Source organism: Esox lucius, chromosome 3 (assembly GCF_011004845.1).
Source record: "Esox lucius isolate fEsoLuc1 chromosome 3, fEsoLuc1.pri, whole genome shotgun sequence".
Lineage (NCBI taxonomy): Eukaryota > Metazoa > Chordata > Actinopteri > Esociformes > Esocidae > Esox > Esox lucius.
In genome coordinates this window covers 31,886,149-32,030,327 of record NC_047571.1, presented here as the reverse complement: position 1 = coordinate 32,030,327, position 144,179 = coordinate 31,886,149, and the positions used below count along the sequence as shown (strand labels likewise).

The 144,179-nt window shown below is 43.6% G+C and overlaps 6 protein-coding genes across 17 annotated transcripts; 3 read left to right on the top strand and 3 right to left on the bottom strand.

Moving 5' to 3' along the window:
- Positions 1-44,568: 44,568 nt before the first annotated feature.
- mplkip (M-phase specific PLK1 interacting protein) lies at positions 44,569-47,152 on the top strand. Its single transcript, XM_010895665.3, has 2 exons — positions 44,569-45,061; positions 45,448-47,152. Exons 1-2 carry the CDS (start codon positions 44,678-44,680, stop codon positions 45,649-45,651), a joined length of 588 nt encoding a protein of 195 aa, XP_010893967.2. The 5' UTR covers positions 44,569-44,677; the 3' UTR covers positions 45,652-47,152.
- LOC105025131 (ras-related protein Ral-A) lies at positions 47,147-64,228 on the bottom strand. Of its 10 annotated transcripts, none has more exons than XM_034290551.1 (6): positions 63,486-63,665; positions 62,996-63,367; positions 55,221-55,466; positions 54,293-54,501; positions 52,332-52,506; positions 47,147-50,196 (listed from the first exon to the last, which is right to left on the bottom strand). In XM_034290551.1, the coding sequence occupies exons 3-6, from the start codon at positions 55,332-55,334 to the stop codon at positions 50,074-50,076; spliced, it is 621 nt and encodes a 206-aa protein (XP_034146442.1). In that variant the 5' UTR covers positions 55,335-55,466; positions 62,996-63,367; positions 63,486-63,665; the 3' UTR covers positions 47,147-50,073. The 10 variants fall into 10 exon arrangements, with proteins under 10 accessions (XP_034146442.1, XP_010893927.1, XP_034146456.1 ...); XM_010895625.4 differs by having other exon boundaries at positions 63,343-63,367; XM_034290565.1 differs by lacking the exons at positions 62,996-63,367; positions 63,486-63,665 and adding an exon at positions 64,208-64,228.
- A 1,622-nt stretch (positions 64,229-65,850) lies between these two features.
- Positions 65,851-68,690, bottom strand: c3h7orf25 (chromosome 3 C7orf25 homolog). Its single transcript, XM_010895595.3, has 3 exons — positions 68,610-68,690; positions 67,432-67,669; positions 65,851-67,236 (listed from the first exon to the last, which is right to left on the bottom strand). The coding sequence occupies exons 2-3, from the start codon at positions 67,651-67,653 to the stop codon at positions 66,118-66,120; spliced, it is 1,341 nt and encodes a 446-aa protein (XP_010893897.1). The 5' UTR covers positions 67,654-67,669; positions 68,610-68,690; the 3' UTR covers positions 65,851-66,117.
- An 849-nt stretch (positions 68,691-69,539) lies between these two features.
- Positions 69,540-109,447, top strand: fbxl7 (F-box and leucine-rich repeat protein 7). Of its 2 annotated transcripts, none has more exons than XM_029119049.2 (4): positions 69,540-69,655; positions 79,706-79,795; positions 103,447-104,118; positions 107,734-109,447. In XM_029119049.2, exons 3-4 carry the CDS (start codon positions 103,461-103,463, stop codon positions 108,468-108,470), a joined length of 1,395 nt encoding a protein of 464 aa, XP_028974882.2. In that variant the 5' UTR covers positions 69,540-69,655; positions 79,706-79,795; positions 103,447-103,460; the 3' UTR covers positions 108,471-109,447. The 2 variants fall into 2 exon arrangements, with proteins under 2 accessions (XP_028974882.2, XP_028974881.2); XM_029119048.2 differs by lacking the exon at positions 69,540-69,655 and adding an exon at positions 69,680-70,402.
- Positions 109,448-111,074: 1,627 nt separating this feature from the next.
- impa1 (inositol monophosphatase 1) lies at positions 111,075-114,636 on the top strand. Its single transcript, XM_010895570.3, has 9 exons — positions 111,075-111,157; positions 111,769-111,867; positions 111,954-112,087; positions 112,358-112,462; positions 112,641-112,686; positions 112,857-112,965; positions 113,455-113,563; positions 113,825-113,976; positions 114,188-114,636. Exons 2-9 carry the CDS (start codon positions 111,805-111,807, stop codon positions 114,307-114,309), a joined length of 840 nt encoding a protein of 279 aa, XP_010893872.1. The 5' UTR covers positions 111,075-111,157; positions 111,769-111,804; the 3' UTR covers positions 114,310-114,636.
- A 485-nt stretch (positions 114,637-115,121) lies between these two features.
- On the bottom strand, positions 115,122-132,137 carry si:dkey-181m9.8. 2 transcript variants are annotated; one of them, XM_010895552.3, is made up of 21 exons: positions 131,738-132,137; positions 131,079-131,169; positions 130,800-130,865; positions 130,512-130,678; positions 130,008-130,156; positions 129,667-129,740; positions 128,867-129,037; positions 127,949-128,053; positions 126,979-127,236; positions 124,416-124,507; positions 124,056-124,238; positions 122,858-123,043; positions 121,999-122,097; positions 121,161-121,250; positions 120,904-121,018; positions 119,971-120,089; positions 119,625-119,738; positions 119,237-119,303; positions 117,904-117,991; positions 117,563-117,731; positions 115,122-117,030 (listed from the first exon to the last, which is right to left on the bottom strand). In XM_010895552.3, exons 1-21 carry the CDS (start codon positions 131,780-131,782, stop codon positions 116,872-116,874), a joined length of 2,607 nt encoding a protein of 868 aa, XP_010893854.2. In that variant the 5' UTR covers positions 131,783-132,137; the 3' UTR covers positions 115,122-116,871. The 2 variants fall into 2 exon arrangements, with proteins under 2 accessions (XP_010893854.2, XP_010893862.2); XM_010895560.3 differs by lacking the exon at positions 121,999-122,097.
- Between the last annotated feature and the right edge of the window lie 12,042 nt (positions 132,138-144,179).

The window sequence follows — 144,179 nt, the reverse complement described above, 5'->3', positions numbered from 1 at the left end:
ATCAGCCATACAATGTAGCCATAGGTGGGGACACTCAGCAAGAGGTCAGCTGCGCATGCAGCAGAGGTGAGGGCACTGATGTTCGAAACTGAATAGCTGTTTGCTGTTGAAACGTTCATGTCCTCACCTTCTGTACACAAGTGTCAGCTATAATATTCTACAATGATAAAGGATTTTTAACATTCGATGTTACATTATACCTGAATTTTGCAGGGTTATCTTGGCAAACCACATTTAATCAGGCCAAGGGCAGGAAGTTAATGATCTTTACAAGAAAGCAGTACAGGGGATTGCAGTCAATTCCTGTCTGACAGTGTATCTTCAGGGTGAGAAACAATTCAACAGCAAGATAGACTCTACTGAACTCACAGTGAGGGTGTCACTTAGTTTGAATTCTGTTGTTCCCCTCAATCATGTAGTTGGAGACATTGATTTAATATTGGATTCTCTAACATTAAAATGAAATGTTTTTTTGCTATCAATCAGGAGAATTCTACTTTTCTCCCATTAAACTTGTACTTATGTTTTTAATGTGCAACATAAAGTCCCGCACTACACTTTCTGTTAAAATATTTGGTATAACAACAATCCACTATTTTAGAGGGGAGCCCTATACAATCTGTTTTCTTATTTTGTAATTTCTTGGATAATTTCCTGCAGTAGATAGATTATGAGTCTATTGCTGTCCACTACATTGGCTTGTACATTAACCATAAGCCTTGCATGGCTGCTGTAATCTCGTGTTTGGATTCTGTATTTGTTAACAAAATCTATGTAAAAGCCTCTCCTGAAAATGTCATACTGAATTTGTTTGACCTGCCAAGTTAATAAAGTCCCTCCAGTTTAATCATATCTGGTATCCTGCAGTGTCTTATTTGTTTATGAGAATTTCCAATAATTGTGAAAACTATCTGTACTTCAAAATAATTGTGATTATGAATTATGAACTCATTAATTGATCCATGAAATTACATACAAAAATAAAATGATCAAACCGGAATGGAAAATGTTCTCCTATCTTCTGGAAAGTGTACAGACGACCTTACGATGACTAGCTGAAGTCGTAGTGCAGCAATCACCTACACCCACAGCCCCACCTACACCCATCCACCTGTGTCAGAACCATCTGTATATTGATTCTGACCTGTCTTCAGCTGGATGCATAATACCCTGACATGCAAATGTTGGCTTGCAGAGTGGAATCCATGTCACACCACCAGATGACTGGCATGATTGAAGAGAATATGATGTGCAGTCTGCTCTGGGTTTTATGTACAGGCCTCTGGGTTTTTCCTGCCAGGTTAAATGGTCAGAAGGTATAACACAGCCATCCAAAGTAATTAATTAAATTGGCATGACAGTATCTTTAGCTGTAAGTTAGAACTTCATAGTGTTTACAAGGATCGTCACCATAGACCACATTATATCTGGTTGCGGGCCATATTTGGCTTGTGGGCAGAGAGTTGATGATCTGTTTCAAGAAATATGTACTGTGTATTATATCAAACATTGAAATGGAAAATACTACAATGGCATTCCCTTCAATATCCCAGTGTGACGGGTTCATTATTAATGTGATTTATGTTGTTCTCTTTTCATTATCATTTAGTAGATACAATAATGGTCTCCAAACTGTTCACAGAGCTACTTCAGGTTTATTTTATTTAGCTTTAAAATATACAGTATCTTTTCCTTTATTCTTCTTTCCTTAGAGCAGGGGTTCCCAAACTTTTTTTGGCCGACGACCCCATTTCGATATCTCAAAAATGTTCGCAACCCCAACCATGTGAAGAAAATGGATATCATTTTTTTATTTTTTATTTGAGGCTATGAGAGTCAATTGTAAAACATTACAATTGACTCTAATACACAATTGTAATATACATACATAGTCTATTGTAATATACATACACTGATGAGCCAGAATATTATGAGCACTCACAGGTGAAGCGAATAACATTGATCATCTTCTAACAAGAGCACCTGCATCAACGTGTTGAATGAAGGATAAATAGGCAGGAGTAAAGACCTGAGTGACTTTGACAAGGGGAAATTGTTATGGCCAGACGACTGGGTCAGAGCATTTCTGAAACGACAAGTTTTGTGGGGTGCTCCTGGTCAAAAGTGGTGAGTACCTACTGACAGTGTTCTGAGGTGGGACAAATTACAAACCGACGGGTGTTGGGCGCCAAAGATATACCATCATGAACAGGAAAGTACACCACCATGAATAGGAAAGTATACCACCATGAATAGGAAAGTACACCACCATGAATAGGAAAGTATACCACCATGAATAGGAAAGTACACCACCATGAATAGGAAAGTACACCACCATGAATAGGAAAGTACACCACCATGAATAGGAAAGTACACCACCATGAATAGGAAAGTATACCACCATCAGAGTTGGGGAGTAACGGATTACAAGTAAAACAGTAACTGTAATCCATTACATTACCAACTAAAATATTGTAATCTGATTACAGATACTTTTGAAAAAAATTACGATCACTTTTGGATTACTTCAATTGAAAAAGAATAGGTGTGCGAAAAACTTATGACAGGCTGCATGCTTGTTTTTTTTATTTATTGTTTTAAAAACATTGTTATTTGAACCAAAATAACAATTGAGAACCTCAGTTGTATGTGATCATCACGCGTGAAAACGAAAATCTTTCTTGAGATAGTACTACCTCGATCGTGTTATATATTAGTTGAAGTGTTATATAATATTAAGCTCAAGTTTCAGGATTTATTTGTCAAATGCACGAGAAGAGTTGCACTGAAAAACTCGGCCATTGAATGTTTTTTTAAATTAATCACAATATTCAAGGAGAAAAGGTGGGTCTGGGAGCACTCTGCCAAAGGATTTGACACGGCCACATCTACTCCATCCATACAGGTAGGCCATGTTACTGCATCTCAGATTATTGCATCCATTGGTTTTCATTGGCTGCTGACAAGATTAACTTTAAGAGTGCTTCTTTAAGAGTGCAGGTGTATAATCACAGTTTATTTCTATAATTTGCCATTTGAAAATCAATTGCTGGTTGCCCTAATAATCATGTTACGTTCGCGCAAGTAAAACTTATTTGTGTGCGGGTGTTCACGATTGCAAACTCTTTTTTTCTTAAAAAGAGGGACCACCACCCTGGTCTGCCATCCCAGAGGCACTGTCCCAGACTGCCACGCGATGTTGCACAGGCGTGTCAACCAAGACAGACCCACAACATCCAGAGACTTGAGGTACTCAGGGCGGATCTCATCCACCCCCGGTGCCTTGCCACCGAGGAGTTTCTTGACCACCTCTGTGACTTGACCACCTCTGACTTGACCACCTCTGAGCCCTCATCCTCTGCTTCCTCAATGGAAGACGTGTCAGCGGGATTGAGGAGATCCTCGAAGTACTCCTTCCACCACCCAACGACATCCTCAGTTGAGGTCAACAGCTGCCCACCTCTAGTGTAAACAGCGTTGGTAGGGCACTGTTTCCCTCTCCTGAGGCTGTTTGCCAGAATCTCTTCGAGGCCAGCCGATAGTCCTTCTCCATGGCCTCACCGAACTCCTCCCAGGCCCGAGTTTTTGCCTCCACAACCACCCGGGCTGCAGTCCGCTTGCCGCCTCGACAGGCACCGGAGACCTTACGGCCACAGCTCCGAGCGGCCGCTTCGACAATGGCGGTGGAGAACATGGTCCACTCGGACTCAATATCTCCAGCCTCCCTCAGGATCCAGTCGAAGCTCTGCCGGAGGTGGGAGTTAAAGATCTCTCTGACAGGAGACTCGGCCAGACGTTCCCAGCAGACCTTTACAGTATGCTTGGGCCTGCCGAGTCTGTCCAGCTTCCTCCCCCGCCATCGGATCCAACTCACCACCAGGTGGTGATCAGTTGACAGCTCCGCCCCTCTCTTCACCCAAGTGTCCAAGACATACGGCCGCAGGTCAGATGAAACGACAACAAAGTAGATCATCGACCTGCGGCCCAGTCAGAGCACTTTCCAGCACCCCTCCCATAGACTCCAAGAAGGTCGGGGACTCTGCACTGCCGTTCGGCCCGTAGGCACAAACAACAGTGAGAGTTGCCCATGTTGACTGTATCGAACTAATATTAACGTTGACTGTACCAAATTAATATTCACGTTGACTGTACTGAAATAATATTCATGTTGCCCAAACTAAACTAATATTAACGTTGACTGTACCGAACTAATATTAACGTTGACTGTATCAAACTAATATTAACGTTGACTGTACCGAACTAATATTCACGTTGACTGTACTGAACTAATATTCATTTTGACTGTACCAAACTAATATTCATGTTGTCTGTACCAAACTAATATTCACGTTGACTGTACAGAACTTATATTCACGTTGACTGTACCGAACTAATATTCACGTTGACTGTACCAAACTAATATTCACGTTGACTGTACAGAACTAATATTCACGTTGACTGTACCAAACTAATATTCATGTTGTCTGTACCAAACTAATATTCACGTTGACTGTACGGAACAGCCCTGTCAGTCACAGCGATGGAGGTCTTTTGTTCCGGTCTTGGAGTAAGAGACTGCCATTTACACTGAATCGCAAATGCAAACATTAAACAGCAGATGAAGTAGCCCTTCACAATACATTGAAGCATACCTGCACATTAGACTGGGACAGCACCTACATATTGCCAGCTTTTGAAATGTTTTTAGGGACAATGATCAGGAGATCATTGGTATTTCCTACAATGACCTGAACAGAGACCTAATGTCAAGGCATCAGCTCTCTGATCAGTAAAATTCCTGCGTTTCAATTTAAAATATTATATAGATTACATAACAAAATTATGCTTGGATAATATTGGCTTAACAGCATTATGGACAAATGTTCCCGTATTTTCAAGTATCTTTTTATTTTGTAAACTTACAACTATTTTCACATACCAATAAAAATGTTGTTCTATGTTCTATGTTCTAAAATTGTGTTCTACTGTGTTCTATGTTCATAAAATGATGAACATAGAACACAATTGCCCGTACTAGCTTTTTGCAAATCAGAAGTAAATGAAAATTACTTAAAGATGAACACCAGTTACTAGAGATGGACTTATAAGTAAAATAAATGGGTATATTCACAGGTATACCCCATGCACATAAATATAAACTACCAAGCATGTCCCAAATCCATATACTTTTTTACTACTCACTGGCACCAAGTCCCGGCAGAATATCACCCCCATCCTCTGTGAGTTACACTGGCTTCCTATCTCCCAACGCATCAACTACAAGATCCTCCTACTGACATATATAGCCCTAAACAATACCGGCCCTGCCTACCTCTCTGACCTTCTTCTTCCATATCAACCTACCCACCCGTTCCAGTACTAAGGGCCACCTCATAATCCCCAAGTGCATCTCCAAGGCTTTGGTGACGGGGCACTCTCAAGGGTTGCTCCTAGGCTCTGGAACTCTGTTGTTTGTTTCTATTTCATATTCATTTTGCAAAGCATCTTTGGGTCCTTGAAAAGCGCTATATAAATAAAATGCATTATTATTGTTGTTATTAATTGTTTTTGTCATTTCATCTAGAAGCATTGGTGTGTAGAAGGTTTATTACAGTGTTACCACCTCTTCACCTTATGCAGGGCAGTTTCCCTGCTTTGTGGAGGAAGATCAGGGGCTGAACAAACCCAGCGATAAAAATAAGACACAAAGTAATGGCCCCCACTAATTCCTTCACTTTAGAATCTAGAAAATGGCTAAAAGATAACTGAATAATGACAGGGAGTAAAACCATCAGCGTGGACACCAGGATAATCAAAATGTTCTTAAACACCCTCCTCTTCCTATTATTTGGCCCCTCCCTCTCCTTTGTCCCCTCCCCCGGTCCAGGCTGTTTCAGAGCCCAAAGGACAGAGATGCAGCCAAATAGTATCGCAAATGTTAACACAACGTACACAGCAAAAAAGGTATAGTCATTGGCAGGTGTATCTCCTATAAGAAGATCAAACAGACAGGCCGCAAGAACCACCAGCCAGAGAGCCCCACAACACCCCACTCTGTATCTCAGGGGTTTGTACTTCAGGAAGGTGACAGGATGGACCACCGCCAGGTAAAGCTCTACACAGATACAGCTTTGAAACAGTGGTCTACCGGAGTACAATATAGAAGAGCCAAATTTCCCAAGTTTTTGTAGCGCAGTTATTTGCATGTGTTCACCGATAATGAATAAGACGCAAGACAGGCAGTAGAAGACCTCAGACACAGATACGTTGAGTGCGAAGAGGTCATTGGTTATGGTCCCTCCCTGTCCAGTCACAATCAGCCACACGATGAAGCCATTGGTGGGGACACTCAGAATGAGATTGACTGCGCAGACAGCCTGGCGGAGGGTTGTGTCAGGGATCACTGCTGAAGAGTTGTTTGTTGTTGAAATGTTCATGTTGGCACCTTCTACTTGGGTGTGTCAGCTTTAATATTCTACAATGACAAAGCGTCCATCAGAAGAACCCACAATATCAGCGTGTTGAATGCAATGAGAATTCTCCGTGATTGTTGTTGCATTAAATAGTACTCTGACTAGTATACTAGTTTGGTTAAAACATCTGGCGACCTGAATATCACATTCTAGGGTGTTTTACTGTGGTACACTGTGACCGTACACTGACAGAGATGACCACAGTTGTGGCCATTATTAATGCTGAACTCTGAGAGACTTCATAGACAGTTAAACCGAAGCAAACATCAGAACAACCTTGGTAGAACCCTAACTGATTGAGCTTGAAAGGAGTTAAATATTCTAACTGTATTGGGACGATTTCCGGGACACAGATTGAGCTTGTAATTAATAAGGGTATCACACTGCAATTTGGCATCAAATGAAGACTGTAACACATCTGGAGTCTATGCATCGACTCCAGACGTATACACCCCCAGTGAATACATGGATCTGTGCCTAATAATCACATTACTCATTCTTTAATTACATTTCAATAATAATGTTACAATAAAATCACTCTGAGTAACAATGTGTCAATCAAATCGATGCATAGCAGCACTCACTTTCATTCGTAAAAGTGTTTTACTGAAATCTAGCTGGTACAGTGTTGAAGATTGTCCTACAAATCACATAATACATGGCACATTTGAACCACTTCCCACACCTGGGTCAGATTATGTTCTCAGTTCAGACAAACCGTAACATGGCTCATTCAGAAATGTCCCGAGATGAGCTTCTTCAAGTGGACCTTGGTTCAGTTATTTGGACTAGGGTGGAATGCGCTTTGGGATTCGATTCAACTGAACTAAACAAGCTAGGTGTGAAATCTGTAAAACTTAAACAACCCTATAGTATGACCATCTTAAAATTATTTAATGTTCAGTAGAAATCACATGCTCCCAAAAATATTTTTAATTTCTATTTGCTTCATATATTAGACACAGTCTAGTCTGAAAAAAAGGACAAACCTGAATGGAAAATGTTCTCCTATCTTCTGGAAAGTGTACAGACGACCTAACAATGCTGAAGTCGTAGTGCAGCAATCACCTCCACCCACAGCCCAACATCCACCCATCCACCTGTGTCAGAACCATCTGTATATTGATTCTGACCTGTCTTCAGCTGGATGCATAATACCCTGACATGCAAATGTTGGCTTGCAGAGTGGAATCTATGTCACACCACCAGATGACTCTAAGTATGATTGAAGTGAATATCATGTGCAGTCTGCTCTGGATTTTATGTACAGGCCCCTGGGTTTTTCCTGCCAGGTTAAATGGTCAGAGGGTATAACACAGCCATCCAAGGTTACTTAATACATCTTTTTGACAGAATCTATAGCTGCTCATTTTATTTAAAGCTACACTGCATTTACTTAGACCATATAAACAGACCACATTAAATCAGATCATGTGTCAGACTTGACCTGCATGAGATAAATCCAGTGTGAGCAATACAGTTATATGCTTACTACAAAACGTTTCCTTCCATAATGCAGTTTCACATGTGAGGAATAAATAAATCTTTTTTGTTTATATTTAGGGTTTAGAATCATCTGTAATAATTCCAAATTATAAGGAACTTTTCGTTTAACACAGCAGTTTAGGGTCTATTAATTAGAATTCCCTTGTTCTTGTCTTCGCATGGTCATGTGGCAGTGCTGATCCAGACCAGTAAAACCCAAGCCTATAACTGTCCTGTTCCTAAAACTGCAAAGACAAAATTAATTTCCATCGCACGAACACTTCCATAACTTAAGTCGCAATCAAAAGCAAACTGCTTGGCCAACAGATCTGAGCATTATAAACAATGTCCCAGTAGTATCTGCAAGTATATATGTGACACGGAATCAATAGGATCCTTTAAAACAGTCTCTCAGACCAGTGTAAGTCTTCACTGCTATGTCAGTTGTCAGCAGCTTGTCTTAATGTGAAACATCCATGTATGTGTTTCCAGCCAAACTGACCTGTAAACAACTGTTCCATGATAGTAATAGAATGGCGTAAATGAAGAGAGGGAGAGCAGCTGATTCATTTCAATCTCTTGGTTTGTGTATCTATTAAGGTTTTAGTTTCAAAGTGAGATGTTGGTCCAGAAACCCCAGAAGACTTACCTATTTGACAACTAAAGTATGCTTTACCGGGCCTTCAACCTCTGAAAGCAAGTGTGGAGTTGCTACAACATATTTTTGCAATTATATTTGAATTATATTTAAGTTCAAGTTGCTCATTATAAAATGGATGTACAAATCAGAGATACACAGGTTACAGATCAGGCCAGGTGATGCGTTACGCCATCTTGCCCCACGTTCTGTAGAGTCTTACAGTTGAGGAAGAATAGACGCTCCCCTGGTCTCCATGACAGCGATGTTGCTGTGGAGAGACCAGGACAGACATTCCCTGATGTTGACCCAGAGGCACCTGATGCTGCTGACCCTTTCCCCTGCAGGCGCCTTGACATGGAAAGTGTCTGGGCTTCCCTCCTGTGTCTTCCTGCAGTCCACTATCAGCTCCTTAGTTCTGCTGACAACTGAGCTGGCGGTTGTTATCCTGGCACCAGGAGGACAGGGTTCTCACCTCCTCTCTATAGGAGATCAGGTCGTTAACGGTTTCATCAGAATCCTCAATGATGACAGAGGAGTTTCTGATAATGACAATGAAGTTGGAGGAGAGCGTGTGGTAAAACCAGTAGCTTTATACCAACACCGGGCCAGGAAGAATGCTTCATTATCGTTGAACTGCTAATTCCCACTTCAGCCAGTGGGAATGAATGCCTAATTTTGACTGTCAAGTTTAAAAAACAACACGGGCAGTTCAAAATGGTGAGAAATAGTTAATCTAAAATAAGTTAAACATTTATGTTGAACTGAAAACACAAGGATTTTCAAAAATAAATCTGTATATCAATAATGCTTTTACCAAGACCATGGTAGGACACATTCGATTGCTGTCTTACCTGCACCCTGCTTGATGATCCCTGTCAAAGCCTCACCAGGGTGTTAAGCTGCTTTAATCACCAATGCATAGTGTTCTGTAAGCTGCAGTCTCTTATTGTTTTGTATTAGCGTCTTTCAATTGTATTTTATCTGTTGTGGATGCTTGTATTGCTTTCTCTGGATAAGGAATCCCTTGTAAAGCAGATATCTTATCTCAATGTGACTTTTTCCTGGACAAATAAAGGATAACTACACTGAACATGTAACAACATACACCGCCAAATTCTCTAAAACTAAGTTGGAGTTGGATAAAGTACAGAAGTTAACTTAAACTTAGTTGGAGTTGGTTATAGTACAGAATTTTACCTAAACTAAGTGGAGGTAGATATAGTACAGAGGTTAACCTAAACAAATCTAAAACATGATCTGGCTGATTGCTCATTGGCATAAAAGCATTCCTCAGCTTCAGCCTTTTGAACAAACATTTTGCTTTCTAGGTAAAGGCATCTACATTTAACACACAAGTGTCAAATTAAAGATACTTTTCATGGACACAGTTTAGCAGATATTTTTATAACAACAGGTCTGTGTTGCTGGCTCCTAACAGTGAGGAAAAATGTCAGTCAATAACACAAATAATCCAGAAACTAGAATGAAGGAATGTCAGGACTAGCCCAGTCAACCCTTGGAATTAAAAATAGTTGCGCCTAGAATAAAGGTCCAATGGGGAAACCATAACATTATATGTGTACACCATCCCGTTCTATCAGTAATGAATGTTTCATCGGCACTCCTTTGAATGGATCCCCCCTAGTGAACCTCTGCCCCTTCATCTGTGAACCTCTGCCCCTTCCCTTGTGAACCTCTGCCCCATCTATGAGATGACACTGGCTTTGTTGGCAGTGCTCCTGCCCTGCCTGAGACTCAACAACACAGCAGATAACTAATGACCCTGGAGCGTAACCGTAACTCTCTGCGGTCCCTGGGAAGGAGAGGGATGAGAGCAGTCAAGTCAAGGTTGTCAATAGCTTCGCGTCACACGGCACATCTAGGCCAGCCAAGCAGTCTTAGTGTAGATGTATTACATGAGAAACACTGAGAAAGAATAGACCTTAAAAAAAAAAAATGCCCCAGCGGTCTGCGACCAGTCGCATTCTGCCACAAGGTGCCCTCTTGGCCTTCCCGCTTGAAAAATGTGGAGTGAAAGGGGAAGGGGAAATCCAACACTTCCCCTTTTGTTTTGACTGAAAAAATCAGAAGGACGCCCTGTAGACTCTGCGTCTCCTCGGTGTTATCACTCCCAGACGTCGTTGTGTCCTCCCTAGTCCTCTCCTGGGAGGATACTCTTCAGTCCAGACGGGAACCCTTTTATGGCGTTTGGTACGGCCTTGGCACCCAGTCCAGGCCGGTGAAAACAGAGACCTTAAGGGGGCACTGGCAGCGGCATTGAGGGCGACAGGGAAGAAAGAGGGCAGCCCAGATAAACAGAGGATGGCATCCATCGACACGGACTTCATTTTCAAGTCTGTTTGTTCGTTGACGCTAAAAATTGCCTCAGTGCGTCTGCTAACACAGGTTATGGAAAAACAAAGGGTCACTGGGCTTGTAGAGCCAAAACAGAGAACGGAGCAGAGAGCTTATTGGTTTTTTACAGAAGAAAGTAAAATATACAGTATGTACTGTATGTATCTGGGTCAAAATATATAGAAAGAAAACAACGGGACATGAACAAAACCAAACTATTATGAGAAGAGAGGATACAAAAGTGTTATTTAGAACTTTTTGAAGGCCCAGCTTAATACAGCAAATTATGCGTAAGATATGTGAGGATCAAGGGCCTCAAAATGGCTAGATTAGGAACCCATAAAATAATGTGCATTTCAGTTTACGAGCTCTTTGATGCAACAAAAAATAAGGTTTCATTGCTTGTTTTTTGTGTCATTCGCAGTTCACAAATGTATTTTCATAATGGGTATAGCTATTTTCCAGCCCCACAAAAAAAGTCTGTTACAACAAAGAACAGCTCCATGGCTGAATGGGGCGCTGAAATCTCCAGCCTCATGGCTGATATCCTCAAGACAACTGGACTTGAACTAACTTAATTCACCTGGGTTTAGTTGAATGGTAGTTCACACTCAGGGTCACTACAGGTCATTACTCTCCTTCATTTATTTTTTTACTGCTGTTAAAATATGGACAATTCAGTCCTAGTATAATGTCCATCCACGCTTCCAAAGTTGGTGAGCAAAAATATAATTTTTTGTTTTGCAAAACCAACAAAAATGTTTGTGATGAGAAATAAGTGTCGACGAGGCCGGCATTGGCATTTCATAATGCCACCTGACTGCACTAAAGTAACCTGCCACGCAAAACGACCGCACAAATGGACAAAGTTTATTACAGGCTTTTTTGCTAAAATGAGCCCATTGTTTGCAGAGTAGAAATCCAGTAGTGACAGGTTGGAAATAGAGGACTAAATGGGGAAGGGAATCTGCAAACAGTCAAAGTGCATGGACATTTTTAGCAGGTTGGTCAGCGCAGTTGTCGGAATCACGTGGACAGCTGTACTAAGACATCGATCACTGACTACAGATGACCCATTCCAATCCAAATGTTGTGTTAAGGGATTCCACTGCGCCAGTCAGTCTAGGCTGTGCTCATAAAATCTTACCCCACAAAATAATATTTGGTAAGTCACAAAGAAAAACCTGGGGTCTTTGCAAAACCAGAGCTAAAAACTAGGCCTATTTCATCCACACCAAAGCGAGCCATTCATAGACAAACACAATGAAGCAGTCTTTAAATGTGCCTGTCTAATTAGTGATGATTTGAACCCGTTACCCGAATATGTGAATGTAGGGGGAGCCGGGGGACAGTGTGTTCCCAGCAGACGCCATGAGTTTCCCTGGACTAGGTTGGAACTCAACTTCATTTCAGTTAAAGTTCACAGAAAAAGCATTGATCTTTCTCTTAGGACAGGTAGTCTCTACTTCAGGGAAATGTCTTTTATTCCGCACTGTATTAGTACTGTACGGTACTTAACTCTGCACTTTAACCCTGTATTACACTGGACAGTACCTCAGCCTTGTACTGTCACTACAGTATTATACAGTAATTATACTTGTACCTCAACACTTGTAATTAAACTGTTGTGAACTTCACCACTTTATTATACTGTAACTGAACTTCAACACTGTATTATACTGCATGGTACTTTACCACTGTTTTTATACTGTACTGTAGTTCACCACTGTGTTAGTAAACCTGCAACAATGTATTATATTGTAAGTGTACATGTATTATACTGGACTGCACATCAACCCTGCATTAAACTGTACTGTTCTTCACCACAGTTAGTTTTATACTGGACTGTACTTCACTGCATTATACCTCAACACTCTATTGCACTGTAGTGTACTTCACCACTGTATTATATTGTACTGTATTTCACCACTGCATTATACTGTACTGTTCTTCAACATTGTTTTATACTGTACTGTACTTCATTGCATTATACCTCAACACTGTATTGCACTGTAGAGTACTTCACCGCTGTATTATACTGTATTGTATTTCACCACTGCATTATACTGTACTGTACTTCAACAGTTTTATATTGTCCTGTACTTCACCACTGTTTTATACTGGACTGTACATCAACCCTGCATTACACTGTACTGTTTTTCAACACTTTTTATACTGTGCCGTAGTTCACCACTGTTTTATACTGTACTGTACTTCCCCACTGCATTATACATCAACATTGTATTACAATGTAGTGAACTTCACCACTGTTTTATATTGGACTGTACATCAACACTGCACGATACTGTAATGCACTTCAACACTGTTTTACACTGTACTGTGCTTCACCACTTTACTATAATGTACTGTACATCAACAATACTAAAATGCACTATACTTCAACACTGTATTATACTGTACTGCACTTCAACACTGTACTTCTACATTGTATTTTATAATATTGTACTTCAGCAGTGTACTTCACCACTGTATTTTACTGTACTGTACTTCAACAATGTACTTCAACATTGTATTTTATTATATTGTATTTCAGCAGTGTACTTCACCACTGTCCTATGCTGTACTGTACTTCACCGCTGCAATTCACCACTGCATTATACCTCATCACTGTAGGCACTGTATTGTAAATACTGACTCACATGCAGAGTGGGAGGGGAATGTTTTGTGTCTCCACCTCCACAAAATATACAGATAAGATCTATACATTGGCACGCGCACACAGACACACCCACACTCACACACGCACGCACACACAGGTAGACATATTAATAGACTATGAGAGGACTGCGGCAATCCGACAGACAAACCACAGCTAAAAACATGTTACAAAAATGTGTATAATGATGCATCTATACTGCATTAACCCAAGAAAATCAATAAAGGGAGCCCAGCATGTTGAGCAAGTATTATTGCACTGAAATACAACAATTGAGAGTTCAGTTGTTCAGAGGCAGCTCTTAAATGTAAACAATTTGAAAACATGACTATGATCCAAGGTATGTAGGAAATGTACAACCCTACCTGCAGTCCCAGAAGCACTCAAACATGTTATAAAACCGGATGGTTTCAAAGATACCATTAGAGTTTTAAAAGGATGAAAGTTGCTTTGCTACCATCTTCTTGAGGGTTAGGGTTTCCTAAAATGGAAGGAGAGGTTGAATGTCTGCTTAAAGTTGTTGTCTGGACAGAGTTCCTTTTATTTGCTTTTATGTAGAAAGTAAGCACTTTGTCTTTCAAATTAGGACAAAACAAGTTAGATCAGGTATGTGAAACAGTTTCTGCTATGTGTCTCAGTTCTGCCGGGTGTCTCAGTTCTGCCGGGTGTCTCAGTTCTGCCGGGTGTTTCAGTTCTGCCAGGTGTCTCAGTTCTGCCAGGTGTCTCAGTTCTGCCGGGTGTCTCAGTTCTGGCCGGGTGTTTCAGTTCTGCCGGGTGTGTCTCAGTTCTGCCGGGTGTCTCAGTTCTGCCAAGTGTCTCAGTTTCTGCCGGGTGTCTCAGTTCTGCCGGGTGTCCTCAGTTCTGCCGGGTGTCTCAGTTCTACTGGGTGTCTCAGTTCTGCCAAGTGTCTCAGTTCTGCCAGAAGTGTCTCAGTTCTGCCGGTGTTTTTCAGTTCTGCCGGGGTGTCTCAGTTCTGCCGGGTGTTTCAGTTCTGCCGGCGGTGTCTCAGTTCTGCCAAGTGTCTCAGTTCTGCCAAGTGTCTCAGTTCTGCCGGGTGTTTCAGTTCTGCCGGGTGTCTCAGTTCTGCCGGGTGTCTCAGTTTCTGCCGGGTGTCTCAGTTCTACTGGGTGTCTCAGGTTGCTGCCAAGTGTCTCAGTTCTGCCAAGTGTCTCAGTTCTGCCGGGTGTTTCAGTTCTGCCGGGTGTCTCAGTTCTGCCGGGTGTCTCAGTTCTGCCGGTGTCTCAGTTCCTACTAGGGTATCTCAGTTCTGCCAAGTGTCTCAGTTCTGACAAGTGTCTCAGTTCTGCCGGGTGTTTCAGTTCTGCCGGGTGTCTCAGTTCTGCCGGGTGTCTCAGTTCTGCCGGGTGTCTCAGTTCTGCCTGTTTCTCCAAGAACTGGGTTTACAAGGTGAAGTGAACCAGTGGACGGGGCACTGTCCTGAAAGAAACCCTGTATTCCAGTTAGTTCTGTTGTAAATACGTACAAATTTGCAGGAAGAGAAAAGTACAGAATGCTGTAATAAATTGGGGAAGATTCCTGACAATTTGAGAGGCATTTCCAGATTATGTCTTGTTTGCAGCAGGTCAGCAGTTTGAAGACCAAAAGCTTGAGACAGGAATAGGGAGCATGTATAAAGAATTACAGGGGAGAGGAGTGATCAGTGGTAAACGACTAGGTCCTGTACTTTTCTCTAGTAAGGCTGTGGTACAGATGTTCTGAAATATGTACCTTTAAATGACCTAAGTAATTCTGGAATCCATAAAGGATATGTTAAAACGTGTGACCCATCTGTCGGACTGTCAATTTCCTCATCAACATTAAAAATTCAAAATGTTTGATTCTGATGCAAAGCGTCAGATGTGTGAAACAGTGGTCGTCTTTCTTGTTTATTTTGTTACCCTTTCTTGATAGTGGTTTATTTTTTATCAAATAACGTCACTGAAAATGTTTTGATTTATAGAAATGACATGCAGAAAATGTGCAACAGCAAAAACATACAGCATGACCATAAAATTGTTGCTAAATTGGGTAAGGTTTTGGAAACAATTATAACACAAGCATGAGATCACAAATTTAGGTAGTTTTTCGAATGACATTTGACCCACATTTGTCCCTGTAAATCATTTGTATATCATTTGGAAGTTAATAAAAATGTAGTATTATATTAAAATGAATAGACAATAATACATGTATACACATGCATACATATAACAGATAATTGACAAATTATAGGAAAAAACACATAAAATGTCTCAGTAAGGTGTTGGCCCACAACGAGCCACTAGAACAGCTTCAAAGGGTCTTGGCATGGATTCTATGAGTCTCTGGAACTCTACGGGAGGGATGGAACACTGTTCAATGTGGCACGGATTCTATGAGTCTCTGGAACTCTACGGGAGGGATGGAACACTGTTCAATGTGGCACGGATTCTATGAGTCTCTGGAACTCTACGGGAGGGATGGAACACTGTTCTTCCAAAAGACATTCCATCGTTTGCTGTTTTGATGATGGTGGTGTAGAACACTGTTTAACACGTTCTTCCAAAATCTTCCACATGTCTTCAGTTGGGCTGAGACCTGGAGACTGTGAAGACCACAGCATGTGATTCACATCATTTCCATACTCATCAAACCATCCAGTGCGCCATGGATAGGGGCGTGGTCATCCTGGAAAAGACCCCAAAGTGAAACCCCTTTCAAAGTCACTTAAATCCTTTCCTCTTGTCATCTTGATCCCAAATCAATCAACCAATCACATGTATTTATAAAGCCCTTTTAACATCAGCAGTTGTCACAAAGTCCTTTGGCAAAACAACCAGCCTGAAACCGCAAAAAGTTTAACTGTATTTAAAATAGCGTTCCAAAGTTTACACAAATTACAGTCAGGAAACTAAAGCTATGACATGCACCTTTAATTACCAAATAACATCTGGTTAAAGAGGTATTGATTCATTTTTAACCTTTTAATTAATTATATTTACCCTTTGATTCTTGAAGAATAAAATGTATTACTGTCAGTGCTTCATTTAGATGTATTTTACTGTTCTTTTGTCAGGTGAGTATGTTTTCTTATGTTTCTCATTTTCTTATTTACAGCAACAACCTGGGAGCAATTAATGTTAACCGTCTTGCTTTGGGACTGAAAAAACGGGGTGTTTACATTGTCGGCTGTGAGATTAGAAGCAGCAACCCTTAAGCTACATGCCCAAGATTCTCACCCCAAAACCTCGCTCAACTGCTGCACCCAAGCAGAACTCAAAATGTCAGCTTGTTTCATGTGTTTCTAAACAAACAAAATGTAAATAAACACTCTACAGCTTCAAAACATGGTTTCACCATATGTTGATTTCATGGACAGTCGGTCTTTGCGTCCATAGTTCTGTCTTACATTGTTCCAGTCCCATATTTCAACATACACAGAAACAGGGATGGTGACATTATGCCAGGGTTTCAACTGCTACTTTTTGCAAAGTTGCCCCTATGGCTTCTTATGGTCTTTATCAAGTGGTGGCTAGAGTTAGTGGTCTATAGTGGCTGTTTGCAGATGTGTTGTAAAATCCTGAACTTTAAAGCCCATTAAAAGAGCACGGCCCTTGTTTGTAATATTAATGACTGTTCTGTAAACATACCAAGAACATTCATTAGGTTACATCGAAAGATCTTACTCCAGACACAGTCCACTTCTGCTGATGGTTATGCAGTGTTCTGATGAAACACTGGCCCGATGTGACAAAAACCTTCCCAGATTCCCAGAGGGCTGAACAATTTCTGGTGTCATCCGTTCGTTCTAATAAGGGAACGATTCAGACCTGGGACACCATGTGGGTTGTATTAGCTAAAATGTAAAAGCAGGAATCTGAAGCATTTTGGCCATCCAGGACCGGAGTTGTACAGCAATACAACATCGCCATGAAACACAATGAGGAAAGGAATGTTCTGTATTGGTTGCTATTTATGTGGTGTGAATTTAAATTGTTGTCCAGAGAGAAGTAAAGCTTTTCGTTTTCCAAAGAAGGAATATTTTCGGGATGTCATCATCCTAACGTTAGATAACACCCAGTCAGGATCTTAACGGGAATGTTAGCTGATGTTGTGGGAATGTCCCTGGTTTCAGAGCATCTCATTTTGTTTCAGTCCAGTGGATCTCGTACATCAGCTCCTAACAGGGCAGTGAAGCACTGATATTGGATTAGTAAACGGTTGTATTCATCCTTTACTAAGCATGGTTCCTGTGTTCTGAAACATCAACATAACTTAGCATGTAAATATATAATTATCAAATTATTTCTTTGTGAAATAGTGAAGTCTGCATTGCTTGCTCTTTGGGGGTTTAGGCTGGGTATCTGTATAAGCAGTTGCTAATGTGAAAAGGACATGAAATACATTTTTCTGATCACTCATGAAGCAACTAAAACTATTTTACAAATGACTGGTAATTGCTGTCACAAGTCAATTACAGCTGGTTTATGTCATGTTTGAAAATACAATTATCACCATACATTGCAATGGATCTTACTTCTAAGTGTTCTTGGATTGATACAGTACAGTTTATAAATACTCTGCTAACGTTTGCAATTTTTTGTTGTTGTTTTCACTGCGCAGTAAAAAAGAGACTGCTTTTTACAATAATATAATTATTTACCCGCCCCAAAGCCGTTCCTCTCGGTCCACCTCCAGCTGTTCTCCTCCCCACGCGTCGAGCGCTTCGAGGCCACTGAGTTCCCTCCCTCACGCGCTCTCACACGTGTAACCTTTTCATGTTTGTCGCCCACGGCAAAGGTGTTATTGCATTATGCCGATTCCTGTAGCACCCCCACCCGCTTCGACCTGAACCCACAACCCCTCGCTGTTAGTTGAAGCAGGTGCTGGTGAACACGAGCCGGTGGTTTTCCTGGAAAAAGCTGGAAGGAGTTGGGGGTGTTGAGGTATACCATTATGTAGATGTCAAACTGGAAAAAAAACAATCACATTCAAAACACTTGTGTCCTCACACTGGGGGGCAGTTGGGCAGGTAGCATGGAGCCCGTCGACTAAAACCGTTTCAACCTTGAACACGAACACAAAACACAACACTGAATCAACGCCATCGACCACAGCAATTATGGACTGTAAAACACCATTAGTCAATGTAAGGCACGGCGGCTTTCAAAAAGAAGCTGTATAAATTGGAGGTTATGCCTTGTCTAAGTGCCTGCCCCTTTAGCTGACATTCCAATCCTCACTGGGCCTTGTCATTACCAAAACAACATGGCCTTTCAGCCACCTTAACATTCAATATGCAGCTGGATTTGCAGCAGAGGTGCTCATTGGTTGTTTCGGGAATAACATTCATATTTTCCATTATACCATTTGCAGCCGTGGTAAGGAATAAGAATTATAAACAAGGTCGAAAACAAACCCTCAGCTGTAAGCTATAACGTTGTTGTATTTTGAGGCTTAAATGAAAGTTAATATGTTGTGTGCTTGAAGTCGCAGCGTGTCTTCTGTTAATTTAATCATGTGTTGGCAAATTTGACGGATCGGTTTTGTCTGGACAAATGTGTTCTCTGCGGAGAGAAAACAATATAGTTTCAATTGTCAGGTCCTGACTATGGGAAAGCCTCTAGGCATCTCTATGTTGGCCTGGGGGTGCCAGTTAGGGCCTGACAGAAGGGACTCCTCTAGGCATCTCTGCATTTTGTTTTTGGTTGTCCTCAATTAGAGGCAGTATCACATTTTTAGTTAATCCTTTATTTAATCTTTGGTTAATTTAGTTTAATCCTAAAGCTCCTTGATGAAATAATGTTAATATTTAAAGACTGAAGAAGGCTAGACACTTTTAAAAACACAACTTAAGTTCAATTCACTACAATTGTGCTTATTTCACTTTGATGGCAATCATTCACCCCCAGTGATACCAAATGGGGAATGTGTTCCCTTGTTCAATAGTAGCATATAGAATGATGAGATCTTAGTATTTCGTCTTAACCTCGCATTGTTGAACCTGAACAGGTATTAAAGCCACAATGGTTCTCATAATAACCGGAAAGACACGACCAAGCAGACAAAATATATAAAATAAATAATGTTTATTGAATCCTGACTTCCACAAATGCAACACTTTGAGGAGAAGCTCAGAGTAGGAGAATTCAGAATGAGTCCATCTGTTTAGGTGAAAACGTTGACCTGGCCAGGGCTGCTGTTGGGACCGGATCCTTGCTCTGTATTTCCAGTCTGAGGTGCTCGATAGGTGTGACGGCTTCCACTCCAAGGTCGTCATAGAGATGCGACACGTTCAGCAGGATAGATGCGTTACAGAGGTCACTGGAAGTCCTCTAAAACAACAGAGGTGTCATGCAAACGTGTGGTTGGAAGAACCTGTGGGCAAATCCCCTCATTGACTCCCAGCAACATATTGCCTACATTTAGGCTGCTGTTTGTTTGTGTCTTTCCCACTATGTCCGGGTAAACATGTTTAAACTGATGGATGAATAGATGCACCCCCAAGGTGTTTTCCACAATCATCATCAACAATCCATTGTATAACAACCAAAAACACATTGTTTCTTTACGTTAACAATGCTACCAGCTGATTCAAATGGGTTACAGCTGTTAGCGGTCAGTTCTCCACCTAAAGAGTTCCATTTCTAAATGGTACCAGGCCCATTGTGGGGCTGTTATGGTCAATAAATCGGGGTTTGACAAATATTCACTTTGTCAAATCTGTGTTTTGACTGTGTGCCAATGTCAGGGTCCTTCCCCAGTCTAATGATTACCCCCAACAGGGGTGTGGCGTTTTGTTACGTTCCAATGATAACTTCACCACTTATCGATCAAAGATGCCTTTAAAAATACCCATCAACATCATGTGTCCTACAGAGTAGACGCCAGACTTCTGGTTTTGTTAGGAGTACACCTCAATGAAAATACTATTTAATTATATCACAATCGTAATAACAAAGAGCAGTGTAGAGGACATAGACAAATTATGTCATTTGTTGCTGAAACTGGGCTCGATCATGATTTGCTTGTATATAATCTCCCCTTTTAGTTCATTCCGGCCATTGTTTAAAATGGTCAAGGAACGGATAAAATAGAAAATACCTTTAATACTGCTATCTGTAATCCAGATTGCCCTCCAACATCCCTCTCATCTTATTAGACTGGAGGGAACAACACACAGACCAAGGGCCAAACAGACCCAGCGCTAAAAGAATTCATCACACTGACCAAGCATGTTACTAATGTTTGGTCATGAGACAAGGGTTTTGCCCCACTGACCTCATCCACTCCAACAACAGATTGTCACGCATCTGACCACACAATGGCCTGTTTATTGCCTTTGTTGTGCTTGGTTATACAAACACATATACACAAACACACACACACACATACTCCATTTCTTCCATATGGCACATGCTAACTAACTCGCGTTAATCATTTCCCAGATCCTCTCAGATGCTGGACCACACATTTTCCTTTGCTCTCTCTACATTCCATGTTTCAGGCAGCTCAGAAAACCTATTTGCTTTATGGTTATCTGTTCATTGTCAATACCAAGAGCTAGCCTAATATGTTATGAATATTATCTTATTTTATGGTTAGGAAATTGTATGCTGTCAAGCTACACTCACCTATCCCAATTTTACGGAAAATATGAAAATGTAATTGATAGGTTTAGCCTAGGTGAGCCCATCGCCAGGTAAGCCCAGCATCAGGTGAGCCAGCGCCAATTGAGCCCAGTGCCAGGTGAGCCAGCATCAGATGAGCCCAGCACCAGGTGAGCCCAGCGTCAAGTAAGCCAGGGCCAGGTGAGCCCAGCGCCAGGTGAGCCCAGCGCCAGATGAGCCAGGGCCAGGTGAGCCCAGCGCCAGGTGAGCCCAGCGCCAGATGAGCCAGGGCCAGGTGAGCCCAGCGCCAGGTGAGCCAGGGCCAGGTGAGCCAGGGCCAGGGCCAGGTAATTCGGTTTGCATCCTGATGTCCTGCGAGTCATCATGACAGCATCACCATGGTGAGCGTGTTTGTTGTGGGTGCCAACAATGGTTCTGACTCAGCGTGGTGGTTTTCCCGCTCAGCCCCCTCACTCTGTGAAAACAAAGTCTGTGGAGTTCTCAGATCTTCCCCCCTACGTTCCTCTTGGTGGTTAGAGAGGGATACACAGCCCACGGACAGACACAGAGAGAATTATATTGATTTGAAGTCCATTTAATTTGTCAGATATGTTGTAGTGTGTAATAAATAGCGAATAGGCTATTGAAGTGTTTACCGATCAGCCATAACATTATGACCACCTGCCTAATATTGTGTAGGTCCCCCTTTTGCCACCAAAACAGTCCTGACCTGTCGAGGCATGGACTCCACTAGACCTCTGAAGGTGTGCTGTGGTGTACTGCACCAAAATGTTAGCAGCAGATCCTTTGAGTCCTGTAAGTTGCAATATGGGGCCTCCATGAATCGGACCTGTTAGTCCAGCACGTGGGATGTGCTGGACAAACAGGTCCGATTGGATTGAGATCTGGGGAATTTGAAGGGCCAAGTCAACACCCTGAACTCGTTGTTTTGTTCCTCAAACCATCCCTGAACCATTTTTGCTTTGTGGTAGGGCGCATTATCCTGCTGAAAGAGGCCAATGCTGTCAGGGAATACCGTTGCTATGAAAGGGTGCACATGGTCTGTAACAATGCTCAGGTCGGTGGTACATGTCAAAGTAACATCCACATGAATGGCAGGACCCAAGGTTCCTCAGCAGAACATTGGCCAACGTTTGCCTTCTTCCCATAGTGCATCCTGGTGCCATGTGTTCTCCAGGTAAGCGATGTATACGCACCTGGCCATCCATGTGAAGTAAAAGAAAATGTGATTCATCAGACCAGGCCACCTTCTTCCATTGCTCTGTGGTCCAGTTCTGATTCTCACGTGCCCATTGGAGGGCCTTTTGTCAGTGGACAGGGGTCAGCATGGGCACCCTGACTGGTCTGCGGCTACACAGCCCCATACACCTTTCAGACACCTTTCTATCAGTACCAGCATTAACTTTTCAGCAATTTGAGCTACAGTAGCTTGTCTGTTGGATCGGACCACACAGGCCAGCCTTCACTCCCCACGTACATCAATGAGCCTTGGCCGCCCAGGACCATGTTGCCTGTTCACCGCTTTTCCTTCCTTGGACCACTTATGATAGGTACTGACCACAGCACACCGAGAACACCCCACAAAGGCTACAGTTTAGGAGATGCTCTTCCCCAGTTGTCTAGTCATCAGAATTTGGTCCTTGTCAAAGTCGCTCAGATCCTTAAACTTGCCCATTTTTCCTGCTTCTAACACATCAACTTTGAGAACAGAATTTTCCCTTGCTGCCTAATATATCCCACCCACTGAGAGGTGATAACAAGATCATCAGTGTTATTCACTTTACATCTCAGTGGTCATAATGTTATGGCTGATTGGTGTATCTGCCTCACAAACCACAAGGTGACAAATGATTGATTCACAACGTGACTGAAACCAGCCAAGCACATACTCACCAATTTATAGAAAATGAACATCTGAAATACTTAATGTCAATAAGTATTCTGGCGCTCTGCCATGACTCTCCAAACTGAGCTCAGAGGCATCCTGTGTCTTTCGACTATCCTTGAGATAGCCCACATTATCCGTGGAAAATTAGAAAGACACACACCTGTATACACAAGTCAACCTCACCACAATCCCACCACCTCTTCCACGACTTCAATGTGCCGCCTCCCGATCAGCCAACTTCCATTTTAACTTGTTGCAAACTATTAGTCCGAAAATTGGTGACCCACTGTTAGACAGAACTGGATCAAGTCGCAAATGTTTGTGTTATAGTTGCTCTGGCAGGGCCGGCCCTAGGCATAGGCGACATTAGCGGTTGCTTAGGGCCCCCAACCGCTAGGGGGCCCTGGACTGCTAGTGAACCCCAGGCTGCTAGGTGAGAGGGGGGCCCCCCAAATCAAATTTTGCTTAGGGCCCCCGAAAGGCTAGGCCCGGCACTGGGCTCTGGTATGATGATGTTGGCCCCGGAGCTAAAGCCCAGGAACAGTGTTTCTTTGTACATCTTTGGGTTGTCAGTGCTGGAGGGTGTGCTGGAGTCTCATGCTGACAACATCCACCATGGCCCGGTTGGACCTGCAGGCGGAGAGGGTGGGCGTAGGTGTGAAGCCAAGGCAGGGATGTGGGGACCGAGGTTGCCAGGTAATTTAGGGTGTTTTCGCGTGTATAGCCGTTTTTTCCTCTTTCACTTGGCCAGGTCAAACATCTGTAGCAGGGTTCTTTAATTCTCCTCCCCAAACAAAGGAGAATTCAACCCTGTTCATCAGTGGCTTTCGTTCATCAGTTGCTTTCCAGCCTGCTCTATACTTTTTTCCAGACATTACTCCTGAGTTAACTTTTTTTCTTGGCCAGTCTGAATAGGGATCTGTACCTGATCAAGGGCTCCTCTTTTTTGGCAGACCTGAAAACTTCAACCGTGACTCACGAGACATTTAGAGATGTTGTGGTGCTGTGACGGCCCTGGTCCAGTTTTGGCTTAATCGTGATGCTTTCTTTAAATTCCCGTTGTGAAAATATTCTACAGCATTTGGGTGTTCTCATCAGGACACCTTACTGTTACCTTAATGGTACCAAACCCACCTCACCATCATCTGTTGACGGAACAATTTGCATTCATAAGGTATTTGTTTCGTTAGTTGACACAGTCCCAACACGTTTTGCACGTCAGTAGATATAGATATATTGATCTTTCAAAATTCAACAACCCTGGTATGAAATTTTAACATTTTGTGAATGCTAATGAAAGTGACTAAGCAGGCCAGGGGAGATTTATTACTATATTTGGTCGTGGCTGCCAAAGCAAGCGTCAAAACCAGCACATGTGAGCTGCGTGTGTGTGGGAGGGTGGTGGTACTGCTCATTCTATCCTTCCCTCTTCACTCGCCTGCTCACATGGGAACATGAGTCCTGTGAGGACCGTTACAACCAGGCTAATAAGAACCAGGACGCCGGAAAACGTGGAGCGAATCTGAATCAGTCCATTTGTCACCAGTCTGCACGCGTGTGAGCGTGTGTGCGTGGTAGAGAAAAGGTTTGTCACTGCTATTTACAAACAACGTCGCCTTCATCATCTACTAAGGAAAGGGTTTTTGCTCCCGTGTCACAGGTACCAGTATGTAGTATTCCTATCAGGCCTTCTCGGTGAGTCAGAAAACATTACGTGCGCACGGTTCTTACAATAACCAAAAAACAAAGGGTCGCCACACAACCGAGACATTACTGTGCTGAGTTAGCTCACTCTCGCACGCAGACACCCACACATACGCGCACACTTGCCATTTCCGACAGAACTGTCCACACCTCTCTGTACGTATTACTCATCCCCGCTAGGGACGAGATGGCCGGGAGTGTGGGGGGGGTGGGGGGGGGGGGTAAGGGGGATTCCTTCTGCGTGGCTCTCTCCTCCTGCTCTTTCAAGCATTTCCAATGTGGTTCTCTCCTCCTTCTCCGTCAATCCATCCACTAGCCAGTGGGAGGTGTGTTACTCACAGCTCGGTTCATCTTCAGAGGGGAAGTTGAAAATCGTGACCCCAAGTGGCCACAAGGGGAACTTCTTCTCCGAGTAAAAGCCCAGTGGTGTGGGAGTCTTTGAGATACGGGTTCACAATGTTGAACATTTTCTTAAATTTTTCGCTCCCTTATAATGTGACAGTGTTTTATTCACATTTTGAGGAGAATTGAACATAATTTAAATAGACATTTTTGTCATTTTTACCAATATATTTATTTGGTATTTCATTTGTTGTTTTTTTTCCACTGAATGAAATACAATATATTTTATTTATTTGCAGAGCTGACTGTTGACTCTGGCAGATGGAGCACAGCCCTGCCACTATCCAGGAGGGGGCGCTGTTTTGCATGCAATTCTGTAGTTCACATGTTAGTAAACAGTTACATTTTATGAAAAGGCTTCATCGTACTGAAGGGGCCATTGGATTGGAGCTATGACACCCCATTCAGTTATCAAAGTTTCAATGCAATGTGCCTATGCTCGTTTCAAAATGAGAATGTGATGAATAATGTCCACAGTTGTGTTTGAGTGCGGTCCCAAAGTTTGTTGCTAAAAGCAGGCATCCAAAGTTTTACGAGGCTAAGGCATTTTCAAACACCCTTCTCCACTGGACACCTTACTGCAAAGTTTTGAACACTTGTTACTTGAGCGGCTGCACACAATACTTTTGCTACACGTTCTTAGTAGCTTAGTGCTCGCATCACTTAATAAAGCATATCTTTGATCACATTTGCTGATCAAGGTAAGATAGCTACATTTCTGACAATAATTAGTTAAGAACAATATTGGGAAGCATCGAAAATGTAGATCTCTCTAAAAAACCCGAACTGTATTTAATAGGCCTGTCATGCCATACTGGTTTTCATGCCAATCATTATTTTTGATGTTTAGGCTACTGGTTCTTTTCAAAACAGCCCTAGTAGAACCCTCTATTAATGACATTACCAACAGCACTGTCAGTAGTTTTGAAAGAAATCTTCTAGTATCAAGTAATCATTTGATCAAGTCCTCAATGTTTTGTGATTAGTAGCAACATAGAAATGTTAACTAGCATGGCACTAATTACGACTTCTGAAATTTCCATGAAAAAGTTAACATTTTCAGCTAGGTCGTTGGCAACGTGGCGAAACATTACAACCCCGTTCCCAGTTATCGTCAACCTTACTATTTTGTTCAATTATATTACATTTTGTTTTAATTGGTGTAGCAAATGACAGATTATAGTCTTCTCTGAAGGATCTACTAGAAAGCTTTAGCTACCGTTCTTGCCTTCCGGTACAGAAAAAAAAAACGGATCAACTTGTTATTACATGATATCTGCTCTGTCAAGCAGGTGCAATTTCACAATTTGCAACTTGTCTTCAAATCTGCGCAGATGCAGCACGTCAAAATCCTTGTCAGTCAAAAGTAGCTTATATGTATTCAAAAAATATATGTTTGAAGTCATTCCAACCGCACAGCATGTATGTTTCCCAGGTAGAATCCTTTGGATTCCTTTGGAAAATGTTTTTCACTTCAAATAAGACTATTTGTTGATGTTCAGATAATTCATTTTATTTGGCGTATATTATGAAACTGTCGTTTTCTTCCAAAACGTAAAGGATGCCTTGTTAAAAAAAACTGCAACGGAAGGTCAAGAAAGGTGGGAACACATTCTTATTCTCCATGTCAACGTGCACACCTACATATAGTGCCACGAAATCTAATCCAAAATGTGACATTTATTTTAAAGAAAGAATCTAAATCAGCCTAAAAAGGATCTCATATTCCTCTAAAGAAAATCCCAGTCAGTACCTGCATTCCTGAAGACAATATAAGACAAAAATATCTACATAATGCTTGTTTCACAGTACTCAGATTACACTTGTGAATATGGTCAATTACCGGTTAACTGCATTAGACTAAGACTGTCCTTCTTGATAATATTACTGTCTTTAACATCATTGATCACAACATTCATTGTGAAATATTTCATTTATTTTGAAACTTAGACAGCTGCCAACTGAAGGGGGCGTTCCTTACAAGACGGATGGCATTATGGGAAATTCCAGCTTATTTGTTTTGGAGCTTTTAATTGGTAAAAATTCTGTTATTTTTATAAATGAACAGAAGAAAAAGCAAAACAAAACTGTAAAGCAATCTCACACAGTATCTCGCACTTCCCTTATCTCTCATGTCATCTGCTTCCCCCACAGAGCTGCTTCTCTGAGCCCCCTGTATCTTCCCCTAAACGAGGCCTGATCGGGAGCAGGTGCGCATGGTTTAGTGGAAGCTGAGCTGCACTCAACGGAGGGTAGTTGTTGCAGAGAGGTTTGCTGATGCGGGACAGCACCTGTGCATCACATGAGCTTGTAGTTTGGCCCAGGGGCGTTAAGACGAATACTTCACTATGCTTGAAAAAGCATACAATCCTTAATTTGCTGACTGTCTATTAGATTTGGAGCGGTTATGGCTAGAAGCACGCATTGCTTAACGCAGGAATGGACAACCGCTGCTATAGCGAACACTAAAGGTCTGTTCTATAGCCAAATATGACGATTCTAATAGGTCGATTGAGAATGATAGCCTACGATGACTTTCCACCGCTCCAATGACTGTGGCCACACCCTAAAAAAAACTATAAGAACAGATAAGAATTTCCTTTTTTTTGAGAGAGAAAATGTCATGTCAATAATGCTGGAATTGCCCTGGGACAATTGCTTTCCAGATGCACTTAATCAGAGTATTTCTGCCGTGTGTAGCCTTACCTCTGTCAAAGGGAAGCAAAACATCAGCGATCAAAACAATTCTTGAGGGAAGTAGAGGGTGCAGTATGCAATCTGTTTACTATTATGCGATTTATACGAGGGTCAGATGAATCTATTTTTAGTACAGACATAAAAACAGTAACACTGAAAAATTACCAAATGGATTATGTATATTTTCTGGTAAGAAAGGAGGGGCAAAAACACAGAACATATCTGGAAAATGTGTCTACAGCTGGTCCATGAGCCCTGTAGGTTCTAAGCTTGACCTTGTGCCTGACCTTGTCGGGCCTTGTGCCTGTCCTTGTCTGACCTTGTGCCTGACCTTGTGCCTGACCTTGTGTCTGACCTTGTGCCTGACCTTGGGCCTGACCTTGTGTCTGACCTTGGGCCTGACCTTGTCTCTGACCTTGTGCCTGTCCTTGTCAATAGACTGCTCAGGTGAAGGTGAAGACATTCATTTGTATTATTTATATTTTGCAATATGGACAAACGTTTCCTATCAAGACTGTTCGAAATTCTTTATATTTTGTTCCAATGGTCAGCAGCTTGTCCATCTCTGTCTGTATGTTTCGCACCTGAATCTACCAGTATTAGACATTCATATATTGTATTTTGTAGGACATGTAAAAAGTTACAGAATATATAAAACAGATGTGTAATACCCCTAGAGTTGGAACTACAGCTGTTCCTTTAAGACGTTACGAACTTTCTAAAATATAACAGTGAATGCCAATTTCAGTAAATTCCAATGACAGTTTAACTTAAGTTTTTTATGCCTCATGAAGATGGTTGAGAGAATGCTAGGAGCGTGTCATCAAGGATGGCTATGTTGAAGAATTAACATTTTGATCTGTTTAACACTTCTTTGGTTACTACATGATTCCATTTGTGTTATTTCATAGTTTTGAATTGTTTTCACTATCATTCTACAGTGTGGAGAAATGCCCTTAAATGAGGAGGTGTGTCAAAACTTTAAACTGGTACTGTACTGTATACTGTACTGTATACATACACTATATTTCCGTGACCTACACACTTCTGCATCTTTAAAAAAAACTAAAAGGTCCCATATTTCAGTCTACATTCAATTTAAAATATATATCAATTTATAAGATAATATGTGGTTAAGGGAGGCCAGTTCTCTAAACCAGGGTTGGATTCCTGGACATAACTGTCCTCCCATTCTTCACAAAGGGGGAACACTGCTACAAATGGCCCCACGCCAAGTTACGCGGAACGTTTTCCAAAGAACGTCCAACCTTAATCTCAACATGGCTTATGTTTCATCCTCTCCCAATCAGACACACATGAGCAATTCAATCAAATCTACCACGATAGTCGACCACGATTTATCTGCCACCTGTTTTCCATTAGAGCCTCTCATTACCCCTTCTGAGAATCGGCGTCTAATCTGAGGAAAAGACCACAGCTGGATGAAGCTGACGTCGACAGACAGACGTGCTGGTGTAACATGTTGTATCGTATTGTTACATAAAATTGCTTGTTCCCCACGTAAGCAGACGTCAGGAGTGCGTCTTGTCAATATATCCGAGTTCTCAATCTAGACGTGAAACTGCTAATGTCTTGTTGATGGGGAGCTAAAATGGCTGCCGTAGAATATCGTCATGCCAGCGCAGAACAACTCAGAAACCTCTGAGGCCCAACTGTAAATCAATGGTCCTGAGGTGGTCTTTATACTGAGGGTGCGTTCCCATCGTAAGACCCACTGTAGCTCCAGTATTTGTCCCACTGAAAATGGCCTTTTGTGGTTCCTGCTCAAAGGCCTTACACAGTAGTGAAAATGCTTTCTGTTCCGGGAATTCTTTTATTTTGCAGGGCGGTTTGTTGTGATGTTCAGTCAAAAACCTCCTGAAATCCTTGATGCCGGTTCAGCTGTTTTGTACAGTTATCCACTGCCAAAGGAGTCACCGCCCGTAGGAGCGATTCATTTTAGTGAACGTGGGGGTGAACATAACAAACATGCCACTGTGTATGTTTTAAATGAACCTTCTTACAATGTAATTCATGCAGTTTTAATGGGACGTTGTGTTAAGGTTCTTGGAATGTGACTTTTAATTCAACCATAAAAATAAACCTTATGGAAACATTATGCCAAAGTATGAAACCACCCCTTCCTCCAACTGCCATTCTTTCCATTTCTGTGCCGCCAACGACTGGATCGAACCACTTTCATCACACACCTTTATTCTACAACAGACAGATTGTACCTGATCACCACACCTGCTGAACAGTACGTACAGTTCGTATCACGTCACACGGCGAGCAACCAGCCACCACATGCATGCTGTATATTGTAATAGGGAGAGCCTCAGGGAATGGACAGAATGTGTCAAAACTTCCCACAAGGAAGGCCTTTCCTTGTCTCGCCTGGCCAGGGACCTTGTCGGGGGGGTGGGGTGGGGGGGGGGGGGGGCATATAAAGGGCCCTGGAGCGCAGCTGGGTGTGAGGGTGAAGAAGCTGCAGAAGGTGAGGGATAGAGCGCAACTGCAAAACCCCGCAGCTCTTGACACCGCTCTGTAAACGGACAAAGAAAGGCAGGAGACTGAGGCCACCTGAGGTTTGTCTGCCCGCATTGTCCACCAGTCTAACGGGGAGAGACATGGGGGGACACTGCGTCCATGTCCTGGCTTGCCTCTGAAGCTAAGCAGGGTTGGTCTCGGGGCAGGCTAAATATCCGGCTAGTCTTGGTGAGTCAGACAAAATTTAACAGTTCCACATGGACATGGCTTTTGGATCCGGAAATAAAAATGTATTGGCCGGAAGAAGTTGCATCGTTTAAATTACGCATCCCGCCCCCCCCCGCCCCCCCCCCCCCCCCCCGCCCCCCCCCCCGCCCCAACCATCATGGCTCTTTTTCATCTGGATTTGTGATGACGTTGCAAACGCCCTCACATCTGAAAGATAAAGGGGAACCTGGTGCCAAGCCAGATCTTTGCTTTGCTAGTCAAAGGCCCAGTGCAGTCAATATGACATCCCTGATGTCCCGAAAGATTTTCACAGATATGAGGGTCAAAACAGTAGTCGGAAATTGCAAACAAATGTCTGCCTTTCCACCTACTTTGTGACGTTACAAAATGAATCTGATTGCAATGGATCGATGACTGCTGATCTGGTTAAAGGGCACTCTGGCCTAGATCATTCCTCTGGACAACCCAGGGCTGAGTGGTAGTCAAAGCTTGGCAAACTCTTTGTCATGTGATTTGCTTTGTCATTTGACTTTAGGCAATGCATCAAGCTTCACCCTTCCCCGCTGAGAAGGTCCCAAAATGTACTCCGTGCTCTGTCTGGAACTGACACATCTGGAAACCCTGGGAACGTGCTCAGCATTTCCCCACTGAGTAATTGCTCTCTGGTGGATTCGCTGCTCCATTCTTTTCAATTAACTTTGTAACCATCACATTTTATTTCATTTTCACAGCGTTGTTCTATAGGGCAGATGTGAGAAGGGTACCATTTTGATCCACATAAGTCAAGTGAATCGTGCGCTCACCATGTCCCTTTAAGAGGAAGACTAATAGGTTCCGCCAGCAAGGAAATGTCATTTTCAACATGAAGCGTTTCTCCATTCCAATCATATGGCATCCGTGAGGAAAACTTTACTTAAGTACCAAAAGGATTTCAGTGCATTTAATAAAAAGCATTCAATTTAAAAGCCGGCTGTTTTGCTTTTTTCCCCATCAACTGTTAAACTGTAACATAAGAGTTTGTTCAAAAACCGACATTGCTCAATGTGGACACCTGGTAAGTTTAACACCAGTCACCAAAAATAGGACAGCACTCCCATAGTCCTGGAAAGAAGCTCCCCCAATGCATCCCAATCCTGGTCCTGGGGACCCCAAAATGCTGTCCCCTAAATGGTACCCTACCACTTACACCATTGATTGACGCAATCAACCTATCATCAAGTCTTTATTTGAATCAGGTGTGTGAGTGCTAGGGCAAACACAAAAATGTGCACCCCTTGGGGACCCCAGGACCAGGATTGGGAAACACTGGACTGAACGCTTAACATCTCCGTTGGATGGAAACCATGCTCTTTTTACGTTCCATTCACTAGGCTCTGGCCGGGTGAGTTTGGGTCGATCCACTCTGCATCCATCTGAAGCGAGGCAGGGTTGGTCATGGTCAGCCCCGGGATGGGAGAGCAGATGTTGCTGGAAGGGCTGTTGGAGGGCCAGCAGAAGGCGCTCTTCTCTCTGGTCCAATGAGATCCTGATGCCCCAGGGCAGTGACTGGGGACAATGCCACTTGCAAGTTGCCATCTTTTGAACGGAATGTTAAAGATTTGTCCTGACTGGGCCCACCAAAGATGCCAAAACCCCTGTCACAATTGTAATGCCTAGAGATGACACGGTTGCTTGTTACCGTACTATAGTCACAAAAATGTCTCACGACAAAGTACTTTAAACCTAATGGCAGATTTTATACAAGCATTTCAATGATATCAGCTAATACTGGGGCACGCAACGTAAAGTCCACTACAAATGTACACAGCCTGGTTGTCATAGATGTAGACGCGTGTGTCAAGGACTGGCTGTCCATGGGAAAGTGCCTTCGTTTTCACCCCTGACACGACATCAGCGGAGGGCTGGGAAAAAAAGAACAAGGAGGAGAAGGAAAGAAGAGAGGATAGAAGCTCCCACGCAATTTAATGACCTTCCCCGTAAATCTCTCTCCACCTGTTTAGTAGCAAAGCTCTGCAGACCAGAGGCTTCAGTTAGAGGCCAGAGGAGTATTGAGCCGTTTAGCCTGAACATCTTTGAAAGGTAAATTTATAAGGTATCCCTGGACAGTGCATCAAAAAGGCAACATTTTTTTGACATTTTGACCCACTGCGGATACAACTGAGGGGTCTGGTTTTTATATTTCCCATGTGGTGCTTTGTACCTAAAATGACCCTGTCCGTTAGTTTGGTGTGCAGGCCTCCCTCTGGCATCTTATAAGACCGCTGAAAGATTTGGAATTCTAAATAACATTTCTTTGCGCTACTAACAAACAGTGATTTGCGTGCACCAGCCACATTCAATTAAAAGTGCAGAGCTAGATCATTTTACTATGACACGCTAGGAATTCACAAGATGCTTTTTTCCAAAGCAACTTACATGAGAATGTATGAAAGTGTCAAAGGCCTTGGACATAATTGGTCTTTAACTTGTAATTAGCAAGTTGAGGTCATTAGGCCTGAGCTCTGATTCCTATTTGTGGTTGCAGTGCTATCAAAGTGATAGAACTCTGGCAATGAGTTCCCAGGGGGAACCATTCATTTTGTTTTGTTTTATGGGAGTGTAATCTATAAGCAAGCAGCAGCTTCTACACTTAAATCATTATATGCTGTCTATCATCAAGCCTTTATATCAGGGGACAGCTGTAGCTCTCATCATTGCACTTGGTATGAAAAGATGGGATGGGCCAGTCTGTATGTAAGACGAGAAAAATACTTTTTTTCACTTAACATGCAGTCCTGCAGAAAATCCATGAAGGTCTTAATGAAGTAAGTGTTAACCTTAATGCTCGGTCCATTCAGCCACGTCCAACGCTAACCCTGGTGACCCCTAGTTTTGAATGAATTGAAATTGACTCCAGAGTTGTGAGTACACTAATCTAAATGTCAACCTTTACCAGAGCTATGGTAATAATGAAGCAACGTTTAGTGTAGTTAGTCGTGTTTTTAGTTTTCAGAAATATAGTTTCATGAGGTTCTTTCCTGTGTAGCGGTTACTTTAAGGATTTTGGATCTGGATATTGCATTTCCTAAATTTGTCTATTTATAGATGGGGTAGAAGGAAACAAATATTCTTTACAGTGGACGGAATCCAAACAATTGTGCAGTGATATAAACATCAATCACGGGGGTTTGAGGAGATTTTGCAAATGGCCGCCGATGGACTTACAACCGGGCTTGTTAACGTTTCCCAACCCCTGCTGTGTTTTAGAAACCACTTATAGACAAGCAGCCCGACAGAGTAACAAGAAGTAAGACCCATGTGGTCACACCCCGCATTGGCCGGACAGGGATTTCACAATGGATATGACTGCATGGGTGTTAAACCAACCACCCGTCACAATAGGGGACCTTTGCAATTATCCGTCATCATTATATTTTGGAATGCAGGTCAATAAAGTTGGTGACCACGTTTTTTCGCTGGGCCCCGTCCCAGCGATGCCAGTGTCAGAAGACCCCCCCCGCCCCCCCACTCAAAACGAGCAGCCTAATTATTTACACTGCCCCAAGCGCATTTTGAAAACAAATTAGGAGAGGGGGATTCCAGTGTAACATCATAAATGATGTTTTAATCACACGGATCAAAAGTTATGGCGGATTTGCAGGGTTAAGAAAGGGTATAAAGTTGAAAAGCTGTGGAGATGCCAGCTGAGCCGTTCGCTTAGCAAAAATGTTCGATAATGACACACGGGACGGGTCAAAATACAGAAACAGTCAACGGTGAAGTTCTCACAAACTCATCTAAAAAAATATAATAATAACGAATAGGGCAATAGGTCTGGGGGCAACGAGGCCATGAGGCCAATGCACTAACAAACATGTGATGTCCGCTCGGCTCGCTGCGCCGGACGGTCCTTTCTTCAATATCAAAGGAACCATAAAAATAAGTTCCCACTGGAAGGGCACAAAGGGCCAGCTGGAGGGAGAGCGGACACGTGCTGACCCCCGCTAAGGTCACAGTGGACCGGCCAGAGGACGGAGCCGAACGGGGACGCTTGGGCCCGGTTAATTAGTGGCTTTTTGGTGGTCTGGGGAGGATCAGACGTCTTTGTGGTCAGATGAATTCTTCCTTTAATTGCCAGTGTGTGGGTGGGAGAGTGGGTCCCGAACGGTGCCACGCCATTCGGTTTCTAGGGCCCTATGATTGACTGTGTGATTCTCATTTAAATGAGTGGACTAAATAGGGACGAGGGGAGCAGGATTTGGGATGTGTGTGCGTGTGTGTGTTTGTGAGTGTGAGAGTGAGAGGTCCTAGTTTTGTCCCCACAGAGAGGGCAAAGAACGACAATTTGGTCCCCAAAAGGTTTATTTCAGCCTTAGAGGTTACGTTTGAACTTAAAATTGGGGTTAGTACTAGAATTTCAGTTACTTTGTGCTTCGGGCATTAGGGGTTGGGTTTAGGGTTAGGTTAGTTGAGTCATACCAATCTGGTTATTGTGGTTATGGTCAGGGTTGGGTAACAGTTAGGATAAAGATTTAGGGAAAATAGTTTATAATTCCCTGGTCCCAACAAAAAAATAAACCCAGCTGTGTTCATATGTGTGTGAGTGCGTGCGCATGTTTCTGTGTGTAACATTCAGAGTGCACTATGGCGGTTTTCCCAACATGGCATTTGGAAACAACACTCCTCAGAAGTGAGTGAGTGATCAGGGGATTTATGGATTCAGCCTTTGATGTCAGCCTGGCCTACTTGTTGCTCTGCTCCTCATGTTCCTCCTCTACTCAGAATCACAAGCTTTGTCCCAGTTGTTTTGATCCAGACTTGTCCCAGGCCTCTCCGCTGGTCTGCAGAACCTTGAATGTTCTGTCTCAAGAAAGACTTGCCCTGGTCCTCCTTCATGGGTTCTCCGTAGATAAAAGCAGCCAGACTTCCAGGTAAATTGGTTGCTTGGTCAATGTAAACTATTGCTAGGACGTGAACATTGTATTCCACACCCAAGGACATGAACTTCAAATTCCACACTCTAGGACATGAACATTGTATTCCACACCCAAGGACATGAACTTCAAATTCCACACTCTAGGACGTGAACTTCAAATTCCACACTCTAGGACGTGAACATTGTATTCCACACTCTAGGACGTGAACATTGTATTCCCCACCCAAGGCTTTGTGGAATATTTCTTATCCTCTCACTGTCCTCAGCAGGCCCCTTGAAAACAAGTAAAGGAAACGTTTTTTTGGACAAATGCAAATTTTTAGTTGAAGCTTTCTTCCATCAAACTGTCCCAGTTTTTTTTTATCAGATGATCCCACAACATCCTCAGATAATTGCTTGGATTTTTGTGGTAAATGTAATTTACCACAGCCGCCTCCAGCGGCTGTGCGGGTAAATTCACTTATGTCCGACAACTGACATTAGCGTTTCTTGATGTCATGTTACACCCACTGATGTTTGCCGTTGGCCTGTGGCTTTTAGTGTGCCCTTTTTTACTGACAAATAAAGTGGCTCTGCAATTATACCAGATGTTTTTTGGTTTTTTTTGGAAGCTCTGGTTTTGTCCAAATGTGCTATAGTAGTGCCAAACTGTGGCCTACAAAGATGCCATTTTCACAACCCGATTTTCCATAACAACACAGCAATATTCCAGTGCTTAATAACATTGAAGATATTAATGGTGTGAAAGCCCAAAACACAAGGTCCTGGGGAAAACAAGTGTTGACTTGATAGAACAGGCAATCAAAAAGATGACATTATTAGATTTGATTATTTTGCTGAAAATGAAAAATTAAGCACTTATAGTGACAAAGAATCACATTGAAGGATGTTGTACCTACTTAGCACTTAGACATTGTTATAAAGTTCACTTAGACACTGTTTTTTGTTAATTCTCTTACCCGACACCTGTCATGTTCTAAGGGAGTTATAGGAAGTAGGTGCCGGCAGAACAGAGATTCCCAAAACAGGTTCTATCCAAATAATAATCCACAACATACATGGTCAACCAAAACAGTGCATAATGACAAACAATAACCAAACAGGACTGGGAGGAGAAGACTGAACTAAATACACAGGCAAATCAGGAAACAAAACACAGATGAGTGGAAAACACAAGTGATGAAACTGATTAACTAAGTCCAGGAGGGAAGACAAGAAGGAAAGACCAAATAAGGACATGTGAAACAGCTAATGTCCAGGAGAGGGCATGACAGGACAGGACCGAACCACAAACACAGCCACAAACGGTCCGGTTCAGCTGGGAATGTTACAATACCACTGCTGGTTTTGGAGTGTTTTAGATCAAGACATCTGGCCTCCAGTCTCACCAAGCTTTTCTGCTTGTCGTCGCACTGCTCATTCAACCAGGACGTATTCACTGGCTTATACGCGCTGGGAGGAGAGTACATTTCCAGGCCAACAACCACGATTGAGCTGCCAGGGCGCCCCGAAATACCACAAGGAGTTGCCAGAGCACAACGAGACAAGTCGGCCATGTCGGAAATCCACCCCAGGCGGCCGCGAGCCAGTTTCCAACACCCTCCACAGACCTCTGGTTGCTGTTTCAGTATGTCATTGCGTACTGTTTATTGATCTATTCTTCGCTAGCACCTAATGGCGTCCAATTTAGTGTCCTTTTGTTTTCAGGAATTTCAGCACACCCACAATTTTTATTAGACAATGGAACAAGTGCCAGACTCGGTCATGTTCTCCATTGGCACTGTTGTGGAAAATGTAACAGTACCGCTAAGCTTGCAGGATGAAACACCACTAACTCATGACATTTTCCAAATCAGTTTCTAAAAAAGACAATGGGGAGTTATTGATGTGTTTGCTTCACTACCTCAGGTTGTAGGCAAATGTAGTGTGTCCAAAGATAGTAATTTTCCATCATGTCTGTCTTACTCACATCTTAAACATGTTCAGTTCTTCATTTTCTTGTTGTGTACACAGCCTAATAGGCTAACTGTTGACTCCAAGCTCACCTCGTCTGGTATTCCTAGGCTTCCATCCAAGAAATAGGCATGTGTGTACACACATGTGGCACAGACATCAGTGCATACTGGCATATGTGTGCTGTATATACTGTATGTACTTCTTCTACATGTCACACAGGGGACCATGTCACACAGGGGAAGATGTCACACAGGGGACCATGTCACACAGGGGACCATGTCACACAGGAGAATATGTCACACGTGAATATGTCACACAGGGGACCATGTCACACAGGGGACCATGTCACACAGGGGAATATGTCACCCAGGGGATCATGTCACACAGGGGAATATGTCACACAGGGGACCATGTCACACAGGGGACCATGTCACACAGGGGAATATGTCACCCAGGGGATCATGTCACACAGGGGAATATGTCACACAGGGGACCATGTCACACAGGGGACCATGTCACACAGGGGAATATGTCACACAGGGGAATATGTCACACAGGGGACCATGTCACACAGGGGAATATGTCACACAGGGGACCATGTCACACAGGGGAAGATGTCACACAGGGTACCATGTCACACAGGGGACCATGTCACACAGGGGACCATGTCACACAGGGGAACATGTCACACATGTGAATATGTCACACAGGGGACAATGTCACACAGGGGACCATGTCACACAGGGGAATAAGTCACACAGGGGACCATGTCACACAGGGGAATATGTCACACAGGGGACCATGTCACACAGGGGACCATGTCACACAGGGGAATATGTCACACATGTGAATATGTCACACAGGGGACCATGTCACACAGGGGACCATGTCACACAGGGGAATATGTCACCCAGGGGATCTTGTCACACAGGGGAATATGTCACACAGGGGACCATGTCACACAGGGGACCATGTCACACAGGGGAATATGTCACCCAGGGGATCATGTCACACAGGGGAATATGTCACACAGGGGACCATGTCACACAGGGGACCATGTCACACAGGGGAATATGTCACACAGGGGAATATGTCACACAGGGGACCATGTCACACAGGGGAATATGTCACACAGGGGACCATGTCACACAGGGGAATATGTCACACAGGGGACCATGTCACACAGGGGACCATGTCACACAGGGGACCATGTCACACAGGGGAATATGTCACACATGTGAATATGTCACACAGGGGACAATGTCACACAGGGGACCATGTCACACAGGGGAATAAGTCACACAGGGGACCATGTCACACAGGGGAATATGTCACACAGGGGACCATGTCACACAGGGGACCATGTCACACAGGGGAATATGTCACACAGGGGACCATGTCACACAGGGGACCATGTCACACAGGGGAATATGTCACCCAGGGGACCATGTCACACAGGAGAATATGTCACACAGGGGACCATGTCACACAGGGGACCATGTCACACAGGGGAATATGTCACACAGGGGAATATGTCACACAGGGGAATATGTCACACACGGGACCATGTCTCACAGGGGAATATGTCACACAGGGGAATATGTCACACAGGGGAATATGTCACACAGGGGACCAGGTCACACAGGGGCACATGTCACACAGGGGCACATATAACACAGGGGAACATGTCATACAAGGGAGCATGTCATGTAGAAGAAGTACATCCTGACAAAAGACAGGTCCTCATCCTCCGGTGCCTCTTCACGATGACTCATTAAAATGTGCCCAAAAATGGCTGAAATAAGTGAACCGAGAATGTTTCAATAGTTGTGTACATAAGGTAGTCACAGGGTGCTGCTTCTGAATAGCATGTGGCCACCAAAGCATTAAGCCACATGACGCAATTTGATTATTGGAGCATGAAGCTACTCAAGTACTGAGGCTCCACACATTAGATAAACAGTCTGTACTTTGGGGGCGGGGGGGGGGGGGGGACTTTGGGGCCCATCCAGTTAGCATCATATCTCTGCTATACACTGTCCACCAATAGGATGAACACAGTGACTGGACACACACGTACACACGCATGCAAACATTCACAAACAAACAATCTTTGGATACACGTTCACAAACACACACACACACTCATATTCAAACCAGGTACCACCTGGTGATAATGCTAACACACACACCCACACTCACAGGACCCTTTGGACCCAATCCAAGGAAGTCACTGATCTGACATGAGTTTTATCCCCCCTTTCAGGAAGTCCGGTTAGCCTAGCGGGTTTGAATCACCAAGTCAAGGAGGGTATATTATTATATGCCCTTGAGCAAGGCACTTCATCCGAATTGCTCTGGGATTGCCGTCAATAATGGTATCTTGGGGAGTTGGAATATGCAAAAAAAGACTAATTCATGTCACACTAATGCTGATGATCAATGGACCAATTAAAGTAGCCTTTTTCAACCTTTTGAAACAAAGGCACCACCTCGTTATCAGGATTAATCTTTGTAGCAACCGATGGGCATCCTGAGAAAATAAAAATAAAACATTTCCTCTGGGCTGCATCGCTTTCCCGAAATTACTTTCATTATTTCACCAATACTACTGCTCTTAATAAATTATAAATACAATCCTGGCCAGCTGTGAAAATGATATTTTAGAGTAAAAAATTCCATTCACATGGTAATTAGGTTATATTTTGGGAGGATAGTATATGGTATGTTAGCTACATCACTCAACATTTATCAAGTATTTACTTTGAGTCAGAACTTCAGTAAGCTGAAACACCTGGCATCTAGTACTGCTGCAACCCATTTCCCTGCAGAATGTATCTGTCATAGATCATAACTGTCTGATAACGACTAAACATCATGTGAGATGTAACATCACGCCTTCCTTACCACTTCTCACAGCATCCTGTTGTGACTCATGAAAACCTTAAAATAAAATAATTACAGAATATTGTAAATTTCAACGATCATTTTTTTTATTAATATCGGGGGTGGTAGAGGAGAACAGACTGGGGTGAGAGAGGAGGACAGACTGGGGTGGGAGAGGAGGACAGACTGGGGTGGGAGAGGAGGACAGACTGGGGTGAGAGAGGAGGACAGACTGGGGTGAGAGAGGAGGACAGAGACTGGAGGACATTGTGCTGGGGGATATGAGGAATGCACTTCCTAACTTTTCTCAGTCTCCTCCAGTTTTACATTTTAGAAGGAGATGAGGTCCTGGTCCACACCTGCGGAGAACCTGGTTTGGGGGCCCGTTGCTGTCCCTGTCCTTGTCCACCTGGTCATAATTTTGACCTAGTCTAGAATCAAATAGACTCTCGATTTAGCCCAGAGAAATGTATTTATTATTCCAATTGGACTCTTAATATCTCACCTGGCACAGCCAGAAGAGGACTGGTCACCCCTCTGAGCCTGGGTCCTCTCTAGATTTCTTCCTAAAATTCGGCCTTCATAGGGAGTTTTTCCTAGCCACTGAAATCCAACACTACTGTTGTTTGCTCCTTGGGGTTTAAGGCCGGGTGTCTCTGTAAAAGCACTTTGTGACAACAAACTTTTAAATACATTTGATTGATTGATTGATCGGGTGGGAGAGGAGGACAGAGACTGGGATGGGAGAGGAGGACAGAGGCTGGGGTGGGAGAGGAGGACAGAGACTGGGGTGGTAAAGGAGGACAGACTGGGGTGGGAGAGGAGGACAGAGACTGGGGTGGTAAAGGAGGACAGAGACTGGGGTGGGAGAGGAGGACAGAGACTGGGGTGGTAAAGGAGGACAGACTGGGGTGGGAGAGGAGGACAGAGACTGGGGTGGTAAAGGAGGACAGACTGGGGTGGGAGAGGAGGACAGAGGCTGGGATGGAAGAGGAGAAGAGGACAGAAATAGGGATGGGAGAGGAGGACAGAGACTGGGGTGGGAGAGGAGGACAGATACTGAGGTGGGAAAGGAGGACAGAGGCTGGTGTGAGAGAGGAGGACAGAGGCTAGGGTGGGAGAGGAGGACAGAGGCTGGGGCTTTCCTTATCCACTGCACATAGCTGTAGTAACAGAACTTCATTCATATTCTCTTTGTCCAGATCAGCTAATCTAATCCTACAAGTTTTTGGCACTGCTGCAAGCCGCTGCATATCTTTGTATGAGACTGTAACATGGCAGCGAAAGCCCGAAAGCTTCTGGTCCTCGTTTGAGAGAGATCCCATCCATCACACAGGGTTCCCAAACAGCTGCCATCATAGATCCTCACTGTCAGATGGGTTACAGTGGCCGTGCCCCTGAACTGGGGCAAGGAAGTACACGTTTCTCAAATTGTACTGTTGGTACTGATTCAAATTAGCCACAAAATGACCTTGATAAATATTTTTCTCGTTCTCTGAAATTAAATAATCAGCTGGGTATGTTGATTGAAATATTGAATACCACATTATGCTGTTGATATGATAATCAACCTAGTTCATACCAATAAAAAATATGGTGTCTCAAGGAGGTTGTGCTTATTAGTGTGGTAAGAATCAGACCGGCATGGCGAGACGTGCTTTTGTCTATTTTCGACCAACCCACACCTGCTGTGAAGCTGCCGACAAGCCAAGGCCACAATCAGAAATTGGACATCACACACGGCCATGCGTCGTTTGCCTCTGTCGGGCGCGAGTCACGCACCCTGAACACGTCGTTCGTCCGTGTAAGCTGACAACTCACTCCGCCCATCTTTTCCCATTTCAGCAAATGTCTCTGGAAAGGTCTGTGCCCGGCCCGGCCCGGCCCGGCCACCTACCATAAGGATTTACTGGAGCACAACGAGTCGAGGCTACACTGTCCAACGTCCTGGTCATCCATGCCGGATGGTGATGAGCCAATTAGCGCCACCATCACAGGCGGCATGAGACGACCAGGATTGGAAGACCCTGGCCGCCACAGAGCTTTAATCCAAATGGGTGGGCCCAACGGGAATCAAACCCAACGGGAATCAAATTGCAAGAACCACCATCTACATACTAAGCCACCCAGGACCTGTAAAGGCTTTGGGACAACCAGTCCTCTCCACTCTGTTAGCCAATCAGGCAATTATGTTTGAGAGGACGAGTTTGCCCTATTAAAACATCCTGTTCAGTTGTTTTGTGAGTGCCAAACAGATGACAAAGGCTATGCTGCATGTGCCCATCTGTTGTGTATTTGTTTGCTTGTTTGGACAAAATACAAAATTAAGACTACCATTGACCTTTGGCCTCGTAATGAGATGTTTTTTTTGTCTTGTTTCTCGCCAGGACAGCAAATCTAGTGTACTTTCTAATGAGAACAGCTTTGTTGTTGCAAAGACAGTGTGAGTAATATGCAGCCCCTACGCTGAACCTCAAAAGAATGAGATCTGGGTCACATAAAGACAAAAATACTTGGAATTCCTTCCTAATTACGATGTTTGAAGTGTTATAATTTTTCATGAAAAAGAAGATAAACTGCTTGACAAAATTATGTGTTTTGTGTCTGGTTTAGATTAGATAGGAGGCTCCTGGACAAAATGAATGTTCTTTATATGGATTAGGTTTTAAAGGAAGGCATAATTTCATGGATTGAATAGCAGGCTGAGGGAATACATATATAAACCACATACAGACACTTAGTGGTCATTTTATAGGGTAAAGCCATCTAGTTCCAGGTTGGAGTCCCGTGCCTCCTGAACAGCCTGGATCCTTCAGGTGCATGGGGTTCTACAAGGGAACCTCCCACGTTGACATCACACACTGGCCGCAGAACGGCCCATTCCATCTTGTCCCAAAGACGGTCCATTGGACGGTAGGCAGTGGGCTTTGCAGGCCCTTCAAGATGAATGAACCCGTGTTCGTCGGAGCAGGCAATGTTTCTCCGCTCCTCAGTTGTCCAGTGGAGGTGATTGTGTGCCCCCTGGAGTCGGTTGGTCTCGCTTTCGACTGGTACGAGTGGATACCGATGTAGTCGTCTGCTGCAATAGCCCATCCATGATTAGGCAAATCACCACCTGCACTGACTGACTTCAATTTGAATTGAGCCCATGTCCCTGTTGCACCCGGAAGATGTGAAAATAACATGTTTTCACAAATTGACCGTGTTTGACTACGTGAGGTGATGGTGTTGGGTGCAGGGGGCAGGTCTGCATGATAAGGGCTACTTTGGAGACCCTTGTATTCTTCTTGGCCTGATTATCAATCAGAGGGTCATCTGAAGTGGGTCAGCTGTAAGTTGGTTAACGTTTAATTTTTTTATTAAATCAAGGAAGAGTGGATTTTGGCTGATTATGTTATATTTTAAAATTGACACAATTAGGACTCTGATAAAAAAAATAAAAATCCTAATACTACAGCTTTTTTGGCAAAGTTTAAATCCGGCTGTCTGAAAGTACTTTTTTCCCCGTTTGTTCAATACTTGAAAAACATTCCATTAGGTTGCAACTCCCTCTTGTGGTTCCAGAAGAAGATGACAGGAAAACAGGTATTTTAAGTCAAATATTCTTGCAATTTAAACTTTGTTCATCAAATGTATTTATTTCAGTTAACATTGTCTAGGCTCACTAAGGCTAATCGGATTAACGTTTTTAATCTTCATACATTACAATCAAAATAATGTGCAACACCAATAAAAGAACAAGATACAATAGATTGCATTCACATTTTATTCATTAAAAATATAACTTTTACTTTTCTCGGAATAACTTGCTCTTTAGGAATTTCCACCTCACTGTAGAGTAAACCCGCGACAAATAAGTTTTAAGTTGAAGTTATTTTACCTGAATTTAGCCTTAAATATATAGAAATACAACAACTTAACCGACGACTCGTTGACTTAAATGGGGATTTATACTATGCTTTTCTATATCAGATTAGGTATACTGTTGACCTTAATCAAAGAGCAAACTTTGACGCTTCGGGTGATTTGTATAGTTATTTTATACAACACGTACATTTCTGGGGAACAGTTATTACCTACCCGTACACTAGGTGGCGGCATACCAATGAAGAAGAAAGAAAGACGAGTTTCCCTTTTCCTGTTTTATAATTTCCTGTTCCGGTTTTCTTTACTCATAAAAACACAGACCCGAACAACATCCATTTCGCGTTTGCTTTAAAGTAAGCATAGATCGTTTTTTGTGCTCAGTAGTTTATAATTCTATTTTGATAATGCACAGACCGAATTTCAGACAACCTAGTCCGGGTGGAATGGGTTCGAGAGGAGGTACTTTCGGAAGCACAACCGGATTCGACAGTAGTGCGGGCGGGATCCTTCCCTCGCCGCCGTGGGGTTTCCGTGGTGGTCCCCCTCCGTCGTTTGGATCACCTAGATTTGGGCAGTATGATTGTGGCTCTCCCAATACTCCCCCGAGAGACTTTGTTGGTAACTGTAATAAGAGTTATCACGGTGGAAGTGGGGGTAAAGGAAGATTCAACAACAGTGGCTCATCTCCAACGTATACTCCGCGTAGACAGAACCAGAGTCCTTGTGGCGCTCCTTACAGAAATTCCCCATACAATTTACAAAGTCCCGGACAACATATGGGTTATCAGGTAAATACTGAATGTGTCTGGTGTTTAGATTTTATGCACACGTAGGTAACCGTCTGCAAACAAACATCTTAGTTTACGTTGCAAGGGCTTCGGGCCTGTGTAATCACAGCTCTTTCTTTGTACGATAGTATTTCAAACCTCGCCTCCGTTTTAGAAAACAGCTTGGTCCAACGTTATACGAGAAGTTGTCTTAATGTAGTCTCTTGGAAACGGCGAAACACCGTTTACTATGTAGCATGTTTTTCATTTGTCTCATTTTAGTTTCGACACCACTATAGGTGGTGGTCCTGTTTCTCATTTATTTTGACCTCGACGCGACCACGTTTTCATATGCAAATTCGTTTAGTTTTGGTGTCTCATAACAACATGGTGGTTCTTTCCTAAAGGGCTCTCCGCGGCATTCCACTCCGTTTGGGTCGCGCGGTGGCAGGGACAGGGGCCAGGGGGCACGTGGTGGTGTGGAGAAGTTTTACAACCCCTCTATGCTGCAGGACCCGTGGGCTAGCCTACAACCAGTACCAGTCACAGAGACAGGCAGCTCCCAACAGCAAGCCACAAACACAGGCAGGCCAGGGAGGTATTTCAACTAGGACTTTGCCCAGCCACTAGGACAATGCCTCTGCCCTTTTCGTTCATATTAGCCCTATTGTTTTATTGGTTTCGGACAATTGCCAAAACCAGTTCCGCTGGTTGTAGGACTTGCCATTTGTGAATGGCAACATGACCTATAAAAGACTAGTACAGCAATCTTTGAAGATGTCAGAGGATTCACCAGCATCTGTCTGTGGCCATGGACTGACCACTGGCTGAAGCGCTTTTCCAGCAGATCTTGATCACACCTTTTTAAACCTGATTATGAGACTTCTCAATTTCAGGGCAACGGCAGCATACCAAACACAGGGAAATGTTAATCAGATCAAAATGAATTTTCTTTTATCCATCTGCAGGGTAGTTTGATACATGTATATCTGTACCTTTTATGATATGTTAATGGTTCCTCTGTTTTTAACATTTTGTCAGTGAGTGTACATAGAAAGGGGCTTTTTATTTAGTTTTGCCACTCAGATGTACAGCGCTGAATGTCTTGAGCTCTACGTGTTTGAGCTCCGATGTACAGCGCTGAATGTCTTGAGCTCTACGTGTTTGAGCTCAGATGTACAGCGCTGAATGTCTTGAGCTCTACATTGTTAGTGTTGCATTGAAGAACTGATTGGTTGGTGTGGTCTATGATGTATACCTCTTCGTTCTAGACTGATTTATACAATACTTATATTTTGTTAAATGTATTTTACTGGGATTTTAAATTGGGCAATATAAACCACAGCTTTAGGTTTCTAGGCCACTGCCTCAGGTTTCTTAAGTGTTTGTAGTAAATTTACATGTCGTAGTTTGTGATTCCCATATGCGGCAGACTAAACACATTTGTATTCCTCGCAACACATACACTCTTACGCATCCAGCATCTCACACATAAGTTGTCTACTGGTTTGTATTAAATCTTGCTGTTAAAGCTGGAATCCTTAATGTAATTTTTTTTGGGACCAATCTGTTAGTGTATACCTTTTTATTCTGGAAGAAAACTGATTCATGAGCTTATGATTCAGAACCCCCGCCCTCCGATTTTACTAGAAAGGTTGTAAACAAGATAAATACAAAACAACTGAAGCCTCTGCAGAAGGGAAACTCCTGGGGGATTGTAACAATGGCTCAGTACTTGCATGTTACTGCAATTATTTATTTACAGGTTACTAACTGGATGTTGGTTACGATTATCCTAGTTTTGACAAAAAAACATAAAAGACTAAGTGTCAGACCAGCTAGGCCAGGCTGATAGGGTCAGGACAGCTTGTTGGTAAACCTGAGGCAGGGACTCGTGATGGTCACCCAATTATTTATGAGAAGGAGAAATAACATTATGACTGAACTAAAGTGATTCCCCTTAACGCTCAGTGCCTACAACAAGGCTGCTGTTCCTCACATGGAGTTTACAGGACCTACTTTATGAATTCCATTGTAATGTACATTGTTCCAATTAAGGATTCTGGCTTTCATCTGGAATAAGACACACACGAAGAGGCAGAGACATTAACATTCTATTAAAATTCTATTTTATTTCTTTATTTTTGTCAATTTACAATTCTGTTACGTTAAATATGAGCGGAAGGAACATCTGCTACCAGTGGGCAGCGCTGACTCCATGATAGCGTCATCGCTCCCAGGTACCAAGCATTACACACACACACACAACAATAGCTGGGATCCCAGGGGCGTGTTAATTTGGGCAAACAGAGGTTTTGGGGAGACACAACTAGACCAGGGAGTGTTTTAGATCTCCCCACTGTTGCGAACAAGCTTTTCTAAGGGACGCCGTCAGGTAAGTTCCTCTGTCTCATGTGCTTCCGTTATAGAAATGTGTTGCAACTTAATCAGCAGAATCAAAATAAAAAACTAGACTAAAGTTTAGTTATGCGAGGAAAGGAGCAGAGACATTGAAAATGAGTAAAGAATAGTGGCAAAATATATTTCCGCATGCAATAATGTTTCAGTAATTTGGTAAAAGCTTGTCCTCTGTGGTATATCCAAACAAGATGGAAACTCATTGTTATACAAGGGGCAATCTGCACAATAGTTTCACATTCAGATTGGGCGTGTTCTTTCAGGAAACCCTGAAGTATTCAGAGGTAAATCCCAACCAAGCACTACAGCAAGTCTTTTTTAACCTCTCCTTGGGGACTAAAATGAAAGTGTGAAATGTCGGGGAGGTCTCCAAGGTAAGGACTGAAAACGAATCGAGTTCTGCCTCATTATTTAAATTGCTTTGGCCACCTGACCTGAAGTGTACATCACAACAAACCGTGGAAGATCCTCCCTTAACGTGGTGATCCATGTGATCACATCAAATCTGTCTGAAACGCGTTTTCTTTTTCCAAAGTAAAGAGGGCTGAAATGGAGGGAAAAAAACCCAGCCTGTATGAAATGAAAGGGCCAGCATCAAGTACATGACTTGTGTGTATTTTTGTAATGTAGTACAGACTGAAATGACGTTTTTTTTTGGTTCAGTATCACTTTCCTGTAGCTTTTCGTCAAAGGCGCTATAGATGCATTCAAGAATAAGGTTTTTCAGTCATAGAAAAGGAAATCTGAATGCGCTGTCAGATCACTGTAGACTGAGAACATCTTCAACAAACCATAAGACAGATTGAATTGGTTTCATATTGAAGATGACACAGTGCCTAATGGATGTACATATGTAAAAATGACATTTTACAAGTGTCATAAATCTACACAGAAGTTGCTGTGATGTGCTACATAACGGAAATGGAGGGTAGAAATTTGACAGTATTTCACATCAGCTGGGAAGAAACTGCATTGAAACAATACATTTCCTATGTATGTTTCATACATTTATAGTATCGAAACACATAGTAAGGGAAAATATTAAACCATTATCTTAAAAAACCTTTCATTACCACTACAGATTGTGCTACAGGTCTTATCACCTGTTTATTTAAGGGACATTTATTGGAAACTCCTGTGTTGCTACTCAGGCACAGTGAGACCAGGCTGATAAACATCATGAGATACACTGTAATTTCTTTACAAAGAACCACTGGGTTCCATCACTAAACTTTGACACAGTGAATTACCACTTTAGTTCACGTAACCACGGACAAAATAATCTGAACTGAAGGCAAACATATTAGGCCAGTTTCCTGGGCACAGCTTAAATCCGGGACTGTGAAGCTCTCTTCTCTGTGGAAATGATCTGTTAAATGCCTTTTCACTCTGCAGGACAAAGGGCCGAATGTTTCCCGTAAAACAGGTCATAGTGTAAACATGTAAGCCCATCAGCTGGCCTGTCCAAAGTGCTGTGTGATCGGCCGTGGATTTCCCAGCTCTGCTTCTTAGTCGTGTTGCACAACTCGGTTCCCTCTCGTCATTTGATCACATTCCCATGTTTCCTTGCACAAAAACTACCGACGTCTGGACAGATGTCACACATCGTCACACGCCATTCTGCCGACATCTGTGTTTACCTCCCACAACGGGCTTGGGAGTCGACTGTGGGGATACGAGACCTCTGACACGTGCTGCAGCGATGCTCATCACCCCACTCCTCACTTATTTGACCAGGAAGTGTGAGAAATGTGTCTGAGGAAAAGCCCAAATCGACAGACAGCCCCTGGTCAAGACTCCACACGGAGTCAATGGAGCATGAGGAATATTCTGTTGGTTCTACCCTCCCCAGGCCAACTATGAGACGCCCGCCGGGGTCACAACCGGGTTGAACCCAGGGTGTTGTGGGAGTTTGGAAACCGTATGTAGTGTTGTCCATTTTGTATTTGTCAATATCCCACATGCCCTCTCACTGCGTAGTTGTCGGGTGCCATGTCACAAGCGTGTCGTTGTGCAGGATGACGCTGTGTTGTTCGGTGCATCTGACCAACATTGAAACCTTAACCTGTTGACCCCCGGGCATTGACACTGAATGTGTAGCAGCATTGGAAATTGGCTCATGACAGAACAGCACTGACCATCGCATGATATTTACACTGGAAATATGTGTGGGCGTTCCAATAGCATTGTTTCTGTGACTGCTTCGCCGGTAGCAAATCTCAGAATAGTTTTTTTAAAACATTTTTCTGTCTCTAAGAATGTTTTAGTGTGCTTAGCAGTAACGGTAAGTATTTGCTAATCTTAGGATCGGATTTTACTTTTCAAAGTTAAAATTGTAAAATAGCTTCCATTTCAAATTCCTTAGTTGGCGTTCAGTTTTAGTCCTTCCATTGTGTTAACTATAATTGGATAACAAACTACCCTTTACTGCAAAGAGAGAAACCCAACTGCTGTTCAATAAAGAGAACACACTGATAACAAAAAAAATGCCTTGCGAATGAAAAAAAAATAGAGCGATTGTTATTGGACACATCCAGATAGTCCATTTTCTTCCATTTGGTACCGAATGAACACAACCCAGATTAGTAGGCAGGTTGGAGGAACTGACTCAGCCTTTACAAAATACAGCACCGTTCTCGGATTCTCTTGGCCAGACTTTTCCTCCTCTTCTTCCCGTTTTTTTCTTTCCCATCCTCCATTTTCCTGGCCCTGATCTCACGCATCAGGTCAAAAAATACCTGCAGGGCAGAGAAGTCACCTGGATATAATTAGTCCACCAGGAGTCGCCAAATCATTTCATAGCTTAGCTTATTTCACTAGTGAGTTACTGCGACTAGTTGAGTAGGTACAGATTATTATTTTTTACACTGTGTAAACCTAGAACTAATCTTACTACTACTACAAATACTACTACTACTACCACCACCACCACCACATCTACTACTAGTCTACTACTGAGCAGAGGTTTGTAGACAAAACATTGCAAAAACACCCCACCCCCCGTTCCTTCTCTGATGGCATGAAAGCCACCACAGCCACCTCCCTGGTCTAACGGCGTGACCTCGGGACGCCACAGCCACCTCCCTGGTCTAACGGCGTGACCTCGGGACGCCACAGCCACCTCCCTGGTCTAACGGCGTGACCTCGGGACGCCACAGCCACCTCCCTGGTCTAACGGCGTGACCTCGGGACGCCACAGCCACCTCCCTGGTCTAACGGCGTGACCTCGGGACGCCACAGCCACCTCCCTGGTCTAACGGCGTGACCTCGGGACGCCACAGCCACCTCCCTGGTTTAACGGCGTGACCTCGGGACGCCACAGCCACCTCCCTGGTCTAACGGCGTGACCTCGGGACGCCACAGCCACCTCCCTGGTCTAACGGCGTGACCTCGGGACGCCACAGCCACCTCCCTGGTCTAACGGCGTGACCTCGGGACGCCACAGCCACCTCCCTGGTCTAACGGCGTGACCTCGGGACGCCACAGCCACCTCCCTGGTCTAACGGCGTGACATTGGGACGCCACAGCCACCTCCCTGGTCTAACGGCGTGACATTGGGACGCCACAGCCACCTCCCTGGTCTAACGGCGTGACCTCGGGCGCCACAGCCACCTCCCTGGTCTAACGGCGTGACATTGGGACGCCACAGCCACCTTCCTGGTCTAACGGCGTGACCTCGGGCGCCACACACGACGCTACACAATTGAGTCATCGCCGCATGATCAGGTGCGTCACTGCCTCGTCATGAGTTTCAACCACACCTGTCTGAAGCCGTGGTCCCACACGGATCCCTCCAACGCACCGATCCAAAAAGATCCCTAGACCCAGGCCCTTTGGATCCTTCCAGTACATTGGGTTTACATTGTCAGTAAGCCGCGGTTTAAGTAGAACCACTGGTTAAACGGGCCGGATTTACTGGGAATATTGTATGACAGGGAGTGTTACCATTTACCATGATAAACAACTGTTTACTTATTTGGATTCTTTTACCACTACACCGCTGAGTTACATATACCCCTTGTTAACATATACCCCTAACATATAAGTTATAGTTAACATATACCCCAAACATATAAGTTATAGTTAACATATACCCCTAACATATAAGTCATAGTTAACATATAAGTTATATGTTTGGGGTATATGTTAACTATAACTTATATGTTAACTATGACTTATATGTTAGGGGTATATGTTAACTATGACTTATATGTTAACTATGACTTATATGTTAGGGGTATATGTTAACTATGACTTATATGTTTGGGGTATATGTTAACTATAAGTTATATGTTTGGGGTATATGTTAACTATAAGTTATAGTTAACATATACCCCTAACATATAAGTCATAGTTAACATATAAGTTATAGTTAACATATACCCCTAACATATAAGTTATAGTTAACATATATCCCTACCATATAAGTTATAGTTAACATATACCCCTTGTTAACATATACCTCCAAACATATAAGTTATAGTTAACATATACCCCTAACATATAAGTTATAGTTAACATATACCCCTAACATATAAGTCACAGTTAACATATAAGTCATAGTTAACATATACCCCTAACATATAAGTCATAGTTAACATATAAGTCATAGTTAACATATACCCCTAACATATAAGTCATAGTTAACATATACACTCTTGACTTCCATTGTTTCACTTGCCAAACAATGTGAAGCAATGACAGCTAAGCACATTTAAAAACCTTCAGAGAATTGCATGACAGGGCTCAGCCGACTGGCCTTTTCTCCCTGAGCCACCCCCTGCATGTGCACGGAAATCCCCCGAGCCACCCCCTGCATGTGCACGGAAATCCCCCGAGCCACCCCCTGCATGTGCAAGGAAATCCCCCTCACCTTGTCCACATTGGCCCGGGTCTTAGCGGAGGTCTCCACGTAACTGACGGCCCACTGCTCCCCCCGGGCCTTGGCCTCCTCGCTGCTCACCTGCCGCCGGTCCCCCAGGTCAGACTTGTTGCCCACCAGGAGGAAGGGCACGTTCTCGTCCTCCTTCACCCTCAGGATCTGTTCTCTGGAGGGAGGACAGGCTGGGTGTTGGATGACCGGCGCCTACGTAGTGGCTGTCGTCAGACTAATGTGTTAGATATTGCTGTGGCAGTGTTTACGCAGTGTTTACGCAGTGTTTACGCAGTGAATGTGGGTGGACAAAAGGCGGGTGAACACACTTTTAAAGGTGCTAAATTGTTTACCCGCCTTCATGACATAACGTCATGCAGACTGACGAACAGATAAAGTATTCACTTAAACAAAGCTAGGTGGGACGACCAGAACAGAAATAAGACACCAGTGGTAGAAGGAAATAGTCAGGTGAGAAAAGCAAAGGTGTAGAATACACTGCGTTTCAGACCTGTCAACTAAACCTAAATCAACCTTCCCACCCACCTCCCTCTCTGATCGCTTAATGGAAATCAAATCCTGGTTTTCCTGCAATTTCCTCAAACTTAATGACAAAAGGTTCTCCTCACTGGCACGAAATCCACTCTGACAAAACATGACAGTTTCTTGCTTTCCATTGATGATTCCTCAGTTTCTCCCTCCCCTCAGGTTAAGAGTCTGGGTGTCATCCTCGACAGCCCACTTTCATTTCAAGCAATCAATCGTCTCCGTCCGTCTCTCACACCCACTAGTACAGCCATTCTCGTTCACACCCTGGTTACATCCCGTATCGATTACTGTAACTCTCTTATCTTCGGTCTTCCTCTCAAACTGATACAAAAACTTACACTGGTTCAGAACTCTGCCACTCGTTTCATCACCAGAACATCTTCTATTAATCACATCACTCCTGTTCTTCAGCAGCTACATTGGATCCCTCTAAAGTACCGCATTGATTTTAAGATTCTGCTCCTCACCTTCAAGACCATTCACAACCTCGCTCCTCTGTACCTCACTGACCTCCTTCATATCAACATACCCACCCATACTCTCAGGTCTTATTCTATTCACCTCACTGCACCTCCTTCATATCAACATATCCACCCGTACTCTCAGGTCTTATTCTATTCACCTCACTGTACCTCCTTCATATCAACATATCGACCCGTACTCTCAGGTCTTATTCTATTCACCTCACTGTACCTCCTTCATATCAACATACCCACCCATACTCTCAGGTCTTATTCTATTCACCTCACTGTACCTCCTTCATATCAACATATCCACCCGTACTCTCAGATCTTCTATTCACCTCACTGTATCTCCTGCCCGTTTGACCACTATGGGGTTCAGAGCCTTCAGCCGCTCTGCCCCTCGCCTCTGGAATTCTCTTCCAGCAGACATCCATAACATTAACTCGCTTTCCATTTTCAAAACCCGTCTGAAACTCATCTTTTCACACTGGCATATCCAACATGATCACTTTTCATCTGCTTATAGCAATTTTCATCATCACGATTCATCTGCTTTTAGCGATGTTCGGTTTCTTTTTATCTTTATTGTGATTTGTGTCTTGTATGGTGACCTTGAGTGCTTAGAAAGGCGCATAGAAATTGTATTATTTTATTATGTATTATTATTATTATTTATTACACGTCAGAAGCCCAGAATCAGTGTTTGGATGCGAAACGGCTTCAGTACACGTTTGAGCTTGGTGCTCGAACACACTGGTGGAAGACTCAATAACTTCACTATTCAACTATTTACTTCCTAAATTGGATGATGAGGCAGACACCAAACCTGAGGAGGTGACTAATCTGGAATTTGGATTGCAACTTAACTGCTGAATCAAAAGTGACCACAAACCTGGTTCCTCCTTCACCTCAAAGCCTAAATAGGGGGTCCGGCCTGCTCTGTGGTACCTGAAGTCCGCGGTTGCGGTGAAGGACTCCGCCTCGGTGATGGAGAAGACACAGAGGAAGCCCTCCCCACTGCGGAAGTAGTTGTCACGGATGGCTGCGTAGTCCTCCTGACCCGCCGTGTCCAGGATGTCTATCTGGACCTCCTCCCCGTCCAGCACCACCTTCTTCCTGTAGCTGTCCGCCTTGGTGGGCTCGTAGTCCTCCACGAACTGATGAGGAGATGGAGGTGAGAGGGCGGTGGATGGAGAACAAGCGCGGCGGGGACATGTTGAGGGACAATTCTATTACACGAGGCTATTTGGCAAAAACAGAGTTTAGAGATAAAGACCGGAGTACCGTGATGTGGAGGCAAACCTCACCGGGCAGAATTTGGAAAAGGAAAACAAGTGCCATTTGAGGGGGAATAGTGAGACCCCCTGACCCGGACCAAAGGAGATCGTTTTTGGTTACAGCCATGCTGCCAAGGTTCCACAATGTTGGCTGAGTTGGTAGCAAGCGGTCCTTGTAATGTCAGGATGGAGGATTGGATTCCCTGCCCACAGACACCATCACACAGACATGAATGTAAGCTGCTTTGAAAAAAGCTTTTGGTAAATGCCTAATATTTGTTATTAGGACAAGTGACCACGAGCTATGGGGAAGTGCCATTCTTAAAAAGCATCCTTCCTGCCTGGATTCTATGAGAATGTTGGCACTCTGCTCAAAGACTTGTGATAAATGTGATATAATCGCTTATCCAACGTGAATTGTTGTTGGCATGCGTTGCACTGCATCGATCTCCCTGGTCGGGTCTTGTCGGGGGGGGGGGGGGCAGCGATCCTTCCACGGCTGTAATAATACAGTGATGCTGTTTGAACTGGGGAGCGGAAAAAACCACTGGGGAGCGGAAAAAACCACAGCAGGCTTCGCCGCAGGTCAAAGGTCTCACCTCGTCATACATGAACTGCAGGGTCAGCGCCGACTTGCCCACTCCTCCACTCCCTACCATGATGACCTTGTGGAGGGCCAGGGAGTTCTGCCCCTTGGGCTTGTTGGCTGTCATGATCTCTCTCTCACTCGGAGGCAAGGAAAGCAGAGGGAGAATGGGGGTAGACCGAGCGGAGTGGTTTTTGGTCGATAGTGAGACTCAGAGGGGTGAAGGGCAGCTCCAGCATTCAGGGTTGTCTGATCACGCCTGCAAGGCAAAAAGAAAAATAGATTCAAATCAGGGTTTGTGTGTTAGTGTGTGTACATTTTGGCGGTCTTACATCAACAGGGAAATGTTGAACAATGTTTTATCTAGGAGGCCCGTTTTAGGTCTTAAGTAAATGTCCCTACAATAATATCCGTGAAAGTAAAAGTTTAACTGCTGATCCTGAAGGTTGAGTTTGCTAGAGACCAGCAGTGGACAGTGAGTCCACGCTGAATCGTGAAGCTCCGGCTTCTGTATAAAACTGAGGAGGACAGCGAGCGGTGCTGAAAGTAAATTAAGATACCCAATTAATTCTAACAACTGACTTAAATTGGGACCAGAAAAAGTTTGGTTTTTAATTAGAACCCACACCCCATTTTTTAACTCCAATCCCCATTTTTCCATGTCCTATTTCCTATTATGGCCACGCCTCATCCAAACACCCCAATAGCAGGTTTGGTGGAATCTGAAACATCGGTTTGAGACCTCTCGTCCAGAATGTCTTGGCCAGTACCCTAGAGGACGTAAAACATTCCCTGGGCCAAAAATTATGACTGAGCTTATAGACGCCCAGCTCTGGATCGCCAGAACACAGCCCTTTCTGACCTCCACCTGTCCAACCTGGGCAGAGTGCAAAAAAGGGCAGCCCTTTGAACTCCACCGATCCACCCTGAGCGGAGCTGAGAAAAGGGCAGCCCTTTCTGACCTCCACCTGTCCACCCAGGGGCAGAGCTGAGAAAAAGGGCAGGCCTTTGACCTCCACCAGGGCAGGCCTTTGACCTCCACCTCCAAATTTGAGACAATTTGGAGGTGCTCTGCTGGACACCCAGACATGCAAAGGTATCGTACTGACCCCCCAGGGATTTGTGATTTTATTTGCAGTTACAACCCTATTGCAGCAACTTCAAAAAGAGTTTTGCACAGGTAACTCGGGTGGTTATTAGGCTGTTAAAAAACATCAAGCGGTAAATTGCCGGCGGAAGTTCCTCAGCATCAGAAACGTCAGTCTACGCACGCCAGACCAAACCATTCCTCCTAGCCACTGAAAGGCTACAGGCGTGTCATTGTTTGAATGCAGTTGTTTGTTTCTTTATGCAGAGACTGAGGGTTCAGTACTACAGCAGGACACAATCCCTCTTTTGTAAAGCCAGAGAATGAACGACACTCTTCCACTCACAGCAGCTGGCCATTCTGTTATATTTAATCTCAGTCGGTGGTATATTTAAATGTTTTCCATTTTGTCCTCTTAGAGGTCATAAATACCTCTTATTTGTTTTTAAGACCGCTACCTTACAGGCATGGTTGTGGCTTTTTTTTTTCTTCAAAAAACAAAACAATTATGATACCACCCAGTGGCCTCCACAAGGGCAAACGGGATGAGCTCACTGAGGACGGACTAAGGTGACACCATCCAACTATTTCATCACAAGGAGGCTAGCACACTCATTAGCATGCACACACTTCAGGCCGCGTGAAGAGGCTATGGTCTATGCGTTAGACTGGTCATACGTCATCCAGAGTAGGCTGTTATCTTCACGCCCCGTTGGGGGGGGGGGGCGAACAAGACAAACTGGCCGGCTTAAATTAATAGCGCTGTTACGCCCCAAGAGTCGCTGTGTAGTTGGTTGGTTGTCTCTCTTGCCGTTTTATTTTGCACCTATTACTTTTGATGTCATGCTGTACTGCTGTGTCACCTATATGTTTTTTCTTGAATTCTCATTATGTAGTTGTAGTGTGCTATGCCACCATTCATAAGCTTATTACACTCATCTATATATAATATTCCATAACTCTACCAACTGATGCTAGTTTACACTTATTACTGCCATACTTGCCTTTTCTAAATGTTCAATAATACTACCCAGATTGCTGCTGGTTTACAGTATTATTTTCTTTAAACTGGTGCTAGTGTAAAGTGTTATGTATATTTTAGTGTTATTTTATTATGACTTTTTTTGGTTTGGCTATATTCTAGCTTATATATTATTCTTAACTCTCACTACATCGTTTGTCAGGTGCCATGTCATAAGAATGTCATTGTGCAGGATGAAGTGGTGTTCGGTGCATTTGACAAATTAACCTTGAAACTTGTGTTTTGTATTGATATTTTATATGAATGTCTATGGCGAGTGTCATTTGTTGTGGGGCTCACTAGTGGTCAGGGCCCATAAGCGACCACCTATGTCTCTTATGCCTAGGGCTGGCCCTGGCTATAAGGATCTATCATTAGAATAGCATAGTATTGGGCAAGTGGAAGCATTGGGTTAGTATAGCATTAGGTTAGTATAGCAGTAGCCTAGTATGTACTGGGCAGCTACAGTATTAGGCTAGTATGGTATATAGTATAGTATTTGTCTAAAACAGCTTTGTTATTATTACAGTAGGTTTGTATAGTGTGAGTACAGCAGTAGGCTACCAATAGTCAAGTATATACTAGGCTATTATGGTATTAGGCTGGGTTGTATATGAAATTGCATTTGTCTAGTACAAAATTGGGTTAGTATGGTATTAGGTGAGTATACTGCTAGCAAAGTATTACTCTAGTATAGTAGTAGGTTAGCATGGTTTTATGCTAGTTTGCTGAATAGTACTCAACTTGAATAGCATTGTTAGCATAACAGTAAGTTACTACAGTATTAGGCTTCTATGGTGTATAGTATAGCATTAGGTTAGTATGGTATATAGTATTCAGCTAGAATAGCATTGTTTATATAGTATAAGGCTAGTATAAGATATAGACTGTGGTCAGACTGCATCGTCACAGCTGGCTGAGGGGACTGGCATGACATAATTACATCACTTATGCGGGTGAAAGGTCAGCGGAGTCTTCTCCTAACTCGTCTCACAATAATGCCACGAAGAGATGCTTTTCTCTATAGCTGAACCTACAGTACAGGAAAAATATGACATCCAGGGTGGGGAAAGCCTCCCTGGCATTGAGAATGTCAGCCAACATCTTCTAGGCCTCTAGTGCATGGTGGGTTAATGGCCGATGGGTGCCTTCAACAGGCGTGATCCTAGTTAATAAAATGAAGAGGGTACAGTACAAACATGGTCAGAATGCTGTCAGCCGACTGCCAAACTGGGCATGTGTCTCGGAATGGTTTGAATGGAACCAGGGTGTCAGCCCCCTGGATTTGACATCACGTCATGGATGGAATTCCAACACCTCTGTGAGTATTCCCAGCTGCCTCTATGAATTGTGAAGAGAAAGTGCAGAAATTGCCAATGCATAATACATTACTCTTCAATTCAGCCAATTCAATGAAGAGAAAACAGCAGGGACAGTGATTTGTGGTACGTTAGACATCGGCATACGGCTATGATGGAAATGGAAGCACAAGACCAGGATTTTAAAATAGCTAGCTAAGCACAGGAAGACTACTGGAGTCTACAGTTGGAATGCAGCAAATGTGTGAAAAGGCACAGGGGTCCTTAAGACCCTTTAGTAGGGAAGACATTGTCTTACCTTGCCTAGCTAACTACTGCAAGATCAAAGCCCACTTCCAACATCACCCACTGAAGATGGAGCCCAACCCAGGTGGTAAACAAGCCCATCCAAGTCTGTAATTATGTGGCCTTCTGTTCTGGATGACAGTTCTTGTGCAGCCTGCACAATTGCAATAATTCCCACCATGTTTGTTTTGCCTGTTCCCTTCTCTGGTTATCAGCTGTGGTCAAACACAAGTGGGTCTGAAAAGACAATCCTCTTGCTCTGTAAGATGCTGGGAATTCATTCTGGATGAAAGATGAATGTAGAGAAACCCACAAACCCTTGACTGACTTTGCTAGAACTGACATAGCTAATAGGTAAGATGTACTTACGACTGATATGGTGGTCTAAGAAATGCACTAGCTGAAGTGTTTCTCGGTAAGCAATAATCCACTAAGCTAAATTACTAAAATGCAAATGTACAGTCTGTAAGGCCCATGTCAACAAATGTATTCATTTTAATGTAATAATACTATGTTTTCTAATCTATAGCTTTGTAGTACTTACATGTTATGTTGTCTGTTGACCCTAGGAAGAGTAGCTGCTGAAAATGCAACAGCTACTCGGGACCCTCATGAACAAACACAGTGAAGCCGGTCTTGCACTGACTGACTGAGGTTGTTATGATAGCTCTATGGACATTGTTTTCATAAAGAGATTAATATTACACCAGTTCAACAGAAGGATTTAGAAACTCTTATTTCAGTGACTGAATCCAGAGCCACCACTGTTACTTCAGCGATTGAATCCAGAGCTGCCAATGTCATTTCAGCTAGTGAATCCAGAGCCGGAACTGTCATTTCAGCGATTGAATCCACCAGCGTATCCAAAGTGGTCCTGTATTTTCTGCATAGTGCACTTATAGCTCATAGGGCTGTCATCGAAAGAGGTGTAGTAAATAGGGAGCCATTTAGCCTAGGTTGCTAAATTGTAAATAGTACCCTCACTAGCTGATTATTTCCGTAACACACCCAAACCAACTGCCGCATGGCCAAAACACCCAAACCAACTTCCGCATGCATGGCCAACACACTCAAACCTACTGCAGCATGCATGGCCAACACACCCAAACCAACTTCCGCATGCATGGCCAACACACTCAAACCTACTGCAGCATGCATGGCCAACACACCCAAACCAACTTCCGCATGCATGGCCAACACACTCAAACCAACTGCAGCATGCATGGCCAACACACTCAAACCTACTGCAGCATGCATGGCCAACACACTCAAACCTACTGCAGCATGCATGGCCAACACACTCAAACCAACTGCAGCATGCATGGCCAACACACTCAAACCTACTGCAGCATGCATGGCCAACACACTCAAACCAACTGCAGCATGCATGGCCAACACACTCAAACCAACTGCAGCATGCATGGCCAACACACTCAAACCAACTGCAGCATGCATGGCCAACACACTCAAACCTACTGCAGCATGCATGGCCAACACACCCAAACCAACTGCCCCAGGCCAACACACCCAAACCAACAGCCGCATGGCCAACACACCCAAACCAACTGCCGCATGGCCAACACACCCAAACCAACTGCCGCATGGCCAACACACCCAAACCAACAGCCGCATGGCCAACACACCCAAACCAACTGCCGCATGGCCAACACACCCAAACCAACTGCCGCATGGCCAACACACCCAAACTAAAGGCTGAGTGTCAAAGTGAGGGCCAGTCCCAGATTTGTTTCTGTGTTTTGATGTGTTTTGACTGAACAGAAACAGCACAGGCACTGTCGTGTTTATGTTCGAGGTCACATCTCTCGCCTAATGATGTCACTCAGTTAGAAACACTAGACACCTACTACACCCCACAGGGTAGCTTACCTGCTCTGGTAAATATTCCAAAGCTAAATATGTCAGTACAGACATCTCTCTCTCCCGATCCTCGCATGGCACAATCTAGCTTGTACAGTTGTCCTCATTCCCCAGACAAATGTGAATCATTTTGTTCCATCATACCAATCCATGTCCTCTTTGGTCAAATGGGGTGAATGTAAAAGTAATGTGGGCAACACTAGATGGACCTGATGCCACTTACAACAGACCTGATAATCCTTGGGAAAAGTCTATCATTCTCCTGAACTAAAACACTAGAATGGAAAAGCAGAGGGTTGGAACTGAAAAAGAAACAGAACAGGAAGTGTGTTTTGGAACAGAACCATTATTTTAAAATCATCAGAACCCATTAGGATCACTCTCACCTTACAGGATTTATTTTCAGTCCAACAAAAAAAGGAAGTATTTGTAAGCCCATGTATGCTGAGGAGAACACATTCCCCAGCCAACAACCACAAGTTAGCTGCCAGGCACCCAGCCTACCACAAGGAGTCACTAGCGTGTGATGAGACAAAGCAACCCTTTCCAACATCGCTATCCAAACTGGATGATGCTGAGCCAATTTGCACAACCCTTTGCAGTTCCCACGGGCGCAGGTCAGCAGGCCGCGACCAGGATTCAATCGCTTTGCTGCAAAATCTCCACTCTCCTGAAGGTCACTGACTTAAACAACCGTGACACCCCTCAGGGGTCCTTGACAGAGTTTTGTTTGTTTATTATAAGAGAAGAATGGATTCACTTTTTCCAGGCTTTTAGTGGAACTAGGGCTCCCATCTAACTTTCAATCTAACTTACCTATGTTCAAAGGACATGAAATTGCTCTGTAGCCATAGTAGTCGTTCCAGAACAGGCATCTAGCTAGTATGTCATTCTATAATTCAGTAAAATGTGGCATGTCGTATCATGATGCCCAACGCTTCAAATCCTCATCTAAAGAGTTGACAGTTAAAATGATGTTGATGTCACTGGCTCCTGCAAAACAAACTGAGGTCATCAGGAAAAGAGTGCGCCATCGCAAGCATGTGGCTTCAGAGTCAGAAAAGCCCTGTACAACATCAATACGAAGAATGGCTTGGTATCTTCAAAACTTGCCACGATCTTCAATAGTCCTGAAATCAGCTGCAAGCTGTGTTGCGTATAAATCATTGTGTGTATATACGAAAGGGAGTGAATCAACAAAATGGAACTGTTCCGATCAGAATGCTCTTTTTTCTGTTTCAAACCTATGGATAAAAGGACTGCCATTTTGGAGTCAGTCAACTATGGTCTGCCAATGATAAATAGAGTAAAAACTGAATTATATAGTAGCACTCACAGCACTCTAACTAGCCTAAACAACTGGAGGAATTCATGATACTTTATAGTTTATTTACATTAAAACAAAAACCTGTATAAAACTGGTATAAACTATTTGTATGAAAATGTACTTGGAATATTTATATTTAGTAAAACACCTGTACTGCCAGTCTGGACGTTCAGTATGCTTCGAATGTTACATTCATCACTGCAGTACTGTAACTCATTCTAATCAAACGGATTTCGATATCTCCCTGGTCAAAATGGCTACCATTTTTAACATTCGGGAAGATTTTGGGATTATTATTCCCTCTAGTAATTTAATATGATATCTAAGGGTGAACCAGTGTGTGGCTATGAGATAAAATGTAGCCCAACTTGCTGCACGGTCAACTGTTGGTGAACGTATTCAGCATGAATATGGTTTAGAAACCACTGCGATAAGTAATAGCCTGGGTATATGTCTATTCAGCTTACATTATAGACCCTGTTCTCTATGACATGTGCCAAAGACCTAGGTTAAACAATCAATATACTTGGCAATGACAAGGAGGGGCAAACATTGTAATATTAGCTAGAGACTGATAACGTCACTCGGACTCGTCTTGAACACCATGATTAGCTAAATCAACGATAAAGTTTCATTTTGCTGCATCCCATTTCATCGAATACTTTGGAACCCATTGCATTGGCTATATTGACTAGTATCGTTGCTGATCACATCACGAGCTATGCATCCATTGCATTTGTTCCATTATGTTTCTCTGTAGTCATTATCTATTGTATTTGACGTTAGTTACAAACCTAGTGTTCTGATTGCCATACTGTATGTACATGGAGACAAAAATCAATTGTAGTTAGTTCACAAGGCAGTTGCTTACCAGAGTGAAGGTGTCGTGTACTGTGTACGGTAAATGAACACTTGCTGCGCGTTGACTGGGTGGCTCCGCTAACGACGTTAGCTAGCTAGCGTCCATCAGCTGGATAAGCTAGCTAACGTTAGCTGATCACAAAAAGTATCAGAGGACGTTTAAAAGACAACACTGTGCAACAGCAGCTATTACGGGGTGAACGGTGATCGTATTGCAATTTGCCCCTAATGCTTAAACAACACAAGAAGTCGGCTTTGATAGAAAGTCCCTCTGTCAATCCAGGCAGCAGATGTAAATCTGATCAGCTAGCTAGCTACTCGAGTGCTTTGCCAAGCCGGCAAAGAGATGATGCTTACCGCGATGTCCCAAGCTGTGAACCAACTGTGAATAAATCAAAATGTCAAATAAATCAAAACGCATATTGTTTTTTCGTTCACCTTCTTGAATATAGTGACGGAATAATGTATTCCAAATTTTCTTGCAAAAGAACCCGTTATACCTTCTCACAGACAGGTGTTGATCGTGAAAAATGACTACAGTACTGTATTTGTATAGCGAGGGACAGGCTTGCTAAATATGATAGACAGTATACTGCTCAATCACAGCTTCAATCCTGCGAACTCCACTAAAAAAACAATTCTATTATTGCTATACATCAACACGCCCAAGCCCATTTTTCACGTACACTGTCATTGAAAATACCTCAATTGTTTACAGGAACCCTTACCATCTGGCAACACTGGCGAGGGGTGTGGCTATGGTTTGTGGACGTGCATATGGACTGAAATTGCTCATCACAGAAATGTAATATAGCAATATACATCTTGACGATTCCAGGATACAAATATATCTTTATAAAGGTTTCTATTGTATATTGTAGAAATTAGGAAACAATAAAATGTCCTAATCTTTAGTTATGTTTTGCTTGATGAAATGTCATACAGTAATTATGAACGCTAAATATAATACAGATTACAGTATGGGACAATCTCCATTGCATACTTCTCGCGTCCTCTAAACCCGCGTTGAAAAACTCCTAATTGAGAACTCAAACCTCCGACCTTCCAACCCAAGTGCTTCTGATACAACAAAAAACTCAAATAGAAAAAATCGTCGGAGTACTCTGAATTTCAATAATTAAACTAGACCGGGAAACATCCTAGAGCTAAGCGGTCTGAAGACCTGTACACCGACTATTAAAGACTCGCGTCACTTGCATACCGCAATTCATTGCAATGATTCCGTTCATATGCTACGACACCGGTCTGGGATACAGCCGGAGTGTCTTGTCATCCCACTATAATCTACCTACGTTACTGGATAAAGAGCAAAGAATGCTGAACGCTGCCAACAGTGTTGGTAACCCGGAAGGTCTGGATGTCAGAGGCTTGGACACATCAAACTACACACGCTGCATACAAAGCCAATATTTATTTATATAAATTCTCAAGGGCCATACAACAGCCCACATGAGCTAGGACAGGCTCAGGGAACCAGGTCAGACTGGGACACGCCCACACTCAAACCAAGGTTTAAGTCACACAGCAAATTACATTAGCACATCTAAAAGGAATATCTGGACCCAAGTCCGGAGCAAATGTAAAAGAAAATGGCACTGTGTAAAGAGAATACGTTTATGTAAAAAAAATTAAATACACCCCAACTATTACACATCCACCTCTACTAGGAATTGGGACCACCTAGTACACATGCTAATTCTGAAATCCTAAACAAACAAGACGCAGACAAAACAAAACAATGGGGAATTGGAGAGAAAAAAATCTTCGCAGCCCAAGCTGACAGGACACCATCCTGGGTCAGGTCTTGTGCGTTCTTGTCGGACCGGCAAAAAACACGCGTTTACGGTGCACGGTAGAGTTCCTAGCTTTAATTTGTTCAAGGTACGTCACAACATGACCTCCCACTTATCATACATACAATCTTAATCGCCTGCTGCCCTAAACGGCAAGTCACCTCATCATACATTTTCATCTAAGACTTATTTTCAAGTCAACATTACGCAAGTAGCAGCGTTTGTGCAAAGACAAAAAGATTTAAAGATTTAATTTACGTATGGCTATTTGTAACAGTAAATAGCTAACACATTCATTCCTTCGTACTAGTTAAACAGGTACGGAATCTTCCCAGGAATAGGTTTGGAGACCGCTGCCTTTAGGTAAAAACTAGAGGCTTTTTACCAAAAGCTACAGGGTAGTTTTTAGCATAGATTTTTTGTATGTCATATATAAAATGGATTTGCCTAGAAACGATAAATAAATTAGATTGTACTAAACTCTTAATACTTTCACCTGTATGGAGATGTTATAAAAAGCCAAAGAACCAACATTTTGTATAGTGTCTTATTTCATGTTAACGCACATACAACGGAATTGCCTAATTCAATACAATAAAATAGCATTTCAAAATATACCCAAAATTAAATAAATCTGTGCTTTTTAAATATGCTTTATTTACATGAAAATCAGACTTGGAAAACAGAAAGCAAATATTCTTTATACTCAGCACAAAGCCTTCAAATGCAAAGCGTTAGTGAAAACTTTGATATTTAATCATATCATAAACTGTTATGCATTATGTACACGACAATTATTACCAGGGTCTGCCGTTGTTGCCAAAATGATGTATAACTCAGTGAACAGAAAAAAATGCTGTGATATTTGAATCATATGAGCGGTCTCAAAACAATGAAAATCTGGTTTTTAGAGGCTCTTGCACAGTCAACCATCTGTGCAATCGCCTGTCCAATGGTATATACCAGGAATCTGGGAAATATTTCCCATCTTCTTTCCCAGTTTTGTTTTCGTTCCTGTTTGGAACCCTTCTTTGTTGGGCACCCTGTTTCAGGCTTCTAGTGATCCTTAATATTCCTTTCGGTCACGCTCCTCTCGACACTGTAGCGTGAGCTCTTTTTCTCATTGGGCAAGTATGGTTTGCCTGGCCCAGAGCAATGGATTGGTGGAGCCCAAAGCCAGCACCATTTATACCCCCCCCTCTCAAATCATCTTAATTAGTGGAGAGCCCGGGTATTCAAAAAATTAATAATTTGAAAACAATAATGGTCACCTAGCAACTTGGGCAGCCAAGGCCATGCAAAACAACCCCCACCTCTCTCAAATGGGTGTGGCCCTCCACTCCTTCCCTTCGGTCAAAGCACGTGGCTGGTGGATGAAGACGCTGTACCTCACACCCTGATTGGCCGCGGCCCTCACAAAGCCACTGTTGGCCGTCATGGTGACCGCCCGCAGCGCGTCGCCCGTGCCAAAAATCATGAGCGAGCGGCGGTTCACCTTGGAGCTGGCCGTGAGGCGGTGTGTGCGCTCCGACGGCTGGTCGGGAACCACGCGCAGCCGGCCCAGCAGCTCCTCGGCACGCGCCTTCTCGTTGGGGCCGCCCAGCGTGTCCAGGATGACGCGGAAGTCGCGCACCGCTGACTGGCACGCGTACAGCTCCTTGCCCGCCATGAACTCCTCGATGCGGGGGAGGACCTTCTCCTGGCGTTCCTGGGCGGCCTGCTCCGTCAGCACCTGCTCCTTGAAGGTGAAGTGGCAGCGGCCATGGCTCAGTGATGACACGTACGTGATGAGCGTCGTAATGTCAAGGTTGACCCGCCGGCACACGTCCACCTTGACCTCGGTGGGGAAGGCCAGGCTGGCCACCACATTGTCACGGTCCACTCTCGTGTGCTTGACGACGTCCGCCTCGTCGGCGTCCTCGCATTCATAGTCGTCAAAGCTATCGTCCTCACCCTCATCCTCCTCCACCTTGCCTCCCTGCTCTCCGTAGTAGTGTTCCTCCGCGTCCTTGTTCAACTCCTCCCCCTCGCCCGCGTCTCCGCCCTCGTCCTCCTCGGCGTTCACGGAGTTCACCGCCACGATGTCCCCTCGCACCGAGATGCCCATCTCGCCCAGCCGGTCCGCCATGGGGCTGGAGACGCCGTTGTAGAAGGCGAAGATAATGTGCGGGTTGCTGTACTGCACGGGCTGCTGCCGGCTGGCCTGCAGGAAGTCCTCGGCCTGCTCCACCACGCTCTTGTCGCCGTACTGGCCTCGGCCCTGCCAGATGTTGTGCAGCGCCTCGGCCTTGCGCCCGATGGCCTTGACCCAGGTGTGCCCGCCGTTGGCCACCACGTCCACCACCAGCGTCTGCTTGGCGCCTGCGGCGTCCTCGTAGGCGAACACGTGAAGCACGCTCACCACCGTCTCCAGGGACTCGGCCGACTCCACGACGGCCTGGGACAGAAGGATTGAAATACGTTGAGGCGCCCATTTGAAAACCCACGTTCCCAGTCAGGATTGAAACCACCCAAGTGGAACAGTACATTCCAGAAAAGGTTTTAAAGTAACTGTCCACTAGTCACACAACAGAAATAACAGTTTCCAATGTACAATTAAATGGGGAATGTACATTAAAAAAACAAGGTCCACCTTGAGGTGAGTTAGGTTAGTGCTCTGCAGGTGGGACTCCTTGATGAGCACCTTGCCTGCCTCAACCTTGGTCAGGAACTTAAGCTCGGCCCGCAGCTTGCTACAGAGCTTGGCCCGGCCCTCCACATCACATGCCTGCCTTGCACAGAGCTGGTCCACACGCTCCAGCAGCTCCTGGGCCACCTGGATCCGCTCTTGTAGCATGGAGTGTGTGGCGGCCATCTTTGGTGCATTATTCCTATGGGAAAGGAAAAGAGGAAGGGTTAAATCCAGTGCCATCTGGGATTCTTGGAGCATCCCGACCCTTCACTCTTACCCTTATCTGACCCCAAAACGTTTTAAAAGGAAACTTCAGCGGCAGGACAGAGTTGATGGATTGGTTTGTTGCAACAAAATCAACTCTTATAAGTTAGGCCTTAGTATTATGTTTGCATGCATGCAGACTAATGTGAATAATAACCACTGGATTTTAAAAACATGATATGAACTATATTCTTCATTGCCTTACTTAAACATTAATTTAAAGTTAAGGTCCAGTGAGCCATTAAAATGAACCAGAGTTCCTCGACACACCTTTCGTTTCTGGAAATGATGGAGCATCAATCAGCATACTAATTGAGTCAATTTACACAACAACAACATCAGTGTTACCGCTGCATGATTACTTTTATATGAAATACCGAAGTCCTACTCAAGCTAAACTGATAAAACAACCTTATCATTATCCAACCATATAATTATCATGTACTACAGTGCTGGCAAAGATTTGTGTTAAGGCACAGGTTGCTTGTGCCGTTCATATTCACAATTGCTACACGGAATGTTTTCCATGATACACCGCCTGTGGCAATTATATTCTAAACAAAAATAGCTAGCTAGTAGTTAACCTGTCAGAAAATGGGACGTTCATTTTCGCAGTCAGTTGTATGATATAAAACGCATTTACAATAACTGGCTATCTACCTAGTTCGTTTGTTCACCGTTTGACAGTGGTTGTCGTTAGCATGGTAACGTTAGCTATCCAGCTAACTAGCTAGCTAACGTAACAACAGCTAAAGTTTACTTGCTACCGACTATGTTTTGGAGCATGTAATTTAGAAATCCTGTAAGGGGTTTCATGTGAACAATCGGGAACTCCGCATAATATTACAATGTATCAAGTACTCAAAAACACTTACGAAAAAGCCGCAAAGTTAGTAAGCTGCAACGCAGCTGTCTGGCTAGGTGAACCACACGCCCGGTGACAGTGCTCGCTCTGTGCTGACTCATAATTTCTGTGTGGGTAGGAAGGACAACTGATTTCAATAATATCAATTAAATGACTAAATCATACCAGGTATTTTAGCACATTCTTTCTTTTTACACCTGATTAAGTTGAATACTTTTGATTTTTAAGTTCCATGGTGTGGTTGAATATAATATAATAATTATATTATTATTATTATCATGGACGTAAAAACGTAATGTAAAATGAATAAACTGAATCGTGATATTAGTTTGGGGCCAACAACATTTACAGACCCCGTTCACATCGTCTCATTTAGGTAGTGGAGTGGCCAAGTATTTTTTTTTTTACGAATTAGTAAACACCATTGGTCATTAATCCACAAATGAGACCGTTAAAAATAATCTCAAATGCCATCGCCAAGTCAAGACGTGCCACCTGCAGAAGTTTTATTTTCCCAAGAGTCTTTGTGATTATCTTTGCACTGAAAAGATACATCCACTATGATTTTAAACAGTAGCAAAAGAATGAGGATGTCTGAAGAAGAGGGCATGGCAGGATGAGAGCATTGGCCCTTACCAATAGGAAGACAGTTACACAGTTCTATCCCACAGCCAACATCAATGTTTCCATTCTTCTGCCCAGAGTTGATATACATAAGAGAATCATCCACCTGGTTAAATGCCACGTAGAAATGTTGATATACTCTGTCTTCCTGCAATATAATAATAATAAAATAAATAAATAATCCTTTTACTTGCTTCTAAAAATCTACACCAGGGGTCGCCAATAAGCCACTTTGTCAGTGGCATGGGGAAAATTCATAAAATAGCCTAGATTGGATTTGTGTGTGTTTTACTCTGCAAACAGTCATAAACAAACGACACAAGATCAGACAACGCACAGACTGTTTCATACGACTACCTTTACCAATTGTTAATTTGCTGACTTTTTTTTACCAGATATATTGACAGAAAACGTAGTAGGCATTTTTACAAGGTAACGTAAGTGAACGAGTGCAATTTATGCTGCTTAATGTGAGTTTCAAGAAGTATTTTGGTGAGAGAGAGAGTTGCTTCATATTGTTTCATAACGCAGGCTTTTATTTTGAAGGTTTGCTTGTTACGATGAGATTGTGATGTCAATATGTTTGCTACTGGGAGAGTACCGACTTAATGGGATACTTTTTAAGATCAAATTTTATAAATGCAAAATAATTTGTAACTTTTTTAAGTGCGCTGTCTCTTTAAATATGTGCCCTACCTTTCGTCTAGTCTAGATTGACATGCTCTGGCGAAAGAGGGAGTATTTCACAGCAAATCCCCGTTACCTCTCGGCGCCTTAAGAAACGATGTCTACATGGCAACGAGTTTTGACGTAACAAGTACTACATTTTTATTAAACTATTGCAGAATGCGAATTTGTTACCCTTTGTACCACTCGGACTTGTTGTATACACCCATCGTTCACCAATAGCCTACTTGTAGGCCTGTCTTGTAATTATTTTGCAATTCTCATTTATTCAAATATATTTATAATCATGCTGTGTCTGGATTTATAATCCAAGAAGAACTTTTTATGGACTACCTTCCGCTGGAAAAAAGTAACCACGCGAATGTCCATGATCCACTAACGCGCACTTTTTTAGGAATACTTTTTTATTTTATGGATACCTCGGAGCTCTGCGAATAGATTATGCATTACACAGGATGGGTGCGAACAATGGGAAACAAAGTGGGAGTGAGGGTAAGTGCAACCTTTCAAAAATAACTAGTTTTACTGTCCACATTTTTATTTACAGTTGGCTATATCATGCTGCCATAATTGTGTCAACGTCATACCATTTGCAGGCCACATTGTTTCAGTCGCATCATAAAGGCAATTTATCAATTATCATTACGTTATGTGTTAGCTTTGGATTACGGCTACACCTATACCGTAAAAAAGTTACTTTATCTAAAATTCGAGCTGAATATGCTCACCCAAGTGGATCCATGACACAGCACAAATGTTTTCTTTGTAATGTAAAGCACTTTCAATTGCCCCTTTGTATGAAATGTTATACAAATAAACTTGCCTTGCCTTCAAATTACATTGGGCAATTGGTAGCCGTGTGCTAGTAGGCAACCGGCTAAATTATGTGGATTTAAAAGAAGACGAATTATTGATTAGAACAGATCTCCCCAAGGCCCATAGGAAAGCATCTGAAAAGTTTCTCACAGAATAATTCGGACCTACTATTTCCCACAGTTATCTAACGTCTTGCATTCTAGTGTGATAAATTACATTTTGCTACATGGCAAAAGAATGAACACTCAGATTTCAGAAAGACAATGGACGGATTACAGTAGTGAAAACTAACTGTTCCTGTCAAGTTGGCCATGTTTAATGACTACGTGTTTGAAGAGTTAATACATATGTAAAAAGAAAAGCTAAACACGAACCTGAGCACTAACACCAGAGAAATGCTCCATGATAAAATAAACGATTTGTAAAGAAACCCACCAAAGTCAAGCCAGAGCTTCATTGAGGATGTCATGCCTAAAGCATGCAACGCCAATGACCTCCTGGCTTTAAATTATGTTTGGTGCTGTTGGGTAATTCTAACCAGGGGTAACTAAATAACTCAAATATGCAGACACGTCTGGGGTTCCACGACAGCCAAGTTAAATGTGGAACATCTATGTAGGCCTTTTATTTTTGGCTGACTAACCCAGAGAAGTGACTCAAGCATTCCAGTGTTCAAATAACTATAGTGGTCAGAATAACATAAAAACTGAGAAAGTAAAGATTCAACATACTTCGTTGTTTTAATTTTTTTTGACACATTTCAATGGCCAAATTGTATATGCCATTGCGTTTAGGTAGCTGTTTTTATGGACATGTGTTTAAAATGAGTAGTATTAATTTGCATAGGCTGCCTCGGGGCTCAGATTTTTGAGTTTTGTTACTGGGCATCAAACCCTAAGAAAAGTGTGCGTAGCTGATCAGCGAACCATCTTCGCCACAACACAAGCACACATTTCTTGTAACAAATCTCTCCGACGACTGCGTCACGAGCGCACTCTAATTCTGGTTGTATAGAAAGGATTGACCCGGGAATGCAGTGACGTCACATTACGGTGTGTGAACCCCACTGAGGTTTAAAAGACTGGCACTTGGTAAGATCGATTGAGGGGTGAAGGAGAAAATGACAGCTCCAGTGACCCACGATCTTATCTGTGTAATTAGGTGGGATAAACGCAGGCTTAAGTTGTCATGCCCTGTATCGGAAAAGTCCATGTGCTCAAACGCGACTTGTAAACCGGGTGTTTGAATCCTGAATGCTGATTCGCTGATAGCCGTGGTATTTGTAAGCAATAAGCAGGAGAGGGTGCGGTATATGGTCAATATATGAGAATGCCTGGACCCAGCTCTTATCTGTTGTGTACTAGCAGTATGTCACAAACCTTCAAAATGCCTTGTTGTTCTCATAAATCGGCAGTTAGAGCAGTTAAAGTGATATGGTTTAATTCCGATATGGTCTCATATAACACGGGTATCAGCCAATCAGCTTTCAAAGAGTCTGTATACCACCGGTATGACATGGCATCACCTTTTACTGCTGTAATTGGACTAGCAACCAGTTCATTAAATCAATAAGGTTTCTTGGGTGTTTGTGATATAATATACCACGGCTAAGCGCTGTGCCTAAGAACAGCTTTAAGCCATGTTATTTTGGCCATATGCCACAACCCCTAGTGCCTTATTGCTTATGCATACAATAATTGTTTTTTCCGTCATTACGCAAGACAGTAGGTGGATGCCATTGAAGTTTAATAACTAGAAGAGGTACCACACTGGAGTCAAAGTTCCATCATAACCTTTACATGGTACAGAACATAGTCTTCCTCGTTGGTATGTACAACATATTGTGCCGTTTAACATTGTGAATTAATCAATTAAATGACAGGAAGGACTTAAGCTAGATTCAGAACTTTTTTGGTTTTCCTTAGAAGTGTAAGAAATACCCCTTTGGAAACATTTCACTGTTGTTTGCTTGGACATTGTGAACTATTTATTGATCCATTTTATGTTTAGTGTCTTATTTCATGTCAAATTTGAACCTCAGTTCAGAAGCTTTTTTTTTTCTTTACATAATATCTCCTTCCAATGAGTGACTTCTTGGCTGAAGTTTTAAACCTGCGGGAAGTAAACCAATAAACCAGCTAATTCTTATAAGGGAATGGTTTGGGTTACCCCCCCCCCCCCCAGCTGGCTCATGTTGATGACATCAGGATATTTCCACTGGTGCAAAAGCTTGCAGAATAAGATCCCTATAACCACAGATTAGACTCCTTAACCTTAACTTTGGGGGATAAGAAAATAAATAGAATGGGGCACATGAAGCACATTCTACCTAAAAACTAAACATGAAAAGTTAGGGAAAGCCTTATAACAACGTCCATCCAGAAGTCACAGGATATGTGAATTATCATCTGTAGACTTGGTGAAAGTGTTGAAAAGATGTTTGAGGGGGTAATTATTGTCAATGTGCTGGATTAAGAGGGGGTCACTCACCAGCAATAGTACACATGACATTCATAGAAGCAATGAAGAGCACTTAGCTGGCAGTCTAGGGCTGGATAATAGATTAAGCTACTTAAGTTCTAACTTGATTTTTCAGAAGCAAGAAAAGTAATTCTAATGAACTAAGTTACCTGGGAGGGAAGTCTGAAGAAGGAATAATGAAAGAGGGAGAGAGAGGTTAGGTCTCAGTCACACTGATCTAACTAGGACAAATGCTATTATGTTATCAAAAACATTTGAACCTGATCTCATGAAGTTCAACCGTCATGTAGTTCCCATGAAAGTAGAGGTTCAGCAGTGTTCACCAGAACTGGCCATTGAGATAAACGTGGAATGTAAACAGCCCAGTCGGACCTGGAGGTATTTCCAGGCAATGGTGCACAGCCCAGTCCTGTCTGTCTGTCCGTCTGTCCGTCTGTCCGTCTGTCTGTCTGTCTGTCTGTCTGTCTGTCTGTCTGTCTCAACTGGGCACAGCCCCTTAACGGAATGATCCTCACAGGCACTTTTGTGGCAGGTGACTTGGAAGAAGCCGGATAGCCCGGTCAATTGTCAAAACACTGACAACCATTCTCAACATCCTCCTTGAGCGTGAGCACATTGTTACACATTTATTGTTAATGTATTTCTGTTTCATAGTGTGTCCTTTACAGGGATGGATTAAAACTACAACTAGATGTAAGTTGCACTTGACAGGAAATTCTACTGTGGGTTTGTGTTACCGTTAAGCCTTAAATAATAAGAGATCAGATCATGTCCGGAAGTAAATCCCTTTACTAACTTTCTTATTGGCTTACTTGTTTATTGATTTTTTTTTTTTACCATCTAATTTAGTAACGTATTTATTTACAGTGCTGTGAAAATGATTTGCCCCCCTTCTGATATAAAAAAAAACCGATGTTGTGTATCCTTTTACACTAATCTTTATGGGATTTAAACTTAAACCTTTTCTAAAAGGTACACTTTTGATATTAGGTCCTGAATAACCGTTGATATGAGGTCATAAATATGGAATCACCAGCACCATACTAGACCGTTGATATGAGGTCATGAATGACCGTTGATATTAGGTAATGAATGTGGAATCACCAGCACCATACTAGACCGTTGATATGAGGTCATGAATGACCGTTGATATTAGGTCATGAATGTGGAATCACCAGCACCATACTAGACCGTTGATATGAGGTCATGAATGTGGAATCACCAGCACCATACTAGAGCGTTGATATGAGGTCATGAATGTGGAATCACTGGCACCATACTAGAGCGTTGATATGAGGTCATGAATGTGGAATCACCAGCACCATACTAGACTGTTGATATGAGGTCATGAATGTGGAATCACCAGCACCATACTAGACCGTTGATATGAGGTCATGAATGTGGAATCACCAGCACCATACTAGACCATTGATATGAGGTCATGAATGTGGAATCACCATCACTATACTAGACCGTTGATATGAGGTCATGAATGTGGAATCACAAGCACCATACTAGACCGTTGATATGAGGTCATGAATGTGGAATCACCAGCACCATACTAGAGCGTTGATATGAGGTCATGAATGTGGAATCACAAGCACCATACTAGAGCGTTGATATGAGGTCATGAATGTGGAATCACCAGCACCATACTAGACTGTTGATATGAGGTCATGAATGTGGAATCACCAGCACCATACTAGACCGTTGATATGAGGTCATGAATGTGGAATCACCAGCACCATACTAGACCATTGATATGAGGTCATGAATGTGGAATCACCATCACTATACTAGACCGTTGATATGAGGTCATGAATGTGGAATCACAAGCACCATACTAGACCGTTGATATGAGGTCATGAATGTGGAATCACCAGCACCATACTAGAGCGTTGATATGAGGTCATGAATGTGGAATCACTGGCACCATACTAGAGCGTTGATATGAGGTCATGAATGTGGAATCACCAGCACCATACTAGACTGTTGATATGAGGTCATGAATGTGGAATCACCAGCACCATACTAGACCGTTGATATGAGGTCATGAATGTGGAATCACCAGCACCATACTAGACCATTGATATGAGGTCATGAATGTGGAATCACCATCACTATACTAGACCGTTGATATGAGGTCATGAATGTGGAATCACCAGCACCATACTAGACTGTTGATATGAGGTCATGAATGTGGAATCACCAGCACCATACTAGACCGTTGATATGAGGTCATGAATGTGGAATCACCAGCACCATACTAGACCATTGATATGAGGTCATGAATGTGGAATCACCATCACTATACTAGACCGTTGATATGAGGTCATGAATGTGGAATCACAAGCACCATACTAGACCATTGATATGAGGTCATGAATGACCGTTGATATTAGGTCATGAATGTGGAATCACCAGCACCATAGTAGAGCGTTGATATGAGTTCATGAATGTGGAATCACCAGCACCATACTAGACCGTTGATATGAGGTCATGAATGTGAAATGCAGGCTTTCGTCAGACGTAAGAGGACTCATGTTGTTTAAAAAGCTGGGCTTTTGACTCATCTGTCAATGTAAAATTTTCCCTGCAGTCTAGATAAGTACTTTTAGGAGGTTTTTGTATAACCTTAAGTAAAAAATAATTACCAAAATGAACACATGGGTCATGCATTGCTGCCTCAGGATCTGGACAACTTGCCATCAACAAAATAAAAAATAAATTCTGCTCAAATTTATATAAATTAATAAAAAAGGAGAACATCAGGTTTGTCTGTGAGAGACAGTTGAGTCTCATTTGGCTCATTCAACAAGACAAAAGCCACCAGTGACTCTCTTTTTACAGGCACATTCTCTTGCCTTTTTCAGCCTTGGCCCCCCACAGTTAAAAGTTATGGGCGGAGGGAATAGATCATAAATATTCATTATGGCAGTGGGTAAAAATGTGAGCGCTGCCGAATTACACATAGCCCCCCCCCCCCCCCCCCCACCAAAAAAAAAGGACTTCTGGAATCACCTAGGTTTCGCCCAGAAACACCACCCTAGATTGCCGACCTTAGATCTAGTGAGAAAATCAGCTACCTTTTAAAACTGCCCCAGTGGATACCGGTCCCCAGTTTAAGTGATGGGTGCTCATCTCAGGGCTTCTGTCTGTGTTTTCACCAGTCACTGAATTCCTCGTCTCCGCTTGACTCTCGGCTTCCACGCAGGGTGCAGAACCTGACAAGAGAATTGTTTTGAAATTGGCTAGTATTTTTCTATTACAATTTAACTGTCAAAATACAGACCTGATAAACAATGGACAAAAGAGAGTTGGAATGACGTCATGACGACAGATGCATGTAAAAGCTGTTGCAGCAACGTCTCATTGACAGCAGTTACAGCTCTCCTCACCTGTGCTGAGTGTCATAACTCGCTAAGATCACGCATATGCAAATCCCATGACAGTTTCTGTGATCAAAACAAGTTTTCTGAGCTAAAAATATTCACACAGCCCCTAGCAGGTAATTTGTTTGTATTTTTATAGAGACGGTAAATGTTTTGGCTTTACACAGTCAGAGAAGGTGGATACATGCCTTTTAAGGTGAAATGCTGCGAGAACTGTTTTGTTTGTGTTGTGAATGGATCATAAACATGCTGCATTGCTGACCTTAGATCCTGCCGTGTCATGAACACCACCCTACATAGCTGACCTTAGATCCTGCAGTGTCATGAACACCACCCTACATAGCTGACCTTAGATCATGTAGTGTCATGAACCCCACCCTACATAGCCGACCTTAGATCCTGTAGTGTCATAAACACCACCCTACATAGCCGACCTTAGATCCTGCAGTGTCATGAACACCACCCTACATAGCCGACCTTAGATCCTGCAGTGTCATGAACACCACCCTACATAGCTGACCTTAGATCATGTAGTGTCATGAACCCCACCCTACATAGCCGACCTTAGATCCTGTAGTGTCATAAACACCACCCTACATAGCCGACCTTAGATCCTGCAGTGTCATGAACACCACCCTACATAGCCGACCTTAGATCCTGCAGTGTCATGAACACCACCCTACATAGCCGACCTTAGATCCTGTAGTGTCATGAACCCCACCCCACATAGCCGACCTTAGATCCTGCAGTGTCATGAACCCCACCCTACATAGCCGACCTTAGATCCTGCAGTGTCATGAACCCCACCCTACATAGCCGACCTTAGATCCTGTAGTGTCATAAACACCACCCTACATAGCCAACCTTAGATCCTGTAGTGTCATAAACACCACCCTATATAGCTGACCTTAGATCTTGTAGTGTCATAAACACCACCCTACATTGCCAACCTTAGATTCTGTAGTGTCATAAACACAATCCTATATAGCTGACGTTAGATCCTGGATTGTCATAAACATCACCCTACATAGCTGACCTTAGATCCTGTAGTGTCATAAACACCACCCTATATAGCTGACCTTAGATCTTGTAGTGTCATAAACACCACCCTACATTGCCAACCTTAGATTCTGTAGTGTCATAAGCACAATCCTATATAGCTGACGTTAGATCCTGGATTGTCATAAACATCACCCTACATAGCCGACCTTAGATCCTGGATTGTCATAAACACCACCCTATATAGCTGACCTTAGATCCATGAGTGTCATAAACACCACCCTACATAGCTGACCTTAGATCCAGGAGTGTCATAAACACCACCCTATATAGCTGACCTTAGATCCAGGATTGTCATAAACACCACCCTACATAGCTGACCTTATATTCAGGAGTGTCATAAACACCACCCTATATAGCTGACATTAGATCCAGGATTGTCATAAACATCACCCTACATAGCTGACCTTATATTCAGGAGTGTCATAAACACCACCCTACATTGTCGACCTTAGATCATGTAGTGTCATAAACACCACCCTACATTGCTGACCTTAGATACTGGAGTGTCATAAACACCACCCTACATAGCCGACCTTAGATCCAGCAGTGTCATAAACACCACCCTATATAGCTGACCTTAGATACTGGAGTGTCATAAACACCACCCTACATAGCCGACCTTAGATCCAGGAGTGTCATAAACACCACCCTATATAGCTGACCTTAGATACTGGAGTGTCATAAACACCACCCTACATAGCTGACCTTAGATACAGGAGTGTCATAAACACCACCCTACATAGCTGATCTTAGATACTGGAGTGTCATAAACACCACCCTACATAGCTGACCTTAGATCCAGGAGTGCCATAAACACCACCCTACTACTTCCTTTTTATGTGGCATTCCAAGATTTGACAAATGTTGCTTTGTCATTATGGTGTAAGATGCAACAACTGACCATCCATGTAAAAACATTTCTAGTTTAGACCAGGGTGGCCCAACCCTGTTCCTGGAGCTCTATCATCCGGGAGGTTTTCTCTCCATACCTGACATAGCACACCTGACTTAGCACACCTGACATAACTAGCTAGTTAGAAGCAAAATCAGGTTAGTCACTGGTGAAGTTGAAGAAAAGATCTACAGGACGGCAGATCTCCAGGAACAGGGGTGGGCAGCCCTGGTTTGCTGAGCAGAATGACTTGGGCATAAATTGTGGGTAATTTCCACAAAAACTATGTGTTTAAGGTCGATGTTAAACTCCATGGTTTTTGTCCCCTTGTTCCACTACCTGTACTATATGTACAGTGGCCATAAATCTACAATCTTTTTTTATTTTCTGTTTAGAATTTGTAATTAATTTAGAAAAATTTGACATTAGGGACTTTTTTGTGTTGATCAGTGGCAAGAACTCCTATTACTAAATCCATTTTGAATTAATGTAACATAGTAAAATGTGGAAAAGAGCAAGGGGCGTGAATACTCTTGAGAGCTGCTGTACATTGCCTTAAATGACCCTCTGTACATGACCTAAGTCTTTTATTCACATATTATCTGTTATTCATTATTCTCTGTTGTGTCTCTGTGCATACCTTCCTTGTGTTTTACTGTTTTCTATCTATCACGTTTTTGAGAAAGGGGCTCGTACTTTAATGTTTTAATGTTGGTCTATTTCAATGTTGGTCTAATCTTAATTGTAATGTCTCTGGTTCTACTTGTGGCAGTGGAATTTACCTGAGTCTACCGATATAGTGTACTATTTTAGCTTCCAAATATGAGTTTTCCTAAAAACAGATACAAGGTCTGGCTACACTCAAAGAAAAAAAAGACACTTTCTTGCATCAGCAGGTTATTCCCAGAGGAGAACCCTTTTTGGTTTCAGGTAGAACTTCTGTGGAAAGGGTTCCTCTGCATTGAATACAAAAGGGTTCTAGCTAGAACCCCAAAGTATATTTAATTAATTTTATTCCTAAGACAATGAGGTGACGTAAAACAGCAGACTATTTGGTGTAAAGACATTGCACTGCGCATTTCAAAGGTGTTGCTGGATGTCTTTTTTAGTGGTGTGTCTTTATGTTTTCTTGCGTGTCCTGTGTTCCACTAGGTAAAGGCAGCTCCAGTATTTCCTCCGACCTGAGTTCAAGTACCGATCAGACGTCAACAAAAGCACCCAAGAATGCAGCTGCCAGTGAAGGTAGGTCATCTGGACCTCATTAGGCCAACGCTTGGCTGTTGCATTTCTTTCCTCTCTCTCTCTTTCCTTTCTGCCCTTTTAACTATTTTTGGACGCAACCAAGTGTTTTGAAAGACACTTTATGACGGAAAACAAAGTGCCTACCACCGATGCAGTTGTTCTCCTCCTCTGTTTTGTTGAAAGTTAAGTCTGGTCTATGTGGAAGGACATTGATGATCCCAACTCTGTGGTGGTGCTTTGGAAAGAGAGAGAGAAACTGTGTGTGAGCGTGCGTGCGTGTGTGTTCGTGCATGTGTGTGTGTGGAAGCGCGTGTCTGTAGAAGTGAGGAGACACTGTTTCTCAATATTCCGGGCTTCAGTCAGCTTACATTGGGGCTTGTCTGCCTGTCTTCCTGCCTGTCTTGCTGCCTGTCCGTCTGTCTGTATGTCTATTCTGAACCCACTGATCACCTTTCACCGCCATCTTGGCTCTAGATATTACTGCCATGTTGACTCTAATGACTGTGTAAACAATGAAACTGTCAAGCCTTACTCTCAAACTAGAGCGGTTGGACTCCAGAAGTGTCTTTACCTCTTGTGCTTCGTTGTGTGCTTCTACTTGGTTCGTAGTCCCCAGTTACAGCAATGTTGTGAATGTACTGCATGTCTGTTGGGGTTTAGTCAGTGTTTATCTTCAGGGTTTGGGGCACACAAACAAACAGACAGAGAGTTTTTCAACTAACTTAGAACGAGGCCTTTCCTGCTTCTGTTCCTCTACAGACTATTGTGTCAGTACACACACACACACACACACACACAGACATACATCCACCCACCCTCTCCCCCTCTCACTGTCTTTCCCTTTCTCTCTCACACACACACACACACACACACACACACCATAATTTGTCTTTCTGGACTTACCGCCGCCAAAATAATAGTAGGGAGGGTTGGGCTGTCCTCTTATTTAAAATAACAACGTTCCAGCCGGGCCAGGAGGGCTGTCAGTCTGTTCTAGTGAAGGCCCCCTCAGCTCTGGCCTGGGGTATCTGTGGTCTTGGCCAGAGCGCCTCCATTTCAGACCCAAAATGGCTGCCGTTACTTACAACTCAGGGCAGTGAATATGTAATGTTTTTCCAATGTGCAAAAAATTATTTTAACAACAATATTTTAAGAAGAACCCCAAACCCCCCCCCCCCCCCCGGATCAAATCACAGTAGCTAGCGATTTCAGGTCCCTCTACAAGGTTAAAGCGGACGTAGTGCTGTAGTGCATATCCCCCAAAATCTTCTAGGAATAAGTCACGTGTCAGACAAACCATTTGTCTTGGTTTTTGGGTGGAACACTCTGGGAACATTAGCCTTGGCATCCGTGGAACAGTATGGGTGGGTTCCATTCGACTGGTCAGTGTGTGACCGCTCTGTCTGATAACATTGTTCCTGGCATGGGGTCTGCCCTTTTACCGTTTCCCCTGTGATGAACCTTGAAGTCTGTGTTTGTGCGTGTTTCAGTGAGAGTCTCTGCATGCACTCAAGTCTGTGTTTGGTGTGTGAATGACTCTCAAACAGCACATAAAATACAGTGGGTAGTAAACTAATGTATGCGCGCGCGTGTGTGTGTGTGAGTTATACTGTAACCTTTCTGGTTATGTACTTTTATAACTGTGTGAATCCTATCTACCAGTAGTGGTCAGTTAAAAAGGCTGAGTGCTGATTTCAGCTATAGTTTTTCACCTTCACCTTTGAGCCATGTTATTGTGGTGTTGGAAGAGCACCAACTCCAGGAACATGTTCACTGACAGACCGCCAGCCGGTCAGTAACTGCTTCCAGGAAATGGGTTGTAGTAAAACAGAGGTTTACCTCACTGGCCGGTCTGGTCACACCCCGACAGCGGTCAGTGCACTGGTCAGTCCCGATTGGCCTTCGCTGTGCGCTCAAACCTCGTTACTTCACAGCAGATATCACACACCCTGCGCAACCTTTCTCTAGTTAAGCCTGTGTCCAAGCTCACTTCCAAGAATGGTGGTCAAATGTCTGTCAGCCGTAGGTATAGAAAGTGTCTCCTCTGTGTATCCGTGCCATTTTGGCGCCGGTCCCAGCTGGGGCTGCAACGATAAAAGCCACATTCTGGTTAACTAGTCAATGTCGATATAGTATAGTCGCACCACCTCAAGCTCACCTTGACAAGGAAGAGCTGCTCTTCCTACTAGAGAAAGGCTTGTCAGCTTCAAGACAAAGAATCACAGTGCCAGAAAAGAGAGATCTGCCCCTCCCATTCACTATGATATCATGGTGTTTGACAATGGAGCAGCAAGGGGAACTGCCCTGTCAATCCACTACATTATCATGGTGCTTGACTAGGGAGCAGAAAAAACTGCCCCTCCATTCACTTCAATATCATGGTGCTTGACTACGGAGCAGCAAGGGCAACTGCCCCTCCTGTCATTTAAGGCAATGCTCATACCATACATCCCTGCCCAAGCTCTTCACTCTGCCACCTCTGGCTTCTTGTCTGTCCTACCCCTATGGGAGGGCAGTTCCCACTCAAAACCCCTTTCAAATGCCACCCGACCATTACGAACAGATTAAAATGAAAATCTGAAAACGCAACCTTTTCAGAGAGTTTGGACATGTAGGTTTCCATTCTAAACAGATCCAACACGTACAGCAAGCTCATGCTGTAAATGGACACCGAGGAGGTGTGTAATGTTGAGAAACAGAAAGTGCATGTTTTTGTTTGTGTGGTACGCATGACTCGTGTTTTCCTGCCTTCCTAAGAGGAGACAGACAGAGGGAGGGAGGGAGGGAGGGAAAGCGAGAAGAGAGAGAGAAACACAACAAAGCCAAAGCAATGCCGGACTGATTTTATCATATGCAATTAGCTAGGTTGGCTTTGCTCCCCTGTTGCTGGAAGTAATCAGTATCCTCATGCCCCTGACATCTCTAAAGCAGCATATGTTCTCCGGTGTAATCCTCGTTCCCCCTGTTGGAAACAACCAAACGCTTTAGTGATGATGACCTGGGAAGGCCTGCGTGAGGCTGTGACCTGTCCCATCCCATTAGAACAGGAGTCTGACTCGTTTAGCTGAATTCAGTGAGACTACTGAAAGGGAACCCCTTAAAACCATTGTCACGAGAGAGAGAGGTCCATGAGGAACTACAGCATATTGTCTTACAGGGTAGCTTATCGCCGTTGTCTTTCCTGTATTAAGCCCCTTATACTTACTAACGCTGCTTTTACCAGAGCTTAGAAACCCAGCTTTTCTCTCAAATTCTAGCCACATATATACAGGACAGTCCTGTACAGTATCTGTACAAGAATACTCATAGGAAGGTGCTCAGAAATATATCTTTTTAAGTGAACCAGCTGGGCACAGCCTCCTCCGTCCAGTTATAAAAAGCATTTACTATAGTTTTTTGCAAGAATTATTTCACTGGGTGTATTCTCTAGAAGCATACTTTGCTGCACCTTCAGATCACATTGTTACCACTCCTCCCATTTAGGTCTGGGGAATGTTTATTTTTCAATATGGATTAAATGCAACGCTGGCATAAAAATATATTGAATGTTAAATGACATACCACGTACCAGTTGAAGACGTGGTAAGTGCTTTTTGTAGCCAACCCAAAAGGCTTGGTAGAGCACAAGGAGTCAAGTCAACCATATTTGATTTCTAACTACTCACACCCAGACAGTGATGGCCAGTTGCACAGGCCTTCACATGATACCTAGGAAACAGTGTAAGCGAGATTCGAACCCCAGGCCTGCGTTGAAGCTTACTGTGAGGCAGTGACTCTCCTGCCAAGCCATTTAGGTGCTCCTGAAGCCTGTTTGTTAATGAAGCTACTAGAAACCAAGCAGAAGGAAATGGCAAAGGACTGTCTGTCTCCGTTAGTGCACTAGAAACACTACCTTTTGTAGCAAAATTGTTTTCATTTCTAGTAAATTGTTTTGGGGGAATTAGTAGACCCTAGGTTTTTTCACCAACCTCTGCAGTTTGTTTTGTGGAAAATTCACATTCTGTCTCAATTCATTTAGAATTTTAAGGGCTTTATTGCCAAATCAAGTGAAAATGAATAACAATTAAAGAGTTATAATAAATAAATATAAGAAACAAAACAGATGTATTTCTCTCTGTTTGTCTTCCTGTATGTCTGTCTCTCAGTCTGTTTGTCTCTCTGTATGTGTGTTTGTCTGTCAGTCTCTCTGTCTATCTGTCTGTCTGCCTATCTACCTGTTTGTCTCTCTGTATTTCTGTCAGTCTGTCTATCCGTTTGTCTCTCTACCTTTCTGTCTGACAGTGAAGTGGAAACATATTCCTGGCTGGGTTATGTCTAGGAAGAACTCCCGGCTGGGTCATGTCTAGGAAGAACTCCTGGCTGGGTCATGTCTAGGAAGAACTCCTGGCTGGGTTATGTCTAGGAAGAACTCCTGGCTGGGTCATGTCTAGGAAGAACTCCTGGCTGGGTTATGTCTAGGAAGAACTCCTGGCTGGGTCATGTCTAGGAAGAACTCCTGGCTGGGTTATGTCTAGGAAGAACTCCTGGCTGGGTTATGTCTAGGAAGAACTCCTGGCTGGGTCATGTCTAGGAAGAACTCCTGGCTGGGTTATGTCTAGGAAGAACTCCTGGCTGGGTCATGTCTAGGAAGAACTCCTGGCTGGGTTATGTCTAGGAAGAACTCCCGGCTGGGTCATGTCTAGGAAGAACTCCCGGCTGGGTCATGTCTAGGAAGAACTCCTGGCTGGGTTATGTCTAGGAAGAACTCCTGGCTGGGTCATGTCTAGGAAGAACTCCTGGCTGGGTTATGTCTAGGAAGGACTCCTGGCTGGGTCATGTCTAGGAAGGACTCTTACACACTTCCAGTACAGTGCACCATTCTGATTTTAGCATAGTTGACTCATACTCATCATCATGATCATGAATCACTTGAAATAATAGTGCTATGCTGTCACTGACTTACATGAAGTCATTTTTGTAAAAAAATAAAAATAAAAGGCATTTTCCCAAATGGGTAACAGCCTGTAAGTGTTGGTATTCTGTCATTTCAGTTTCAGAAAGCTGTGACCCAAAGCTTTAGGGAGTGGTCAGGTATGCTTAGTCAAGTATTCAAAATTCAAACAAAGAAGATCTATGTCAAAGACGAACTACAAAGATAGGAAAATCCATGACATCCCTTATCCATACACACACACACACACACACACACACACACACACACACACACACACACAGTGGGAGAAAGGAGGACAGGAAGGAATGAGAGAAGTCTGATATACAGTAAGTTGTGGAGGAGAAGTTTAACATTCATACACGTCACAGGAGACATATGGCCCGAACACACTCAGTGAGGAGAAGGATGTGTGGTGGGAGAGAAGGAGAGAGTTCCTGTGTTCTGCCAGGTCCTCCCAGCTAGAATCTGCAGGGGAAATCTGATCTGGGGCTGGACCCAGTGCGTAGTGAGAGGTGAGCAGCAGTTCACTGAGAGACACCCACACACTGGCCAACCATGGGGCGCGGAGGAGGGAGGGGTGAGGACGGGGGGAGCAAGGTCACGGTCCCCCCCGCTCGGCCCCCTCAGCCCCCGCCACCTCGGAAGAGAAAGCAGCCAGGCTCCCCCGTCTCCGCCCCAGGGCCCTGGTTCAAACCTAACTGAGCAAGCCCTGTGAAACACACGGCGCTTCTCCGCGAACGGAACGCTAAGATTCTCTGCGAGGCTCTGCAATGATCGAAACATTGTTAAAGGTATTCACTTGCTCGCTGGTCAAGAACTTGAGCAAGGCCGTCAAAAGGTGTAATTTGGCGAAACCCTTTCAAAGCGACATCTTTTCAACGAGTGGTGTTTGCTGGGGTTTAATTCACACCCAGTGCCTACATTTAGTTTGGTCAACCTCCGTTTGTCGTGTTTGTCCATCTGTGTGTCTGTCTGTCTGTCTGTGTGTGTGTGTGTTGTGATGAGACAAAGCAAACATCTGCTGGTTGGGAGCTCACACAAAAGATGGTCACTGTATTTAGAGTGCTGCTAAGAGCTTTGAGACATCAACCACACCTACAATTACCACACAAAGGGGATTTTATTTTACGGCTTACTCCTGTGTCAAAAATATGTACTGTAAACGCATTTGGCACCATTAGCGCACTCAGACTCTAAACACTGCAATTAGTGTTTAATATACTAACTGAGAAACTCATCTCCTAAATCCTCAGTAGTTCTGTGCTAAACCATCACATACGCTGCTTCACAAATAGCCCCCTAACTTGGCTTTCTCACGTACCGGACACCATGGGGCTCTGGTCAAAAGGAGTGGACTTGGAAGGAGATAGGGTGTGATTTAGGATGGAGTCATGACGTGGGAGTTGTTCAGCTGATGTTTGTAGAATACGTTTCTTGGAATGGGCCGTGGACACGAAGCAATGAGTGGTAATATTACTGGTTTAAAGTAATGTGTTTGCTTAATACATTCCACACAGTTCTGCAGACCTTGGTTGGCTGCTGTTAAATTAGATTTGCTTTAGGTGCTGCCGAGCTACAAAGTGGATTTATAAAGCATTCCTGTGTGCTTGTGCATTTATATTGTACAGGCAGATTGCATTTTCACATTTTAGGTCTAATATCCATAAATGGAGAAGCGAATCTGCTTTTTGTGTTTTTTATATTACCATACAGGCAGTGTCGCTTAGCCTAGAGGTTTTGGTTTGTAGTAACATGCAGGCATGTTCTTGTTTCTCCATCTGCATTTAGTAACTTCTGTCACAAAGCCATAATAGTGACTGAAGTGATGTCACAATCAGCCATGAAAGCTGGAGTCAATGTTATGGGAAACAGCGTAACACTCTATGCCATGGACCCCCACATTGGAAGCCAGTTAGCCATAAAATTCTGCTGTGTGAATCTTCGACTTCAACAATAGTTTGTTGTCATGACAGTCCAGCCTTAAAACAGGTGTTAAGTAAAGTATAAGTAACATATAATTTGGTGAATTATTTAACAAGTATTATGATCTGGGTAAAATAAACACGAAGGAGTCCTGTAGCATTTCTTCAGTTCCTTGACAGATTTTGATTGAGCCACTGCCAAGTTATAATAATACAGCCAGTTACTAGTTAGCGTTTTCATTTCCTGTGTTTTATATAAAAATTAGGTCACATGGGTTAACCATCAAACACCTGATTGGTTCTGGCTGAAGCTCTTCAACCTACCCCTTTCTCAAAGACATATGATCCAATCCAAGCCATAACTCCTGAAACCTAGACCTTAGATACTGTAGTTACTTTGGCAGTGAAAAATCAAGGTGTTGGACCATGTTTCCTGGAATCAGAATAATAATATTCAGATGGTGCATGATAGAAGGAAGCTGCTGGATTCCAGGTTTTACATTGTCATTATATTGTATCCGCTTTTTTTGTGATATCCAGTCCGCTATAATGGCCTTGCCTTAGGTTCAGTAGAGTTGAAGATTGCGATGTGTCCTCCGATTGCAAACATCTTGCCAAATCGTTCACCTTCCTTTTTTACTGCTCCACTTAAAGATGCAGTCCACGATTTGTGGCCACTCATTGTGAAAGTGGCGCTGACAAGCTAAAAAAGGGGGTCACCAAAAAGGTGTGTGCCATTGTGTGCCCCACGTCTTTAAAATGTGAAATGTCATGAATAACTGAGGAAAGACGGTGGTTGTATGTATCAATTATGTGCACGTAAACAATATATTGTACACCCAGCCCAAAATGGGAGGTTTAAAAAAAATATCCCAGAATGCATCATTAACCAGGAACAGTTTGCCTAGTTTACACGCTCCATGCATGCTTTGAGCAATGCTTAGAGACGCTGGAGTGCAACGAAACACATACAACGTCCTAGCCGTCAGCCTCAGATGGTGCTTAGACAATTTGCATTGGAAAGGTTAAAGGGGACATAGGGGGGAAGGAAACTGTTGGAAATATATATGTGAATATATAAATCTCAACACAGTGTCTTGCAAAATTATTAAAATCCATGATACATTTTCTACTATTACTGGTTTACAAATGTTGCATTGACATTTTGTTCTGTCCAGTATTTCACTTTGGTTTTATTGGTTTTATGCTGGCAAATGCTCCCAAGAAAAATGTTAAACTGAAATGCTTCAGGCCGGTTGGACTTTTCTGGCCCGCATTTTTCAAATAGTTCCGTAGATTCTCAACGCAGCTGAGATCATGACGTTGACGGGGATTTGGTGGGACATTCACCTTTTTCCTCTTGAGCCACTCCAATGTTATGTGACAGCAGGGACCTCAGGTTCTGCTGCAGTATTTCCATGTATTTGACTCAATCTCTCCCAATGCCAAGTTCACTGTAGCCTGAGGTTTGATGACGCTTGTTTGTATTTATAAAGCTTCCAAATGGCAATGAAACCTTTTAAGTGCCGTTCAAGCTTTTAAGTTTTGACAAACGCTTGTACGTTTTGAGGAAGCGGTGTACATGTTGACGAAGCTTGTACGTGTTTGTGAAATTGGTAGAGCAAGATTGTGGTACGATGTGGAAAATGTCATGCATGAGTTTAGGTTCAGCCTAACCCAGAGCACTCAGTACATCTTGACAGACATGAATAGAGCAGGCCTAGGTTTAAACTCAACACTTCCATGGATTGTAATGCCTTCTGTTAACTTTATTGAGATTAACCATGCTTTGTTGGCTCACGTATATAATTTTCCCATAGTCCTTTCCAGCACATTTCCAGTAACTGTGGTTGGGTGAATGACCAGGGCCTGGCCAGCACAGTTCAGCTTAGCTTTGCTCTGTGTCGTTAAAAAAGGGTTGAAACGTGAGCGGTGAGCTAGGCTTGATGTTTAAAGACCATATTCTCTGGACACATCCAAACACTATGGCTTCTAATTAATCTGACAATAAACTAACTCTGCATTCCTGAAACTTTAGTCATCCTTTGGCCCGCCGGGACAACACAGCCACTTATCTTTCTGTATTAGCATTACTAAATGTATGTCACTGTAAGCTGTTGAGTTATGGAGACATGAATTGTATGGCGTACATTTTAGGACAATCTAGATCCACGGCCTAAGTAGAGCAAATACATCACTGTCTATTTCTTGGAGGAAACCTGTGGTCTGTGTCTCAATACCTTTTTGGCTTTGAATGGAGTCAATTACTTAAACCACACTGTTGTTCTTTCCGATACACACAGACTTTTGTAAGTCACTTAAAATCCCAGGGACTGCAGCAGCCTGAGCATCCCTGAGACAACAGCTAGGTTAAGATTAACACTTTATTTTGTGGATTTGCACTGATGGCACAGCCTTTTAAATCTCACTTTGAAAATTTTTTGTCTCTGATGGAGCACAACCTGACCTACTGGTGTTAATCATACATTGATGATGTCGTTGAGTATAAGTAATGGAGTACTAGTGTTGCTTTGAGTTAGATTTACACTGAAAATTATGTTTTGGGTTATTTATGTTCATATTTGACCGTGTCTCTGCCCCCACTCTCTATCTATCTTTTCTCTGTCTTTATCACACACAGTATCTGTCAAAAAAAGAGTCAGGCATGTATTGTAATTATAAAGGCATATTTTTTAAAGTGGAGGATGAGTTGACCTTGTAACTGGGTTATATGAAACTGTGGTTCTCAATGTCTCAAAATGGCAATTAGTGAAACTATATGTCATAATGGAGGATGGGTTTAGATTGGGACGAGGCAGAATGCTGCTGGGTTGGGAGGTGTTCTCAATACACGGCTGTTCAACACAGCTCCTGAACCTCTTCTAATTTTTGTTTCTGGTTAGTAGTTAATTAAACGCACCTGGTGTCCCAGGTCTGAATTGCTTCCTTAAAAGGCGAGGATGAAAACCAGAATCGTTTTGGTCCTCCAGGCAGGGGTTGGATAAACTTACAGTTTATTGGATTCAAATATTACTGTTACTATCAGTAGCACCTGTACTGCCAATGTTGTGAATGGCTCTCTGATCCTATGTTCTTTGGAATGAACATTTCTGTTGTGTTAGTACATGATCGTACTTCAGACAGGTAGGGATTTACAGGCCTACTGTTGTATACAGATTGCAGGAGTAAGCAACTTCAATCATGAAGAGACAGAAAACTTCTGGTTTTGGTTTCTACCTGGTAGTACCTAGGCATACCAGATGACATTAAGACTCTGATTAGTAGTAGAGGTTTATCACCCTGCAGTGTTTACTTTGCTCATTTCAAGGTCCTGTTTTTACTTCCAGACGGCATCTGTAGTGTTGGTCAACAGCCTTGCTAATTGATGTTCAGACCAAAGTATTTTCCGGTTTGGGGTTAGCTGCACAGTCTTGACAACTTAAACAGCTTGGCTAATTTATGTTTTTCCGACCAATGTATTTTCTGGTTTGGGGTTAGCTGCACAGTCTTGACCGCTTCAACTGTTGTGCAAATTGATGTTCAAACCAATTATTTTTTTCGGGTTTGGGGTTAGGGGCACAGCCTTGACCACTTGAACAGCCTTGCTAATTGATGGTCAGACCAAAGTATTTTGGGGTTTGAGGTTGGCAGCACAGTCTTACCACTGAAAGAGCCCTGCTAATTGATGTTCAGACCAATGTATTTTCGGGTTTGGGGTTAACTGCACAGTCTTGGCCACTTATTAAGCAGCCCTGCTAATTGATGTTCAGACCAATGTATTTTCGGGTTTGGGATTAGTGCCACAGTCTTGACCACTGAAAGAGCCCTGCTGATTGATGTTCAGACCAATGTATTTTCGGGTTTAGGGTTAGTGGCACTCCTACGCAAAGCCAGTTGTTTTTGTATTCTTGAACTGCATATCTAGTGTCTCCTTGGCATTACAGTAGCGTTAAAATCAGTAGCCTTAAAATCAGTAGCCTTTTGCTCCAATGTACAGTAAAACCCTTAAAAGCAGTTTTATTTGGGGTAAATCATAACTGCCTGTTTGTATCTGTCTGTACACTTGTCTATTTAGCCAAGAGAAAAGAGAGCAGGATAGTCCTGTTTAGAGAAAATGTGCAACTCAGGCATTTTCAGATAAATGTTTTCAACTCATGTGACCATATGTTGGTTTGCTGCAGGTCTGAAGTAGCGTGTCTTTCAGCCTTAACTTCTTCAGTAGTTGCCGCGAGACTGAGGTGGTCGCTGTGGTTCGTGTGTGTGTGTGTGTGTGTGTGTGTGTGTGTGTGTGTTGTTGTAGAGTATTAGGGACAAAACATGCACACACACACACACACACAGGCACATAGACAACACAAACCAAGAACCAACACTTTCCTATCAGTTTCCTGTCTGGGAGTCGTTCAAAAGAGCAGGAAATCTGTGGGCAGGCTATTCCATTGTACCTTAACCAGTGGTGATGTCACAGCTTCCAGTGCAGTCCAGAGTGGTACAAAGGCTGGATTGTGTCCAGTTAAATGACTCCTAACAGCAATTCCCTGTCACTTTAGAGAAATGCCTAATTAATTGTTGCTTCTTTAATCCGTTATTTCTATGTGGAACACCTGGCCAGCTTTTGCATACACATAACCGATATTTTAGATTTTGAGGTCGGAGAACCTTCCTGCAAATGTTAATGTTGTGTTTTAGGTGTGGAAATCCACACTTTATTTTCCCTAATTAATGTAACAACTTGTGGAAAAATGCTATTGATGGTAATCCACAAAATAACTCTTATTTTTCTGCTGAAGCAACCTGTCTGAAATTGAGACACACTCCATTTGGTGGTCACTGCTGGTGCCTAAGTGCAATTGAGGTATTTGTTGTGTTCACTGGGATGCAGATTACACCTTTATTTCCATTGTACAGATTAGTCTACTTTAAGTCCCACTTCGTAAATTGGCCCTAAACTACTCTGCCACCTGCTGTGTGGGCCTGTGTGTGTACATGCCTGTGTGTGTATTTGTGTGTGTGTGTTCATGCCTGTGCCTGTGAGTGTGTGTTCATGCCTGTGTGTGTGTTCATGTCTGTGTGTGTGTGTCCAATCCAACCTCTATCCTGATAGCATAGCCCCCACTTTCTCTCAGGGTTTGAATTCCCTTTACAGAGCTAAGTAGAACCATATTGGGTTATTTGATTTGTCCCTATAGGGGAACTCTTTAGGTGCTAGTTAGAACCCTTTACGGAGAAACGTCCAGGTAGTGAAAATCTCCAAAACCCTTCAATATTGCATATACCCAACAACCTTTCTTTGACAAATGTGGATACCTTTGCCTTAAAAATAACTCTTAACTTCCAAAAAGGATTCTTCTGATCCACACGGTTTTCTTGAGTGCGATCCCTCTGCAAATAATCCTTCAGCAGCCCTGTGGTTTTTTGTGTGGTACCATGGCTGGAATGTAAGCCGTAACGCTTGTGGCTATCCGCGTATCCACCTCTCCTGATTAACACATGCCAAAGCTAGGGGTCATTGTCGTCGTATGGGTCGCACACGTCCCTTGGGAGCAACATGGGTCTCTGAACGACCCCTGACTGGTGTTTGGGGTCAAGCAGGTCACATCCAAATGCAACTCCTGGACAGGCTCAAGCTTCATCTCTCCTTGTCATGGTGTACCTGACAGGAATGAGTGCATATGCCTGAACTCCTCTCAGTGGTGTTAATATGTAGTCACCTCACTTGAACTCAACAGAGCTTGTCAACCAAAGCTGTTCCGTCAAGAAACTCTGGTATTTCATTTCAGACAGCTGGTTGCCACATCTGTCTTTCAGAGATGTCTGATTTGCATGGCAGCGTATTCACAGCGGACAAACGCGGTAGTTGCAGTAAAGAGACGATCCTGTGGCTGTTTGGATCTTAATATCTGGCATCTCGATCACAGGCTCGTGGCTTACAACAAGTAGTAAAACATTGTACCGTTTGGCTTTCGGCAAAGTGGTACCAATGTTTGTTTTCAGTCGGGAGACAGCTGGCAGTACTTCTGTTAAAGAGGATGCACATTTGTCGTTGAACTTTACACATTTTGTTGTTGTTCTTGGAACCATTTAGTAAATGGACCGCAGTTTCTTTTTTTGCACCATTCTAGGCGACTTATTACCTATTTTCTACGATTCCAGTTAATTAAAATCGGGTCGTAGAACTGCACACTCTTCCACTAGAAAACACAACAACCTTTTTTTTCCTTCTGGGTGGAAACCAGACGTCTTCTCCCATTTCAGACACTGGATTTCCACTAACGTCAAGGCCGGTCGGTGTACACGCCATAGCTTTGCTGCGTCTGTTTGTGTTGGAGTGAACTGGGAGTGGAGGCTCTCCCCTTACACACAGAGTTCCGAGTCTGAGAACACTTCTCCAGATCCTCTCTGGTCTTCAGATCAATAGTGTGGTTCCATTATTCAAAGGGGCAAGGAGGGGGGGCGGTGGGGGGAAGCCATCCAAAGCGGTTAGAAACATGAAATGTGTCTTTTTTTTCCTCTTCCTTTGCTGTGGCGAAGTTTGCGTTTTGAGACAAGATGTTCAGATTTTTCCTCTATGATTTCATAAAGAAAACCCCATGCCCCTGTAGGAAGAAACTGCCAGTGGTTAGAACTCGATGCCTCAGTACGAACTGCCACAAGGAAACACACCCCTTTAACAGGACAGCATAGTTCACTTACTCATGTAGGGGTACCTGAATAGTCTCTATGTATTGTTTCCATGATCCAAGAATTCTGTTTATTTACTTAGCATTAACTTAGCATTAGCATTGCTAACTGCGGCTTTACATTGCTAACTCCAGATGCTCTCGCTCTCACTCTCCCTCTCTTTCTCCTTTCCATATGAAGATTTTTATTACTCTCTACCTCATTCAGTACGTCAGTCTGATAATGCTTTACGATGTGTTTGCATTGAAGTTGGAATTTGTAGAGGTGAGACTGACGATATTACATGAATTGCATTACAAAGGTAACTCCCTCACCCCTCTGACTTTGCACGTGCAATAGAGCACAAGATTAATATGTACAATATTCGTTGACTGGCATGCAAGATGATGTCTATGCATTAATTTCTGGACACCCTTCTGGCCAATGAGGGGGGTAATTTGGACTCAAGTATAATAACAGACTGATTAACAACTCTAGGATGAAACATCACAAAGAGGTCAGTACACCAATTCTCATAGTCAAGGAAGGAATGAGAATATTTGCAATTGTTTCCCTAAAGGCTGTGTAGAAATATTAATGTTTTGTGTTGGACTGAAATGTGGGGCTTTCAGGTTCATAACCGTCAATATTAATAATGAAAATAGTAGTAACAGTAGTATTAAATAGCAAGCAAGCAGGTTTATTTATATCGAAGAAATTCAATGTGCTTTACAAAGAAAAATATATGAGAACCATAACATAAAAACAAATACTCAAATGAAAATATTAAAGCAAATGAATGCATCATAATAATAGAAAAATACAATAAGAAAATATATAAAGATTAAAAGTAGGAAGCTATAAGGCTAACGATTAAAAGTGGGAAGCTATAAGGCTGAACAGTGTGGTTAAGTTTAAGTGCTCAGTCATAGGCATGTGAGAAGAGAAGCGTTTTTAACCTGGATTTAAAAATGGTTACGTTTGGGGCACGTCTAAGATCTTCTGGTAGTTTATTCCAGTTTTGTACAGCATAAGTGCTAAATGCAGCTTCTCCATGTTTAGTTTGGACTCTGGGCTCTACTAGCTGACCTGTGTTCATTGATCTAAGAGCCCTGCTCGGTTTATATTCTGCAAACATATCAGAAATGTATTTGGGTCCTAAACCGTTCAGAGATTTATGAACTAAAAGCACAACTTAGAAATCTTTTCTGTAACTGACTGGAAGCCAATGCAAAATTTAAGAACCGGAGTGATGTGCTCTGTTCTCTTGGTCCTGGTTAACATTCTAGCAGCAACATTCTGAATGAGCTGCAGCTGTTTTACAGTCTTTTTCGGGAGTCCAGTTAAGAGGCCATTACAGTAGTCAACCCTACTAGAGATAAAAGCATGGATGAGCTTCTCTTGGTCTTTTTGGGACACCAAGCCTATATTTTTTAGATGATAGAATGCTGTTTTGGTGACAGCTTTGATATGACTGTTTAATGTGAGGTCTGAGTCAATCAAAACCCCTGGTTTTAAGGGCCCGAGAATCCAGCTCTTTACTAATACTTGTTGTTTTATTTTTGTTGCCAAACACAAAAATCTTGGTTTAATTGTAGACAATTTAGGCGACCTAAAAGATGTCATGAGCGTTGTTTAACTATGTAGAAAGGCAGGGAATTTGCAGCAAAATATCCTTTGGACCCCCAAAAAACTAAGTAAAAAAGTAGTATACTTCGTTCCCTATGTGAGAAAGGGGTCCCTGGGGAATTATCTTTGGAACCCTTCTCTAATAAGGCCCAAGAGTGAAGGAAATATGAGAGAGAGGGAGGGAGATGATTTCAGAGCAGCTGCCTTGCAGATCAAAGCATTTATATGGCTTCTCATTCTTTATGATCTCACTGCAGTGACTGGCTAATTTTCATGGCCAACAGTTACAGTGTATAAAATGGATAACAGTGGCCTTTTAAGTGGCCTTTTGAGTCTAAAACAGTTTCTTCAGTATGGGACCCATCCAGCCAAGGTGTTGGCTGTTTCATGACCATACTCACTCATGTTTCACTTTTGCTTTACATATTTTTTAATTGTTAGTTTGAGATAATACTGTGAAGTTATTAAAATTGTATTAGTGCAATTTTTGTGTAAATTCATTTTTAAAAATTAAGAAATGCCCACAAGGTTGATTTGATTTAAATAAACCAACCACTGTTGGAATAAAATAAGTCTCATAATAAATGGAAAGTCTGTAAATTATATAATAAATAGATATTTCCTTTTCTATAACTGTAAATTATAAAATGCCTGGATATAAATGTAGTAAATAAACTAGGTATGGTATTCAACTCTCAAAACTGCTTTTATGCCATTATTGTTCTTTGGATATGGAGTCGTTTGTTTAAATTACCTGTGTTTCTGAAAAATGCTCTGACATTTTTTGCAGTTTAAAAGCACTTATTTCTTCTTGGCAGGGCATCAAGTAAACGTTTTGGTACACCAGTGAATTAGCCAGGTAGATTCAAAATCTACCAGCCACTCATTTTGGCAGCCAAACGCCATCACGTCACACCATAAAACACTAAACGGACGAGTTTGCTTTGATATTATCCGAAAACATTATGAAAGCATTTCTGGTCACAAGAAACGTGATACAGTACATTGCTGATCAATTTACCTGTCCTTGACCTTACCTGAGCCTAATCCTAAACCAAAATATCAGATCGGAAATGTTCGGCTGCGCTTGGAAGCAGGTTACCGTGGTAACGGAGACAACCGCACTCCCGCTGACTGGAATCGGACTGTCCTGAGCTAACTCGACGTTGTTTTGCTAGCAGTTTGAAGTCGAAACTCAAACTAACACTGAAAACTACCGCGCGTGTGATGAAACCAAAAACAGGAGGAAAAAAAGTTGGGTTCGGGAGAGTTTCGGGTGAAAAGTATACTGCACTGGAAATTGCTTATGGTTTTGCCATGCAGGAATGCCACGATATAGTGAACGCGGCGGAAACGATAGAAAGCACTATCGGTCTGAAATATCGGGCAAATGTCATGCAATTCATCACTACACTAATTATTAAAAATGTTTGCTTATAATCGGCGGATAACATATTGTTGCATTAGTAACTTCTTAGTTATATATTTTTTTTAAATACTCAAACTGCATTTTAAAAGATTTTTTCTTTCAAACATTGGATTTATGGACCACTATTTGACAAGTGTTAATCCCAAAGTGGATTCCTGACAGTTCAGAAAAGACTAATATTGAGACGCAGCATAAAGAGAAGCCCACACTTAACCCAGCCTGCCTCACATGGGATAATACTCTGTCCGTCTCTCCTTCAGCACACCCTCCCCAGTGGACAGACTCCCTGGCCATAGGACGAGGGAGGGTACTGAGAGACAGAGGCCAGGAAAGAGAGGCTTCGGGGAATGAGAAAATGTTATTAGGGACTGCTGCTACTCGCCCACAGAACCAGACGTCTCGGATGGCTTTTCACTCTGTCCTGTTGCTCTCATCCACCCATCCCTCTCTCCCACCACCCTCTCCCAGACAAACCAGCAGCTAGCTGGCAGGCCCTGGGTTGGCTGGGGCCCTGCCATTTCATTTGCTGTACCGCCGCCAGCGGGGCACCTTGCTCCAATTAAAATGCCTTCTGTGCTTCTCATGCAAGGCAGGCCGCCTCCCCCTGGCCGTCGGAGCTCTTGGGGCTTCTTCTTGCAGGGATCTGTGTGTGTGTGTGTTTCTGTGTGTAAGGAAGTGCCATCGGAGAGGAAGCCACAGGGACTGATCGGAAACACTGCGCTCGTAGACAAGAGCCGAGGTCATGCCCCGCCCCCACCCCCAGTGGAATACTCCGGAACATAGAGACGGAAAGAGGTCTCCTCAGTGTAACGTGCCATTTGTGTCATGCCAGCATGTCCAGGGTCATCGAGACTCTCTCTATGGCGAGGCAGTCAGTCTAACATCTCCTAGCAGCATGTCAGCCAGGATACTGTCAGTCTCTTACCTCCTTAAAGCCTCTTTGGATTTTCAACGAGTGGGTCAACTCTGTGTTGCTGCGAGTGAATAACGACCTGTGACATCACTGTCTGTTTCTCTTTATGTAAAGCACATGAGGAATTCCTGGTGAAACTCAATAGGCTGGCAGGCCGGCTGGCTGGCTGGCACAGCGTGGCCTTCTAACTTCCTTTCACCGTCACAGAGAAACGTTATTGTGAATGACATTTGTGACATATTCCCAAGTTCCAACTGTCAGCTTCGAATTTTGTGAAAAGACACCAGAGAGAGAGGAGAGATTAACAAATAGAATAAAAAGGAGAGGCAAAGAGAGAGAGGTGGGGGGTTGGGGGCGGGCGGGCATGCCAGTACATCAGAAGCACATTTTTCAGCGGGAGGCTTTTCTGACCTCTGACCCTGTCACATATCCTAAGAACTTCCTCTGTCAGGACTCATTTCCACTCGAGTGTGAGAGGTTGGTGTGATCAGGTAGAAAGTGAAATGGACACATTCTGATAAAAAAGCCTCAAAGCCACTAAACTGAGTCACTCGAAAGAGAGTCACCATGAAGCAATAACATGATAAGATCCTTTAGCGAATCATATTTTATTTGAAAAAAAACGTTAAATTGAAAACGTTGGAAACCTTGTCAGCACTAAACTGAGGGAACAATATACAATAGACTCAGTAACAATGACTTTTCCTGCGTGTTTAGAATGTGCAGACAATTTCCTGCGTGCCTATTCTCAGTCTTCTCTCCCTATAAATGCGCACTGGTTAACATCCCTTCACAGACTACGAGGGCTGCTGGGAGAGGTAGGGGGAAAACTCCCTCTACAGGCCGTTCTTACACCCATCCAAAGCTTCTGAGTGTAACCTCGGCAGTGGACACACCTTTTGGAAACTTCTAGAAAGTAAACAACAGACTTGACCTCCTGCTCACCTTCACAACAGGACTTAAAGAGCCCACCAAAATGTGGAAACTGGCTCACACTCAAAACATCAAATTTTCGTCTTTCCAAGGGAGGGGTGGGGAGGACATTCCGAAAAGACTGCTGCAACAGTTTCAGTATGTGAGATAAGTCTGCAATCTCCTATATTGGAACAGTTACTGTTAGAACTCTCATGAGATGAAAGAGGCTATAATATTATTTATTTTTGCCTTCATTGTCAAATTGTAGACTGATCACATGAAACATGTTATTGTCCTAATTGCTATCAAGATTGTAGAATGTTTCATTTTTTTTCTTTTTTTTTTAACAAGATCAGATGATGTTTTTAAGTACCAAGTGCTTTCGCTCTGTAAGCAACAACTGGAACATGGCTGATGCTTGTCCTAAGGACAGATTTAGGCTACATTACCATCTAAACAAACTCTGAAAATTAAGAAGGGTTAAAGGTCACGGGTAGGTGTTTAGTGCCAACTTTAATATATGGTGTTCATCCTCTATATAAAGGAACATTGCTACTATCTAGTTACAAAGGGAAAGGACTGACTTGTCTCATACTAAGTTGAGCGTTTGCAGGGAACCCATACATACAGTGCTGGTCGACAGAATGGCATTCTTTGCATTCTCAACTGGCTGTCCTTTAAGATCAGTAAAACATCACTTTGGTTTTGGTTTTCCTGCAGTTTTATCTCAAAAGATCAAGCCTTTTCTCAGCCGTAATATCATTTTGCTGATTTAAAGGGTAACTTTATCAGTAAATGTAACTTTTATTCGGGGAAAACTACATTTTAGACTTCTTGTGAAACATTACTTCTGTCCTTTAATTTGACAGGTTGTGGCAGAAGTTATATATCTGGGTCATTTATATATTTTTTTTTACACTATTGTACTTGAATCTCGTTAACGCTGCATGCTACTAGTGTCGGACTGACACTCTTACCACTTACCTATTTTATTAATTACTTGTTAAATTATTTTCATATATTGTTTTAATTAAATGTTTTATTCCATAAGCCTGTCTCCTCACCGTCACAATATATTTGATTATTATCTGTAATCAGCTAATTTCAGCTGCCAGGATGCATTTTTTTGTGCCTCAAACAAGTTGAAGAACTCCTAAAAAAAAATTTAGGAGAGCAGGCAGAAGAGGCCAAGAGGAGGGGATGTGCAATTATGGCTGTCACCAGACAGCGCCATCCAAGAGATCAACACCAAATACACAAACAAACCAACAATCTGTCTGACAGGCAGCCTCCAAGTAGCATACTTGCTACATTTTGAAACAAAACAAACCCTCTCCATAATTTTGTGAATGTCAACTGTAGCATGCAAGCAACTGAAGGCTAATTAAAATTGTGAATGTCTCGTCACAGATAGTTTTGGTTCTGTTGCTGTAGCAATCACATAGCCCTGACATCAGATGTTTAAACAGTGTCAGAGAGTTTTTTTCTTATCTGTGTGAAGGAGGATTTTAGATTCAATATTGTTTTGACCAACGCCACTGTCTTGTCATATTCTTTTCTACAGATATGCTTATAGACAAGGTATTAACAGTTGGATTTTATGGGGGCTCATCCAGGTTAGCAAACGTCAACCCAATCCAAGGGATGGACAGACATTCTCATATTACAGACATTCTCGCCTTTTACAACAAAGGCGAGCGAGTACCACAAACACTCAGAAACAATATTTGGGTCAAAGTACTAAAGCATGTACAGTTGCTTATGTGTCTGGTTGAATTGTTTCTCTCAAATGTTTGACTAAGGCTTTCCTCTTGGTCCGTTGCACCTAAATAAACTGTCCAGTCATCCCTGTGTCCTCTATTCATGATGAAAGGACTTGAAGAAAGCAATCTGCTCTCGTTGTTGGCGTCATTCAATAAATTAACACAAAGACTGTATTATAGCACTGCACACTCGGTGTGAAATGCTCAGCCTGGTTCATGAAAGGAGGACAACACAGCCAGTTCATTCACTTTCATTCTTCTATCTATGTAGTCATTCTGGTTATGGATTTTGGTAGAATCGGTCGACTGAAGATTGAAAACTTAAGTCGTTGGCCCAGAAGAAGCAAATCTGTTTCTGCTGAGGCCATTATGTCAGCTTCAGTCTGGAGAGCTTGACATAGAGGGCTTTTCTCAGACGTGTCTGCGTTCTTCATTAGAGTCTTGGTATAACCCTCAGAAGGGTCTGGAATACTAATCTTCATGACAAATGAAGAAGAGGGAATATTTCAGTACTTTATTGCTGTGGCCATCATACCTCATTGTGGCCCACAGGACAGAGTGAAAAGATTGTGCCATTCATCCAAAGCCCAAGCGGGACATTCTGGTTGATAGCCCTACTTTGACATCAAGTAGTAGTAGACACAGTATCTTGTAATCTCAGGGTCGCCCCTTTAGTATATTGACATGAGTGGGCCCTCGCACTTGTTTTGTTTTTGACTGAACACAACCTGTTTGAGTTAATCTAATGAGACAGACAAACTGGCAGACAGGTAGACAGGTAGGTATACATAAAGACAGGAAGACAGACAAGCAGGTAGAAAGGCAGACCTGAATTACAGAGAGACATCTGGCAAGACAGCCACATCTGTGCTTTTTTGCATCCTCACTTTAGTATTGATAATAAGCAAACACTCACTTTACTAACACACAAACCCTATACTTAAACTCCAACACACACTCATACAACAATCAGCCATAACATTATGACCACCTGCCTAATATTGTGTAGGTCGCCCTTTTGCTGCCAAAACAGCCCTGACCCATCAAGACATGGACTCCACTACACCTCTGAAGGTGTGCTGTGGTATCTGGCACCAAGACATTAGCAGCAGATCCTTTAAGGCCTGTAAGTTGCGAGGTGGGCCCTCCATGGATTGGACATGTTTGTCCAGCACATCCTACAAATGCTAGATTGGATTGAGATCTGCAGACTTTGGAGGCCAATTTAACAGCGTGAACTCATTGTGTTCCTCAGACCATTCCAGAACCATTTTAACTTTGTGGTAGGGTGTATTTTCCTGCTGAAAGAGGCCAATGCCATCAGGGAATACCCGTTGCCATGAAAGGGTGCACATGGTCTGTAACAATGCTCAGGTAGGTGGTACGTGTCAAAGTAACATCCACATGAATGGCAACATCACACGGCCTCCACCGGCTTGCCTCCTTCCCATAGTGCATCCTGGTGCCATGTGTTCTCCAGGTAAGCGATGCACACGCACCCGGCCAACCATGTGATGTAAAAGAAAACGTGATTCATCAGACGAGGCCACTTCTTCCATTGCTCTGTGGTCCAGTTTTGATGCTCACGTGAACATTGTAGGCATTTTCGGCAGTGGACAGGGGTCAGCACCCTGATCCTTACGCTTGCCCATTTTTCCTGCTTCTAACACATCAACTTTGAGGACAGAATGTTCACTTGCTGCTTAATATATCCCACCCACTGACAGGTGCCATGATGAGATAATCAGCATTATTCACTTCACCTGTCAGTGGTCATAATGTTATGGCTGATGGGTGTATCAGTGTTATTCACTTCACCTGTCAGTGGTCATAATGTTATGGCTGATGGGTGTATCAGTGTTATTCACTTCACCTGTCAGTCGTCATAATGTTATGGCTGATGTGTGTATCAGTGTAATTCACTTCACCTGTCAGTGGTCATAATGTTATGGCTGATGTGTGTATCAGTGTAATTCACTTCACCTGTCAGTGGTCATAATGTTATGGCTGATGGGTGTATCAGTGTTATTCACTTCACCTGTCAGTGGTCATAATGTTATGGCTGATGGGTGTATCAGTGTTATTCACTTCACCTGTCAGGGGTCATAATGTTATGGCTGATCGGTGTATCAGTGTTATTCACTTCACCTGTCAGTGGTCATAATGTTATGGCTGATCGGTGTATCAGTGTTATTCACTTCACCTGTCAGTGGTCATAATGTTATGGCTGATGGGTGTATCAGTGTTATTCACTTCACCTGTCAGTGGTCATAATGTTATGGCTGATGGGTGTATCAGTGTTATTCACTTCACCTGTCAGTGGTCATAATGTTATGGCTGATTGGTGTATACTAACACTCCAACACACACACTCACATATACCTACACTCCAACACACACACACTCACATATACCTACACTCCAACACACACAGCCATATGGGACATGTCTGTTTTAAAACGTGACACAGATTGTATCCAATTTACTGAAGTGCAAAATACCACAAAACTGTTTCCGAATGTGGAAAATACTTATGTTGGATTCAGGGTCTGCAGTTCGGTTGGCTGCCTTTGAGATCATACCTGGCTCGTCCTGCTTTGCACATTTGAAGGTTTACATTGAACCGGGCCGTGGGCCAATGGCCGTTCGGTACAATGGATACAACAGCAGCCGTTGTCCAGGTCGCATTTTGAGTCATTGTTTCAGCCTCAAAGGGGACGTTTTAACCAGGCAATTTGGCCCACTCTGACACAATTACGTTGTCACAAGACATTAGGGCACAGGCTGTACGGAGGGTAGTCGAGACGTGACCATGTGACGGCGTTGTGACTCCCGAACAGCTGCAGCGTAGACCACGGCGGCCGGCTGGTCGTGCTGGTATATCGGCGGACGACATAACGTTCCTGGCAGTATGAAGCGTCCCTTTTTTTTGTTGTTGTCGACACCGTCTCAGGTTTCTCGGTTCGACCAGAACAGGTCAGTGGCATCACGACACGAGGGACGGCTGGCTGGGCGCCCAGATGGATTTAGAGGAGAGACAAGATGGCATTCAGTTACCAGGAGGACCTTGTCATCCGGTCCCTTATGTTCCTCACTACCTTCCACGGTCACCCTGTCCTAATTGTGGCCACGGTCATGAAGACGGCAATTTTGACTTTGCAGCAGTGAAATGTGGTGGATACTTTCTTTTTACTGTCACACAATCTATTTTTATTCCTTGTTTTCATTGCTGAAATTACATAAGGCCTTGTCAGTCCAGGGAGATACCAGCATATCCCTGCTGTGTATTAGGTCAGTCCAGGGTGATACCAGCATGTCCCTGCTGTGCATTAGGTCAGTCCTGCCTTCTGAAACCTCTGAAGTCTTTGATGTGACAAGAGCACAAAGTGGCTCATTATGTACTAATGAGAACCTGACAACACATGTTGTTTACACACGAACACAAACATGAACCCAGTTTCTCTTTCTGCATCTCTCTCTCTCCCAGATTCGGACCTGAGCATGCGGACACTGAGCACCCCGAGCCCTGCCCTCATCCTGCCTGCCCAGCCACCTCTGTACCCGCATTCCTCCCCTCACCCCCACCTCCACCCCCTCTCCCCTTTCCTCCCACCCTCCACCCCTTTCAATGGCTCCTCCTCCACTTCCTCCTCCGAGACGGTGGCCATGGTGCACGCCGCCGCGCCCCCTCCCCCCTTCTCCTCCACCCACTCACGCCGACGGGTCGCCCGGGACCACCACCAGGGCGCGTCGGTGCCCATCGACCTCCTGCCGGACCACGTCTTTCTGGACGTCTTCGCCCGTCTGCCCACCGACCAGCTGTGCCGCTGCGCCCGCGTCTGCCGCCGCTGGTACAACCTGGCGTGGGACCCCCGGCTGTGGCGGAGCATCAGGCTGACGGGCGACGTGCTCCAGGTCGACCGGGCACTGCGGGTGCTGACGCGGCGCCTCTGCCAGGACACGCCCAACGTGTGCCTGATGCTGGAGGCCGTGGTGGCCAGCGGCTGCCGGAGGCTGACGGACCGCGGCCTCCACACGGTGGCCCAGTGCTGCCCGGAGCTGCGCTGCCTGGAGGTGGCCGGCTGCTACAACGTGTCCAACGAGGCCGTGTTCGAGGTGGTGTCCCGCTGCCCCAACCTGGAGCGCCTCGACGTCTCAGGTAAAACACTCAGCGCGGGTTTTGGAGGGGTGAAAGGAAACAACGCGGTCCCAGTTAACGCAAGGAGACCCTACTCTGCGCCACCCACTGTGAGCAGGATCCGTGGCACGAAAGCAGGGGAAAAAACAGGCGCAGATGTGAGACGAAATATAAACTTCTGTGGCCTCCTTCAGCCCTAAATACAAACAAAATACAGCTCTGTGATATTAGTGTGGAGTGTGTCTGAGCAATGTGGGCTGTCCCCAATGTAAACAGCCATCATCAGTTCTTTGATTGGCTGAAAAAAGACATCTCTGTGTAATAAAACAGTGTCTGAGAGTACTGGTGAACTGTATGTGTAACCTGTACTTTGGAGGGTTACTAGCCCAGCTGACATCTGACTCAGTCTGTTTGACCGAAGAGTCTGGAAGTTGGACATCCCAGTTTTACATTGAACGAGTCATGATCTGTTTACTTTCTCACGTTTACTTCTGAGGACTTTGGAAAATAATAACAAATCAGAACGCTTTTCTGAGCGAATATTGCAGTTGCAATAGGCTCCTGTCCAGAACAGTGAGTCATATCTCTCATCGTGCTTCAAGAAACGTAGGTTGCGTAAGCCAGGCTAAAGTGGTACCACTACACGATGCCATTTCCGCATGCACGTGAATATGTCGTACATCTTTCAGCATCTCTTAATATTGAAGGTATTCAATATCTTCTGTGGAAGCGAGCATCCATGAAATAATTCAGCCTATTATTGTTCTGGCAAAGTCGCATCTGTAGTCGGTTGCTAAACTTTATGTTTTGCGTGTGAAATAAGTGTACTGTAGACCACACAATGTTAAAGTTGCCCAAATGGTGTCAGTGCCAAAGCACTGTGCCTGTTCCTGGACAAGGCCGAGTCTCTTCACTTACTTCCAAGTATGTAAGTGAGACACTGAAGTTACGTGCATTGTTAATGAAAAGAACTGAAGAAACCTTGGGTCAAGTGGTCAATTGTCCCAGTGAATTCCTTAAGTGTGACCTAGATCTTCTGTTCTTCAGGGACAGGAGGGGGCCTGGAATAATTAGTCACACCAATGCATTCACAAGATTGCCCAAGCCTAAGGATTTACATAGTAGTACTGTTTATATATATACAGTGGGTAGAACAAGTATTTGATACACTGCCGATTTTGCAGGTTTTCATACTTACAAAGCATGTAGAGGTCTGTCATTTCTATCCTACAACTGTGAGAAAATCACATTGTATGTTTTTTAATTAATTATTTGGCATTTTATAGCACAACATAAGTATTTGATCACCTACCAACCAGTAAGAATTCCGACTCTCACAGACCTGTTAGTTTTCTTTAAGAAGCCCTCATGTTCTCCATTCATTACCTCCATTAGCCGCACCTGTTTGAACTTGTTACCTGTATAAAAGACACCTGTCCACACACTCAATCAAACAGACTCCAACCTCTCCACAATGGCCAAGACCAGAGAGCTGGGTAAAATTGTAGCCCTGCACAAGGCTGGGATGGGCTACTGGACAATAGGCAAGCAGCAGCAACAACTGTTGCAAGGCAACAACTGTTGGCGCAATTATTAGAAAATGGAAGAAGTTCAAGATGACGGTCAATCTCCCTCGGTCTGGGGCTCCATGCAAGATCTCACCTCATGGGGCATCAATGATCATAAGGAAGGTTAGGGATCAGCCCAGAACTATACGGCAGGACCTGGTCAATGACCTGAAGAGAGCTGGGACCACAGTCTCAAAGAAAACCATTAGCAACACACTACGCCGTCATAGATTTAAATCCTTCAGCGCATGCAAGGTTCCCCTGCTCAAGGCAGCGGATTTCCAGGCCCGTCTGAAGTTTGCCAATGACCATCTGGATGATCCAGAGGAGGAATGGGAGAAGGTCATGTGGTCTGATGAGACAAAAATAGAGCTTTTTGGTCTAAACTCCACTCGTCGTGTTTGGAGGAAGAAGAAGGATGAGTACAACAAGAACACCATCCCAACCATGAAGCAAGGAGGTGGAAACATCATTCTTTGGGGATGCTTTTCTGCAAAGGGGACAGGACAACTGTACCGTATTGAGGATGGATGGGGCCATGTATCGCAAGATCTTGGCCAACAACCTCCTTCCCTCAGTAAGAGCATTGAAGATGGGTCGTGGCTGGGTCTTCCAGCATGACAAGGACCCGAAACACACAGCCAGGGCAACTATGGAGTGGCTCCGTAAGAAGCATCTCAAGGTCCTGGAGTGGCCTAGCCAGGCTCCAGACCTGAACCCAATAGAAAATCTTTGGAGGGAGCTAAAAATCTGTATTGCCCAGCAACAGCCCCAATACCTGAAGGATCTGGAGAATGTCTGTATAGGGGAGTGGGCCAAAATCTCTGCTGCAGTGTGTGCAAACCTGTCAGGAACTACAGGAAAGGTATGAGCTCTGTAATAGCAAACAAAGGTATCTGTACCAAATATTAAGTTCTGCTTTTCTGATGTATCAAATACTTATGTCATGCAATAAAATGCAAATTAATTATAAAAAAATGATACAATGTGATTTTCTGGATACATTTTTTAGATTCCGTCTCTCACAGTTGAAGTGTACCTATGATAAAAATTACAGACTTCTACATGCTTTGTAAGTGGGAAAACCTGCAAAATCGGCAGTGTATCAAATACTTGTTCTCCCCACTGTATATATACATATATATACACATACACACACACATGTCGAAATCTGTGTTAGTGAGCACTCCTCCTTTGCTGAGATAATCCATTCACCTCACAGGTGTGGCATATCAAGATGCTGATTACACAGCAGGATTATTGCACAGGTGTGCCTTAGGCTGGCTACAATAAAAGGCCACTCTAAAATTTGTTTTTGTTGCAAATCTTAGGTTTCCCCCGGATTTAAATGGAATTGACCCCCAACCCTGTCTACAATAAACATTTTTTGGACACCCCCCCCCTGCATTTCAGAGGTCTTCTCTGGGTGTTCAACCACTCCAGAAACGTAGCTTTCCAACAGCTGCTAATAGTGAGATCGTCAGCTGACCTATTATCATTAACTCAGCATTTAACGTTCAGCGTTGTTCTTGTTATCTCTGCGTTGCTGTACCCAATTTCCTCTGTCAGCGTGGCTGCAGAAGGCGGGGAAGAGATCCCTTTGAACGGCATCATGTTTTTCAGAAAAGAGAGAGCCTGGGGAAATGTTGTTTTAGGTGACAATTAAAAACATCCGGCATGTTCTCATGAAAAATGCAAGCAAACCGGGGGAACCAGAAAACCCGGACAAGTAACCCTTTAGTCATGATGTTGCCCCGCTGCTTTCTGTTCGCCAAGCAGATCAGTGGCAGAACCCGATGCCAAAGACTTGCGGTTTTAGTTTTAAAAAATGTAAACAAATGTCAGAAAAATGTCCTGTGTTCTTAACTGAGCTTGGACAGGATGCAGAATACATTACGTGCTTTCTGTAAAATTAAATTAGTGGGACTAAGGAAAACGGATACTCTGAATTTTGTGACTCTCCTGTAAGAAATTAGGCTTTGTGGTCTGCAGTGTTTAAGTTTTGTTTGTTTGTTTGGATGCCCTCTCTAAACACCCCCAAATACTCTCCCTCCCTCCTCCTCTTTAGGCTGCTCCAAGGTCACCTGCATCAGTCTGACGCGGGAGGTCTCCCTCAAACTGTCCCCGATGCACGGCCAGCAGATCTCCATCCGTTACCTGGACATGACAGACTGCTTCGCCCTGGAGGACGAGGGCCTCCACACCATTGCGGCCCACTGCACGCAGCTCACCCACCTCTACCTGCGGCGCTGCGCGCGCCTCACCGACGAGGGCCTCCGCTACCTGGTCATCTACTGCCCCGCCGTGCGCGAGCTCAGCGTGAGCGACTGCCGCTACGTCAGCGACTTCGGCCTGCGTGAGATCGCCAAACTCGAGGGCCGCCTGCGCTACCTGAGCGTGGCGCACTGCGGCCGGATCACGGACGTCGGCGTGCGCTACGTCGCCAAGTACTGCTCGCGCCTGCGCTACCTGAACGCCCGCGGCTGCGAGGGCCTCACGGACCACGGCCTGGAGTACCTGGCCAAGAGCTGCCCCAAGCTGAAGTCGCTGGACATCGGGAAGTGCCCGCTGGTGTCAGACGCCGGCCTGGAACTGTTGGCGCTCAACTGCTTCAACCTGAAGCGGCTGAGTCTCAAGTCCTGCGAGAGCATCACGGGCCGCGGGCTACAAGTGGTGGCGGCCAACTGCTTCGACCTGCAGCTTCTCAACGTGCAGGACTGCGACGCGCCCCTGGAGGCGCTGCGCTTCGTGAAGCGGCACTGCAAGCGTTGCGTCATCGAGCATACAAACCCCGCCTTCTTCTGAGGGGGTGGCGGGCGGGGTCAGAAAACCCCTGAAATATGCACGTGACAATCTACCCTAGTTGTTTTCATAGAACTCATAACGTCTAAGTTATTTTCACTACAAACTGTCCAACTTTCAGATTTTTTTGTTTTGTTTTAAGCACATTTTAAGTCTAAAAGGGATCCGATTTAAGCACGACAACTTTAATTACATATAATGAAACAGTTATATTTTCATTAGAACAAAATTGCAACCCACCTCTAAGGGTTTTCGCAGTTTTCTCAGCAGTATTCTGTCGGGCATGAAGTTAAAATGGAAGTTGAAATGTAATTACGAGTAATGATCTTATTTGTGTCAGGTTGATGTTTGACAGTCCACTGAAGGGGTTTTCAATTACTCCAATAATTGCATACATTGTATAGAGGCTGTACAGTTGAGTTTAGTAGCAAATTGTTTACATCAGATGTTTTGATGAAGTTGTTGCTTGTATGGTTCACATGCACATATGATAGAACATTAGTCAATTTCTTCTTAACTTACGACAACAGAACAACCCTTGTTCAAACTAACAGTATGGTTTTACTCTTGGCTGTAGAGAGGTGAGCACATTCCTGGCCAATGAGTTAACTAATACAAGCTAATATTTCTGTTCACTTAAAGAACCACATTTGGCTAATGTGAACCTAAAGGCTAAAGTCATGTTTTTTTGTTCCCTTTCATATAAAGCTTAAAATTATTGAGAAAAAAGTGTTTTGTTGTTATTCAATGTTTACATGCCATTCTTCTGTGGTTTAAATGGTGGACAATCCTACCATTGTGTATTTGGTCTTTTGGGGGTTTGTTATTGGGTATTCAATGTCCAGTGCCATTTTGTAAAATAATTTTGTACCACGTTCTAACTATGCTCAGACAATCACTAGATCAAGTACGATCACCAGCCTCTTTGTATTGGTTTGGTTTAAAGACACAAGTGGAATAAAATAATGAATGTTCTTACAGAGGATTGCCTGAGTCTTTTATCTCTTTGAGTACACATCACAGAATATGCCTGCACCTAAATGACCAGATCACATACAGCTAACAGGACCACAACTAATGATGAAATCACAGACAGCTACAGTAACAGGCTAACAGGACCATAACTAATGATGAGATCACAAATAGCTAACAGAACCACAACTAATGTTGAGATCACAGACAGCTAATCGGATCACAACTAATGACGAGATCACAGACAGCTATCAGGACCGCAACTAATGATGAGATCACAGACAGCTTGCAGGACCACAACTAATGATGAGATCACAGACAGCTAACAGGTCCATAACTAATGATGAGATCACAGACAGCTAACAGGTCCACAACTAATGATGAGATCACAGACAGCTAACAGGTCCACAACTAATGATGAGATCACAGACAGCTAACAGGTCCACAACTAATGATGAGATCACAGATAGCTAACAGGACCACAACTAATGATGAGATCACAGATAGATAACAGGTCCACAACTAATGATGAGATCACAGACAGCTAACAGGACCACAACTAATGATGAGATCACAGATAGCTAACAGGACCACAACTAATGATGAGATCACAAACAGATAACAGGATCCCACCTAAAGACCAGATCACAAACAGCTAGCCGGGACCACACCTAAAGACCAGATCACAAACAGCTAGCCTGGACCACACCTAAAGACCAGATTAGGCCTGTGACCCAACCAAGACATGTAGATGTGTAAATGAGGGTCTTACACCCATCCACTGTTTCCTCCACCTTGCAATTTCAGATTGAATCCGGGTTATTGGAGACACAGTAGAGCAAAGTGAAGAGAATGAATTCAAGTGCCTTACATTTGCATTGTGCAATGCTACTAGGGGATGGAACATTCTGTAATGTTCTACCATGACAACGGCTTTGACAAATATTGCCAGGTATCAGATGGTGTTTCTATAGGCTAAGTGTAACACCATGATGAATTGAACTTGAATCACACAATGCAGAACATGGTCTCCTGTTGAACATTATGTGGTCAACATTGCTGCCACCTTTACACAAATACTGTGTCTTGTCTAAACTAGGAAATGTGCTAACTCACGAGCCATACAAAAAGATTTTGAAAATGTTGACGTTTAAAAGTTTAGTATAGCATGTCAGTGCAGCATAGACACCAACTAATTATGTTATATATACATATGTAATACATTATTATTTATGATTGCTTATCTAAGGTCAATATATAGAAATACAAATCTTTCTTCTGCAGTTACTGTATAACATCCCCCCAGACGTCCATCACATACGTACTCCCAAAATCTATAAAACCCTGTCACCTACTGGTTGATTGCGGGGAACTCAAGTCCTACATCATGTCAGAGACTTAAATTCACATCACTACCGACCTTTTCCACAGGGACTTCCAGAAAGCTGGATTAGTCAACATCGCGAACTCTGTCAAACCAGAATTTGAGCAAATTCAGAGTTTACACTTCATGTACCAATGCCTCGGTAAATTATCAACTTGACTAAGGATTATTGTATTTTCGCTCCAAAATAGTGTACTGGTGCTTAACTGGCCACTAAGCGGCAGTACATACTTGTCGTTTGTCTTTGGAAACCTAACCAATCATCAGAAGAAGACTTCACTGCGGATGTAGCGTCTTACTGACTTTTCCACAGCTCAGACTCAATCTAAATTCGGTGAGATAATTTGTGTCTTTTGTGATGATTCCTAGTTATAATATTTTGAGTATTTTGTGTCATGTTGTGTTAGATTTTATGATAGAATATTTACACACAGATAGCTCAACATCTTAGCGGGTTGAACCCAATCGCAGATGTACAGAACATGTTGCATGGTTCACGAGCGCAGGACCACTAATATTCATTTTTATATCAGATGAGTAGCCACTGTAAATCGCTTGTATATTCAGAAAACATTAGCAACGGAACATTTTTCATTGTAAAAGTTCGCAATCTCGTATTTTTTGTAGTCTGGCCTTACACATGTTTTGGTTCGACTAAACGCGAGTCTAGTATGTTTAGTACCAGAGTAACAGTACGGGATGCTATCTTTAGAAAGGTCATACACTTCGGGAAAAATGGAAATTGCAGGACTTTGCCCTTATTCAGATGAAATTCACTGCTTGTTCAAGGTCATTGCTAAACAGCCTTGACCCAGTTCTGGAGTAGTTTATCAATTTGCAAATGTAATCACTTCGACTTTGCGCAGTCCGCTTTGGATGTGTTATTGTAATGTTCTACCCCCAACCCCCGAAAAAAATATAGTAATAAAAACGCATCCTTTTAAGGTTATATTCCTTGGATAATCTTTGGATCAAAGCAGCATGCCTGATCTCTGGCAGGATGCCATGGACCATGCAGTGTCCCTGGCCAGGACAGCAGGAACGGTGAGTGGCTGTGTCTGTGAGTCTGTCTGTGAGTGGGTGAGTGGGTGAGTTTGGTGCACGTTCTACCCGGCGTCTTTCTTCCTCAGCTTGTAAGGGAGGCAGTACAGAATGACATGAAGGTGATGCTGAAGAGCTCCTCTGTGGACCTGGTCACCAAGACTGACCAAAAGGTGGAGAAACTCATTCTTGAGTCCGTGAAGGAGAAATTCCCCACGCACAGGTACAACAACTCACTACAGCCTTGCTCTTTCCTTGAATTTGCATTGTAACTTCCTGTAGCCTTTTTATAGCACAAAGTCCCTGCAGGTCAGTCAGCAGTGTTACAAAGACCCAGCTGATCGCTGTGTAGAGCACCACGACAGGTGGCATTTGGAACGTGTTCTACTGGAGCGGCACAGATCTGGGCTGTCCCCCCCCCCCAGGGCCTCTTAGCCGTCTTCCTGTGTGTTAGGGGCCCCGTGAACACCGTCCCGTTGTCCTTGCTTTGCAGCTTCATAGGAGAGGAGTCGGTGGCAGCCGGCGAGCCCTGTAAGCTGTCAGACAGTCCGACTTGGATTGTGGATCCGGTAGATGGGACCACCAACTTTGTACATGGGTAATTCATTAGTATTTGGCGTTTTCTCTAAATGTGGTTCCGGTTTGGTGTCGTCACAGGTCCAGTCAAGCACCTGGTTTCCACTGAATAGTATTTAATATTATATTGTACAGTAGCAGCATAACGTAGCAACGGTTGCCCTTTATAACGGTCCTTCTAAAATTCCTGGCACTCACAGATACCCCTTTGTTGCAGTGTCTATTGGTTTTGCAGTCAACAAAAAGGTTAGACGTTCCTACTATTCATTCCAATGTCTTTGCCCGGTCCAGAGAACTCGTGCGACATTTCATGTGTCGTACTGCTAAGTCATTCACAGACAAAATTAAATATGACACGTTTCTCGTTAACAGAATGGGGATAAAAGACAGTATCTTTGCATCACGTTTGTCCTCAGCTGGAGTTTGGCGTGGTGTACAGCTGCATAGAAGACAAGATGTACACAGCCAGGCGAGGAAAGGGAGCCTTTTGCAACGGTCAGCCCCTTCAGGTGTCCGATCAGAAAGGTACAGAGTCCAATCTTCAGCTCTGCGTCACATTCTTCTAATGCACCTTTTGGAGAAGGTTGAAAGTGCAGCCGGGGGTCGCTGGCTCTCTCATCTACTGGGGTTTGAGGGGACATGGAGACCGGAGAGTACAGAGTTGATTCATCGATAATTCTCCTTAATTATAGACCAGTGTTTCCCAACCAAGATCTTATTTAATCAGAAGTTGCATATATTTAATTCAAGCTCTTATTTGATCAGTTTTGACACATTAGTCACAACTGACTCAAAGTATAGACACAAGTTACTAGACTCCATTACTCTGGTCCGCATTGTAATTCAAGCCCTGGACTGAGTCTGTCTTCAGTAACAACCTACAGGGATTTACAAACATTCAGTCCCGAACCGCTGCTCTTCTAACTCCGTCTAAGCTTCTGTCCCTCCGTCGCATCCTATTCAACACACCTGGAACAGGGGTCACTGAACTGGCGAATCTCCCTCTCATTGCAGAAATCAACCAGTCCATCATTGCAACGGAGTTTGGTTCCGACAGGCACGTTGAAGTGGTAGACAAAATCTTCTCCAGCATGAGGAACATCTTGTGTCTACCGGTCCACGGGTAAGAATGCCCCGGCACCTTGTCGTCAGAAAGGGTTTTTACCACATCCCAGAATGAGCTGAGCTGTTTTCACCGTGGCTAAGTGGGCTATCGCTAAGTGGCGTTTGCAAATCCTCGTGCGGCCCGCTAGTGGTGGCCTTCGCCTATCTCCTCAGTTGCGTTCACTCGGGCACCGAAAGGCAATATCCGATGAGAAGTGTCCGTTTTCCCGTTTAAAAAAACAAAACGTCGTTCCAGTGATCGTCCCCTCTGTGGTTCTAGGATTCGGGGTGTGGGCTCGGCGGCCATCAACATGTGCCTGGTGGCGTCCGGCTGCGTGGAGGCCTACTACGAGATGGGGATCCACTGCTGGGACATCGCTGCCGGGGTCGTGATCGTCGAGGAGGCCGGAGGCGTCCTGATGGATGTGGACGGTATGTCAGGGTACTGTGTGCCTGTCACAGTACTGTGCGGCGCTACATAGTCCTTTTGTTACTGCTATTTCTTTTACTTGAATACATCCGCTGGCCACGAGAAACTGTATTCCAGTTCTCTTTAAAGATGCTTTACAAGCTCCAGCCAGCTTTAGCCCGCACCAACACAATGGATGAAATAAAAATACTGCATTAACTGTTAATGTTCTAGGGGGACCACTGGATCTCATGTCCAGAAGGGTGATTGCTGCAAATAACAAGATGATTGCTGAAAGGATTTCCGAACAGATTGATGCATGTGCACCTTTGAGGGATGATGCATCTACAGCATAGAGACAAGCGTGAAATAGGAAAGTGGCAATGTTTTTTTTACTGTAATATCCTTAGAAATATGTCTGTTTTGTAAGTTTAGATTTTTCTGAAGTTACCAGTGCTTTTACATAATTGTTGAAGTGAAACGTTTGAATTTACAGTTGTAGGATTCTTTGTTTCATTAATTGATTTTATTTAAGAATGTAAATATTACAAGTTGTTTAATGTACAACTGACCAGGAACAAAGTATGTTTAAGCCAGTATAATCCTGGAGATCTGTACTGTATATTTATCACCAAATTAATTAAAGACTAGAGCTATATGCAACCAATATTTTCTAAATGTAATTTGTTTTGTGTCCTTCGTGTTTGAACAACACAACTAAAACATACATAAACAAAGCTTATTAATAACCCAAACACTTTCGTAAAGATGAAAATATATGTTACTTACTTTTAGTGCCAAATTCTGAAATGAAACAAGGATTGTTGTATTTTAAGGGTCTGTTGTGGTGTTGTTAGTCTTTCTGCAGTGTGGCCTTTAAATTGGTTTTAAGCACCAATCAGGCTGATGAGTTCATAAACCGGAAGAATTCCTTATCACCTTTGTTTTAAAGCGCCTTGAGGGCAACAGCATTGTAAGTTAGAAAATCAAACTATGACTTTGTGTTAGAATGAATAATTCGTACCATGAGGTGGTCAGGAAGACCTGATCACCATTGGCTCTTTAAATCATCTACACCTGTCAAAATGTGTCCACTTCCACCACATGGAGACGATCAGGACCAGCGTGGCTGTAGTTTTCCTCTAAACCCAGACACAGAGACACTCAGTAGAAAAATAAGAGTTTATTACTGTAGTCAGTAGAACCTGTCCTTCCCCAGAGGACCAGAATAATAGTTACTGATGTGATTGTGTTAATCAACACAATGTCCACCTATTTCCAGATCTTTTACAAACACAGATACTAACGCCCTCACTCCGTTGGGCTGCATGAGTACAGATCTAAGATCAGCTTCACACAGTAGTTGTAGGCTTAACTGTAAGTGGGGAAAAGGCTGAACTGACCCCGGATCTGTAAGTTCCTAGGAGTTTTGCCCCACACGTTATATTCACATTGTAGCCAAGGTGCACAAGTAACAGCGCTCCTCTGAATGCTGGAGTGGTGAACACCCTAGCAGTGAATACCAGAGTTAGAGCACTAGGTACACCAGGAAGTACAACAGGAAGCAACCATGATAATTGTTCCCTTAATCACAATGAGGTTGAGTTTGGATAAATGTGACCGGGGCTTGTCCATACACTATCTGCCTTGTCTTTGTTTAGACACAACCACTTGAACTGACCCAAACCTTTGTCTGGTGATATCATATATCAGTGTCTTAGACCACTCCTTACACTAAACTCAACCGTCACCAAAATGATTTTAAATGTAAACTTTTGGGACTTCAAAGTGGGGGGTGTGTGCTAACAGAGTTAGCCAAACCATGTGGTCAGCCTACGAAACAAGATCCATTATGAAAAAGGCTAGCCTGCATGTAAAATAATAAAATGAGTGTGATTTTATTCAGCTGAAAAAAGGGTCTTATTCAGGAGTGTTCAAGCTCCAGATAGATGCAGATGGGTCTTACAACTATGACTCCTCCCACATGTATGCTTTCCCCCTTTAAGAATAAAAGTCCCTGTTTAAGAATAAAAGTGCTCAGTAATAATATGGTAGAGGTGGTGAGTAAATGACGGTTAACAGCTGACAGATATTATTACTTATTATTATAACCATGTGTGAGCCTTTATCGTGTCTTATCATAAGGCTTTTATTATGTAAAAGGTCAATCCACTCAAAAAGGCTATTGATTTTAACGCTTATTATTCATTAACGAACCACCAGCGTTAAAGTCAGTCAAATCGGGCTATTGTGATTGGAACAAGTGTACAATGCATTATAATCACACTATAACACATCGCACCCGATAGCTTTCTGCTTAACCAGAAGCTCCTATCATTCAGTAATAGTTTAGTCACAAAGTATATAGGAATTTCCATGCAGGTAAATGTCACAAAAGCATTTAAAACTAAACGTAATAAATACTGATTTTGTTTGTTTTAGACATCCTGAGAACAACAGAGAGAAAGTGAAAATGTCACTGTAGTTGTGGCTGGAGAAATTATACATCCTGTTTATACACTTCACATTTTGTGGTCTAAATTCTTCATAGGTAAAATGATCACTCATAATGATCGCCACAGTGGGAGTGTAATGTCTACAGCCACCATGCTGTCTATGTTGAAGTGTTAACTTCAATTTTGCTGTTTGTCATGAATAAACTGCAAATAAATTACTCTTGATCAAGGACAGCATAAAAAAATAAAACTCTTAATGCAGTAATTTTAGTTGACAGGCCAGGAACCAACCTAAATGTAATATTCACTCAGCACCAGACAGAAAAACAGGAGAAGGCACTACCCGACCTGTCCTATGAATGCTCGTTTTAGTTTTTCCACTGCTTTTCAGAACATTTTCCATAATGTGCCCTAATGAACAAGGCTTATTTCAAGCCTAATGTCAAAGGCTTTCACAGCGCCTTACTCGTTGAGAAACAGCAGCAATTGGGAGTTGTCTGGGTTGTGCCTCGGAGTGCTGCTCTGAGCAGAAGACCAGGGGGGCCCCACAGGGCAAAGGTCATCTTTCACCCTCACAGGGGGCAGCTTGTGGTCCTTCAGGCCAACCTCCTGAGTCAGGATCTGGTGAAGGGAGAGGACCACCACACATCATTATGGTGGTGTTTCCAAGTAACATACACATACATACACACACAAACACACACACACACACATATATATTTTATAATTCTTTCAAACGTTCAAAGTTGAAACGTTTTTGAAACTTAATCACAGCCTAAAGGTGACAGACCCTTAAAGCAGGCAAATAAGGTCCTCATCCAGTGTTCCTTCAAATCTTAAAATTCAAATTCCATTTGATTGGACTTTCTCATTAAATACATTTAAAAAAAAGATCAACATACATATTGTCAGGCATGTTTATGCTTGAATGGACATGAACACTGGGAAAATCTATTTATTTATTTTTTTTTTTTTTTTAAAGAGCAGTGGTTGGGATTCTAACCCCTGTTGAAGCAGCACATGTCCGGAGGCAGTGCCAATAGACCTCTGGATAAAACCCAAAAAGGGAAAACTAGAACCTAAAAGAGTGTGACCCTGGTTAAAAAGTCTCTTGGGGCGTTCAGTGTGGTGGGGTTCTCTACCTGTGGCTCACCTGTCTAAGACGATGCATATAGAGGGCCTCAGGTTCCTTAGGGTTCCTCTGTGGAACAGGCACATGCCACCTCTGCAGCTCGGCAACTATCTCGGCCATGTTGTACAGAGCCGCCGGGTCTGCGAGACTCCCGTTGATCAGCTCAACTAGACATTCTTTATAGTGCAAGCTAGAGAATCCAAACATATTCAGATGTAGTTCTCTTACTAACTGGTCTATAAAAGCACAATAACACATCACACATCCTTTTCTTCCCACTACAGAGGATCAGTCAAAAGACGATTTAGTGGAAAATGATTTATTGTCCTCTCCCTATGTAGTTGGAAATGTACATGTCTTACCAGCAGTAACCGTTGTATTCAGGTAGAGGGGGTCGACTGCAGGGGTCCTCTCTGCCTGACTCTTTGTACTCCAGGACTACACAAGCTCCTGACACATAGTAACAGTAAGAAAAACAATACATCGGATCTAGTCTGCATTACTCCATATGACAGCAGAGAAACAATACATCTGATCTAGTCTGCATTACTCCATATGACAGCAGAAATACATCGGATCTAGTCTGCATTACTCCATATGACAGCAGAAATACATCGGATCTAGTCTGCATTACTCCATATGACAGCAGAAATACATCGGATCTACTCTGCATTACTCCATATGACAGCAGAAATACATCGGATCTAGTCTGCATTACTCCATATGACAGCAGAAATACATCGGATCTAGTCTGCATTACTCCATATGACAGCAGAAATACATCGGATCTACTCTGCATTACTCCATATGACAGCAGAAATACATCGGATCTAGTCTGCATTACTCCATATGACAGCAGAAATACATCGGATCTAGTCTGCATTACTCCATATGACAGCAGAAATACATCGGATCTAGTCTGCATTACTCCATATGACAGCAGAGAAACAATACATCTGATCTAGTCTGCATTACTCCATATGACAGCAGAAATACAGCTGATCTAGTCTGCATTACTCCATATGACAGCAGAGAAACAATACATCTGATCTAGTCTGCATTACTCCATATGCCAGCAGAGAAACAATACATCTGATCTAGTCTGCATTATTCTCTCGTCTTTTCACTTGACGAAAAAGTCAGTTATCGTCAACTACATTGATAGTTAGTGTATCAATGTCACTCAGGAATGAATGAAAAATGAACATTGTTGTGCCATGAAAAGAAATAGCTTTATCAGTGCAAAGTTCATCTTCAGTCTCGATAGCAATTGCTCAATTCTTACGACTATTCCAAGTATTAAATAGATACTAGTAGGCCTACTACTGGCTAATGAAAGCCATACAGTTCATAGATCTCACATAGGAGACCCAGGTTTGAATCCAGCAAGGGCAACATCATTCATTCATTCTAATTGCAGGCCGTCCAAACTATGCTTGCCTTGTTACTTTCCTTGTTTCCGTTCTAGGATGCTACACGAGACCCCAATAGATACTAACTGGCACAGTGATATAGCTCAAAACCATTCACACACGAGACCACCAGCAACCACATAAATAAACAAAAGTATGTCAAAATGATTGGAGATGAAACATGCTTCTTGACGTCAGTGTTCAATCAGAATCAGGCAGAAGCATTGAACAATTTCATTCTACTGACATGTAGTTAGATTCTACTTGTTTGCTTTTACTCTACCTTGTGAGCTGGACCTTTCCGGGCCATCTTTGGGTTTCACAAGTCCTTCAAGAGGCACTTTGTAAAGCTGAAATACGGCGTAATGAATGATTAGTTACAAAATCAATCAATCAATAAAATTTATTTTATAAAGCCCTTTTTACATTGGCAGTTGTCAAAAAGTGCTTTTGCTAAACATCCAGCCTGAAACCCGCAAAGTGCATTAAAGGTCACAATTCTCCTCACGCCCAGAAGTTAAAGCTCAGATTGCTCCGTTAGCTCTTGTCCAAGGTCACAACGACACGTCGTCACGGATAAATATGGAGTGGGGCACCCCAGGTCACCGTCCTCGAAGACCAACACCGGGGTCAAAGTCATGTGTTGGGGAACTGGGGAGCAGATGTTTTACCTGGAGCAGCTTGTGTAGTCTGGGCACGTTCCAGTCCCTCAGGTGGTACAAGCAGTCCCTGGGGTGATGGGCATGTAACCCCTTGGACCCACAGTCAGCCGAGAAGCCGCACTCCTGAAGATGTGGTTCATTAAAGGGACAGTTTGTTATTCCACCCAGATCGTTCCCCTCCGGACCATTTTATATTTCACCGCTTAAAGCAAATCGTGGGATTAAAATCTCTGGGTGTAGACAAAAACGGTTGCCATACTATACAAAATTAAATCACTTTGAAACTTTCGCCTGGTACTCCCCTGCGGTTAAATAAATGGTAAACCTCCACCTGAGATTTACATGTGAAACGTACCAGGCCAGGTTTGAAAGGCCTGCTGCAGCCCCCACAGAAGTCGTGCTGGCACTGGGTGCACCTGAAATGCAAACAGCCCCCCTTGGAGAGGTAGAACACGAACCTGCATTTCGGACACTCTGAAACGAGCCAAAATGAATGCGGTTAAGTAGAGCCAATGGGTGAAACGTCCTTCTCCTCAAGGCAGAAGGTCAAGTGTGTCGTACAGTTTAGATTTTCAGGGGGGACATTACAGTTTGTGTCATGAATGGTGTTAAAGATTAATTTATTACCCTATTCTTATTCTATCCATTATCCTGCAAATTAACTGTAATAAATTAACTGTTTTAGATTAGGCCTGAAGTTGCTTTAGACTGATCATGATTGCCACGTATAGAAGAAGACCTAGGTCAGCATGCCCTGTACTTAGAAGTGATTAGGGCCACATCCAAGTCGCCAGACCTCTGTTCAGTTGGTGAAGTTGCCTGTGTCTGCTCTGTATTCTTACTTTTGTGTAGGACACGAGGGGTAGCAGATCAGGAGGTCTGTTAACTCTGACCTAGAACTATGGTTTCCATGACAGTATAGCGTTCTATCTTGTTTTCCTATTAGTATGACGACTTGTTTTGTATGTATTTCATAGCATTAGAGATCATATTTTGGGGGCTGACAGGAGGAGTATAAAGAGCTAGAAGCCATAATATGTAATCAGAACAATTGTTATGACACTACTCTGTTGGTCTCTGTACTTGTTCCCATGGATCCACGTAATTAAACTTGAAATAATCAACTGTTATACCAGACTCTGAGAAGTTTTTACTTGTATAAATCGCAAACATTTTCCACAATGGGATTTGATGTTAGAACAGACGGCAGACTTGGTGTTTGCATCAGAAACCGGGGGGTGGAAAAAAACAAACCTTGAAGGAAGTTTGTGTCTGTGTGAGTTAATACCTATTTTATTCCTGCTGAGTACATACTCCAGTCTTGCTTTCTGGTACTCCGGGTTGTTGTGGAGTTGCCACTCTTTGAACTTCTCACAGGAAAGTCCCTCATGTTGTGGAGCCCACTGGTGTGAACACACACACAAACAAACACACCAACACACTTAGCTTTGGCCTGCTACTCATCTTTAAACCAACGCAAGTTCATTACTATGTCAGAATAAATTGTGTTTGCGTGTGTGTGTGGTGTGTGTGTGGTATACTTACTGCAGTCTTGCACTGGGAGCAGGTGCTCTTCTTACAACTAGGGCAGTCCATCCTGAGCTGGTCAGCCTCATGTAGAAGGCCAAAGGAGCACTAGGACATCACACACCAGGGTTAGGGTCATCACAGGGCTAGGACATCACACACCAGGGTTAGGGTCATCACAGGGCTAGGACATCACACACCAGGGTTAGGGTCATCACAGGGCTATGACATCACACACCAGGGTTAGGGTCATCACAGGGCTAGGACATCACACACCAGGGTTAGGGTCATCACAGGGCTAGGACATCACACACCAGGGTTAGAGTCAATTCCATGTTCATTTCAAGTCAGTATAAGTCCAAATTCTAAATGTTTCCAGATGAAAAGCACTTCAAGAGAATAGGACACTCGAATAGGACACTTCTTAAATGGATGGCAAACTGAAATGGAACTGGCCCAAAACCTGTAACCCAAAAACCAAAGGGTTTCAGCAGGGAAAACAAGGCCAGTCACGTTCTGAAAGGGTCATTTAACAAACACATGATGTCTAGACATGCACAAAACTTTAAGCATGACTATTTGAAGGGATAGAAGCATACGATGCACATAACCGGGGGGGAGACACGGGTCAGCAGAACCAGGGGGGGAGACACGGGTCAGCAGAACCAGGGGGGGAGACACGGGTCAGCAGAACCAGGGGGGAGACACGGGTCAGCTGAACCAGGGGGGGAGACACGGGTCAGCAGAACCAGGGGGGGAGACACGGGTCAGCAGAACCAGGGGGGGAGACACGGGTCAGCAGAACCAGGGGGGGAGACACGGGTCAGCAGTACCGGGGGGGAAACATGGGTCTTACATGAGCACACCAACGGAAGTTGGGCATCTCCTGCAGGGCCTGGTCTCTGAGCTTCCTCTGGAACAACTCGTGGATCTGAGGGCCCAGATAGTGTCTGATCTGACAGGGAAGATCATCAGAAGACTGTCAAAATTGGAACATGAGGGTGAGATCCCAAAGACTACGGTCCTAAAAACCAGGACTGAGAAAACTGGTTTCGACCACCATTTCTTAAAATAAACCAAAAGTTTTGGGTTTATTTTAGTCATACTACCAGAACACTACGTAGGTGACAAAAACGATCTGTCTCACAGGGCAGATGCATTCGAAGCGCTGCATTGCTTTGCCCTCTACACTCTACAGCAGAAACGGTACTTTTATTGCATTTGCATTGACCCTCTGCGATTCGTGACGCTTGGAAGCTGCCACTGAAAGTGACACACTGTGAATGCAATAGCAGCATAGCAGAAGAATCATTGATTTGAATGGAAGCATCGCTGAATGTCTGATGGCATCATCAGATTCCAGATGGCTCTAGCGTACAGTGGGGAGAACAAGTATTTGATAACCTGCAAAATCGGCAGTGTCTCCCCACTTACAAAGCATGTAGAGGTCTGTAGTTTTTATCATAGGTACACTTCAACTGTGAGAGACGGAATCTAAAACAAACATCCATAAGATCACATTGTATGATTTTTAAATAATTAATTTGCATTTTATTGCATGACATAAGTATTTGATCGCCTTGATTCCGGCTCTCACTGACCTGTTGGTTTTTCCTGTTCTCCACTCACAAATGTTTATTTTTTATTTCAATTTTTTTTTGCCCAACATGCTATCAGGGAGTGCTTGAAGAAGGAGAACTGGAACATGGACTGACCTGGGTGTCCAGCAGGCTGAAGTAGTCCATGATCACCTCCACGCCCCCCTGGCCCTGACGCACGTCCGGCTGGCCACACAGGGGACACACCACATGGGTGATGCTCTTCTCCTTGATGACCTGGGAGAAGTAGGCCTTGAAGCAGCTCTCGCAGAAGGCACAGGGGCAGTGGGTCATGGTGATGATCTAGGGGGGAGGACGAGGGGAGGGGGACGTCTCACTCCTCTAAACTCGACAGTGTGGTTCCTGACTCCTAAGCTCTTCTGTTGTTATAATTATCATGGAACCGTATAACTCCCAAAACAAGCTCAAATTCACACGGGCGTGACTTGAACGTGGTGTCACCTTACTCCCGTTGTGTTCCTACGAGTTGCACACCATTTTTTATGATCTATTTCTGAGTTGTCAGTGGCCGTCATCCCATAAACAAATGGCCATAACCAAATGGTTGAAGCTACTAACTCGTAAGGGTCCTGGTTAGACGCGGAGAGTCTCTGGAAGATGAGGGTGTGTTTAGTTTTGATGTCATTTGCGCACGCAACATGCTAACAACCAAAAGGTCCTAAAACGCCATATGAAAATGATGGTTAAACTGTTGTCAAACAGAAATGGCCCTTTCAAAGCAAAGCTACCCACTACACATACTATGCATATACTATCCCGAGTTGGCTTTAGAGATGGTTTTCTGTGAGTTTGTGAGATGCCTTTGTTCCAGTACAAGCAAGGAGGTTGCAACAGAATGTGTAACTACTCCTCTCGAGTTTCAAGACATAGTTCTAGGCACGCAGATTGCGACCTTGAAAGTTTGAACTAGTTTGTCTTACCGGGAGAGATACAGAAGAACTGAAACACCTTGAGATGGAAGTGCGCAAGGGCATACCTTGAAGTGTACCAAACAAATTAAATGCCAGACTTCACTGCGAGAGTTTGACTCTCGTATGATTAATATATTGAGATATTTATGTTTTATCAACAAACAAAAACCTTTCCTTGTAAAGAATGTAGCTCTCACATACTAAATAACTAACAAATATAAAGGATTTTATATCATGGACATTTAGCTGTCAATCTGAGTGGGAATATTTCTCTAACCCCGTCCCACAGGGACAGGAGGATCCTTTTAACGGTTTCAAATGCTGAATCCACCTTAGAAGAAAGGAGGCACAGTATTCAAACCGGGCCCCAAACTCTCACCCACCTTGCTGAAAGACACCTGCTCACGGCAGATGGGGCATTCGTGAGAAAGGTACTTCAGGGCCGTGGGAAAGTCCCGGCAAGACTTCACCGCCTCCTCCACGTCGGTCGGGCTGAAGCTCCGCCCCTCCAGAGACAGCAAGCTCTGAAAGATGTCCGCTTTGTCGCTGGGGACACCGGGTGGCACCTCAAAAAGACAAATGAAATAGATGAGGAGACAGTGCAATGGCACTCAGCGTCTATTCTACTTAAGGGATATTGGTGGTTTTCACTAAAGTCAAGGACGGTACAAACAGATTCACAGCCTGGTACACACACAGAGAGCAGCATCAACGTGACTGGGAGATATGCCCACTCTACCTACCTGTGCTCTGTCAAACCTCTTCAGCTGGACCATGAACGGCTGAGCATTCACAATCACAATCCGGTCTGCCTTCAGGAGCACCTGTTCTGCGTCTGAAAGCAGATCCAAAAATTAACAAAAGAAAAACTATTTATCCAGGTGGTCTCTGCCTCCCGTTTCAGCCAGATTACAGTAGAAAATCACCGTAAACTCTCACCTATCTAGGCTTCAAACACTGCTACCCAAACACTGACAAAGTGGACAGGTGAAATTGTGTGTACAGAATTATTGTTATATTGCAGTGTTAATCCTCCAGATCTACAGTGGATATAAAAAGTCTACACACCCCTGTTAAAATGCCAGGTTCTTGTGGTGTAAAAGAATGAGACAAAGATAAATCATGTCAGAAATTTTTCCACCTTTAATGTGAGCTATAACATGAACAATTCAATTGAAAAACAAACTGAAATCTTTGAGAGGGAAAAATAAAAAACTCACAATAACCTGGTTGCATACGTGTGCACACCCTTAAACTAATACTTTGTTGAAGCACCTTTTAAATTTTATTACAGCACTCAGTCTTTTGGGGTAGGAGTCTATTAGCATGGCACATCTTGAGGTGGTAATATTTGCCCACTCTTCTTTGCAAAAGCACTCCAAATCTGTCAAATTGTGAGGAAATCTCCTGTGCACACCCCTCTTCAGATCACCCCACAGATGTTCTATTAGATTTAGGTTTGGGCTCTGGCTGGGCCATTCCAAAACGTTAATCCAAAAGCCCCAAAACATGATGCTGCCACCACCATGCTTCACTGTGGGTATGGTGTTCTTTGGGTTATGTCCAGTGTTGTTTTTGCACCAAACATACCTTTTGGAATTATGGCCAAAATGTTCAATCTTGGTTTCATCAGACCATAACACATATTTCCACGTGCTTTTGGGGGACTTGATGTTTGTTTTTGTAAACTTCAGCCGGGCTTGGATGTTTTTCTTTGTAAGAAAAGGCTTCCGTCTTGCCACCCTACCCCATAGCCCATTCATCTGAAGAATACGGGAGAATGTTGTCACATGTAGCACACAGCCAGTACTTGCCAGAAATTCCTGCAGTTCCTTTAATGTTGCCCCTTGGAAGCCTCCCTGACCAGTTTTCATCTCGTCTTTTCATAAATTTTGGAGGGATGTCCAATTCTTGGTAATGTGTCAGTTGTGCCATATTTTCTCCACTTGATGATGGCTGTCTTCACTGTGTTCCATTATATATCTAATGCTTTGGAAATTCTTTTGTACCCTTGTCCTGACTGATATCTTTCAACAATGAGATCCCTCTGATGCTTTGGAAGCTCTCAGCGGACCATGGCTTTTGCTCTGAGATGCAACTAAGAAAATGTCAGGAAAATCCTACTAGAACTTTGTGATTAATCAGAGTCACTTTAAATGATGACAGGTGTGTAATGACTTCTATTTAATATATGATTGGTTAATTCTGAACCTTTAACCCTCCACATTTACAGGGTGTCCTCCCTTTTATCTCTTCACATCTATATGGTGTCCTCCCTTTTATCTCTTCACATCTATATGGTGTCCTCCCCTTTAACCCTCCACATCTATATGGTGTCCTCCCCTTTAACCCTCCACATCTATATGGTGTCCTCCCCTTTAACCCTCCACATCTATATGGTGTCCTCTCCTTTAACCCTCCACATCTATATGGTGTCCTCTCCTTTAACCCTCCACATCTATATGGTGTCCTCCCCTTTAACCCTCCACATCTATATGGTGTCCGCCCCTTTAACCCTCCACATCTATATGGTGTCCTCCCCTTTAACCCTCCACATCTATATGGTGTCCTCCCTTTTAACCCTCCACATCTATATGGTGTCCTCCCCTTTAACCCTCCACATCTATATGGTGTCCTCCCCTTTAACCCTCCACATCTATATGGTGTCCTCCCCTTTAACCCTCCACATCTATATGGTGTCCTCCCCTTTAACCCTCCACATCTATATGGTGTCCTCCCCTTTAACCCTCCACATCTATATGGTGTCCTCCCATTCAACCCTCCACATCTATATGGTGTCCTCCCCTTCAACCCTCCACATCTATATGGTGTCCTCCCCTTTAACCCTCCACATCTATATGGTGTCCTCCCCTTCAACCCTCCACATCTATATGGTGTCCTCCCCTTCAACCCTCCACATCTATATGGTGTCCTCCCCTTCAACCCTCCACATCTATATGGTGTCCTCCCCTTTAACCCTCCACATCTATATGGTGTCCTCCCCTTCAACCCTCCACATCTATATGGTGTCCTCCCCTTCAACCCTCCACATCTATATGGTGTCCTCCCCTTTAACCCTCCACATCTATATGGTGTCCGCCCCTTTAACCCTCCACATCTATATGGTGTCCTCCCCTTCAACCCTCCACATCTATATGGTGTCCTCCCCTTCAACCCTCCACATCTATATGGTGTCCTCCCCTTCAACCCTCCACATCTATATGGTGTCCTCCCCTTCAACCCTCCACATCTATATGGTGTCCTCCCCTTTAACCCTCCACATCTATACGACCATTCTCTACCCACCCGTGACACTGCGAAAGGTGACCAAGGCCTGGTCGGCCTGGGTCGGGGGGTAAGGGTAGGTCACATCCAGCACTTCCCCTCCACCATTGCTCCTGCGCTGGAAGTAGAGGGTGAGCTTATTCCTCACGTGACTGGGGGACTGGCCCCGGGGAAGCCGGCTCACAAGGATGCGGTGCCGGTCGTCCACCGGGCCAGTGACCTCGGGGCCGTTGGCTAGGTCGCCACCTCCACTGTCTCCTCCTCCTACCTGCGTCGGACCTGGGCGGAAAAAAGTGTGGGCGTTGGGTCAGAATTAATAAGGTGAAGCACCGTGTCATTTAGTTTGTTCGTTCAGTGCTGAAACGTTTCTGCTTCTCATTCTTGCCTACGTTCATGAGCAATGGATTACTACAATTAGTGCAATTTGTACTCTTAAAATGTTCATCCGGAAGAGTACAGGCCACCTCTCAGGATCTGGTTCTTCTCTAGGTTTCTTCCTAAGTTTCGACCCTATTAGAGAGCTTTTCCTAGCCACCGTGCAGCAATCCTGTTGTTGTTTGCTCTTGGGGGTTTAAGGCTGGGCATTTGTAAAAGCACTTTTTGACAACAGTTGATGTAAAAAGGTTTTTATGAATTAAATCTGATTTGGACTGATTTAGAGAGGAAATCAGGTTTCTGTTGCCTTGCACACAACAGCTGCCATTTTGTTACCTGAAAGAAAGTAGCTTGTGCTGCTGTAAAGGACACTGACTGTTGATAAACTTCTCCATAATAAACAACTAAATACAATGTGCTGGGAACACACATCAATGCTCTTTTAACTGGCCCACGGCACAGTGATTCGACCAGTCCTGGAGGGACAGAACACTCTTTTAGTCCTCTCTTCCTGATTCAGACTTGGCTTACAGTATCCATTAGGTTTCTATAGGAGGGTGGGTGAATATGAATTAATGAATTAACTTTCTGCGCACTAGATTCAGTTTCTGCTTACCTCTTTCTTTGGCGGTGAGCTGGTAAATATTGACAACATTTTCCAGCTGCAGGCTCTTGAACAGGTTGTTCATGTCCTCATCACCCATGGGGGCGGTAGTTGGCACTGTGATATGAGAAAAATGTAATGGCAGATAATGAGGTACTGATTGACTAATACCAGAGAACAAATATACCTTTCAGTTAGTACCATAAAGTCCTCAACAGATTCAAAGCTGAATTATTTGTATATGGTTTGTATTGGTTGGTACAACACCTGTTAGTGACGGAGTGTCATATAGCTTTTCTACAGTTATCGGTTTTCCTGAAAAATGTGTAAACCCAGTCCTGGAACTTTCAAACTCCACCAAATATGTGTCATAGTACATGACTAGCCCTAACCTCTCCCTAGAAAACTAGCCCATCATTGTCATATACTGGGTCCCACTACACTGTTATATACTGGGTCCCACTACACTGTTATATACTGGGTCCTACTACATTGTCAAATACTGGGTCCTACTACATTTTCATATACTGGGTCCTACTACATTTTCATATACTGGGTCCTACTACATTGTCATATACTGGGTCCTACTACATTGTCATATACTGGGTCCTACTACATTGTCATATACTGGGTCCTACTACATTGTCATATACTGGGTCCCACTACATTGTCATATACTGGGTCCTACTACATTGTCATATACTGGGTCCCACTACATTGTCATATACTGGGTCCTACTACATTGTCATATACTGGGTCCTACTACATTGTCATATACTGGGTCCTACTACATTGTCATATACCGGGTCCTACTACATTGTCATATACTGGGTCCCACTACACTGTCATATACTGGGTCCTCCTCTCTCCTGAAATGCAGGAAGATCCATCTCTATCCATTCAGTGTGTCCCAGATTGGTGTGGGTCTACCTGAGGCAGTAGTGATGAAGGGGTTGGTGGAGGAGAAGGGAGACTGGACCTCCACTGGTGCGCCAAAGGTGATTCCCATACTGAGCAGCTCCTCCGTGTAGGACCGCCTTACACCTGGTCCAGACTCTCTGAGAGGCCCTGACTGGCTGGACTTTAAACTCCTGAGCAGAGCTAGGAGGAGAACAAATCACACACTGTTAAAAAGGGAAATGAAACCAAATGTGGGCAGTTCACTAGAAGGGTTTAGCCGCAGAGTGGCTAGAGTGTAGGGTCAGTAACCTCAAATGATCTGGTTTGAAAAGTAGAAAATCAGTTGTTCTGTCCTTGAGCAAGGCTCTAAACAGTTGCGTTCTGGATTAAAGCATCCAATAAGTAATGTTAACATTCACGTCGTAATACATGATCGTGAGAATGAAAAGGGACGTGGGTTGGCCGACAAGCAACCTATTGTGTAGTTTCAGCAACATACCTAAAATAAATAAATAAATAAATAAATAAAGTAAAGCCCATCGGTTTTAGATTGTTGTCCTTCGAATGCATCACACATATACCGGAATCGACACAGGTTTGAATCCAGCCCACTGCCCTTTGACTCACCCATATATCTGTTTCAGACTCAATAATAACCAAACAAATCCAGATCCACAAGGGGCGGGCCTTACCCCTACCCTTCACATTATCACAGCGAGAGCAACAACCAAGATGGCCGGGCATGTGGACTCCTCTAAAATACGTTTTAAAGTCCATAAGCATCCGAAAACATTTCGGACGGCCCTACTCAAAACACGGAGAAGGCTCACCTGTTTCCGTGGTGAGGGCGGAGGGGATGGAGGAGCGCCTGGCCTTTGGGGTGGAGGTGTTTAGTTGAGGCCGGCTAAAAAGGGAGGCACACAGGCAATGAACTGGAGGCATCAATGATCACTCCTAACTGACAGCTCAACGTAATACAACCCAATTCGGTAACGGACACCGGTCGCTCACATTCACCCCTTTGATTAACGCCCCAGACCGAGTGAGGTCGACGGCCCAACAGCACTTCCTACTCGGCGCGCAACACAACCCGGGCATGACATATCAGACCGCAGCGCCACCCAAGTCCTGGGTCCTGTCGGTCTGCGATGCCAAGAAAGTCTCAGTTTACCTGCCAGGGTCTGAAGACTCTGTGGGCACGCCGGAACGTGCTGCAGCAGGCTGTTTCTGAGCTCTGACTGGATATGCAGCGTAGAGGGGCGTTTCCTTTTGAAATGCGGACCTCATTTCTGTGATGAGCACTGACAGGTTGCTCAGCCCCTGCCAATCAAAACACAGCATGTCTAACAAACCAGGAAATGACATTGATCATCAACACCTGAAAACACTTGGGGCCGACACGTGTTTTCTCAGCTATCTATATGGGACACCAATGTTTGTTGCCCTTAAAATATTCTAATCAAACTAATTCTAACCCTAACCTAACCTTAACCTCAGTAACCTGACATTAATGCATAAAATGAACCCTCGACCTAATGCCCTAAAAACCAGTAAGGCCTAACGCTAACCCTAATTATGGCTTTTTTTCAAAATGGGGAAAAAAAATACATCAAAACCTTCACCAAGCGCTACTAAAACCAATAGCAGCCCACTGTAAGAAATGTTGTTAGCGTACGCTGTTCCAATTGGTGAGGCAGTCCAAGGTCACCAGCCCTGAGGCCTCCACGTACGGGCATCTGGGATTGATGGTCAGGGAGGCGGAGGAACAGACATAGCATCTCGGCCGGCTCTGAGGGTGGGTTTCGTGGAGCCAGATGCACACTGGGATATTGTACGTGTGGCCTGCACGAACAACAAATTATTTCATTGGGTCACTTCAATAACAGGGGAGTGGCATACGCAAAAAAGGTTCTCTGAGTTAATCTACTAAACAATCTAGTCATTGTTAGCCCCGTCAGATTACCATCGAGCTGAACCGGAATAGTGCCCCCCAAGAAAACTAGTCTCTTCCTTTCCTTGTTGGGAAAACCTGGTTGAGACAGGAATAAATACTGTCAAGATACTGCATCTTATGTCGCAGTCTGTCAATCCGTCGAACAAGCTGGTCTTGTCTGGAGACAAGAGCTAGTACGTAGTGCATCAGCCACACAATGTCTAACAGGCATTTTGGAGTGACGCAGAATCATTACCAATAGAAATGTTATGACTTATGCTTGTAACCTGTTATAATCTGTTAACTTACAGTAGAAGTCCACATATGTACGCAGGTCTCCATATGTGGCTGTGGCACTCTTAATATCGCTCACAACTTCCCCAGGGAAGCTGTACTTACACTGAAAAACAGTGAAGAGGTTGGTGTCGAATCAGAAACAGCACACATGAAAGGAATTCAGTAAAAACTAGACACAACAATAATTGGCTCTATGATTCCTTGTCCACCTGTTTCCAGGAAGCATTTTGTTTACATGACTGTTGGCTGCTAAAGCACCTGACTAAATGCATGGCAGCCTTTGATGGTTTCTGTAGCTAGCTACGTTTCTAAAAGAAGCTAGCTATTTTGGCCCAAGTTTCAGCGACAACTAAATTGTAACCCATGAAGTCAGGACACTGAAGATGCGATGCAGAGCTCCAGAAAATTGGGAGTGACTAACAAACAGTTGACTTGTTTGCGGAACAGACATTGCTTGCTAGCTTAACCAGCAAGCCAAACTTTGTTGTCAATGGGATTTAGGCAGCTAACTAATTAGCTAACAACGTCTAGCCCAACGTTCGTGCACATTAGGCTACCACGCATACCTAACCGTACAGTAATTAGCTAACTTTGCTAAGAGGCTACAGTAATGTAGCTAGCAAGATTATTGAGCAGCTAACCTAGTTTCTAAAGGGTGTTTTTCTTCTTACCTCGGTCAGTGTTTCATACTCAAGGTTTCCTGGGACCCTAGGCATCTTTAATATTTCACCCTTTTAATCTTAGGAAAGGTGACATTGTGAATCGACATTAAAAAATTAGACAACAAAATCTGACACTACTAATCCTGCAATGAAGTTGTTTCTGGGTTTTTTTACGTCATCGAGAACCGCGCATTAACAGTACGCAAAAGTGCATGGCGTAGTCTTGAATGACAGCGCGCAGCACACAAAAAAGATCTTGCTGAAATATGACGTACTGAACACGCTTGTAAATATTTGGGTGGATATCATCATTGCTGCCAGTGAAACACTTGCTTCGGGGTTGCTCTTGGGCCAAAAGAAGGACTATTGCATGAGGTTCCAGACGTTATCAAACCTCAACACTGTCCGGTCACAATACAGCTGACACGTTCCCATTCTTATTTGTCTACACTAGAGGTCAGTATTAGATCTCAAATTCCAAGTCCTTTTGAAGACATCGTGACAGTGCTACAGCTCTCCATAAAAAGCACAATCCACTAAATGTGAATTTTCTGAGGGCTACCGTCATGTCGACCGTATGATAGCACACAAGACTTTGTAGTAACCCATCATTTAAAACCATTTAGCCTGCCATGTCGTTAAAATACATCATCACTACATTTGCATGAACATTTCTTCCATTAAACAGCCGCTCTGACCTGCCGCAAAACCTAGAGGAATCACCTCAACACCAATAAACCAATTATCACAGTTTTATCATAGACGTACCATAACGATCATATCACCGGGTGACGAGAAATAGCCTACAATAAACTAACAAAATAACGCGCTGCAAGAACAAAATACACAATTATAGAAATGTCAGTCACGCATTCTTCAGTCCTCATACCTGCGGGTAAGCCATTCTTTTATTCTGTTTGATTGTATTTAATCTGTTTTTATTGCTAGCTTCAGTTACCTGGGGAGGCAGAGTTTCCCTGTAGTGGTGGGTCTATTTAATACAGGAGGCTTCCCAGCCTGTGGTTTTGACGAGGAAAACATATATGTATGCATAATATTGACATTCAATGTTGATAGTGGCCTGTAAGGCAACGCCACTTCTGCTGGTCAAACATATGACATATCGCACCTACCAGAGGTGATCGATGCAGAAACGCCACGTAGAGACAGTGCTGATAAGAAGAGAGAGGAAGGGAAACAGACGGACCACGGAGAGAGTGATTGGGAGGCAGAGAGAGAGAGACAGGGACAGTATATGGGTGATAGAGACAGAGGTGAAACAAATTAATTCTTCACAGAGTTGTTAGTGCCGAGAGTGGGAGGATGGAGGGGTGGGCTGTGTCTCTGGCTGATGACACTATCTGCCCAGCTGAGTGTGATTAGGATTTTGGTGTGAAGGTGACTCTCCCCGAGCCCACGGTGGACTTCCAAATCACTCCCTGTTCCCTGTGTAGTGTGCTAGTGTGCTGTCAACCAGGCCTCGTGTATGGGGCCCTGGTCCAAAGCAGGGCCCTATTTAGGGAGGGTGGCACAGTTGGGGAGCCGGTCACAGGTGTAGAGGGCACGTTCTGGATGAGGTTTCAGAAATGTGGACCCAGCCGACAGTCCCCAGTGGACCGCCGTTTTAGGAGAAGTCATTCACAGATCAAATCGTGAGAACTTGGTCCGGTAATAAACTCAGAAAGTAATAACATTTTGTTCCTAGATGGCTCTGGCCGGTCTAGGCCGTGTCACTTTAACCTTGGCTTGTCCTGGATTGTTTTCTTTCAGTAACAGCCCAGTTACCCAGGCCCATCGCTAAGACTTCTCGTTGGTTTAAGCAACCCACAAAATGCATGATTCATCCGCTGAATCTCTCTACGCAACCCCCCCCCAACATATTATGTTGTTCTGCCCGAATGGAGCCCACTGTTTATTTAACGACAAAGAGCACCGAAGACAGCACTGAGCTATCAATGTGTACTGTAGCGAAATGGGGGTAATGGGGTACACCCTAGCCTCCATCCACTCGCTGCTCTAACCCCCAACCCCCAATGCTAACAGGGTTCACGCACTTAGCAGTCGTTGTGATGCGCTTGGGATTGCCTTGGGATTGGTCCATAACGGAGGGCTGTCAGTCCAGTGTCTTAGCCATCACACCCGGAGGTCCTACCAGAATGTTCTACAGCATGTGTAGACGCTCACCATCAATACCATTGTAATATATTCAATTCGGGCAATGACTCGAGGTCCCCCCCCCGAAAAAAAACCCCCAGAGTGGCATTGATTTCCCAATGCCCGAATTCTGGAACAGGAACTGTGAGTTGACTGAGTTGAATTGGAATGGAATTGACGTCACCCCGAGCGACGATCCCCGTTGACCCGTTAAAGGCGGTGAATAGTTTGGCTTGTTGTAAGGCCACACTTCACCCTCTGCGGTGTAGGTAGAGCCGCCTCCCCTTAAAAAACGCACCGGGGTGTCCATACCACGTCTGAGGCAGCGCGGCGCTGGCCGTCGCGTGGCTGCTCGGACGCCGTCCGCTCTGAGGGCCGGTGTCCTTTACCGAGCCGTCGGTGTAAGTGAATCACCTGGCCGGCCTGCCACGACGGAGCGGCGCTCCATCCATCTCCCCGGGTCGGCAGGCCTCTCCTCAGCTCCGGTTTCCGTTGAGTGCACTAGCGCCGGCGATCCGGTCGCAGGCCTCGGTCAAAGCGAGTGCACTGTGCGGGCGAAAGGGAGCCGTTTGGGACTCGGGCCTTTTATTGTGCTACTGACCTAGATCCAGACAATGAAAGTACACTTCACTGCCCCCCTCTTTTACACTTAGACTTCGGAGGGGGGGAGAAAGGCCACCCACAGCTCCTTCACAACACACATATTGCCTCCGGAGTGAATTCGCCCAGCTGCGCATTAGCCGATTCACTCCGCTCGCTCACCCACACGCGCATACAATGCACCCTTGAAAACACTTAGGAGAGACACACACAGACAGACATGAAGTAACATACACACACACACACACACACACACATCTCTGTGACCACACCCACACACGTGCATACAATGCACCCTTAAAACACTTAGGAGAGACACACACAGACATGAAGTAACATACACACACACATCTCTGTGACCACACAAACACACACACACACACTGTCACATTAATCTCTGTAACCCCACACACACACTGCCACACTCATCTCTGTGACCGCACAAACAGAAAATCTACACACACACACACACGCATGCACACACTCATCCCTGCGTGACCACACCACACGGCCCCGGTTTGACTTCAGCCGGCGGCAACACTTGGCTGCGGCTGGACGTTCCAAGCAGCCCGCTGAGAGCCGGCGGGCCCCTTTGAAAAGGGACGCAGCGGCGGAGCCCCACGTCAGAAACGATGAGGTCCCTCTGTCAAACTCAGCGGTTCCCCACATGAAAGAGATTGCCACTATGCTTCAGAGTGGGAACAGAGTTCTGGGACCCCCACGTCTTCACTGGGTCCCTTTAAACAGCTTGGATGCATGGGCCTTTTGTTTGTTCGGAGGTTGGGGGCGTTCCTTGGCCCGAGCTGAGGTAAATACAGTGTTACAGAGGCGGGCACGGACAGAAGACGAGGGCTCCAGCGGCCCTGCTGTCTTCTTCACTTCTTATTTCGTCGGGGAGCTTGAACAGACCCAGACTATAAATGATTACTGTGGTTGACACTTGATCGACAGGAACTGACAAAGGGTTTAATTAAGTCTGACTGACAGTTAGGGTCATCAGAAAAGCTGTCACCGTTTAAATTAAATGGAAAATGTATACATTTAGCTGTTCTGTGTGAATGAATTCAACACAACCTGAAGGTATACCGTGTAACTGAAGGAAAATTAAATTACAACTTTTGCTATTGATTCTTCAAGCACTACTACAATTGGTTAAATTGGCAGAAAAGATTTTCCACAAGGATGTGAAAAAAGTTGACGTTTCCTTACAATGTGTCTTTTATTTGTTTAAGCCGTTTGAAATGCGCTCTATAAATATAGTTAGATTGAAATGCGCTCTATAAATAAAGTTAGATTGATTGATTGGTTTCGCTCACGCATGGCCATGGGTTCAGTCGTAAATTGGTGTAAATTGGTTTGGTTACGTGATTGTTTGAAGCTCTCATGTTGTTCGTGGATTTGTGTAGCCTGGCTACCCCAACACATTGTGGCAGCCTACTGTTTATTCTCCAGGATGAGTCTGGATGTGAATCCCTCTCGACAATCTCTAGGACACAGACACATTCTGACCAGAAATGGTCCCGGAAACCAATAGATTTGGCCAGACCTGGACTATGTGATGACGTTATCGATGACGGTTATTTTTGGACGATGACATCGCCATTTTGAATTTGCACAAAAATCTTCTAGGGTGACAATTTTAGACTGAATATCTGTGGGAATCAATAGAGAATCTGAATAAAATTCAGGTCGAAATGTCATGCAGGAATTCTGGTATTTGGCTGTATTTAATCCACTTTTCTAAAGTGTAACACACAAAGGTCAACGTATCACAGCACAATGGCAAATGCACGACACGCCAGGAATAGACTGCTGGCAAAAATAACAACTGGTCCCGGCACGCACGTGGCTTTGTGTGTTTACATCACCACGGCAGGCTTGCCGGCGCGTTCCACATACCAATGCAGGCCGGGGCTAAAGTGAGCTTGTCCGATTCACTCGGGGCTTGCGGAGTAAGACTCCTAATGGTCTTTGTCATCTACTAATGATAGCCCAGAGCTGCTGCACGCTGCTGGGGAGGATGGCTGAGGGACGGGGGGGGTGTCTCCACTTCGCCTCTGATCACTCGGCCTTCGTTCCAAATTGCAACCTCTTCCCTATTCAATCAGTCTGTGCGCTCCATTTGACCAGGGTCAATTGGGCTTTGGTCGGCGGTAGAACGCTGTCTAGGGGAAGAGCGTGCCAGTGGGACGGCCGTTTTGGAGCCTCAGTTTCCACTGGCGGGATCCTTAATGATTAAGTCTGGTAGTTTAATGAGAGCCGACGGCTATCTCTCCCGACCGCGGCCGACGCTTCCCTCTTGCCCCGGGAAGAAACCGCTGGATACTGTAGAGTCCCTGCGGACAAAAAAGAGAGCAGCGAGTCGAGACTAAGCCTTTATCTGATTCAACACTCCGTCATTTTGAAGTACACACATCGTGCCTTGAAGTGTGCGGCGGCAGAGAGGGGACTAGTCCCGCATCGAAATGAGACGTCTCGTCTTCTTTGGAAAATACAAGGTTTTCCACGATGGCTGCGTCGTCGTGGGTGATGGGATTTAGCTGACCTGAGTTCACCATCCAGTGCATCTTTCCCCTCAGGCCGTTCAATATGTATAGGCCGCTCGTCAAAATGAGCCGTCTTTTTAATGAATGCATTCTTGACATCTCAATGTAGAAAGGTTCGGCGTTTGGATAAAATACACAGGATTTACCTGGCTCTGTGTTTATTACATCACACCTGACTTTCAATTCTTTATTTTAAAGCTTGAGTCCCTACACACCCACGACAGGCCAAGTATAATCTCCTGGTCGGGTTTGAACGGACGTGAATTCAACGTGGAATCCAAACGCCTTTCATCACATCACTAGACTCAGGTGAAACACTGGTTGACATAAATTGCTAATTTGTGATTGTTTGCAGATACAACTGGCATTCCGCGTTGATCTGACCTCCTTCACATGATGTGAAAACAATGTTGAGTCAACAGCAGTTTGTCTGTTTGGTTTTCTCAATGTATTGTACGCATTGATTCTTAAAGAATATAACTTCTAAAACTGTCATCTACCTATCAGAACACAACCCTGAAATCTTGTTCTACTCCTGTCTGTGAATTTGAGAGTGGTTACATTTCTCCCAGCCCAGAGCTTTTTGCAAAAACAGAGACAGGATGGCCTCTTTGTTGTTTTTTCAATAAAAGGATTCTGGCTCTAAAGGATCTATCCCCTTAAATCGCCTACATTACACTTTCTCTATGTGGTATGTTCTGTTGGCGCTTTATAGGCAGTAAAACCTAAGCTGTTTGAAATAGGCTTGAAAACCACAGCTTGAGGCCCAGGTATTAACCAGTCCAATAGGCAAATAAAACACGACAGCGTCTGACAATACTCAATGGGCCTAAGACAGCTCTGTTCACGTGGAGATTCTCTGACACAGAGGTCCTTGTACAGTTGGGCATGCCACCGGAAAATGTGCAAACAATGTCCTTATTGGACCGGTCCACCCTGTTCATTTCTATATTGGTTTCTTCCTTTCAGTGCCTGAAAGCAACCCAGGTGTTTGTTCAACTAGACTTGAGTCAATTAGCCAGAAAATTGTTGTTGTCTGACTGCAACTAAATAAAAAAAAAATAAAAAAAAATAGTCAATGCTTTCTCACAAAAGCCTTTTGATTTTAAGGGTACCTGCATATGTGGGTTTTTATGTGAGACGCATCCCGAACGAACGGCTAAGGGAACAAACAAATGCAAATGAAAATGACTAACTTGTCGAAGTAGATTCCATTCTTGAATGTTGTTTGTCAAGGCTGATGGGTCTATACTATTCAGAGATCCACAACAACACAGTTCCAACATGGCTATCAGCGCTAAACAAAAGGTGTATTCAACAACGCAATTTGTCTCAGCACTCTGACCTTCTCACGTCCAGCCAGCGTGCCTCATCTACCCGAAATGTACCCCCCGTGAATACCCCGGTGAAACCTATGGTCAATCCATTCTCCTTGGACAGGGTTAGGGGGGGGGCGATTGATTTTGTAATCCATTTTAATTTCAGACGCTCTCCATCTTCGTGCTTGGCTCGCACTGCCACACGTTCTATCTCCCAGTTTCTAACGGCCGCCACGGAACGGGAGTTGAGAGGTTAAACAGATTCTTTATATATCTGGTGGATTCTAAAGCTGTTCCATCAATCAGTTCGAGGCGGGGGGGGGGGGGGGGGGGGGGGTTGGAGCCACAGAAGTGTTTCTAAGGGGCAACCGGTTCTGGAGGGACGTGGCAGATGACATGAACTGACTACACAACAGGGTTGTATTCATTAGGCCCCGAATCGAATGAAACATGGTGAAACATTTACGACTGCACATGGTGTGGTTGGCTTCGCAGGACAAGGACATTCCCGTTTTCTCCTGTTTTCAAACGTTTCAGAGAATGAACACTCCACTGAAGGGTGTTCGTGAGTAGCTATTAGTCGATAGACATTTATTAACATACTGACTGGCCCCTCTTGTCGTACTCCTTGAGAGTCCTGAGCGGCGTCTGAAGGCTCTTCAGCATGATCTACTAGAACGGATGCAGACCATTTCATTATTGCTATCATGGCTTCAATTAGGGTCAGGTGACAAGCGTTCAAAATAATACAAAATGAGTGGACACAAGAGTTTCGTTCAAGTGACTCCACTTTGTCCCTCCGAGCTTCCAACCCCTTAGTAACGCATGCTGGGTGAGTGGTGTTTGCACCTGCTTGTCCAGCCACAGACACTGGATTTGGTCATCTGTGACGGTTAGAAAAAGCAGGGGGACAGTCTCACGCCTTCTGCCAGATAGCAATGATCTGAACCATGGCCTTTGTTTATTCAAAAAATTGACACTCAGGGCTCCATTTGATTGAACTCTTTTTCCTAATGGTCAAATTAACTCACACACTGGTCTTGGTACTGTATAATAAACTACAACCAGAGAGTGTCATTGCTGTTCAGAATTAGAAGAGTCTGGGATAGGATTAATGTTTTTAAAGTCTATCGGACACTACTTCCTTTATACTTCCAGACGTTGATCGTTCACTGGTGGCTGTTAAGTATTTTCCTTGATTCCTGGTTTCATCTCCTCGATGTACGAGAGAAGTCAGACCAGGACTAGAACAAGGTTCAAGGGTTTCACATTTTCCCCAGGTACAATGAAATGATGGGATGCAATGGATCAGGTAACTTAGTTATTACAATGAGTTGATTTTACCTATGTTGCCCTTTTTGATCAGCAAAAATGTTCCCTGAAAATATGTTTTTTGTATGTTCTGGATATTCTTATTATTGGAAAAATAAATCTTCCTGCTGACCCCGTGCCCTCCATTCCCCCCAAGAGTCATGAATAAGAATGGGATACCCCCCCCCCCAAAGAAAATCTCCAGATGTCCCAAAGAAAAGCAATAGCCTCTATTCCGGATTTAAATCCTTCCCCCCCGGCCTTCTGTGGAAATCTTTTGAAAAATAATAATTGTACCGAAATTATATAAATATATCAAACTACCTTCCCTGTGTGTATGTAATCTGCTGAGTGTAGTATTAATTCAATAAATCTGTCTTTCTCCCTCTCTCTCCCTGGCTCTGGTCCTTCTCTCTCCCTTCCCCTGACTCTGGTCCCTCTCTCTCCCTGAGCACTGCTGACTCAGTGGGCTCTCCCTCATTCTCTCTCGCTCTCTCTCTCACTCTTTGGTTTATTTCTTTCCCTCTGTTCTGTTTCCATCTTTCTTTCCTTCGCCCCTATACCTCCCTCGCTCTCGCTCTCCCCGAATCTCTCTCTTGCTCTCTCTCTTTCATCCTCCCTTCATCCCTCCTCCTCTCTCTCTGCCCCTCTATCTGTTTCTCCTTCTCTCTGTCTCTCCGTAGTGTTATTTCACCCGGAGTGACCTAGCGTTTAAGAGATTTAATGCCGCTCTGACTCGGTCTGTGAACCCGTGCCAACACTGTTTCAATAAGCCGTCTAGAGTGAATTCCAGCTTCCCTCCCTACTTTTCTCGATCTCTCTCTCACCCCCCCTCTCTGACAGCCAGCAGCTAGACTCCACTGTTTCATTCTGTTTCAACAGACCTCCGCTCTTCTTCTGTGGTGCTCTGCATTTGGCTTCGCTGCCATCAGAGTTGCTACTGTAGGGTTCTGAACACAGGGGGAGGAACAGAAAGACTGGGTGTGTTTATGTGACTCTGTGTGTGTGTGTGTGTGTTTGTGTGTGTGTGTTTGTGTCAGTGTGTGTGTTTGTGTGTGTGTGTTTAGCCGCCATGCGTGCATCTGTCAACGCAATAAACACAAAAACAGCAACATCTCTCTTTCATGTTTTGTTTTAGTTTGATTTTACTCCTGTCATTTCTTTCATTTGTACATTGTCAGGAGACTTTGGGTAATTGAAAAGAGCTGTGTCTTATGTATTATAACCATTACTAGTAGTTTATTTATTTCATTTAGCCTTTATTTTACCAGGCAAGTCAGTTAAGAACAAATGATTATTTACAGCCACTGCCTGGCCAGTTACTTAGTCCCAAGGAACCAAATCATTTACACACACACAGACAGACACACGCGCGCGCGCATACACTGATGTTGGATTTGTGTGGTTGCCAGTTTCGTCTGCCTGTTTTGTACATTTTTATTTAATTTTTAATCCCAGTCCCCATACCAACAGGAAGCTTTGTGCCTATTGCCAAGCCGTCATGGTAAATAATTATTTGTTCTAATTGGTTTTTCTGGTGAAATAAAGGTTGAATACAATAAAAAAAAATATATAATAATGTAACATTCTTTAGGCTGAAACCTATCTCTTTGTCTCATCAATGCGTCTGAGCTGCATTAAAGGTTTCCATGCAGTCCATGCACTTCCACGTAGTGAGGAAGCTACAAACGTCTGGTTAACAAGTATGCAGACGAAACTAATCACAATGGCTGCATGTCTTGTTGGAATATGACTGTGACCAACCTTCAGCACAAAGAGTAGCCTTGAGTGGTTAGAAAATAAGTTCCATTAACCTTGTTGGGCTTTGTCTCTGCAGGAAAGCACCATGACAGTGACTCCTAATGTAACCCTATTGACCACAATGTAAACACCTCACCACAGACCAGGAAGAGGTCCCTAATGTCGGAGGTAGCTATCCAACGTAACCCCGGTGACTGAAACACTCGACTGGAACATGACAGCACGCCTGAAAGTCACTCAGTTTCACTGCCGTTCTCTCAGAGTCTTACACCAGCAAACAGGCCTCGACTGAAACGGCCCCGCGCAGAGTAATTAAAACCTTGCGCCGTTCATTATTTTCCTCGTTTTATTCGCTCCCTCGGCTCTCTGCTTTTCTACCCTGCTGGCGAACTACGGCGCCCACTGCTTCAGCTCCAGAGCACCCGGCCCCCCCCTCTCGATATAATGAGATTCCCCAACGCAGGCCTACACAGGTATATAAGAGCGCCACGCGGCAGAAGGTGAAAACAAGAGCATTATGAATTCCTAATCCCTGTTACATTATTCATGCCTGTAACAGCCCCTGAACACAAAGGCTGGTGGGAAGAGGAGAACTCACTTCAAAAGCCTCCCAGCCCGTATCTCTGTGTGGATAACCCCTGCCTGTTTCAATTGGAGGGGGGAAATTCTTCAAATGCCGAGACAGTATCAGCTGAAGAACAACACCCCGGAACTGGAGTAGTGCCCCGGAAAGAGAGGCAGAACAATCAGGCTGGAGGAAGGAGCGATAGAGAAAGGATAAACAGACCGAGGGGTTAAGGTGATGAATGTGAAGCCAGTAGGAGACCGGGATTCGTAAAAGGGGGGAGCTGAGTGAAGGAGATTTGATTGAAACCTTTTTGTAGGCCTTTTAAAGAGGCACATTGTCACACGTTCCCATTCGCGTGCCGAGACGTGTCGCCGTGGCAGAACCGTGCCGTTCTCACCGATTCCCCTTAGTTGCTGTGATGAACTGTGGGGGGGGGGGGGGGGGGGGGGGGCTGAAAGAAGAAGAGAAGACAGTCTGTCACAGCAGGTGTTTAAAGAGCGATGAAATATCACACGCATACAGGGGGGAAAGAAAAGGGCGAGGAATGAAAAGAGGGATGCAAAGGGGATGAAAATGGAATGAAAAGAGGGATGTGAGCAAAAGGAGAGGAAGGGACGATAAGAGCACTATGTTTGATCCACACCACTTCAGTATACTCATCCTTTTTCAACTCCCAGTCGATCGCGGACATAGAATACAACAGGCAGTTGTGACAGGGAATTACTTTCACTGTTGTGAGCATGTGAAGTATAATCCAAAGCACTTCACATCCTATACAGATCGCCTCTTATTTTCTACCATTAGCATTAAACAATTTAGAAATTTCCGTAGGTATTTTTTATTTTATTTTTTACGTTGAGTCAGAGGTGTAAAAAGTACAAAGTAAAAGTACTCAACTGGGTTCGGCTGTGTTCACCACTTTTGGGAAGTTCCTAAAGAAGGGTTAAATGAACATGTAAACAGAGTTCATAACTCATCAGTGTCCTTAATTGATAATTTACACTCTTCCTTTTTATTTAATTGATCACTAGTTAGTTTTGAACTCCCTTTACCTGGTTATTTAGATCTTAATTAGATACTTCCCAAAAGTGGTGAACACAGCCGAACCCAGTTGAGTACTTTTACTTTGTACTTAAAAATGTTTTTTTTAAGACAGTGATGCAATGTGCAACTGACCATCTTTTTAACCACCTCCACGTAATACAGTTGTAATGACTTTGATCCATCAACACAATCAGCTATGCGTGCATTTTATGAATAAATAACAGCCTTTATATTAATGTCTGGCATGTTTTATTTCTAGAGCGTCAAAGACAGGGGATGGGGGAGTCCAATTCCGCAATGCAAAAAAAACTTTATCATACATTTAATTTATCTAACCACTGATACCCAGAAAATTAAGCAAATCTTCTAATCCTGTTTGAATGAGATGTAAGCTACAGTGTGCAGTTGATTAATGAAGAAGTGTCTGTTTCATGTTTGGGAGGCGGAGGGAGGGGGGGGGGGGCGTGGGGCTAAAATGTTATGCCCTTAAGCCATCTATGGAGTATGTTTCTAATCCACCCTCATTTGTGTGTTTTTGTAAATTAATTACTGTTGATTACAGGACAATGAATTACTGTTGATTACAGGACAATGAATTACTGTTGATTACAGGACAATTAATTACTGTTGATTACAGGACATTAAGCACATTGACACTGTGGTTGTAGCATAAGTGCTCATATCTGCTGTTGATTACAGTTTTTTACCATCACTTTGGCACTAATTTCAGAACCTGGACGTCATTTTTCAAAACTCTAGACACAAAACTCATAACCAATGATCAAAATGCAAATTTTTCTAAACTCAAACACTTTTTTCAATTGCTTGGTTACAATACACATAAAACTAAGATAATTTGTTAATTTAACAGAAATCACCTGTTCAATATGACACAACTTACTTAACATCAAAGTACTACTATTTCAAAAGACAATTCACACATTACATTTCTATTCATTTCATTACAATCATCCAACTATCAATTGATACAACTGCTCAAAATGATAAGTAACTGTTGCATTACTCGTAATGCACAGTTGTATGGAAGCAGACAAACAATATTCCATGTTTAGATCATGAAGGTTTCAAGATAACGAGATTTATTTGTCACCAATTAGCGTGGAGCATGAACCAATTAGACTACATTA

Coding starts and splice junctions, on each gene's coding strand:
- si:dkey-181m9.8 (XM_010895552.3), bottom strand. CDS start 131,782: ATGCCTAGGGTCCCAGGAAACCTTGAGTATGAAACACTGACCGAG. Junction 128,054..128,866: donor CTTCATCACTACTGCCTCAG/GTAGACCCACAC, acceptor CTCATATCACAG/TGCCAACTACCGCCCCCATG. Junction 121,019..121,160: donor GCTCCCAGTGCAAGACTGCA/GTAAGTATACCA, acceptor TGTTCACACCAG/TGGGCTCCACAACATGAGGG.
- c3h7orf25 (XM_010895595.3), bottom strand. CDS start 67,653: ATGGCCGCCACACACTCCATGCTACAAGAGCGGATCCAGGTGGCCCAG. Junction 67,237..67,431: donor CTAACCTAACTCACCTCAAG/GTGGACCTTGTT, acceptor CTTCTGTCCCAG/GCCGTCGTGGAGTCGGCCGA.
- LOC105025131 (XM_034290565.1), bottom strand. CDS start 55,334: ATGACAGCCAACAAGCCCAAGGGGCAGAACTCCCTGGCCCTCCACAAG. Junction 54,502..55,220: donor TGCAGTTCATGTATGACGAG/GTGAGACCTTTG, acceptor TCTCCTCATCAG/TTCGTGGAGGACTACGAGCC. Junction 52,507..54,292: donor ACCGCAACCGCGGACTTCAG/GTACCACAGAGC, acceptor TCCTCCCTCCAG/AGAACAGATCCTGAGGGTGA.
- impa1 (XM_010895570.3), top strand. CDS start 111,805: ATGCCTGATCTCTGGCAGGATGCCATGGACCATGCAGTGTCCCTGGCC. Junction 112,088..112,357: donor GAGAAATTCCCCACGCACAG/GTACAACAACTC, acceptor CTTGCTTTGCAG/CTTCATAGGAGAGGAGTCGG. Junction 112,687..112,856: donor GTTTTGCAGTCAACAAAAAG/GTTAGACGTTCC, acceptor GTTTGTCCTCAG/CTGGAGTTTGGCGTGGTGTA.
- mplkip (XM_010895665.3), top strand. CDS start 44,678: ATGCACAGACCGAATTTCAGACAACCTAGTCCGGGTGGAATGGGTTCG. Junction 45,062..45,447: donor GACAACATATGGGTTATCAG/GTAAATACTGAA, acceptor TCTTTCCTAAAG/GGCTCTCCGCGGCATTCCAC.
- fbxl7 (XM_029119048.2), top strand. CDS start 70,366: ATGGGTGCGAACAATGGGAAACAAAGTGGGAGTGAGG. Junction 70,403..79,705: donor GAAACAAAGTGGGAGTGAGG/GTAAGTGCAACC, acceptor GTGTTCCACTAG/GTAAAGGCAGCTCCAGTATT. Junction 79,796..103,446: donor GAATGCAGCTGCCAGTGAAG/GTAGGTCATCTG, acceptor TCTCTCTCCCAG/ATTCGGACCTGAGCATGCGG.